At 48.5% G+C, this 143,309-nt stretch overlaps 4 protein-coding genes across 6 annotated transcripts in view; 3 read left to right on the forward strand and 1 right to left on the reverse strand.

The window, feature by feature from the left end:
- Positions 1–17,422: 17,422 nt before the first annotated feature.
- Positions 17,423–64,626, reverse strand: ZNF341 (zinc finger protein 341). Of its 2 annotated transcripts, XM_014609471.3 has the most exons (16): positions 64,499–64,626; positions 47,053–47,163; positions 37,135–37,322; positions 35,702–35,854; positions 34,701–34,940; positions 33,637–33,832; positions 32,817–32,901; positions 31,328–31,518; positions 30,187–30,380; positions 27,551–27,759; positions 25,397–25,493; positions 23,405–23,537; positions 22,148–22,259; positions 20,686–20,756; positions 20,062–20,124; positions 19,393–19,480 (listed from the first exon to the last, which is right to left on the reverse strand). In XM_014609471.3, the coding sequence occupies exons 1-15, from the start codon at positions 64,527–64,529 to the stop codon at positions 20,111–20,113; spliced, it is 2,025 nt and encodes a 674-aa protein (XP_014464957.1). In that variant the 5' UTR covers positions 64,530–64,626; the 3' UTR covers positions 19,393–19,480; positions 20,062–20,110. The 2 variants fall into 2 exon arrangements, with proteins under 2 accessions (XP_006267356.1, XP_014464957.1); XM_006267294.4 differs by lacking the exon at positions 20,062–20,124 and having other exon boundaries at positions 17,423–19,480; positions 64,499–64,616.
- Positions 40,747–54,961, forward strand: LOC132252437 (tigger transposable element-derived protein 1-like). Its single transcript, XM_059733249.1, has 2 exons — positions 40,747–40,969; positions 54,145–54,961. The coding sequence occupies exons 1-2, from the start codon at positions 40,832–40,834 to the stop codon at positions 54,328–54,330; spliced, it is 324 nt and encodes a 107-aa protein (XP_059589232.1). The 5' UTR covers positions 40,747–40,831; the 3' UTR covers positions 54,331–54,961.
- An 11,883-nt stretch (positions 64,627–76,509) lies between the features above and the next one.
- Positions 76,510–85,592, forward strand: PXMP4 (peroxisomal membrane protein 4). 2 transcript variants are annotated; one of them, XM_059733250.1, is made up of 4 exons: positions 76,510–76,724; positions 80,887–80,949; positions 81,745–81,892; positions 83,690–85,592. In XM_059733250.1, exons 1-4 carry the CDS (start codon positions 76,609–76,611, stop codon positions 83,951–83,953), a joined length of 591 nt encoding a protein of 196 aa, XP_059589233.1. In that variant the 5' UTR covers positions 76,510–76,608; the 3' UTR covers positions 83,954–85,592. The 2 variants fall into 2 exon arrangements, with proteins under 2 accessions (XP_059589233.1, XP_006267357.1); XM_006267295.4 differs by having other exon boundaries at positions 76,512–76,724; positions 81,694–81,892.
- A 56,111-nt stretch (positions 85,593–141,703) lies between these two features.
- E2F1 (E2F transcription factor 1) overlaps positions 141,704–143,309 on the forward strand; it is a 21,184-nt gene continuing 19,578 nt past the window's right edge. Inside the window, exon 1 of the mRNA XM_006271338.4 lies at positions 141,704–142,313. Coding sequence (XP_006271400.1) covers positions 142,071–142,313 — 243 coding nt within the window. The 5' untranslated portion in view covers positions 141,704–142,070. The remainder of the gene's footprint in view (positions 142,314–143,309) is intronic.

Raw genomic sequence — 143,309 nt, forward strand, 5'->3', positions numbered from 1 at the left:
AAGGAAATGATCCTTCGGGCACAAAGCAAGACGATCCCTGAGCGAGGCAAAAAAGGGAAAGGGGCCAGGAGGCTTCCATGGCTGACCAGAGAAATCCAGGGCAGCCTAAGGGCCAAAAGGGGAGAACATAAAAAGTGGAAACAAGGTGAGATCACTAAAGATGAATATACCTCCTCTGCTCGTGCTTGTAGGGAGGCAGTTAGGCGGGCCAAAGCTACCATGGAGCTGAGGATGGCAACCCAAGTAAAAGACAACAAGAAATTGTTTTTTAGATATATTGGGAGTAAAAGGAAGGCCCAGGGAGGAATAGGACCCCTGCTAAATGGGCAGAAACAATTGGTGACAGACAGGGGGGACAAGGCTGAACTCAATGAGTTCTTTGCCTCAGTGTTCCTAAGTGAGGGGCACGACAAGTCTCTCACTGGGGTTGTAGAGAGGCAGCAGCAAGGCGCCAGACTTCCATACGTAAATCCTGAGATGGTGCAGAGTCATTTGGATGAACTGGATGCCTTTAAATCGGCAGGCCTGGATGGGCTCCATCCAAGAGTGCTGAAGGCACTGGCCGACATCATTGCAGAGCCACTGGCGGGAATATTTGAACGCTCATGGCGCACGGGCCAAGTCCCGGAGGACGGGAAAAGGGCTAACGTGGTCCCCATTTTCAAAAAGGGGAGGAAGGAGGACCCGGGCAACTATAGGCCGGTCAGTCTCACCTCCATCCTTGGTAAAGTCTTTGAAAAAATTATCAAGGCTCACATTTGTGAGAGCCCAGCAGGGCAAATTATGCTGAGGGGAAACCAGCACGGGTTTGTGGCGGGCAGATCGTGCCTGACCAATCTAGTCTCTTTCTATGACCAGGTTACGAAACGCCTGGACACAGGAGGAGGGGTGGATGTCGTATACTTAGACTTCAGGAAGGCCTTCGATACGGTATCCCACCCCATACTGGCTAAGAGGCTGTGATGTGGATGACTACACAGTCCGGTGGGTGGCGAATTGGCTAGAGGGTCGCACCCAAAGAGTCGTGGTGGATGGGTCGGTCTCGACCTGGAAGGGTGTGGGCAGTGGGGTCCCGCAGGGCTCGGTCCTTGGACCGATACTCTTTAATGTCTTCATCAGTGACTTGGACGAGGGAGTCAAATGTACTCTGTCCAAGTTTGCAGATGACACAAAGCTATGGGGAGAAGTGGACACGCCGGAGGGCAGGGAACAGCTGCAGGCAGACCTGGATAGGTTGGACAAGTGGGCAGAAAACAACAGGATGCAGTTCAACAAGGAGAAATGCAAAGTGCTGCACCTAGGGAGGAAAAATGTCCAGCACACCTACAGCCTAGGGAATGACCTGCTGGGTGGCACAGAGGTGGAAAGGGAACTTGGAGTCCTAGTGGACTCCAAGATGAACATGAGCCGGCAGTGTGACGAAGCCATCAGAAAAGCCAATGGCACTTTATCGTGCATCAGCAGATGCATGACGAATAGGTCCAAGGAGGTGATATTTCCCCTCTATCGGGCGCTGGTCAGACCGCAGTTGGAGTACTGTGTGCAATTCTGGGCGCCACACTTCAAGAAGGATGCGGATAACCTGGAGAGGGTCCAGAGAAGGGCAACTCGTATGGTCAAGGGCCTGCAGACCAAGCCCTACGAGGAGAGACTAGAGAAACTGGACCTTTTCAGCCTCCGCAAGAGAAGGTTGACAGGCGACCTTGTGGCTGCCTATAAGTGCATCACGGGGGCACAGAAGGGAATTGGTGAGTTTTTATTCACCAGGGTGCCCCCGGGGGTTACAAGAAATAATGGCCACAAGCTAGCAGAGAGCAGATTTAGACTGGACATTAGGAAGAACTTCTTCACAGTTCGAGTGGCCAAGGTCTGGAACGGGCTCCCAAGGGAGGTGGTGGTCTTCCCTACCCTGGGGGTCTTCAAGAGGAGGTTAGATGAGTATCTAGCTGGGGTCATCTAGACCCAGCACTCTTTCCTGCTTATGCAGGGGGTCGGACTCGATGATCTATTGAGGTCCCTTCCGACTCTAACATCTATGAATCTATGTGGCAGAGCCATCGGTCCTATCACAAGTTATACTTAAAACATGATTACCCTGTTAATTATGCCTTAAATTGTAACCTGGCCACATGTTAACTCAATTAATAGCACCACAAAACAAGGAATAAGCCACAAACTTAGTCCACAAAAAATGTGGAATAACTTTATGGCTGGTTCCCAACATGCCATTAAACATGTGGCCGGTGCACCCATGTGGTTGGCCCTATCAGCTGAGGAAGCTTTCAGGCATGGGAGCTTGCTACTTGCTGGGAAATGATCCAAGGCTTGCCCTACGCCAGCAATAAGGCATGATGGGATCTGATGCTTGATCCCAGTCACATCTGTCATGCACATGTGGCATGGCAGGAGGCAGGATTGTGTGGGTTGCACATCACATCCTAACATTTCTTCACCTGTATATCTGGCAGGGGCCTGAATGTTTACTATTGCACAGATCAACTGAGTCTCCCTCTTCCTTTTCAGAGTTAAAGGAGTACGGTCATGCTATCCCTGCAGTGGCTCCTTGGGCTGGGTTAAAGACAGGTACCAGAACTGAGAACAGAACATGTTTCTCTGGGCTCTCTGTGATCTGCCCTGCGCTCCCAGCAGGCATCTAGACACTGTAAAGAAGCCATTTGATTCACATGCAAAAGGAAGAGTAAGATACATGCCAAATACAGGGGTATGCTAGGGAAATACACTAGGATTAGGAGCCTGGGTTGAAGACTTGGACTGGAATCAGAAGCCTGAGACTGGGATGAACTTAGTAAGGAAAACAGGACTGCAATGAGAAGCCTGAGATGGGGAAAGATAAGGTTAGGACAGAGATAGGTTAGAAAGGATGGAGCAAGGGGAGTCAAGGAAAACATACTCCCTGCCAGAGCCTAGCCTTACTGATCCTCTAGTGAGCAGTACTTAATTAAATCAATTGACAGAATATATCTTACCCATACCTAGTACTAGTTCAGATGATAGCAACTTATTACTGCTATCAGTCCATTAGTTTAAGTGGCAGAGGCAGAAGGTAAATCTAAAGCTTCCACCTCTGCTGATAAACTGTAAAAGCATCGCTATGATGACATGCTGAAATGTAGGTGTTTCATTTCAGTTCAGGTTCCTACACAAAAAGTATGCTTAAGAACATTTTCAGTGTTGCAAAATCATGCATTCATATGTGAGGAATGCCAGAACTAAGGTTGCCTAATTAGTAGTCACTAGCTGTATGTTCATCATCTTCTTGATGTCTAATTTAAGACTAATAATCTGAGTTGGAGAAGTTCTGAGCCCTAACAATTACAAATGGACTCACTGGGATCTGTACCTCTAGCATACACAATGTGCTACATAACACCAAATACTATCCAAAATTAGAGTTGTCTCAAATTGCATGCAAAATTAATAAATAGATACTTTGACACTAAGTTCTCTGTCTCAGATCCTTATCTGTAAAATGGGGATAAGACCACCTCTTCCTCCCATAGGGGTGTTATGAAAATACAATTAATGCTTGAAAAGCAGTCAGATATTGTAGTGATATGCAGCACTGAGGAGCCCATAAGGAAACTAATGATTCTATCTTCTGAATAAGTTTGGAATAGTGTGCTGAAAAGATCTGGAACCACACATTAAATAACAAGGATAAAATAGCTGTTCATTGAGTGAGCAACATCCATTCTGTGAAACAGTGGTAAATGATCATGTATTTAAAGCTGGATTTTTTAGTATCTTCCATGCCATGTGCTGTATGAAACCTGCATGAAAGGGTCTTCATTCTTCTGCCAGTTTCCTTTTTTCTCTAACTCTGACTATCCTGTTCCAAATCCTGTCATTTCTCTCTATTGTCCTCTTACATGTCTCTTTGGGCCTTTTTTCTTTCTCCCACTTGGTTTCCAAAACAGCATTGGTTTAGGTTTTTCTTCATCGCCTATTTTTATCACAACCTAACAAGCTCCATCTTTCTTTCATTCCATAATGACAGTTCTCTCCTGCCTCCCTTTAGGCAGAAAACAGATCAGTGTGGTACCTTATAGACCAGGGATAGGCAAAATATGGCCTGGCCCATAAGCCAAATCCATCCCTAGGGATTCTATCCAGCCCATGGTGGGTCCCTTGGCCCTGTCCAGCCCAGGCACAGGGCAGCCCAGGTCGTGGCAAATGTGGTTGGTCCCAGTGCCCCTGGGTGCATGGCAGAGCCAGGGTAGTGCACTGACTGGACTCGGCTTCCTGGCAGCCCCACCAGTGGTGACTTACTCTGCCTGGATGCCACTGCCAGTCTGCCTCTGCTAGACCTGGCCGCACTGCCTGGGCACCCTGTCCCATCTGCCCTGCACCTACCACTGGGGGCATGGGACAAAATAGGTGTGTGGGTGTCTCCATGGAGACCTGCCTGGGACACCCATGGGCAAGGCATGTCTGGCCAGGAGGATCCAGAAGCATGATGAGCAGGGACAGCACAGAGCAGGTGCCCAGGGCAGAACCATGATCCACTCTCTTTGCGATGGGTGCTGTTTCCACAGACAGCAGTCAACCCCTGCCCACAGAACTGGTGCTTATCACAGGGTTGAGGGGAGCAGATCACAACTGCCCCAGGCCCCAGCCCCACACTGTAACTGCCCCGTGATCCCATTTCTGCCCACCCATCCTGCTCCCGGATGCCACTACCCACTGCCTCATAGCTCCAAGTCACCCACCTGGGCCACCATGGCAAGGGTGCTTAGCTATATCACACCTTTTCTATGCATACCTAGATTATTATTAAAAGCTATTATGGGTCCCTCTAATTTTCAAAGTGATGGCAGAAAATCCTCTAAACGGAACTGCAAGCTATCAGATTTCTTTAAATGCATGAGTTTAAGTTTCAGACAGCAAAGCTGGAAACACATATGAGCTCTTTCTAAATTCACTGCAAATCAATCATCTTTTTTTCCATTTCCACTAAAAGGAACCAGTATCTACCTAGTTGTTGAGGGACTATTAACAGGGCTGTGACAGTTGAAAAGTGTACCTGTGTGATAAAGGTGCTTGCTGAAGGCTCTATGAAGAATATATCAAGTGTTTTTCTGTATTTGTTTAGATATTAAGCTATAAGTTGTTCCTAAAAGCCTAATTAAAGTTTAAGATGTAGTGAAGCCTTGTATAAAGTAAGGCCTAGTAAATTTAGCAAAGCCTTGAAGTAGTAAGGCCCTGCAGCGTAGTTAAAATTACTTTTTCAAAGGAATGCAAGGCTTGTACTGCTAATTAGTCAGTCTAAGGACAATTGAAGTAAAGAAATCTGAGTAGTCGTTCATTATCAGTATCATTCAGAAGCTATAAATTAGCTAGAATATCTAGAAACCATTTAGAAGGAAGATGCAGCTCTGTGAAAAAGATTAGTTAGCTGTTGCCTAGATCAGTGGGCCCGTGGACCTCGAGGAGCCCAAGAACTTCATTCCAGGGTCCTTCCCGGTACCCTTTGGACAGTGCTATTCAGGGACGCCTGACTTCGCTGAACTTTGTGGAAACAGAAGCTTGCTGTGTATCAGGCATCAGAGGAGACTGCCAATAAGTTGCCAACGCGAATTGCTTTTGTCTGTCATTGTTTGTTTTGTTACTGTGCCCGTCTGTTCTACCAGGCGTTCTCGTGTGGCCTTAGCCCGGACTATCGATCTTGCCTGTCCCGGGCTTGTGAGTGGACCCCAAAGGCTACCCCAGCTGACGTCCAGGGAGCCCCTTAACTCGCCTGCCACAACTTTGAATGGAACTTCAGTGGAGGGGTTCCCCTTCGAGGCAGCCTCCAGGGTTGTCACACCTCTCGGCGGGCGCTCACGGGGCTCCGACCTCCCCTACACCCCAGCCACTCGCCACCTTCGGCCGCAGGTCTTCCGGCCCTTCAGCATCCCTGGTTCCACTTGGTTTCTTCCCCAGCCTCCCATGGCCCTCCAGCCATGAGTCCCAGTGTCCCTGGGTTGTGGCTCAGGTGTGAAGGCTTCGAGGCCCTTGGTGCTAAATCCAACTATCCCGTAACCCTAGTGCCCTATTCCAATCACCCTGTGACGTAACATGCGATCCCCACCACCGTGACTGCTGGAGAGATGCGACCGGTGGACCAGAAGGCCACAAAGGAATAAAGAGTGCCCTTAGCCTATGGACCCTGTGTTTTCCCCGTGCCTATGTGTCCCAGCCCTGGTTGCTTGCCCCACTCAGGGCTCCTATCTCTCCCCTAGGCTTGACCCTACTCTGGTATGGCGTCCCAGTCGACTCTTCTGGGGGATGTTGTGGGCCCGTCCGCTGGTTAACCGTCCCTGCTTGGGGTCTTCTGCCATACCCCGCGGCTATCCCTGTTGGGGTTCCCATCGACCCCGCCCTCGTTATCTCCTCTCTGGGCTTCCCTGTAGTTGCTCTTGCCTTCTCAGCACTCATCTGCCACTCACCGCTGCTCCCATTGTCAACTTCCCTGCCGGCTTGCTGCTGGCTCCACTGTCGGCTTCTCTGCTGGTGCCTTTGCCGGCTCTGCTGCCGGCTTCTCTGCCGGCTTCGCTGCCAGCTTTGCTACCTGTGCCGCTGCCAGCTCTGCTGCCAGCTTCGCTGCCGGTGCCTTTGCCGGCTTCGCTGCCTGTGCCGCTGCGAGCTCTGCTGCCGGCTTCTCTGCTGGCTCCACCCCCAGCATCCCGGGCTGCCCGACACAGCAGCTGCGTGCTTCGGGGTGTGGGCTTCCCCGCCGAGCCTCCGCTCACCGGCCTCCCTCCTGTGCCTCCAGAGCTGCCTTTTGTTTCCGCAGGGTGGCATCTCCAGCTGACGTCACTTGGCCCCAGCTGAACATGAACGCGGCTCATGAGCCGCGTGGGCGGTTCCTCTGCGCGCACCTTCTCACTTCTTTCGGCTCCTGCAAATGGTAAGTTGGGGCTTTCTTCTATTTTGGGTTGGGGTTCTCCTGTAACCCTGGCGCCCCTGGGACAGTTACTATGCATAGTTGTGTTTTTGTTAAGTCAATAAATCTTTCTTACCTTTCTACCCCTGACCATACTCTCAATCCTGAACCCTCCGCAGGCGACTGGGACATAAATTGGCGTCATGAACAGGATTGAGAGGCTCTGGTCCAGAGAGAAAGGTCAGAATGGAGGGAGTTGCGTGGGCTCTGTTAGTGGCTTTGCTTAAGGAAGTGACAGGGATGGAGAATCCCGGGTGGGAAAAGGATAGGTTGAGACCTGCCTGGAGTGACCTGAGAACTGTACCCGATCATTGGGCTAGGTTTGCTACTGCTGCCCGGGGTAAGCCCGAGAAGGGGTGGCTGCTGGCAACGTGCCTGCGGTTAGGGGCCAAAGAGAATGCCCAGCTCTGGGAAGAGGTCACCCAGCTGAGTAAGGAGTTAAAAGATGTGAGAAATTCCAACAGTGTGGCGTGCAAGACTGTGCAAGCTAGGCAGAGCTGCTTGGAAACATTAAAATGGAAGACAGAAAAAATTATGATCCCGCGCATGGCCGCTCCTCTCCAGAAGAAAGTGCAGTTAGCACAGGCTGTGGAGTGATCCTCCCACAAGTGTCTGTATAGAGATAAACCAAAAGCTAAGCTCTGGGAAGATCAAAGGGAGGAGATTGATGGAGAGGAGGAGATTTATGATGAGCCTGGTGCTGAAACACCCCCATATGTTCCTGCCCAGAGGGAGGAACCTAGCCAGGCCTTCCCCACCCGGAGGGAGAAACTCAGCCAAGTTTTTCCCATGGTGATAACTCTTTCAAGGCCGCAAGGAGAGAATCCCCGAGCAGAGCTGCATTCCTTTACCTGTGCAGGGATTAAAAATATTGAAAAGCAGCAGAAGTCCAAGCCAGTAATAAACTGGCTAGTTCAAATGTATAGTGAAGGGGCATTTGCAATTTCAGTGAATGGAGCTGAAGCTGCAAAAACAGTTCTGTGCCCTGAGCTCCAGTTGAATCAGTTTGCAAAAAGTGATGAAAATGTTACTTTGTTTTCTGCTGCACTCCAAGCCACTGCAGCCAGTTATGGTAATATGGAAGAAGAGCTTAGCCCTGCCCCTCAGGCATGGGCCAATTTAGAAAAGGCTGTCCGCTGCTTGTATCTATTATCACTAACTGAAATCATTCATGCAGCAGTTTGAACTCACACGCCAGATGCAAACGTCATGACAGCACCGTTGTGGAAGAGGTTTTGCCGATGAGCACCAACAGAGTGCACCTCGGCCTTGTTGGCCTTGGAGCCAGAGGCAGTGAATCACCCGGTAAAAGATGCGATCTAGCAATTAGTGCAGCTTCTACCCATTTTGCAGAAGCCAAGGCTTACCAAGCCGACGAAAACTGCCAAGGCCATGGCAGTGGCTTCAGTGAAAGATAAACCCCCTGCCCCCCCCCCCCCCCCCGAATTGTTGAGAAAAGCCGGGAAAGGCCAACCCAAGACTCCACAAGCAAAAATGTGGAAAGACTTGTCAGCTGCCGGTTTTAATAAAGTGCAAATTGATGGAGTGCCCACCAATGTCTTGAAAGGGCTGTGGGCTAAACACTGTACCAAAAGGGCAAGACCAAAAGCAGAGCCTTTTGTGCCACCAACAGGGTCACCAGAAAGATTCTCTGCCCTGAGAACAAAACTGTCAACATTTTCCTAGGCAAATGTGGGGCCACCAGCCTTTACCCCACCTGATCATATGGCCTAGGGAGTCCGGCCAGCCCAACCCCCAAAGAAAGGAGCCATGATGGGGGTAGTAGCAGGCCGAGGACCGGTATCTAAAGTTAATATTAGCCCCTTAATTCGGATACCTGTACAGATTCAATTAAGTAAAAGTGAAAGTCAATTGATATGCTATTAAACACAGGTGCCCAGATTTGCATTTTAGGTTCCGCAGATTAGAAAGGGGAGAAAAGAACCCCTTATCAAGTAATTAGAGTCGGAGGCACCAGATGACCAGGATATCTAGTCCAAGCAACCTTTGCGTTACTTAATGGCTCTAAGTTAACAGCAGCTGCAGTAATACTTAAAGGGGGACCAAGCTTACTAGGACTTAATGTACTAAGAGGACAGCAGTTTGCCGTTGAACAAGAGAATTGGCAGTTTGAGTGTGCAATGCCTCACCAAGAAACAGAAAAAAACAGCTATAACAGCTGTAACTTGGTGTAGCATGATCCCACTAACCCTTCCTCCCATGAGAAAAGTACACAGACCCCAGTATCGAACTCTCCCCAAGGCCACACAACCTATCCAGTGTATTATCAGCCAGCAGTTAAAAGATGAGACTACTATTCGAACTCACTCTTTGTATAACAATCCAGCGTGGCCAATGTACAAGCCAAATAGAGGGTGGCAGTTGACTATTGACTTTTGAGCTTTGAATGCTAATACTGACCCCTTAATGGCTGCCATCCCATCACTACCAGCCTTGACAGAAAGCATCCAGAGTTATAAGCCTGCATAGATAAAATCTATTAATATCAAAGATATGTTGTGACGCTATACGTTTGTAGCAGTAAAAGTTATCACGAGGATAACGTTTGCCCACGCCTCAGGGAGAGCTACAGCCCAGGACACTTGTGCAACACTAGAAACTCAACTAGCTGTGTATCCATAACCTATAGAACTACAGAGCGATAATGACCTTCACTTCCGCAATCATCTTGTGTATGACTAGACCGCAAAACATAGCATGTTATGAACATATCACAGCCCACACCATCTGCAATCTAACGGATTGGTAAGGGAGCCAATGGCATCCTCAAATTCAATTTGCGGATAGCTGCTGGCCCAGCTCTTAAAGACTGAGACTTGCACCTGGATCGAGCTATCAATTGGGCCAATAACCAACCCCATCAGGGAGGTAACCCTATGCAACAGGCCTTTGGATTGTTCAGTCCCCAGTATTGTGTTCAGTCCCTCAATCCCTGTGAGCCAGCAGTAGAGTGACCTAGGGGTGGTGACCCGGGAAATCTCCAGGCAGAAGATCGGGTAGTCACAAAGCATCCTCAAGAAAATAAATGAGAGGGGACACTATTAGCAAAAGGTATGCATAATACATGATGAGTATTTAAGTCAGATTTATCTAACGGGAGCCAAGCTCCTTGTTGTCTTGTTCCTACAGATTGGATCTGTCCACAAGTGCAGCCATAACCATTTCTAATTGACCTTGCCACTGAAGACAAGTCCTGCTCTGTCACTGATCTAAATTGATTGGCACCATAAAGTGGTAGACTGTTATGAATGTACTCTTTTTATTAATGCCTTATTGTGTTTCCTGGGCATGTCTACTATCCTTCTTATTACCCAGATATTAATGAACTTGCTCCTGAAGACCTCAAGGAGTAGCCTGACCCTGAAGAGCATCCCCCGGAAACGTGTTCAAATGGCCTTCACATGGTCCAGCTGCAGTATCCATACTAGAAGAAACCTGCCACCCCAGAGCAAGTGAAGTCCTAATCTCTGAGTAGAAAAAACAAGATAGTAGACTGGCAAAGTGGTAACTGTCAGTGCACCTGACATTATCTTGGGTTCATTCCCTACCTGAAGGCTAGAATGGCTAACCGTGGAAGGGGAAGTAATTGTTGTAGCTCTGCCCGTTTGGGAGTTTATTGTTACATACTTCCTGAGGGGAACCCCGTTGAGCTCAACGCTCCTGAGTTTGTGTCCCCAATAGTGCATTCTGCATCTGTTCAGCCTCTCGAGCCACTGCATTTATGGGAGAATCTGCCCCCTCCCATCCCTATGGCTGACAACACTTTCCAGCGATAGTGTGAAGCCCACCAGGTGGGAGAGAGCATTACAGGTTGAAACAGTTATTACATGGTTTGTGAATCATACCTACACAGAGGCGTGGTAAAATGGTACCCACTTTAATACAACTAAAAGGAGACTATCCGCGATTCTCCACCACTTATCCTCATCCTTTTATACCAGTGAGGTTCCTAAAGCAAATTAGTGCTATGATTCTGCCAGGACAATGCCGTTTCATTAACCCAATACAGCATCATGCCCATGAGCCACAGTGAGAGCTCTTTCGCTCTCTGGGAGGTGAAGCATAGTTACAAGCTCCCAAAGAAAGAAGGATAAATGTGATCTATGAGAAAACAGGGTGTTCACTACTATCTCTGGCCATTCCCCCACAGGAGGTCCTGACACCACCCGTGTATAACTCCACACCCTGGTGGAGGTCACAAGTTAAAATGCCAACCCTTCTAAATGCTTCATTGTTCACTGCCCGAGTATTGTTCAGACCAGAACAATGGTATGTTCGAGCTACTTTTCCAAACTGTTCAGCAGGAGCCCGGGTAGCTGAAAGGTTGCTTAGATGAGACTAGCCAGCCATTTTCCGTTCCATAAGTGTGCTTAAGTTCCGCAAACAAAGAAATACTCGAAGTTATCTTTGAGACAGACTTAACTCGGCTATGAATGTGTGAAACTTGGATAAATCCCAGAAAAACACTGAAGGAGTAGCCAATCTCTGACAGACAGTAGGGCTGCTCACTAGGGGAGGCATGCTCAAAGGAAAAATGTTAGAGCACACTGATGAATTACTAACTGATGCAAGATTAGAGACAGCCCGTCTTGCCCAAGTCATGATGGACACTGCTTTTAAAGCATACAAAAATCAAGCTTGGAGTACTGCGTGTGCACAAGTCCAGTTATCATTGAATATGCATTTTCCCCAGATAATAAACAACATTAAAAATAGAAAATAGCCCCCTGGCTTAGAAAATCATAGAATGACTGCAACATTTAAGAAAAGATACCCCTACCAAAGTACCTGAATTACCACTTAGGAAAGCTGTGATAAAGAAAAATGTTCATTCCTAGTGCAGGAGGTAAAAAATAGAAACTAGACCACTGCTTATTTGCTAAACATGGGGCTAGGAGGATGCCTTTGAAACTAGAACCTGCATCACCCCATATGGGAAATAGTTACCCCCGATGGCCCTCAGTATGTAGCACAGTCCCCCTTAGTTCAAATTAGTAGCACCTTAATTAAATTAGGAACCCTATGAAGAGGCTAGCCTCTCAGCCCACCTAACATGACCTGCATATATGAGTTACCTAATGTGTCATACGTAACAATAGGGCAACGTGTTTGTTGAGAAAGCCCAGGTCGTTTGCTGCATAAAAATGGTACCACCTAGACTTTACGCAATTTGTGTTGCTTAAGAGCTAAAAGTAGAGCCATTGCTCTACTGCAATTAAATAACTGTACTATTGCCCTAAAATGGCCAAAAATTTCCTCTGAGACTATACCTCTCAACTTTACGATATCCACTTATGGGTATCGGATGTAGACATGCCACGGTTAGAAAACTAGAATGAAGTGAAAAATAAGCTGCAAAGCCTTGAGGCAAAGACTCGGCAAGGCACTCAGTTGGCTCTCCTTGCTCAAGAGGGTGGGCAAATCATCAGTCTGGCTGTCAACGTGCCCTAGCCATGTAAATAGTATGATGTAATTTGTACTGTTCATGTGTCACCAAGTGCCACCTCAACTACGTGGCTAACCATCTTAAGCATCATAGTGTTCTGCATTGCCCTGGGGGCAACAACTAAATGGTGTTTTAATCTTTGTTGTTGTAAATCTGTTCATGCTATGCAAGTTAAATTTATAAATCCCTCCCCATTTCCCGATGTAGCGCATGTGTCTTTAGCATCTCAATTGTAGCCATCATAGTGCTTCAGCAAGCAAAAAGTAGAGTGTGACAGCTGAAAAGCATGCCTGTGTGATAAAGGTGCTTGCTGAAGGCTCTATGAAGATTATATCAAGTGTTTTTCTGTATTTGTTTAGATATTAAGCTATATGTTGTTCCTAAAAGCCTAATTAAAGTTTAAGATGTAGTGAGGCCTTGTATAAACTAAGGCCCAGTAAATTTAGCAAAGCCTTGAAGTAGTAAGACCCTGTAGCGTAGTTAAAATTACCTTATCAAAGGACTGCAAGGCTTGTACTGCTAATTAGTCAGTCTAAGGACAATTGAAGTAAAGAAATCTGAGTAGTCGTTCATTATCAGTATCATTCAGAAGCTATAAATTAGCTAGAATATCTAGAAACCATTTAGAAGGAAGATACAGCTCTGTGAAAAAGATTAGTTAGCTGTTGCCTAGATCAGTGGGCCCGTGGACCTCGAGGAGCCCAAGAACTTCATTCCAGGGTCCTTCCCAGTACCCTTCAGACAGAGCTGTTCAGGGACACCTGACTTCGCTGAACTTTGTGGAAAGAGAAGCTTGCTGTATATCAGGCATCAGAGGAGACTGCCGATAAGTTGCCGATGCAAATTGCTTTTGTCTGTCATTGTTTATTTTGTTACTACGCGTAGTTGTGTTTTTGTTAAATCAATAAATCTTTCTTACCTTTCTACCCCCGACCATATTCTCAATCCCAAACCCTCCACAGGCAGCTGAGACACAGGGCCTCAGAGCAGCTTGTGAGACAGGGTGTGTGGGCTCTTGTTGGTCTTGTACAGCCAACATGCAGCTGGAGAGAGATTATGCAGGCTGCTGCTCTCTCCTTTCGAAGTTCCTGTGGGATTTCTCAGCATCCATCAGATATGTAAGACGCATGCAGCCTTAAGAGCTTCCTCAAGCAAAACTCCACCAGTCAGTACATTTTTGCACCTGTTCTGAGTCCTCTCTCAAACTAATCCTGCACTTAGACATTTACATTTTCACTCTTGAATGACAATCATTTGAGTCAAGCTGGAATGTGGAAGCAACTAATAATTTTTGCACATAAAGATAACATTTTTTCCAGCATGCTCATGTGTGCCTGTGAAAGGCAGGAAAGAATCCCTCAGCCTCTGATTTTTCAAAATTATGCTAGCTTTGTTTTGGGTCTCTGACTTGGAGACCTGGATTACTTTCAATACAGGAGGATCAGGCAAAACAACTTTTGGCATCCCGTTTGGCCATATGAAAGCCACCCTATGATCGCAGCTGACAAAGTAGAGGGTTGGATGGAAGGGCTACCACTTGGGTGCTATAACATATGCAGAAAGAATGTGGCATCCACATGTAGTTTGTCTCAAAATAGGATTGATTGTAAGGCTACAAGAAGCACTTGCAGCCACATAATTATGCCTTACAGTGTGGGCAGGTAGAGGGGAAAAGCAAGAGAGATAAATTTAGCAAACCATTTCCTGGAAAACTGGATTTTAAACAGATGTTTTCCCAAATAAACTCTTGACCTCTGAAATGGATGAAGTTTTATACAGAAAGCTTGGAAGTGGAAAGAGAAAAGTATTGTGAAATTCTGAAAAGGGTGCATGTGAGATTCATAGATTGCAGGGCTGGAAGGGACCTTGGAAGATCATCGGGTCCAGCACCCTGCACCAAGCAGGAAAGACAGCTGGGGTCAGGTGACCCCAGCAAGGTGACCATCCAGTCTCCTCTTGAAGATTTCCAGGGTAGGCGATTGCACCACCTCAGGAGGGAGGTTATTCCAGTCTGGACACCCTGGATGTGAAGAAGTTTTTCCTAATGTTGAGCCTGAAACGGTCTTCAAGGAGTTTGTGAACATTACTCCTAGTTTTCCCCAAGGGTGCCCTGGTGAGCAGTTGTTCACCAAGCCCTTGATGTATACCCCTGATGAAGTGGAAAGCTGCTACCAAGTCCCCTCTCAGCCTTCTCTTTTTCAGGCTGAAGAGTCCCAGGTCCCTCAGCCTTTCCTTGTATGGCTTGCCCTTCTCTGGACTCTCTCTATCTTCACCGCATCCTTGTTAAAGTGCAGCACCCAGAACTGGACACAGTACTCCAGCTGTGGTCTCACCAGTTCCATGTAGAGTGGAAGAATAACTTCCTTGGTTTTGCTAGAGATGCATTGATTGATGCATGCCCGGGTATTATTAGCCCTGCTGGTTACGGCATTGTACTGCCGGCTCACGTTCATACTGTGGTCTGTTATAACCCCCAGTTCCCTTTCACTAGTAGTGTTGGTCAGATTGGTGTTGCCAAGCCTGTAGGTGTGCAGGGAATTTTTTGTCCCCAGGTGGAGCACTTTACATTTCTCAATGTTGAACTTCATCTGGTTTCAGTAGCAATGCGTAGGGGGTGCACAGGGGTGCACATGCACCCGAGAGCACCAGTGCACCCCATCAGGCCGCACTCCCCACTCAAGCGATAGGTAGGGAAGACAGGCGGGAGCAACAGTGCACACCCTGCAAGCTCCAGCCGGGGACTGCAAGCACTAGATGTAGGCTGCAGCCACTTCCGGAAGCCCCGCAGCCACTTCCAGGAGTGCTGCGGCCGTTTTCAAGAGGAGTGCGGCCACTCACCAGTTGGTAATTTTGCCCTGGGGGGTCGAAGAGTTTGGCCATGGGGGGACCCCCCCCCGGTTGTTGACTGGGTGTTTGGGGGGCACGTGCCCCCCCTGACTAAGGCAACACCAGTCGCCCATGTCTGGTTCCGATCCACCTAACTTGCCAGCCTGTCTAGGTCCGCCTGTATCTGCAGCCTATCTTCAAGCATGACCACACTTCCCCATAACTTGATGTCATCTGCAAACTTGGCCAGTGAGCTCTTCATCCCCACATCCAAATCATTGATGAAGATGTTGAATACCACTGGGCCAAGCACCGACACCTGAAGGACACCACTGGCCACTTCTCACCAAAATGACACAAATCCATTCATTAGAACTCTTTGGGTCCAACCCTGCAGCCAGCTTCCTACCCACCTAACTGTCTCACAGTTAAGCCCATAATCCTCCAGTTTTCTCGTGAGAACATCATGGGATACCAGATCAAAAGCTTTTTGGAAGTCAAGGTATACAATGTCAACCTTGTCAAAAGGTATACAATGTCAACAATGTCAGCAGGTTCAGGTTAGAGATTAGGAGGCACTATTTCACTGTTAGGGTGGCTAGGATCTGGAACCAACTTCCTAGCGAAGTGGTCCTTGCTCCTACCTTGGGTAAATTCAAATAGAGGTTGGATGAACACCTGTCTGGGGTTGTGTGATCCCAGCGTGTGCTCCGGCCAGTGGTGGGGGGTCAGACTAGATGATCTATTTAGGTCCCTTCTGACCCCTAACTACTATGAAACTATGAAACCTCCTCTGTCTTATCCAGGTGGCGAGTTACCTAATCATAAACAGAGATGAGGTTAGTAAGACAAGACCTGCCTGCAATGAGGCCATGCTGGCTGTCATTCAGAATCCCAGAGAATGGGAGAATGTTTCAGGAAGATGAAACTGAGCAATAGCTACTGGGGATTTTGGTAGGTGGAAACAGCCTGAAGGGAGGATGTATTAGACTGAACTACAGTCTTGCAAAGGGAGTTAAAGAGTCCTCACCACCATGGTATTCAGGAGATTGGACACAGCCCCAGATCAGCATTGTCTGGAATAACCATGAAGGCCATCAGTGTTTGCTTCTCTAACTTCTGTGAACTGGTGCTCTTAATTTAGCAAAATACACTGTAAGGAGTCAGGAAAGATTTCCCTTGACTACTTTTGGGAATAGGCTGATGCCCACAAAACTGGATGTTTGTTGTCAGCTAGCTAGTGATGTTCTTGCTGTTCCATTTGCCATAAACTGCTTCATTCCTTCAAAAACTTTCACAAACGCTTCCTGTGTGTCAGACCAGGCAGGGACAAAGAAAGGGAACTGACCCCACTGCTAAACAGTTTTCTTAACACCAGACATTCCCACAATGAGAATCCTGCAACACCTCAGGCTCATTGTGACCAAAGTAAGTCAGGAATGATTGGAAATGCAACATTCACTGTCCTTCAGCACACTGCAGCACAAATTAAGCCAAGACTTGTTTGAAAATATTCTGCCAGTTCAGTAAAACTTGGCTCTGTATTCAAACACCACCACAGAGGAGATATCCAAGGAAGCTCCAGCCTCTGAATAATTTGACTCAGGATTTGCAAAGGCAGAGAGGAATGTGGTGAAGATGGATGAGATGGCGGGTGAGGGGTTTTTTGCTGTTGCAATTCAAATGTCCCTTCCTAAGGATTGGGCCCCGCCTGTGGCAAATAAGCGCATTGTCAGAATGAGCAGGGAGGCTGAAGTTTGAGTGGGAGATTGAACCTGCCTTCAGAAGCAGCTCCACTGGTTAGTAGGCTGCATGCTGCCTTACTCTGTTCCAGGGAAGTCAATAATGGTCCCTCTCCCCAGCATTAAATGATGCTTAATGTACATTAATTCATATTTTGACATCTACCTGCACTAAACGTCTCTAAGACGGGGAGGATAGAAGGGGAAGTCCTTTTCATGCTTACCAATGCAAATCATAGAAATTATAAGGAAGGGGGAGAAACCCTCTTGCCCTCTGAGGAAAAGGTTCTACTACTGCAAGGAAATGGAGCAGGCAACTGAGCATATGGTGTCTAACCTGGGTACACAGAGCACTGACTAGAGAGGTTTGTAACCTTCTGCTGTAGCCATTCTGCCCCCATTAATGCTGCATCAAATCAGTTCCAAGGAAACAATGGAAAATATAGCAAACAACAATGTTTTATTACCTGCCACAGGCAGGATCCTGATCACAAGGAAGGGAAATTTGTATCAGAGAACTGGAAAAAACCTCTTGCCTCCCACCTTGCCCAGGCCCAAGGGCCAAGGCAGGATTATCTCCTCCACCACATTCTTCTTCTTTTTCTAATCCCAGTTTAGATTACTCAGGTCTGGGAGTTTCTTGCTTAGGTATCTTCATTATGATGGGTGCTGGATACAAACAGGGTCACAGTCAACTAGATCAGGGGATCTTCCAACATTTCATCCTCACTTATAGGGCATAGCATGAACACCAAGATTTCTAGGATCATCCATGTCAACTTGTATTGTGGAAGGGATAAGGCATAAAGAACAATACCTTTGCCAAATTAGGATCACTCCTCTAGCAATAGATCAGGAGATCTGCTGCTTGGGCAGCCAAAGAACTCAGGCTGGATTGAAGGTAGAGACATCAGCCCCTAAGAGGACTCTCTTACCTAATGTATACATTGGTAGACAGTTTGTTAGTGACAGACTGAACTTCCAACCAGTGGCCAATGGCTTGGAGCTGATTTAGGATTTTGGTCAACCTATTATTACAGCTATTATGCATGGAAAGTATTAAGGTGTATAGTGCTGTGCTTAGGCTAGTGGATTCAATGCTAGGAAATGTGGATTCAGCTCCTGGCTCTATTGCAGACTTCCTGTGACAGTTCACATGCCATTTGGGTGCCTGCTTCCCCAGCTGCTCGGTGGGGATATTTAGCTGCTGTGAAGAGGAATTCATTTGTGTCAAAGGCACTTTGAGGTCCTTGGATAAAAACTTGCCATGGAAGAACTTCAAACAGAAGACAAGAACATACACATACATGCAGTTCAGACACAAAACCCAGGACACAATGCACAGCTGGCTCCTCACTCCCTGACATCAGGGGGAGCAATGCGCATCAGGCCCCATTTGTTTATACATAGTACAGACAATGTGGGATTTCTGCTGATATAGATAGATGAGAGAAATCTACTCTGAATGTTTCTGACCAATGGTCCCAAAGGTATGAACTTGATTCCAGTAGGAAGGATCATTTTTTGCACCTGAAAAGGACACCTTAGTACTGGGCAATACAGCTTTTAAAATAAAACCATGAAAAGGACAGCCTATGATTTGCAAATTCCTCTGCCCATGGAAGCATTTAGAGTTCATTGCAATGGCCTCTGTTGTTCTTCCCACCGCCTTTCAAGATTCCTGGTTATTCTTACCCTGCACCGACAAGTGCTGAACATAGCCAAGAAAATGTACCTATTCTCCTATGTGCCTGGTAGCTATTGATGCCACCCAAGGAATTATTTGCCTGCATAAGGGAAGAGTAGGTGGTGATGAAGGCCATTCACTCTGCTACCCACTCCCATCCCTAAGAGTTCTGGTTCCCATATCACTGACATGGAAACTTCAGCCCCATGCACCTGTCTTCTCCAGCAGGATTTCCTGAGTGAAGAAAGCAGGAACCTCACCTAATTCCACACTAAGCACACAGAGGGCACAGTGTTATCACTCAGTAGTCTGAATGTAAACAGGGACAGCCAGCATGGTGCACGGACCCTCCATGCCAGTCTGCAGCTCTGCCAGGGCAAGATTGGATGCGATGCTGCTGGGCTGCCCAGGGACAACCAGGTCTGAATCTGCAGCTGCTGACCCACCAACCACAATGGACAGGACTGCATCTGACTCCTGAAACTGATCTTTGTTGGGGCCACCCTCCTGGGGGCTCTCTGCCTGTCCATTGTCCTTCAGCTCTGCCAGGGCTAGCTGGTTGGGAAAAGGAAGGCCCATTTTCCGCCCACGAGCTGCCCGCTTCTTTTGGGGCTTCCTGAGCTGCAGCTCTTTGTCCTTGGGCGAGCTCAGACGGCACTTGTGGTCCTTCATGTACTTCTGGCGTGTGAAGCCCTTGCTGCAGGTGGGGCAGCGGTACTTGTAGTTGCCAGTGTGTGAGCGCTGATGTTCCACCATGTGAGCCCGTCGGCTGAAGGACTTGTTACAGTACTGGCACTTGTGAATCTTCATCCCTAAGCAAGGCATAATAGGGCAAGAGCTTAGTTAAAAGGCCTTCTTAAGCGGTGAAGTCTCACTAATCACACTACAGCAGGGCTCCCTAGCTGAGTCTGTTCTTTCATGCACCATTGGGTTTTGTCTATAGCTTAGCACAAGAGTGCTCAATCCCCAGCCCATGGGCCAAATCTGGCCACAGAGCCATGGCATCCAGCTCGCACAGCTCCCTGTGGGTCAGGAAATTTGGTGGCAGGGGAGCAGTGACAATTAATACTGCCATTCCTCCCCCAAATTCCCCAAGCCTCATGCCACTGAGTTGGAACCAGGAGAAGGAGAGCACTCTAGTTTTGCCATTTGTTGGACAAAAAGTGCAACGCACAGAAAAAGATGGTTTCTAGTTGTGGTGAGCTAGATATGGAATTCCAAAAGAAACTGAGCCAAATACCAAAAGATATGCTTTTGAAAGGGAGGCCTTATTGGGTTTGGAGTGGATAGAACATTCTGTATATTAACATGCCAGAGAGCACACAAAATATCCTGGCACTGCTTCAGAGTCCTTATACCCCAGCCTTGCCACACTGCTTATCATTTATATCACCTCAGAAATGTGCCTGAACTTCGGACACAGCAGCAAGCTGAAGGAGGGCTCACTCAGATCGGCCTGCAGCAAGGGAGACAGAAATTTCGAGCTGGGGATTTTTGGAGAGCAAGTGAGTGACATTCAGACATTTAGGTGTACTATGTGGGAAACTCCTGGTCTTAGGTTGTGGGAAAAGTTTTCAGGGAAACAGAAGAAACTCTGTCACTCAAATGATAGTGGGATAAAGCCTGAAAGACCACATTATAGGGAAGCACTGACCTTGCATTGTCTAGGAACCTAACAAGATGCGATTTCAGAGCAATTTGCTCTGAAAATCTGAATTTGTCTTCTTCCTCTATGGATTATTTTATGACACTGATTCCACACACTAAATACAGTGTAGAGAAGTGTCATCTAGCAACAGTGCTGAAAGGGGAAGGATTAATATTAAATCACTTCTAAAAAGAGGGACAGTAATCCACTCACTAGATCTAACCCTTTTCACCACTTTGATAAGCAAAATTAAACTGGGAAATTAATCATTATACTTCTCTGTAATACTCTAAGCACTTCAAATGGATTCCAGCAGTATATTCATTCACAGCTTCTGGCAACCAAGGGGAATGCTACAGTCCCACTTACCTGAATGGGAGAGTATATGAGCTTTCAGCTTGTCTGGCCTGTTGAACTCTTTATTACATCCCGTGTGACTTCTGTAACAACAAAAATGCCAGTAGTCAGCATGAATCGAATGGGGAGTGGTGATGACAGAAAAAAGCATATATGTTAGCTCTCAGATACAAGTTACTCTTCTCAGCAGCACAGAGGTGCTCTCTAAGAGTAATCACTGGGTATTATGACAGGGAATCCAAAATTGCAGGGCTCCTGCCCATACCTGTGCTGCAAGGTGTATATGTTTGGTTTCCATTGGAAAGTCACACATTCCCCTTTTCCTCCAGAGTACATCATTAGTATATTCCAAGTTCTACACTGCAGGCTTGTCCTCCTTGCTGGAGGCATGATATTATCAAAGGTAGTTGAAAGCTGACCAGGACAGAAGAAAAGTCATTCTAGACTATTCAGGCAAACCCACAACTGAGTTAGAGGCATTTTCTTGTCTGCAGAGTTTACCCACAGGTGCTGGAATATCAGAGAACCCTGGGTCTAGCACTCTGGCACATTGCCAAGGCCCTACTGCTTTGCCAAGGCCCTACTGCCATCTTGCTCCATATGGACTAAGAGACAGAATGTTTCTGAGTTCATAAACTCCTGTCATGATAGCTAACATCTTTTCAGTTACTTTTCATGGGAGAGGATTCTTCCAGCCCAAGCAGTAAGAGATGTCCGTTCCATATTTTTAGAGCCAGCCGCTTCTACCCCAGGGAGAAGTGTCCTACCGGGAATAATTATTACAAAGCTTCATGTTCTTTTTTCCATGCAACAATTACATTATTTAAAGATGTAAACAGGACAAGCATTAAATGAATATAGCACTGGTGACAGGAGTCAGAATGCATGTACATCATCACTCAAGCCCTCTTTTCATACAGGGGACATGGGACCATGAGACAGCTTTCCCACCCTGTCTGCCAACATAGCATGTCCCTGACTTGGAGATGCTGTGTTAGTTTAATACTTAGAGACATTCTGAAGCTCTACTAAGGAACTTTCACAAGTGCCTCACGTGTAACACAATACTGCTTTTTGGCAAGGAGCAGATGGGGTGTACAAACATTCAGGCAACCCAGTGATGATAATACTTAGAACTGTTCACTTTCAAAAATGCCAAACAGGTATGAACCAAAGAAATGCCATGAGGAGGTAAGAATTATCAGCCACAGTTAACACCGGAAGAAATTACGGTCAGAGACAGTGACTTTTCCAAACCCACTTTGTGGGGAGATGGAACTGGGACTAGAACTTAGGAATTCCTAGTGCCCAATTCCCACTCTGGGGCCCCATGATTTGAGGTGCTCTGAGAATCCCATGGCAACCTTCCCAAAGCATAGCCCCAGGGAGGCCTGCCTTCCCCAAACTTCATACACTTTCAGTAACAAATGAAACCAGCTCTGCCCCTGACTGCTGGAGACCATTTGATACATACGAGAAGGGACATTTATACTTCTTGAAAGGCTCATGGATAAGCATGTGTCGTTTCAGTTTATCTTTCCGATTGAAGGCTGCTTCACATACTGAGCACTTGAAGGGCTTTTCACCTGTATAGGAAACAAAGACAGTTAGGAAGATACAAGCTGCACTGGAACCAAGGGCTTACCACTGTTCTAATAATTTTTTAATTCCTCCACTTGGACAGAAGCCTCAGTATCTGCTTTACTCCTTCCTTGATTTCCCATGTTATGGAAGCAGCCATGGCCATGTTGTGGAAAGACTTTTCCTTTAGCCCAATCTGGCCCAGTATCTAATAGTAGGGTGTTGCCCTGATAATCGTGTACCACAATTAATTTCTTGATCCATTGTATATATAGGTATGCCTAGCCTCAAGTATGGGGGCTTGCAAGACACTGTCTATAGCCTACACTCAGGTGTGGCTACAATGAGATCCTGGAAGACTGTTGTGAGGAAGGTGATAGGGCCATAAAACTCAGGTTAGGGAAAGGAGGTAAGGGAGACTGCAGAAGAACCCCAAATTCTTTCTAAAAGGGCACATCTGAAGACAATGCAATTTCTCCAACCTGCCTGTATTGCTGGTTCTCCATGCTGTGTCAGGGAGCAAGAGGAAAGGGAGAAGCCTCACAACTTCCAACCCAATCAAAACAGAGATAACGGAAATTATCTACAGCTTCGCACATTTCAAACACATCTTCAAGTACTAGTGTTCCCTAAAGAGACACTCAAACTCAATCAGTGGAACACGTTTGGGGGTGCTCCTATTCTCAAGTAAGACATAAAGATCCAAATCACAACTACTAACAGGACTTGCCCTTCCTGCTTCTATGCTGTTACTTTGCTTCAACCCTCCAATGTCCCATTTGTCAGCAACACTCCCTCTTGCCAAAAGGCAGACAGATACAATTTCCACTGAGTGCTCCTTCACCTCCTTCACTTCTACAAGCCTTGGATGTGACAGGCTGGCACTGTACTGTAATTTAATTGCCCAGCCAGTGATAGCATGAGATCATCAGCCTGATAATGAGTTCTTTATTACTTTAAAAAGCAAACAGAACCAAAGGTCACATAATATCTTGGTTAGACTAAGACAGAGTTGCTACAGGAAACAGGTTGGGGTAGTGAATGTTGATCATCACTAAATATAACTCACACCTCAGACATCTCTGCCCCTTGAAGGAGCCCCAGTGGGACGAGGCCTGGCAAGGTAGAGGAGATGTGAGGAAGCACATACCCGAGTGAATGTGGGCATGTAGCTTGAGGTAGTGCTCCCGGCGGAAAAATTTCTTACAGATCTGGCACTTGAATTTGCCACCCCCTCCATGCGTGGGGAGGTGCCGTCGTAGGTACCGCTCACAAGGGAACACCTAGGAACAAAGAAAAGGAAAAAACTAAGCACCTGCTCCCCACCAAAGACTGCAACTGTCCCTGTCAGCAAGCATGCATGTACGAGGGTGGAGATTTTACTACCATGAAAACCAAACCAATCCTGTCTACTCAAAAGGGAAGTGTCATGGAGGCCTGCAGAGTTCTCTATGAAGAAAATGCATATGCAGTTTAAAGCCAGCTTCAGATCCTAAAGCAGCACAGGTTTGATCCTTGCAAAAATGCCATGTAACAAAATGGAATTTGAGAAGCAACCTCTCCCTAGAAAAACCTAGTCCACCCACTTCCAGAAGCTAGAAATGTGACCAGCTGCAGTCTCCATAATACCGCACACTTCCCAATCATCTTCCATCACAGGTTTCCAGAGTATTTATATATCAAAGGATTTGGCATTACCAACATCATCGACTGTTTATTTTACAAATGAGAGAACTAGAGAACACTATAGAAAACTAGAGAAATGAAATGATTTGCAGAAAGTAACACTGACCACAGAATCCAGGAGTCCTGATTCCAAGTGCTCAGCTCTAACCACTGCACTATACTCCTTCCAGAAAGAAGCAGCTTAATAACTCCTGTAGGGGATAGTAGTTGACCAGCCCACCTAAATAACCTTCTAGCACTGAAAGTCCAATGCTGCCATCACTGTCCCACAAAATCAATGGGGGAAAGCACACCGAGAGCCCTATGTGAAGACATGCAGAACAGCAGTTCTAAAGCTAATTCTGAAATGTCCAAAATCCTTACAAAAAGGACAGTTGCCTCTTGGGGGTTGGGGTGGAGGGAGACAACACATAAAAAAAAAGATGGATTACTAACCATGGCAGATGTGTTTCCCCTTCCCGAGCTACCTCAGTACAAAGTGGTCACTCCTCTGACATTGTTCCTGCCCCCACTGCAGGATTTTCACTTCCTTTGCTATAAGGAAGTGTCCAAATTGTAGTCTCGATTTGCAAAAAACAAAACAAAACAAAAAACAAACAAACAAAAAAAAAGGAATAGAATTAAAACCCGACAGTTCTGCCTCTTAGCCCCCTGGGGCACAGATCAGACTGTCCCCAGACATAGGCTACCCAGAGGAGCAGTCCAGTGCCAGACATACTGGTAGGACAGGTTTGCCCTTTCCGTGGACATGTGACATTCATCCAAAATACAGCAACAGGGAAAGGAGACACAAAAAGTTTACCTGGGCAAAGCAGATGGGAAAGCAATGCAGGGGCTCCTGAGGGAACCCCAGCCTTGTCAACCACAACCCATCAACTTTGTAGGTAGCATCCACATAATAGCTCAGCAAAGGAACAACCTAAAAGTCACAGCAAGGGAGAAGCCAAGGGGATGGGAAATAACATAAGTTGCCTGAAACTGGCCTTACTTATTTTGGCCTCAGTGATTTTGGGAGGGAAAAAGAACAAGGCTGATGCTTAATGCTGCGATACAATAAATAGCTTGATTTTGATGCTTAATGCTGCAATACAATAAAAGAGCTTGATTTTGTAAAACTCTGAGCACTTTCCAGTGCCTTTTGCAGCACTGGAATTCAGTACAATGTGGGGTTGAGGAGAAGGCAGAAAAGTTCTTATGGACTTTCTGCATTTGACCAATGATCAGCAATTGGGCCACAGCAGAAAAGCCTGCACTGTGAGAAGGAACATACGCTGCTAGACAGAAACCATGGAGCCAGAGGCCCAAGGCATGTTCTCCTCTCTCTCAAAACTTCCTAGAGGACTGGCCAGTCCATACTGAGGTAGGATGGGAGTGGAAAGGGCATTGGAGATTCTCTCACTTCCCTCAGAAACTCAAAAATCTGTATAGTCATCTCAGGCCAATGGCACCCACCCACCTTCTGGCAGTGAGGACAGGGAAAGTTGTGCGTTGCTGTCTGCAGATGGTGCTCCAGGGCTTCTGGGGTGGAGTATTTATTTACACACTTGACACATCTGAATCAGAAAGGAGAGAGCATGCAAGTAAGGACTGGTCAGGATGGGCATACCACACCGTAGACCAGGGGTTGGCAACCTTTAAAAAGGGAAGGCTGAAGCAATGTGGCTTAGCTCCAAGGTGGGACTCTGCTTGCAACTGGCCACTTCCTTTGCCATCCTCCTGCTTCTGCATGCCACCAAATGTCACCCTGGGCCAGCTTTTTCCAAATGTGGTGGGAACTCTCATGTCCCCCTACTGCAATTGCTGCCACTGCTCACTACCATCACCAAGTGACATGGGTGCCAGTGGCAATGGACAACATTGGATTAATTGATGAGAAAAGTAGCAGCTGCAGTTTTGCAGGGCATTCTCTCTGGGAGGCCTCCATTTTAGTGCCCCACTTCCACATGCTACCAATTCCACCTGTTACATAATGCTCCTGCATGTTGCTGGTCCACCCCAGCTGTTGATCACTACCACGGGCCAGATCAAACTTTTGTAGGCCAGATCAGGCCCACAGGCCATAGGTTGCCAACCCCTGCCCTAGACAGTTATTTGGCATTTACCTTCAATTTTTATTATAATTCAGGATGTTTTGTTAAAAACAGTAACAACATGCAGAATATCTGGAATCAAGAAGTACTTCCTTCCCCACCTGTGTTCCCACCTCCATTAATTCACAAGTTCTGATTTCCACTCACACTTAAGCTGGTCCCAAAGCAACAACCAAATCTGTTAAGATGTACCTCCAAAGTGCGGTATCTACTGAAAACTCCTTGTGTGGACACACTTATTTGGTACTCTGAGTGCCCATACAGGGAGCTAGTATGGAAGACCTATTCCATGATAGCTCTTTCAGACCATCTCCACATTCAGACAAGCCTTTAGTGAAGATTTATTTACTTAAAAACCTTCTTCCCCATTCTAATGAACCAAGAGGGAAAAATCATATATACCAGACAGAGCTGAGCCCTCCCAGACAATTTATCATCTCCAATACTGCAAGATGAACCCCAACTCCTCAGCAAGCATTACAAGAAATGACATGGGTATCTAAGAAACGGCATTTGCTTGTTATAACCCTGCATAATCTACAAACGGCTCCAAGTGCATTCCAGTAGATCAACTGTACTCCTCAGTCTACGAAAATATTTCTACAAGCATTTCTGCAGCACTATAAGTGCTCTTTCGCAGAACTTTACAAAACATAGAGTAAGCCACAGAAGTCGCACTTCCCCTCCAGCCACATATGGGTTTTTCCAAGTTGATTAAGCCACTTGTAGTTTGCAAGGAGAGAAAATGAGATTACTGGGGAATAACCACGGACATAGCTCCCATACCTGGTACCTAAATAACTTCCAATTGTGTGCCTATTTGAAGCACTTTATTCATGCAGTTATCCAGCACATTCTCCATAAGTGAATAGAGAGAACCCCAAGAGGTCACATTTTCACCTGCAACACCCAGACCTAAGGCTCGTATTTTGCTCCTGAAATGTTTGCCTGTAACAGCCAGGTGAAAAAACACTCAGCTACACAATGTGTGTACCCAAAATTATGTCAGCAGACAATCACAGGCCCAATTGCTTCCTTTACTATCCAGTCTATAAGGGGTTAATGTGTGGCATGTAGGCTCCTGCTTCTGCCATGGTGGCCAGTCTTTGAAGCAAAGCAGCATGGAGGTGGCCCAGCACTCTATCCAGCCAACAGTGAAGTTTGGGCATGCAGCAGTGCCAGCAGGGAAAGATCACACTGCTCATGCAGTAGCAACAAGGGGGGAAACTTGCCCGCTCAGCAGCAGCAGTGGAAGAAAGCTCATATTGATGGGGATGGGAATGGGATGGGGAAGGGGAAGGGGCGGGGGCTTGTACTGTTCACATGGCTGCATATGGCAAGGGTCCTGGGATCCCATACAGCATGTAGCCACAGCAGCATGCAGGCTCCGTGGTATGCAGCCTAGCCACTGTGAAGTTGGACAGGCTTGCTCTACTGCATTGTAAGTTCATGGTCTCACAGAAAACACATTCAGCCTGCAATGCCAAGCCTGGTAATTTCTGGTTTGATTGTTACTGTACTTGTATACGGCCATGTCCTTCTTGGGGCTGTGCTGGGGCAGCAGGCTGTGTGAGTACTGGTGGACACCCAGTTCATAGAGGGAGGGGAAGTCCTTGCTGCACAAATGGCAGCGATAACTTAGCTCCTCCTGGTGGCTCTTGATGTGCTCTAGAAAGGACTCCAGCTTCTGGAATGTCTGAGCGCAGCTTTTCACCACGCATTTGTACACCTGGAGGAAGAGGAAGGGGGACAGGGGAAGAAAGAAAAACTGTTAGAGCAATAACAACTAGAGAGAAAAATAGTGTGAATCCTCGGCCAATTGATGCAATGGTTTGAAGGGCAGAAGACAAGGAATCAGGATTCCTGGATAGCAGTGCTGGCTCTGGCACTGCCAACTTCAGCAAGTCTTCAAAAGCGTAAGTACTTTAGGAGTATGGGTTTCATTGAAACCTCTGGCACTTGTGCTCCTAAACCACCTGGGCTTTTTAATAAATCCCACCTGTAACCTTTGCACTTCAGTTTTCTCCATCTGCAGAATGACATTTACCAACTTTGGAATGAAGGTGGCTTTAAATCACCCATGAATTACAAATAAAGGAAATTTCAAGGGCACAAACAGCTGGAAGACACCTAACTTGCAAGAGTTTCCATTGGGATTTAGGAGATTTATGCCTCTTTGCATCTTGGAAAATCTCCCCCACCTACATACTTTTTTTTAAATAATCACCACTAATGTTGACCTCTGTCATTGGGGACCTATGGATTTCCCTCCATGTTGGATTAAGCTAAATTAGCCTGTGCATTTATGACAAAAGCAGCAATTTCAATTAAAGCAGGGTCTTATCCAGGCCCTGTTAACACAGAGTCAATGATGACAAGAGCACGCCAAAAGCAATATGTGTTAGCTCAGCCCTGCTCCTTAACCAGCAGTAGAGCACAAAAGTGTTAAAAATGCATGGTTCTTTTTTTCACTGTTTCTTATAGGTGGCAGGGGAAGATTTTACATAATACTGCAATTATTTCAGTGTCACAATCACAGTGTAACAGCATTACCAATGAATGATTCTAGGTCCAATGAAGTCAACAGCATCCCCTTGCAAGTGGTAAAGTGAAAGTTATTTTCACTCTTCATTCAGGATAACTTTCATGACTGATACACCAGCTGCAGAGAACCCTGAGAACAGGCCACCTCCTAGCATAGTCAGCCAAAATGGGGTGATGCCCCCTCCCCAGAAAACACTGCCACTTCCATACAATGCTAAGGAAGACTCATCTCATTAGCTGTCACATCTGGCAGCCAGACTCTGTAAGTGGGCAGACTTTCAATACAGTGCCTGAGACTAGAGTGGACCTACAAGCAAAGCAACATCTCCATGTACCTGCTCAGGACCACGGACCCAATATGATCATTTCTGTACAGACACAGAAAGTCCTAGTCTTTGCTCCAAAGACATCATAAGTGAACATGATGGACCACAGAAAAAAAGGGTTAGAGTGGAGTGGTTGGGGCTCTCCTAGATGTTGCCTTGGACAATACTTCAGAGCAGTAGTGTAAGGATGGGCAGGCAAGCAAGCCAGGAGCCCTGGGATGGGATGCCAGAAGGAAGCAGGGGCACCTCACCCTCCCACCTCCCACCCCTCCTGGCTTCAACTCTGGCAGGGGGAAGGCACAAAAGTGGATGCAGTGTGGGAAAATGTATCAATAACATTTCTGGGAAATGTAGTTTTTGCTTGGGGGAGATGTTACCTCATTTTTTTACTCTCTAAAACTGTTGTTTCCTTGGGTGCTAGACAGGTGTGTTTGTAGCAAAAAATTAGCTGACATCTACCCTTGGCAGCAAACTTCTAGCTGTTGCTCCTGGGCTACCACTGCTGCTTCTCCCTTCCCTGCTGCCAGAGCCTCCAGAGCCAAAGGGAAGCTCTCCAAGGAAAGTGCAAGGGAAGGAGGGGGAGGCAGGACTACCCAGGGTGCAGTACTGGTCAGTCACAAGTCTGCCTTAGAAAATGCACTGACACATTCCAGACCAAAGCAGGGAAAGCCAATGAGCAGAGGGCAGAGTGCAGCAGGCAGCTTTACAAATGCAAGCACCATGAATTATTATTTATAACAAAGATACAAAGAGCCATGAGTTCTTTATACAGCAAGGCATCTCCTTATGCTGGGGGGACAATCAGAACTTTTTAGTCTTATCTCGTGGCTAACTGAGCCCTAATTAAGCAAGACCCATTCAGAACCAAACTGACATCTCACAGTGTGAATACACACAATGATTACTAAGGGTAATCTGCCCTGGATTTTACTCCATATTAAATATATTCAACAGTAAGGAGCAGACATATGACCAAGTGTACCAAGCAGCAGGTGCTATTGAAATGCCAGGCCAGTAGGTGGCAGGGAGCCTGGTTTACTGAGTCTATGGCTACCAAGGGTAAAACTGATTAGGGGAGCAGGTACACCTTCTGCACACCCAGGTAACATACTGGGAAAATGCTGTTCCTCAATTTGTGAGGGGCAACTTTACTCTGGCATGGAGTGACTTAAACCAAAGTAAGACTCTGCCTTGTTTGTCCATTTCACTTTTGCTATGGACTAAAGTCAATTTACTCAGTAAATATGATGCGTGTTCATGCCCTCAGCCCTGCTACCAATACCCACCTGCTCATTCTTGTGCTGTGTCATATGTGATTTGAGCTGGAAGTAGGTGTTGAATTTACCGGGACAGAACTGGCACTGATAAGAGCTGTCAATCAAAACAACCTGTTTGGCCTCCAATTTGCCAGCCTCGCTCTCTTCTACAGAGGCCATGGCCTGAGGATGCTGCGGAGGGTTCCTGGATGCCTGGCTTAAACCTGAAGGGCAAAGGCAGAGGGAGAAAGTCAAAGTCAAAAGGCAAACTGAAGCATTCTTGAAGGTAGTTTTAGAACCACTTTGAAAATGGACTAAAGCCAGGCTCTGCATTGCTGTACAAGTGCCCAGTTTTGATTTCTGATCCCAACTGCCTGCTCCCCTCCAAACTCAATTCTTTCAGCTAAGTGAATTAAATTAAGGGACCTGATTATATTGGCAGTCTTCTTGTACCCATTATTACTTGCAGTTCTCTCAGAGATCTACTGGGTGTCTCATTAAAAACCTACTCCAAAGAACCAACAATCTAGGGCAGATTCACTTGTATCATTAAGGCATTCTTAGTGTAGAAGTTGCATGGTGTTAGCTAGCCAGCTGGTGCATACCTGATTCACTAACTGCCCCAGCATCAGCATAACAGAGCAACATTCAAGCTAATCTAATTTATAGATGCTGGCTGTTTCCCTATGGGACCATCTATCAGATGAGGATTGAGTGGCTATAGCCTTCTATGTCTATATGCCAACTAAGGATTTGCAGAACTGAGTTGTACCCCACTCCACCCCATAACAGAATTGGGGAGTAATTATTATATGCCTCAGTTATGCCACTGTATGCCAGCAAGAGCTCCTCAATGCTAACAGCATTTTCACTGGGCCAGTCAGGACAGATGCCACCACTTTACATGACCTAAGTATTGCAAAACAGCCAGAAGAGTCAGAATCACAATTAGGTCACAACCATAATCTGTACACTAATATATTAGATGCTGCTAAATACCCATATCCAAGTTGTGGCAGCACAAGCATTAACTCCAAGGAAAGCTAACCCCCTGCCTCTTAATCCAGAAGGACAGGGGGAAGAGGTTGGGAGGGAGCTGGAAATAAAGGGTGTTTGGTGCTGCTGGGAGAAATACTTTGCCATCTAACAGTCACACCCACATGCAGCGAACCTGTATTCTCTTCATCCTCCTGCTGGTTGGGATTCAGTGCCATGACCTGCACTGTGATAGAGTTGCGGGAGATGGTGCATCCAAGTCCTGGAGGCCACACCTTATGGGTTTGCATGTGCTTCTTCACATTAGATTTTTGGGCAAAGGCTCGACCACACACAATACACTGGAAAGGCTTCTCACCTGTATGACTGAAAGCAGATGGCAACATGTCAACAGTGAGCAAAGACTGGAACAGGCAGTCTCCAAATGAGCAACCTGGTGGGCAGCTGACCCAGGACCAACCTGAGAACCTCTCTGCTAGGGATGTGAAAGGTTAAACGATTAATTATTTAAAAGACAACCTCACTGATAACTGGTTATTGTTTAATGCAAGGTGGGGTGCAGCCTGGCACAGATGGTGGGAAGGGAGGCCACTGCAATGCCCCAGCAGGAACTAAAAGGGGCAGGGCAGGCAGGAGAAGAGAGGGCGGGGAAGGAGTAAAGGAGACTAGCAGTCCTAGCCTATGAGGTTAAAAAGGAAAACAGAGCAGCCTAATGATTCATCAATTAAGCAATTAGCTGCTCCTTCACAGGTAATCCCTACCTCCCATCTTGGGTTGTGCTGTCTGGCTGGGTTTGCCACTGTCTCCTCCCACTACTGTCAAAAGGCCCTCAGTTATAGCCCAGGAATATAGGGGGTAGGAGTGGGAAAGGGGGAGCTCTGTAGCTAGCACATTTTTCTACCTTGACCAAACTGACTTTGTTTCCTTGGCTTAAAATAAAACCCCTCCTTCTCCATGACCAGGAAGTACCCCCCCACCACTCCCTACTCCCAGCCTGAAGAAACCAATCTCAGTTTGCAGGGAAAGTGAACTTTCCACTACTCCCTCCTTGGCTCAGGATCAGAAACACCATGTGAGGGCCCTCAGGATGGTCTTGATGTTTAAAAGAATCCTGCCAATAACATACTGAGTTTTTTAATCTCTGCTCAGAAACTGAGATTAGAGATTTCACCCTTTTAGGTTAGGGACAGACATTCAAAAAGCCTGAGCCTGAATTGATTCAACTTTTGCAGGTTAGTCTAACCTGGCTAGGCTGAACCAGTTTCCAGCCATACAGACAATCCTTTTGGACTGAGGAAATTCAGGGACATGCCTGCAGTGGCTCAGGCTGGATGCCAGAGGGCACTAGAGCAGCTCTCCCTGCCCTTGCAGAGCTGAGCTGAGCTGAGCTGAGCTGAGGGGGGCGGCCAGGTTCCAGCAGGGCTCTGATTAGGGAGTGGTGTAAACCCCAAGCCTGCCTGCAGTCCCAAGCTTTTCCTCCCTGTTCAAGGGTGGGAGTGTTGCCAGCATCCAGCTAGCACTGAGGCAAAGGTGGGGTGTGCAGTGCATGCATCTGTTGATGATACAGAGCTTTTCACTCTCCCTCCCTGCTTCTGTATACTGTCTGCAGCAAACTGACAGGCAAGCAAGCCACTCCCACTGAGCCTGTGTTACAGGACCATTACCTCCTGATGTGCTGCTGCAAGTCAAAGTTCTTGGTGAAGGCCTTGTCACAGTAAGTGCATTTCAGTTTGGGGGATTTAGGTTTCCCTGAAAGAGAAAAAGTGCACTCTGGGCAGCTAGCACAAGTTGAGCAGTCCCCAGCTACTGTGTTCAATAGGGCCTTGACTTCCCTTTACAGTCAGGACAAAAATACAGGGCACACTCTTCAGTGGGATCTCACTGGCCAGCTCAGAGGCAGATGCTCACAGAGATAATGACATATTTAAAGTGTGAGCTAAATGTATAACCATAGAATAATAAGGGGGAGAGAACAACCAGTGCATAGATTAAACACACTCCCATGCAGAAACCACGGGCCTATTTCCATTTGCTATAATATGTAATAGCCAAATATCAGTAGCTTCTTCAAGGCCTTCTTCAGTGTAAGCAGCAGATTGGGATTAGCAAGTAGGAGCATCCTGCCTTTGGCCTTTCCCCACCCCAGCAAGGTCAGCCACATCCAGTAATATGCACATATTCCTTTCAGGTTATCAGAAAATCACTCAATCACATTTTCTTTGCACTGATGCACATTTCACCACTTACACAATTCCAAGCATCACAGCACTGGGCACTTTTCAAAGCACCCGGTGCTTAAACATGTAAAAATGCCCAAAGCATCCACATTTCAAACAGCTCTGGTCTGAGTACAGTACATTTTCTGTAGCATTTCAAGGTGTATATTTGCTAACAAAATGTGAGGAGTTTGCAATCTACAAGTGCAAGACAATGAAGATGTAGGTATCTAGTGTTTGGAAGGTGGTTCGACATACAGAGACTTACCTTCCTGCAGCCCGCTCTCATTTTTGGAACGCCTACTTTTGGAAGTTGAGGTGGAATCAAAACTCGCCACATTTCCCCCACCTGCATTGGTCAAAGGAGCAGCAGTGTTGGTGCTTTTGCATTTGAATCCCTGCTTCCCAGGGCTGTACACTGGCGGAGATGGATACACTGCACTTTCCACACACTGGCTTGGAACCTGAAATAGTGCAGTTACCAATAAAAAATATACTTACAAGTTCAGTGAGAAGTGCTAAGCCTCTTTGATGTAACACAGGATATAAAAGCTTGTAAGAGAGGCTGTCAGACTACTGGTTTTCTAATAAAGTGTTCTGCTAAAGTATTGGAACAAGATACCTAAAGAGGCCAAAATGGGAAGTTCTGGAATATCCATTCCTGGAAATTTTCAAGAACATGTTGAAGAGTCACTTGGCTGGTGCCTTGAGCAGGGGGCTGGACTAGATGACCTTGTGAGTCCCTTCCAGTTCTACTTTCTTATGATTGCGCAAGCAGATCAATGTTCTGGTCCAGTAATCTGCCTAACTAAAGAGTGACTAAACCGCTGCACAAGGCACAACTTTGGCCCATTATACCTACTGCTACTCTTTTGCACTATTCTAAGCAATACCTCTTTCATCCCAGTTTGGCCTCTTTTCCAACATTTGTAGTCATATGCAGGCTATTCCCCCTTAATATAGCAAAATGCACATGTTCATCTCTTCTAATCTCTCCTCAAAAATCATACCTTCCAACCCCTTAATTATTTTTCTTGTCCTTTGAATTCCCTTCATCTTGTCAACATCGTTCTGAACATTACTTTCCCACAGAGGAAATAATCATCAATTATAAGACAGCATAATATATCTTTCCCTGGCTCTAATGTCTATGATAAATTGTATTTCTAATTCAGGTGACTTATGAGTAGCATCCTCTCCTTAGCTCACAAAATTGGCTTATAGAAACTGTAACCATCCCACACTTGTTGGCTGGATAGAAGAATAAAGAAGCACCTAACGCATGTCCCTGATGGTAATGCCAGCAGTGCAAGGCCTGTGTCACAGTTTTACCTCTATGGGTGGATAGGGTTGCATTCCCAGAGTCTGTATCTCCACTGTGCCATTTCCTGCCATAGAGGCAGACGTGCTGTAGACCTCTACCACCCCACTGCCACCAGTGCTTGGCTGTCCTGGTGCTCCCAGGGTCTGAGGGGTAGGCGGAGGTGGCTGCGGTGGGGGAGGAGGCGGGGGTGGAGGAGGCGGGGGAGGCTGGGAAAGATATCCAGCTCCAGTGTGCATACTCAAACTGCTCTAAAAACAGAACAAGAAGAAATAGTCAGAGAAGGCACTGAAAATGTACCCTGGATCCAACAACATCAAGCTGGAGGTATAACATTCTCAAACATGTGCTACTCATAACTCAAGATCCCACATTTAGGCAAAGCAACTTCTTGGAACAACTCACTTTTCCAATCAAATGCAAGCAGCTTGCTAACCATAGAGTATTTATGGTATTAAGGGAGTAATGACCACATATTGATGCTGAGCAGAGATCAGGTCAATCTGTTTTTAAACCACTCAGTAAGCTGGTACTCTGCTGTGCTGGTGGATGTCTATGTTCTAGAGAAGACAAAGTTTCATTTCATATCTTAAGTTCCAAGCTCTTCTGCTTACAGAGACAATTTTTAGGATGTGAAGGCTGTAGTCAGTACAGTAATGCCAAAATCAGTTTGCAGACAAAGCAACAGTTCTGAGAGAGGAGTCCCATCAATCAAACTGAGCAATGACCATGAAACCCAATGATTATATTTTATCAATATTATTTCACTGTTGGGCATAGCACATAAGGACAAAAGCAGGGAAGAATATATTATGGCAAGCTGCATAATCTACTGCAAGAGGCATCACGATTGTTTCCCTGATCCAACCCTTGCTGTTGGGTTTGCAGAGGTATCCATGCTTCAGCATTAAGGCAGACATCTAAGCTTGCAGACAGTGCTCTCGGGGTCTGTTTTGTTATCAGGTGGTGCCTACCCATGAAATTAGCCCATCTGAAAAATGCATCTCCTTACCTGTACAGAGGGCTGCACTGTGGGCATTGGTTGGTCCAGGGATGTAAAAGCAGACATGGCTGACATCAGTACTTCATCACTGACTAAGATATTTCCTTGCACTAGTGTTTGGATCAGAGGAGATGGGGGAACTGTGATATATGTGGAAATTTGCTGAAAGAAGGAAAAATGCGTTAGGGCTCAAAATTATTAAGAGAGATTATAACCTCTGAAATGCTAATAAAAATGGAGACATGCTCTTTATTGAACCACTGGCCACTTGCTATGGGAAACTCTGCTCTACTGATGGCCATGAGAAAGATTTATTGATTTAATTTACTGATTGAATTTTTGCTTTTGGCTCTATCCTGCCATCATCTGACTGAGAGAACCAACAACAAAAAGGGAACTATATTGGAATTCCTGAGGAAACCAAGGACTAACCCATCTTGTCCTAGGAAAACTAAGTGCTCAGGGGAGTGGAGATGGAATATGGAAATCACTCTTGCTGACAATTCAAACCATGTTGGCTATTAAGGGTGACCTGCGCTGAAGATTGATTAAAATGGGGTGGGCAATTATTTCAACTGGAGGGCCATTTAGTAAGTTTTGGGGACTTGTCAAGGGCCACATCCATCTCCCTCTCTCTGTCTCTCTCTTTTCTTCTCTCTCTCTCCTCTTTCTTTCTCCCTCCCTCCCTCCCTCCAAAACCCAGCCAGAGCTGTAGTTTGCCAGGAGCCCTGACACTCAGCTGTGGACCCAGATGGGGACTTCTGCTGCAATGGGCAGGCAGGCAGTGGTGTCATCAGCTATGGGCACAGTCAGCAGGTTCCAGAATTTGCCAACAGTGTCTACAGCTGACGCTGCTGCCCACCCACAGCTGACACTTCTGGCAGGTTCCAGGTTGGGGTTCCAGGCAGCAGCTTCCATTGTGCAGGAGGACAGCAGTGTCAGCTGTGGACACCACCAGCAGGGTCTGCATCTAGGTTCCTGAACCTGCTGGCAGCATCCACAGCAAATGCCACTGCCCACTGTGGTGGAAGCCCTACACAGGTCCACAGCTGATGCTGCTGTGTCAAAAATAGGCCCAACCCTATATTTGGAAGAATCAGCAGCCAGTTTCACAGGAACTGGCAAGCCTGGTAGGGCCATGAAACTTGCACTCAAAGCTAGAATTAGTATTACCATAACAACAAGAATGTAACTTCAAACCCATTTTTAACTCTTTACTAAAAAGCATGGAGGCATTTGTTCTGAATGAAAGCTCATAGTAAAGGGATTATCTGGACTTTGCAAAAGGATGCCAGAAGGTGAAAAACAAGGTGGGGAGGGTCAAACTAGATGTCCCAATGGGAGACTTCAAACCTAGTGTAACCAGACACAGCATTCATTCTGAGTTTCCCTCGCCCTCAAGAGTCTGTGGCACAGAGGCTCCTGGTGCCCAGCATAACTACCTGTCGATTGGCGCTCTGAGCTGGCTGCACCGATGTGATAGATGGCGTGTACACACTGTTGGTGGCCAAAGAGACCGTAGCCAATGAAGGAGTATTTCCTTGGCACTGCTCCCTCTTGTGAGTCATGAATGCTGGCAGTGAGTTGAACTGCTTCTTACACTTTCCACACAAGAACACATCCTCATCATCTGTAATCAGAAGGACAAGCACTGTTATCTGGCTCCTTCCCCCCATCAAACCACATAGCTGCATTCAGGTACAAGTAGGGTTAGCAAAAATAGATGCTTTAAGCCTGTAGCGCCATCACAATTACAGGAGAGTGACTGAATTCTATTCTTCCCTGTGTAGTTCCAGCCCCTTCATTAGCTGAGTTCTCCTTGAAGGATTTATCTCCTCATGGAGGAGAAATATATAGCCAGCCCTAGTATTCCCATAGCACTGTCCATCTAAGCCCAATAGCTTCCAAAACATTCACAATACCCTAGTACTAACAACATTGCCTCCAAGTGAGAAAACAGGCACACAAAGTTTAAGGGTCAGATCCTATTCCACGTATTAGGTGCTTAACAAGACCTTAGGTACCTAGGCTTGATCTTATTCCACCCTGCACAAGTCCCTGAAAAACAGTTCATGCAAAAAGATCCTTTTTCTGCTCTGTACTTTCTGTGACTTAGTCATAAGGCTAAGATGTTATGTTACAAAATGAGCATGTTAACTTATTTTCAGAGACTTAAGCAAGGTGGAACAGGATTGCTCTGAGTAGAGGTGTACCGATCGAGATTTTGGGGGCTGATTCTGATGGCTGATTTTTAAGGAGGCATATTGGCTGATACAATCCGATTTCCAATACAGCTGTAGGCAGCTGGTAAGTCTGTTGTGGTGAAAGGGGAGGGAAGGGACATGGGTGGGGAGCAGATCAACGCCTCCTGCAGTGACGGAGGGAGTGGGGCTGGGGTAGGCGCTGCCCAGCTGGGAGGGGGGGGTTGAGACAGAGCTGTGACTTGTCCGGGGGGCGCAGCTCCCACTGCTGCTCCCACCGCTCATCCAGGAGGACACGAAGGGACATGTGTCGCTAGATCTGTTCAGGGCAGGCTGGGGCCACATTGTGCAGCACTGGGAGGGGAGCTATGTGGGGTGGCCTGCAACCACCCCAAATTTTGCCATAGGCCCCCCCCAACCCCATAGTTCCCTCCCAGTGCCACCGCCGCCCGCCCTGAGTGCAGCATAGTGCAGCCCCCAGCCCCAGCCTCCAGCTGCAACCCGCCCCACTCAGATCAAGAGGCACATACACCCCCCCCATGCCCTCCCAGACAAGCTGCCAGATGAGCCCCATGCAGCAGTGGAAGCCCTCCAGGCAGCAGGTGGCATGTGGAAGCAGTGCACCACTCGCCCAGCCAGGCAACTCCTGCCCCACGCACAAGGCTCCAGCTCTAGCTCCTAGTTGCTTTCCACCCACTCAGCCACCCACAGTGACGAGCAGCCACCAGTGGGCGGCCGAATGGGTGGAAGGCGGCCGGGAGCTAGAGCTGGAGCCCTGCACTCTGGGGCAAGAGCTGCCAAACACAGCATGGGTGCAGGTATGGGTAGAAGCGTGATGCAGGCTGCTCAGGATGGGAGCAGGGTAGGGCTTGATCCCACACAGAGTGGTGCCTGGCAGCTGTAGGCCAGGGCAGGAGGAAGTGGGGCTGACCATACCTGCACTGCACCTCCCGGTTGAGCTCTGCTGTCTGCACTCCCCGCCCCCCCCACCTCATCGTACTCCCAGCCAGCTCCCGGGACCTAGCACAGGCAGCTTCCCTGCACACATACCCCGCCCACACTCACCCACACACAACCCCCAACCACACAATATACGAGACTAAGACTTTATTTTGAGCTATTATGCAATCACCTCTATATAAGCTACTCAAAAAAACATAAATCAGGACAAAAATTATTTTTTTAAATAAGATTAAAATATGTTATAGTAGATGTTTGATTTTTAGTATACGATTTTTTTTTTATCTATAATTTGGTAAAATGATATCTCCTGAAAGATTTTGTGTGTGCAGCTCTCAGCAGCTCACCAAAACTCATTAAGCAGCCTGCCAGCAGAAATAATTACCCAGCCCTGTGATAAAGAAACAGCAGCAAAATCAGAACAGAACCCAGGTCTGCCTGCCAGCTCCCTTCTTGAATTGCTAGCCTTCAGTACTTCCCTTTGACACAAGCAGCAGAAAAAAATTCAGCTTATTCAGCAATTCCTACATGAAGGTTGCAGCACTGGCACTCAAACATTTATGTGATTCATAAATTGAGCGTGCTGGGCATAAAAATCACTGAGATAAAGAAGTGCAGCTGATTCTTTTGAGCAACATTGCCCTGTCTTCTTTGTGATAGTTCCAGCAGGGTCTGGAATGACACCATGTTGGGATACAGGGTGTAAGAAGCTTAGGGGGCTAGGTGAGTCCCCACCATGCCATGGGATGCTGAGATACAGATCTAGTCAATCTACAAGAAATAGACTGACTAGATAGGTATGTCTTGTACTCCTCCCAAACTGGGATATTCTATACAGAAGGCAGCAAGGAGAGGGGCTGACTAGGCACACGTGGGGCTCCACTTGCACATATGCCCCCTTACCTGAATGAAGGCAGCAGCGATGGCAGCAGAGGCAGCGACGGGGACAGCAGCAGCTGATCCCACTAAGGTAAGTGGGGAGAGAAGCTGGCGTAGCTGGGGCAGATCTGGAGGGGAAGCCCCCTGGATCCCTTTTAGTTGAGCTGGCAGGGAGCCGTGCTCCCGAGCCGCACGCTAACAGAGCGTGCAAACAAATGCACTCTGTAAGGGCGTGGCAGTGTTTGTGCCAGCGTTAGTATAGGCAGGCAAGCAGGAGGGGACAGGAAGAAGATTTCGGCAAGGGTAAGGCGAAGGCACCGCACCAAAAAAACAAAAAACAAACAAAAAAAGAAATAAAAATGGTGTGGACGTGGAGTTCTGGTAGGGGCCCTGCCCGGGGGGCGCCACCCACCCGGGGCTTCTCTGAGGCCTCCCGAAGAGCCCATGGGGTGAGGGGGGCCCCCACACCTGTCCCACAAGCGCCCGCCTTAGGGCCTTGGAGGGGCAGGTGAGGGAGCTCCAGGAGGAGGTTAGCAGGCTGAGGGGGATCAGGGAAGCAGAGGATGAAATTGATGGATATTTCCTTTCCCTGCAGGGCCATGCACCAATGGAAGAAGAGCCCCAGGAGGTGCCCTCCACAGCAGAATGGCAGAAGGTTCCCTCCAGAGCCAGGGCTGCTTGCTGGGGCTCTGGTGACATTGGAGGAAGAGGATAGTGAGGAGGAAACCTCTAGTGAGGTCACTCTATGCAAGGAACGGGCTGAAGGAGACAAGTTGACCCGGAAGAAGAGACACCAGGTACTCATCATAGGTGACTCCATCCTGAGAGGAACAGAGGGTCCCATCTGTTGCCAGGATCCCATGACATGCGAGGTCTACTGTCTGCCTGGAGCGCAAGTTCAGAACGTGACGGAGATGATCCCAGCCCTCATCTGACCCACCGATTACTACCCCATGGTCCTAATCCATGTGGGTACTAATGAGGAGCAGTCCAGATTGCCTGATGAAGGACTACCAAGCTCTGGGGAGCGAGCTGAAGGAGATAGGGGCGCAGGAGGTCTTCTCATCAGTCCTTCCAGTGAGCGGATGTGGAAGACGCCATGAGACCTGCATCTGGGACGGCAACTTGCGGCTTTGGGAATGACGTCTCACAGCGGGCTTCAGCTTTCTGGACCACGACCCATACTTCAGAACAAGAGACATGCTCGGGTGGGATGGGCTTCACCTCTTCTCCAAAGGTAAGCATGTGTTCTCTTTCAGTGGGCTTTAAACTAGGCTTGTCAGGGGAGGGGGAGGAAGAGGACCAAGGGAGCCACAGAACACCAAACCAAGTGACACCCACAAGAACAGCCCAGCCAAGACAGGCAACGAGCACAAGAAATACCCAGGTAAGAGACAGGGGCCCGGATAGTCCTGGGATTGTGTGGGAAATGCATACACCCTCAGGAGGCCTTAAATGCCTCTATACTAATGCTCGTAGTGTGGGGAACAAGCAGGAGGAACTTGCCCTCCTGCTAGCTAACACAAACCCAGACATAGTGGGGCTCACTGAAACTTAGTGGGATCCAACGCATGACTGGGTGGTAAACATCAAGGGCTATAGGCTGTGTAGGCAGAATAGAACGGGGAGGAAAAGTGGGGGTGTGGCGCTCTACGTCAAAGAGCAATACACATCCTCAGCAAACAGCCCTGGGTCTGAGGTAGGGCAGACTGAGGTGCTCTGGGTCAGAATACAAGGAGGTCAGGGGGAAACAGACCTAATGGTGGGGGTCTACTACAGGCCATCCAACCAGGAGGAAGAGAATTCTCAGGTCAGCTTGCGGAGGCAGTTAAGTCAAGGGATGTGACTATCTGGACATCTGCTAGGAAGAGCAGTCAGCCAGGTCTGACCGCTCACGTAGGTTTCTAACCGAGTTACAGGACCTTCATCTAACCCAGGAGGTGCACAGTCCCACCAGGGGAAATGCCTTGTTGGACCTGGTCCTGACCACAGGTGATGACCTGGTGAGGGGACTGCAGGTGTTGACCACCTGGGCGATAGCAATCATCGCCTACTGGAATTCACCATCCAGCACAGGGTGACAAAGGCCTGCAGCAAAGCAGCAGCCCTGGACTTCAGGAGGGCAGATTTCAATGAAGTAAGAAGACTAGTCAGGGAGGCACTGAGGTCCCAGAGGGGAGGGGAGTTGGGAGTCCAAGAAGAGTGGTCGTTCCTTAAGGAGACGATCCTCCAAGCCCAAAAGGTGACAATCCCCACACGGATCAAAGGGGGCAAGAGTGCTCCAAAGCCCCTATGGCTCACCAAAAGCATCCAGGAATGGCTCAAAGCCAAAAAGGAGGCGTACACCCAATGGAAGGGATCGTAGGAGTGGTGTTAGGCAGGTTAAGGCAAAGATAGAACTGGGACTAGCGACCCAGATAAAAGATAACAAGAAGTCCTTTTTTAAATACATAGGGGGTAAAAAGAAGGTACCAAGTAATGTGCGGCTGTTGCAGGATATGCTTGGTAATCTGGTGGTAGCACCAGATGACAAAACTAATCTCTTTAACAGATTCTTTGCTTCCATTTTTCTGAGCAGGGACAGGGACATCCCCCCCCACTGGGATTCCGAACAGACCCAGGGGAGGCGCAGCCAGGCCCAGGGTCAGTGAGGACCTAGTCAGGGAACTTCTGGAGGGATTAGACATGTTCAGATCAGCAGGTCCTGATGATCTCCACCCCAGAGTACTGAGGGAATTGGCAGAGGTCATTGCGGGACCCCTGGCACAGCTTTACGAGCACTCATGGTGCTCTGGAAAGGTGCCAGAGGACTGGAAAAGGGCCAGTGTGGTCCCCATTTTCAAAAAAGGGGAGGAAAGGGGACCCAGGGAACTATAGGCCCATTAGTCTTACCTCAGTCCTGGAGAAGCTCTTTGAGAAAATTATCCAGGAGCACATCTGCAAGGGACCAGCAGGGGAGATTATATTTAGGGGCAATCAACATGGATTCATTAGAGGCAGTTCCTGTCGGACCAACCTGGCTGCCTTCTATGACCAGGTCACAAAAGCCTTGGATGAAGGTGTTGGGGTGGACATAGTCTTTCTGGACTTTAGGAAGGCCTTCAACACTGTCTCTCACCCCATCCTCATGAAAAAATTAGGCATCTGTAGTGTCAATGCCTACACAGTCAGATGGGTTGCAAATTGACTGGAGGGTTGTACCCAGAGAGTGGTGGAAGACGGGTCATTTTCAACCTGGAGGGATGTGAGCAGTGGGGTTCCCCAGGGCTCGGTCCTCGGGCCCGCACTGTTCAATATCTTCATCGGCGATTTGGAAGAGGGGGTGAAAAGCACCTTGTTCAAGTTCGCAGATGACACTAAGTTGTGGGGAGAAGCGAGCAAGCTAAAAGAGAGGGAGAGGCTACAACTAGATCTGGACAGGTTAAAGAGGTGGACAGATGAGAATAGGATGGGTTTCAATACAGACAAGTACAAGGTATTGCACCTGGGGAGGAAGAACCTGCAGCATACCTACAGGCTAGGGAACTCCCTTCTTGTTAGCACAGAGGCAGAAAAGGATCTTGGAGTCACTATTGTTTCCAAGATGAACATGGGCCACCAATTTGGAGACGTGGTCAGGAAGGCTAACTACACCTTGTCGTGCATCCATAGATGCATCACGAGCAGGTCCAGGGAGGTGATCCTCCCCCTCTATGCAACACTGGTCAAGCTGCAGTTGGAGTACTGCATCCAGTTCTGGGCGCTGCACTTCAGGAAGGATGTGGATAGCATTGAAAGGGTCCAGAGGAGGGCCACTCACATGATCAAGGGGCAGCAGGGTAGGCCCTATGAGGAGAGGCTACGGGACCTGAACTTGTTCAGCCTCCACAAAAGAAGGCTGAGAGGGGATCTGGTGGCCGCCTATAAACTTGCCAAGGGGGACCAGCAGGGAATGGGAGAGTCCCTGTTCCCCTGAGCACTACCGGAAGTTACAAGGAATAACGGCCATAAATTGACTGAGAGTAGATTTAGGCTAGGCATCAGGCGGCACTACTTCACAGTCACAGCAGTTAGGATCTGGAACCAACTTTCAAGGGAAGTGGTGCTCGCCTCTACCCTGGGGGTCTTCAAAAGGAGGCTAGACAATCACCTAGCCAGGGTCTTTTGACCCCAGCATCCTTTCCTGCCCATGGCAGGGGGTCGGACTTGATGATCTGCTTAGGTCCCTTCTGACCCTACCAACTATGAAACTATACAGGACACAACAAATCAAGCCAATTGATAAAAGTATCACAAGGGAAGACCAAAGCAGTAACCTACCTAATGAGCTCTTGGAACAGTTTCAGAACAAACACGCACTCAGGGCGTGGAGCAGGGAAAGGATAATTTTAGTTTTTTGAGTAAGGGGGAAGGGAGAGGTGGAGGAATAATACTGTACCTGTGAAGTGAGTCCTGTTAAAACACTGGCTGATCCTCACCTTTGAGTTTCAAGGGTGCCAGCACTGGAGACAGATATTGTCCAAACAGGCCTGAATGTCTCAAGGCAGCTTAGCATAGAAGCTTACAGCTGGCAACTCCCAAGTTTGTTTCCATAAATTAGATACATAATGACCATGGATCCGGATTTTACATTTGCCACAGAAAATGTGGTTTTCCTCCTTTAAAGGAGAAAAACATGGAAAACTACAGGTTTCCTCTTGCAGGCTGGCAGAGGTCTTGCAGGCTGGCCTGCTTCCTCTTGCAAGCTGGCCTGCTTGGGGCTGGGGGGGAGCAGTACACAGGGGATGTCACGTGCATGTGTGTGCATGCACGTGGCCACAAAAACAACCAGGCAACAGTGAAGATCAGCAACCCTACCTGTCTGCAGGTAAGTCTGGGCTGGGGGGGGGGTGGGGGGAGGCAGGCAGATTGAGGTCTCCATGGTGAGGGAGGGAGTGGGGCAGGACTGCAGGCTGGGGCTAGGAACTCTGCCCAGCAGGGCAGTGCCCAGGGCTTGGGTGGGAGCCGCGGGGCCCAACTGGGGAGTGAGATGGAGCCACAGGAAGCTCATCCAGGGGGCAGCAAGGGAGCTGGCTCCCGACTGCTGCACACACTTGTGGGGAGGGAGAAATGGGGGGTCAGGTGCCACCTCCACACACCCCCCCCATTTGTGCATTGAATGGGGGAGGATACAGGCTGCCCACAGCAGGCTCAGGGCTCCCCACCCTGCTGTCCTTCCCCCTGGGCCTCTGTGTCCCAGCAAGTGGGAGCCAGCACAGGATGGCAGAGATGCTCAGTCTTGCCACCACCACCACCAGGAGCCCCGTGCCAGCCATGCCTCCGTGGCAAGGTGCCCCTTGCCCACCTGGCAGCAGTGGGGGGCACAACTCTACATCATCACCCCCAATGCTGCCAGGCGGGCAGGAGCCACCTTGCCATGGCAGCATGGCTGGCATGGGGCTCCCAGTGGCGGTGACAGTGGCAGCACCGAGCCTATTCACCCTCCTGTGCCAGGTCACACCCCCTGGACCACAGAGGCCCCAGGGGGAAGGGCAGCAGAATGGGGAGCCCTGAGTCCCAGTGGTCAGCCCATATCCCCCTCCCTCCCTCCCCCCCCATGGGCTCTGCTCCATTTGGAACTCAGGTGCCCCTGAGGGGATTGCTGGCCCTGGTCTGGTGGCTCTGGCAGCAGGGAGGGAGGGGCAGGAGGCTGTGGGTTGAGAGTGAGGACCAACTGGGGGGTGAAGTGCTGTGGGTTGGGAGTGAGGGGCACTGGCAGGGCCAGGGAGCTGCAGGTCGGGAGTGAGGGGCACCAGCAGTGCTGTGGGGAGGTGGGAGCTGTGGCTTGGGAGCGAGGGGCAACGGTATGGGCAGGCTCCAGGCACTGGCATATCAGGGCTGCTCAGCACCACAAAGCAGCAGGGGGACAGCTGCAGCTGGACCCACGTCCCAGTGAGCAAAGGGGGCAGGAGGAGTTCTAATTGTCCTTGATTAAAAAAAACAAAATCAAATGCCAAAATATATAGGTATTTAAAATTTAATTTATTATGATTGAGGCACTGGTAAGCTTCAAAACTGCTTTAACATTTTATATATATCAATACAATATTGTGTTCAACTGATACCTATATATAGTGGTGTTTCATTTTAATTGTGGAAAAATGAAGATTTGGGGGGTTTTAATCAGAGAATTTGGGATTTTTAAACAGAGAAAACCAGGATTTCTGAATAACTGGGCTGAACATATGCCCCTAAATGACTGAGCAACAGTCTGTGAAAGACAGGACAGAATTGCCTTTGTGGAAGAAACAAGCTTCATTTTATTGTTTGGTCACAAAGTTGTCAGAGACCTTTATTATACAAGCAGCTGCAGGGGAGAACACCGAACAGACAGAGCTTCCTCTTATCAGTCCCGCATGTCCCCCGCACAGGCAACTGAAGCAAGCCTTTTATATGTTTCAATTCAGATCACATGACACAAGATATAACAAGTCAAAGAAAAACTGGTTTGAACCAGAAAGTTGCAAGAGGGCATAGACTGTGGTTTGACCTATTGACCTCATAGGTCTACTCAGCTCAACAAGGGAAAAGGGCGAGAGAAAGGGCAGATTGCAAAATAGGCGGGGAAAAAGCAATCATTAGCAAATAGTGCGCTAACTCAAAGAAGTCAGCAGAAATTAAGGCCTGGGGTTTTCTTCTTCCACACCTTCCATGGATTAACTGGGCTGCAGGGGCTAGGCCTGCTGCTAGCCACCCCAAGCCACCTTGCTGCATGAGAAAAAAAAAAATCACACCAAACTTCTAGATGCAGTGGCGACAGGTAGGGGATGCATGTACACCCCCTGAGAGTGCACGTGCACCCCCTGACAGGCTGCGCTCCCCACTTAGGCGATGGGCAAGGGGGGCAGGTAGGAGTGCCGGTGCCTCCCCTGCGAGTGCTGGTCAGGGAGTGGGAGTGCCGGATGAAGCGCCATGGCCACTTCCGGGAGTACCGTAGCTGCTTCCCAGTTGGCACGATTGGCCACTGGGCACCACCCTCCTCCCAGTTGCTGGGGGGGAGGGGCACATGCCACCCTGACTAAGGTGGCACCAGTCACCCATGTCTAGACTGCACCATACAGTCCACCTCTATCCCCGCCCCCACCACCAACCCTCACCACCTCCTCACATTCCGTCAAATGTGCTAATAGGACACAATCTCTTTAGAATTAACATGTAGTAGCAACCCTCCACCTCTGTCCCATGGACAACTGCTCTGCCAAACCATTTCTGACAGTCATTAGGCAGAAAATGCTGTGGGAAAAACAGCCTGTTTGAGAGCTGCCTTTCTCTCAGTGTGCATCATGCAGAGAAGGGACTCACCCATGGACTGGATGGTGTTGGATGCATTGACATTTTGAGCAGATGGATCTGTAACTGCTCCTTGACCATCCAGCAAGGACTGAACAGCCAGCACTGTCTGATTATCCATTCCTGAAAAAGATGGAAACAAGAATTATAGGACAAGCATATCCATACCCAGGCTCAATCCCTTCCCCCTATCACCCCTCTCCCAAAACTGAAACCAGTTCACAGAGTCTAAATCTTGTCTCTATGGTTCATATGACTTGAACAAGCTACACAGAAAAGTAGTACCTTCTCTCCCTTTCACGAGCTCCTTGCTTACTAGTTTTCTTCATTCACTAATTAGTCCTCTCCCTGTACCTATATCTCTACCCTACTGTGTTAATTTTCTTGAAAGAGAAACCTGCTATTCCCCTGCAGAAAGCCATCTGGGGTGGACGGGAAGGAGGTAAGGGAACATCTGACAGCTGATGGAGGGAGCTGACTTTTGGGGAGTTTGTTATGGGGTAAAAGGGGATTTTTTTAGCAGTGGGAACAGAGATAAGACAGGCTGCCCCTGTTGCTTGGGATGCAGATTAAAAGCATATGGAATTTCACAGACGTTAGATTTGGGGGGGGGGAGGGCTTTGAGGTCCAAGTGTAGCATATGGGTAACCCAAACTGGTTTAGTCCCTCTGAAAAGCAGCATGGTACTGTAGACAGCATCAGGATTTCTCATGTTAGAGACCTGCATCAGACCTGCCCCAGCCCTACACAATCTTATTACTAAACTATAGGGCTGTGTGAAATTTCAGCAGCTGTTTTGTTTTGGAGGTGTTTCGGCCTGTTTTGGTGCCCAAAAGACCAAATCCGAAATGAAATGGAAGACTCTGAAACTTCTCCGAAACTAAATGAAACCATCCGAAACATTTCGGAAATGTTTTGGATGTTTCGGAGCCGAGCTTCCAGAGAAACGGAAATTAAGAAGAGGGAGGGGGAAGAGGGAGAGGGAAGAGGGAGGGAAGGACTGCTCTGATATTGACATCTGTAGCTGACCAGTGTCTGCAATCTGTCCCTGAGGTCCCTCCCAATCCCAGTGCTCTGGGAAAGGGACGGCAGCCTGCTGTCATCCCGCACAGAGATCCAGAGGCCCATGCCCCCTGTGAAGAGTCTGGCACAGCCCCGCAGCCCTCCCAGGGGGCGCAGGCAGGATGTGCATGCAAGATGACAGCATGCCCGAATCTACTCAGGGCAGCCCGCACTGAGCAAAGTCAGGGGAGCCACAGGAGACCCCACAGCTGCCCTCCCTGGCCCAGCCTCCTGGCACTTAAAAAAAGCCCTACACTCACCAGCTGTAGCAGGGGCTGTGGGGGCTCTGGGGCCTCCTGGCAGAGCCCCCTCACCCCCTCCCCCGCACAGCCCCCACTCCCTGATCACCCTCTCCTCTCCCCACCCGGCTCCAGCCATTAGGGAATCAGAAAAAAAAAAAAAAAAAGCACCCTGCACTCACCAGCTGTAGTAGCAGCTGTGGGGGCTCTGGGGCCACATGGCAGAGCCCCCCCGCACAGCCCAAGCACCCAATCTCCCGCCCCCCGCTGGGGCAACACATAGGGGGTGCACGTGGGTGCACATGCAACCTCTGCGCGTGGCGGTGCACCCACTGCAAAAAGGCACTGCCAACACTGTCGACGGTGCCTGTGGGCAGCCACCGCTTGCCACCCCAGTCTCTGGGGGCAGCATACGATCTCCCCGACTGCTGTCAACGCTCCTGGCGTGCCTGTGAGCGAATGCCGACCTGTGGTCAGCGCTCACCACCCTCCGCCCATCCCTCTACTGCTGAAAGTGCCAGCGGCATCTGCAGGAGCTCCCCGCTCACTGCCGCCGAGCTCCTGCCACCGTTGGCTCAGCCGTGCCCCCCAGCCACCAGGGGCACATGCTGTTCATGCCCCTGCCCAGCCCTGGCCCTGATGGCTCCCCACCCCCCACAGCATCCTGGCACTTAAAAAAAAAAAAAAAAAGCCCCGCACTCACTGGTTCTGGCAGCTGTGGTTAGGGCCTCTGAGGGCTCGTGACAGAGCCCCCCAGAGCAGTGCGGAGCAGTGAGGATCGCCCCCCCCCCCGCCTGGCACCCACATGGCAGCTGCCCCATGGTGCGGGTACAGCACAGCCCAGCAGGGTGCCACATGCTGTCTAGGAGCTGGGGCCGCTGAGGCTGAGCAGTGCCAAGCTCCAGCTCACATGTGGAGCTGCCCCAGCTCCCAGGAGGCGCACAGCATCCTGCCAAGCAACACTGCACCTGCGCCATGGACAGCTGCCATGCAGATGCTAGGCAGGGGGCTGCTGCCCTCCACTGCACCGTACTGCACTGGGGGGCTCTGCCATGAGCCCTCAGAGGACCTGATCACTGCTGCCAGAGCCAGTGAGTGCGGGGCTGTTCTTTTCTTTGGTGTCCTCCAAAATAGCCAAATCTGAAATTTGAAACAAGACATAGCCACTTCACACAGTCCTACTAAACTATTTTAAAAAGGGACAGAAGGTTTCAGGCACAGGTTTCTTCCCTCTCTTCCCTGTTGGGCTTCACATCTTTGTTCATGAACTGCATACGGATTTCAAAACTACTTAGGAGAGGTGAGATTTGAACTTTGAACTTCTCTTTCTCAATGAACTTTCCTCTATGTGACAGTAGCATTTTACAGGTTTCCCTTGATTTATGCAATGCATGTGTTCCCAGAGAACAGCGCATAAAACAAATTCACATAAAGCGAAACCACTTTATAATGTAACAAAAAGGGATAGTTTCCCATGGCAATCAGGGAAGGAGGGAGAGAGTGAGGCACTCATCCCAGCCCCAGGAGCAGATGACTTCCAGGCAGCGTGGAGCATGGCCCTCAACCGAGCCCCGGGAGCAGCTGACAAGCAGTTACAAGCACCTGGGCTGCATCGTGCCCCAAACTCCTGGGGGCTCTGCCAGTCCCCACTCACCCCAGCCCATGTTGGAGCAGCCCTGGGAGTAGCCGACTCCAGCTGCCTGTAACAGCTGGGCTGCACCATGCCCCAAACCCCCTGGGGCTCCACCTGTCCCCACTCACCCCAGCTACAGCTGTTATGGCTTCTAAGCATCCCTCTAGCTTATCTCCTACCCCTCCCCCTGGTCCATCAGTGAAGCACCAAAGAACTTCACTAACACTGGAGACAAAGCTGGAGATTTTGAAAGGTGCAAATGCTAGTGAAGGGCCCTCTGCACTTGGTCGTGCATTCAACCTGGGTAAGTCAACCAAACTTGCCATCAAAAAGAATGCTGACAACATAAGGAGTTCTGTGATCCATTTTACACCACTTGCGGCCAAGACAGGAACAAAAGTAAGGAACCCGCTGTTGGAGAAGATGCTGGGGGTGTGGGTAGAAGATCAGATCCAGAAGATGAATCTTTCCTCTGCTGCAATAAGGGGTAAGGCCCTATAAATTTATGGCTGCCTACTTCAAGACAATGGTGGCCCTGAAGAGCCCTTTATGGCTAGTAAGGGCTGGTTTGACAAGTTCATTCGGCGTATGAACTTGCACAGTGTTAAGATGACTGGCCAGTCTGCAAATGCTGATCATGAAGTTTCCTGAGAGGTTTCAAGCAATCATAGCTGCTGAGGTGTACAGTCCTAAGCAAGTTTTCAATGCAGCTGAAACAGGCCTGTTTTGGAAGCAGATGCCATCTAGGACATACATCTCCAAGGAAGAGAAGGTTGCAAGTGGGTTCAAGGCAGCGAAGGACAGGCTGACTGTCCTACTGTGTGGCAATGCTGCTGGAGATTTTAAGTGTAAGCTACTGATAATATACCACTCCCTAAACCCATGTGCATTAAAAGGACTGAGTAGGAACATGTTGCCTGTACACTGGGCTGCAAACAAGGCATGGGTGACAGGCCAACTTTTTGAGGACTGGTTCACTCAACATTTTATCGTGGAGGCAGAGCGCTATTGCAGGGAAGCTAACCTTGCATTTATGTGGCAGAACACCATCCCCGTCTCTCTCCAAAACTCTACCTGAAAATATGGTTACCATGGTCACTCTTCTGCCCCACCCCTTATGTGACCCTGAGCTGGATACATTCCAGAGGGAAGGGAAAACCTGCTCCCTCTGCCTACATGACTGGTCACACATACCTGGGTGAGAGGCTTACGCTCCCTATTGTTCTAAGCAATGCCAACCTGACTGGAAGGAGGCTAGAGACCCTGCCAATCTCCCCAGCAACCAGTGATGCATTTCAAATTGGTTGGCTGGCAGCCAACAGGTGCTGGCTTCCACTGGACTAGATAAATGAGGTCATACCCTCTATATAAGTTAAGGACTGCCCAGGAGGAGGTGCAGTAGCCATGATGAAAACTTAGAGAGAAGCTGGACCATCTGAAACTTGCTCTCTCTTGAAACTCATAGTTAGTAGGGTCGGAAGGGACCTGAGCAGATCATCAAGTCCGACCCCCTGCCACAGCAGGATAAAGTACTGGGGTCAAATGACCCCAGCAAGGTGTGCGTCTAACCTCCTCTTAAAGACCCCCAGGGCAGGAGCCAGCACCACTTCGCTTGGAAGTTAGTTCCAGCTCTTAGCCGCCCTGACTGTGAAGTAGCGCCTCCTGATGTCTAGTCTGAATCTACCCTCTGCCAGCTTGTGACTGTTATTTCTAGTCACTCCTGGTAGTGCTCGGGGGAACAGGGACTCCCCCAATACCTGCTGGTCCCCTCTGACTAGTTGGTAACAGGCCACTAGATCCCCCCTCAGCCTTCTCTTGTGGAGCCTGAACAGGTTCAGGTCCCTTAGCCTCTCCTTGTATGGGCTGCCTTGCTGCCCCTGATCATGCGTGTGGCCCTCCTCTGAACCCTCTCAATGCTGTCCACATCTCTCCTGAAGTGCGGCACCCAGAACTGGATGCAGTACTCCAACTGAGGCCTGACTAGTGCTGCATAGACGGGGAGGATCACCTCCTTGGACCTGCTTGAGATGCATCTGTGGATGCATGACAAGGTGTGGTTGGCCTTCCTGACCGTGCCCCCACGCTGTCAGCCCATGTTCATTTTGACATCAATAATGACTCCAAGATCCTTTTCTGCCTCTGCACTGACAAGAAGGGAGTTCCCCAGCCTCTAGGTATGCTGCTGGTTCTTCCTCCCCAAATGCAGCACCTTGCACTTGTCAGTGTTGAAACCCATCCTGTTCTCATCTGCCCACCCCCGTAACCTGTCTAGGTCCAATTGCAGCCTATTCCTCCCTTCTAGCATGCCCACATCCCTCCACATCTTAGTGTCATCAGCAAATTTGAATAGGGTGCTTTTTACCCCCTTGTCCAAGTCACCGATGAGGATGCTGAACAGCGCGGGTCCGAGGACCGAGCCCTGGGGGACCCCACTGCCCACATCCCTCCAGGTCGAAATGACCCATCCACCACCACTCTCTGGGTGCGGCCCTCCAGCCAGTTAGAAACCCATTTGACTGTGTAGGTGTCGACGCCACAGTCCCCTAGATTTTTAATAAGAATGGGGTGAGAGACAGTGTCGAAGGCCTTCCTGAAGTCCAGAAAGACTATGTCCACTGCTACCCCTGCGTCTAAGGCTTTTGTGACCTGGTCATAGAAGGCCATCAGGTTGGTCTGACAGGACCTGCCTCTAATGAACCCATGTTGGTTGCCCCTAAGCATAAACTCCCCTGCTGGTCCCTCGTGGACATGCACCAGGATAATTCTCGCAAAAAGCTTACTCATGATCAATGAACTGCCTACCTCCACAGGAAATCTCCACCTGCCTCTGGATGATACTTGTGAGTAAGCTACCTGAGATCTAACTAGATATATAGCTTGCAGTAACTCAATTGCGTGATCGAAGGCTATCCAGCCATGCCAGTTTGTTAAATGGGATTTCTCTGACATTGCTGTACCCTGTACCCTATTCCAAACCTACTCCTTGTCACCAATAAAGTTCTCCTTTGTACCTAGCATGGGAGACTTATTGGGAGAGGGGCTAGATTATGCCTTGGGGTCCCCTTGGTTCGGCTGACTAAGGGAAACCACTATTTGTGTATCAGACTAAGAGAGACAAGGTTCCTTGGGTGAATTTGATATCTTTTATTAGACCAACCTAAATAGTTGGAGAATAGTTATTAAGCAAGCTTTTGAGTTCAAAAACCCTTTGTCAGGCTAAGGAAGTTTCAGCAGTTGGTGTGTGCTCTTCCTGGATGGAATGAAAAGTAAAGAAGCCAGGGGCTGGGCTGGGCTGGGGAGTCAGTTGCCAGGCAGATTATAATGCATCAAAAATCCAATGTCTATGTTTAGTCCCTGCTCTCTAGTATCCAGCAGGTTGATGAAATGGAGCTCATAGGCTCGTCTCTGGGAAGTGTTGTGTAAGTTTCCCTTGAGGATCAGGACTGAGAGATTGGAGAGAGAGTGGCCCTCCTGTGAGAAATGTGCCCCCACCGGTAATTGGGTATTTCTGTCTTTGATGGATTTCCGGTGTGCGTTCATTCTGGTGCGCAGTTGTTGTTTGGTCTCTCCTACATATTTTCCATCAGGGCATTTGGTGCATTGGATGAGGTATATGTGTTGACAGGTTTTGCATTTCTTGTCATGGCATGGTCTGGATCCATTTGGTGTGTTCTGGGCTTGAGGAAATTTGCTTCTGGTGATGAAGTTGGCGAGGTTCGGTGCTTGTTTGAAGGCTAGGATGGGTGGGTCTGGGAAGATCTTTTTAAGAATGGGGTGCTTCCCTTAGTCTGAGAGACCCTAAGTTACTGAAGTGCGTTGAGTACCCTCAAGGACTAGTAGGCCTGTGTTGCCCCAGGGGCACAAAGCCAGGATCAGTCCAAACCCTGGGTGCTGGCAGCGTTACCCCCAGGCTACCAGGTGTGCTCCAGGAAGGGGGTCGGCCAGACATGAAGCACCCTTGGGGAGGCACTCAGAGTCTGGAAGGTGGTTGGGCGCAGTGAGGTGGGTGGCTCAGCACAGAAGCACCCCCTACTGGCCCACCAGATAAGGTGTTGCTCGTCCTTGGCAATGCCCCTGGACACCCTAAACACCTGGAAAACTATCAGCCCCAATGTAAGAATTGTGTTCCTCCCCCCTAACACGACCTTACTAATCCAGCCTCTTGATCAGGGCATGATATCAACATTCAAGACCTACTATCTAAGAAGAAGCATCTTCCAGCTGCTGGAGGATACTGATAGACCCAACAAGCCAAAAATCTGTGAGTGGTGGAAGGCATACAATGTGAGCGATGCCATCAACAACATTAAGGCTTCATGGGATGAAGTGAAGTCCACCACCATAAATGGTGCTTGAAAGCCTCTCTGGAAGGAATGCACCATGGAATCCAGGGGCTCCCTGAAACTGTGCACAACTGTTCAAGAGGTTATGGATCTTGGATGGAAGGTGGGAGGAGATGGCTTTTCAGATCTTGAGGAGGCAGATGTCATGGAGCTCATTGATTCCCACAACGAGGAATTAAGTGTTGATGAACTGAGAGAGATTGTAGCTGCTGTTGAGGAAAAGGAAGAACAGGAGCAAGAGGTGGTCCTTGAGTTCAAGGACATGACTATGAAGAAGCTGGCAGAGTTTTTTGCACAGGCTGAGAGACTTGCTCAGTTTGCCCTGGATATGAACCCTAGCCTGAACAGGAACCTGCAGTTCAAGCACGGTTTGAACTCTCCCCTTTGTCCCTACAAGTAGGTATATGCCCAGATCCAACAATTTGCAAGGCAGTGCACCCTGTTCCAGTTCTTGAAGGCTCACTCAGCTACTCCCAGCAGCATCCCACTGGTGTTGGAGCATGATGAGAACCCCATGCCTGTTAATTCTCCTATGGATATTACCCTGCCTGTACCTCTTACCAGTGATTCACTGTAACTGAAGTGTACAGATTCACTGTAACTGAAGACCCTTCACCACTCTCCTTTCAAACCAATTAAACATTCACCACCACCCTGTGCTTGTCTGCTGTTTATGTGAGTCTGTAGGGGGAGGGGGAGGGGGGACAGGGTGCTCCCCAGAGCTGCTCCTGGGGTGGGGGCTGGAGTGAGTGCCATGTCCTCATCGCCTAGGGCTCCACTTGTTTGCACTCACCCCAGCCTGTGCTGCAGCAGCCCAGGGAGCAACTGACACCAGCTGCCTGCTCCAGGACACGGTGCAGCCCAGCACCTGTAGGCAGCTAGTGTCAGCTGCTCCCGATGCCACTCCAGCATGGGAAGAGGTGAGTGGGGACTGGCAGAGCCCCACGGGGCATGGTGCAGTCCAGCTGCTACAAGCAGTTGGTGTCAGCTGCTCCTGGGGCTGGGGTGAGTGCTGTGCCCTTTGCCCCCCAGGGCTCCACTTGTTTGCACTCACCCCAGCCCATGCTGGAACAGCCCCAGAAGCAGCTGACACCAGCTGCCTGCACCAGGGCACAGTACAGCCCAACAGCTGCAGGCACCTAGTGGCACTCCAACACAGGAAGGGATGAGTGGAGTCATGGCCCTTCCCCCCCCCCCCAATAGACTTACCCACTTGAGGGGGGGGGGGGTCATCTATGCTGATCGCGTAAGAGCGAATTTACTTCACATACAACGAATTATAGGTCTAAATATACTCATCACATAAGAGCAAATTTGAATATAGAACCCGGACAGATCGAGGGAAACCTGTATATGAAAGTCATCTATCAACTGGTTTCACTTCAGCCTCTTCCAGAAGCAAGGGACTGCATTTACACTGAGGAAGATGTGTGGCCTAAATCAGTAGTCTTACTTCAGTGCTAATATTTCCATTCATAGGTAATGCTTATAACATGCACCCTATTGATGATGCAACTGATATTCTCAAATCTGCATAAGAGAACAGTCTTAGGGTCATTTGGTTTTTGAGAGACAGACTCACTCACTGACTCATGTAAAAAACCTGTCAAGACCAGAGATTCTTACATTCCTTACGCTCTCTCTCAATTCATTTTTAATCATATCAACATGAAAAACTCAAATTGTGCTCACAGTTTATAGTCTATGCTCTGGTGTTTTATTGCCATTTCAATGAAATGTTTACAAAATAAAGTTTTAAAGCTCCTGATAATGCAGGATTCTAGAGGTGTTTTAACTATGTTGCAGCCATTGCTCCACCACAACAAAAAACAGCATACAATTTTCAAGGGTAAAATATTTTTTGAGAGATATAGCAAATACAGATCCTAATGTAACATCAATTAGCATGACATATCAGGAGGAAGAAAAATGCTGCAACCAATTGCAAAAACCTAAGGAACTGAAGTAGAGAAGCTACTTTCCTCTTACAGGTTCCCCTTCCTTGCCAGTTTTAAGAAGGAAATAAAAAACACTACATCTAAAGAAAATGCAGAGGTACTGTTTAGGTCCACAGGGTACAACTTCTGGATTTCCATAAGGGAGACTAAGGCACTCTTATCAGTCATCACCCATCAATATGCAGCATACCAACAACTGTTTAAGAACTCACTTCTGCATCACTTCCATGGTGGAAGTTAGTATTAACAAATAAACAGAATCAGCAAAGTGTGGCCAGTCTTGTGCTGTGCAGCTTGGCCAGCAGTACCATAACCATGAGTGGGCAAGTGGGGCAAGAGCCCCAAGTGTGTAAGAGGGAGTGGTCTATCAGAATAAGGGGGGGAAGGAGGGCACCTCATCCTCCTGTCCCATCCTCTGCACCTTCCCTGCAGCACCTCCAGCGGGGGGGAGAGGGGGGGGCAGCACGCGGGGCTGCTGATGGAGGGAAGATATTGCCTCCTTTTTTGCCACCAAAAATCGGTGTTTTTTAGCTGGTCACTACATGCCAAGGACATTCTTTACTCCACTCCCCCAGCAGCAATTTTTAATCTTATTTTAAAAGAAAATTCCGGGAATTTTTCAAGGTTTATCTTCCAAACATAAAAACCAAGTTGAAATTGGGATAAAAGGAAAAGAAAAAAAATTAGTTTAAATCAGGGAAAATGATAATAATAAATTTATACATATATACTTTTTAGTATGCTAACAATTCATACATGTTTAAACGGTTTCTACCTTTGTATTACAGCAAGAAATAGTTGTATTTAGAAGTACCCCCATCCTACTGTCATAACTCCCTATGGTATCCATGAACAAGGATTAAAAAAAATAAATAAAGTCTAATTTTTGTCCCATAATATTTTTCTTAAGTTTTTTGTGTAAAAACTCGGGTTTTCATAAACTGATTTTGAATTATTAGAAAAAGAATGAAGAACAGTAAGGTTAGGCTAAACTTTTTATATACAAACATATTTGTGTCTCATCAAAACTAACAGTTTTTCAGGAAATCCTGGTTTGCATAGGCTCCCGTGGTTTTCTTAAGTGTATCCTCACTCATGATGAGCCTCTTCCTCTCTTGGATGTAGTCCAGTTTTGAAAATAAGCATTCTGCATCCACTGATCCGGGGGGGTACACTCAAAGCTTTTCATGCAACTTTAGTAAAGTTGGGAAGTGCGTCTTGGTGGGTATTCCAAAAAGCAAGGACATAACAGTTCCACATTGTCAGGGATAGGCATGTTCATGCAATGTATTCACTTTTAAGATGCAAAGTTTCATCTTTGGTGGCAAGCAAATGGTTGAAACATTCTGACATAGTGGTCATAGTCTGCTGCAAAATCCACCTTGAGGAAGGGGTTCAACACCTGGATGACATTCCAAAAAGAATCTTTGGCACCAAACACTTCGGGGTTCAAACTATGTATTACAGTCACCTGCCATTTTTCGCAGAGAACAGTGTTTAACTCCTTGAAAGCTTTTTTGGTTCTTTCATGTTCCAAAGTCAGAAGGATTTCAAGAAACAGCTGTGTTTTCTCGCCATTTGTTTCTGTTGCAGCTTTTGGGTTAAATTTGAATTATATTTTGGTTGTCAGTACTGTATGCAATGAACTGCTAGAAAATATCGTGTTGGCAGCAGCAGAGATGAACTCCAGTGCTTTTTGCATTTCAGACAGCGAATCCAAGTTCTCAACAATGAATGTGACCTTGGTGCGCAGAATCTGGCCGTCACAGAGATTATTTGCCTGTTTCTTCAGAGTTTCTGCTTTAGCACCGATAAACTCATGGTGATCTAAAATACTCATTACCACAGTCCATGCCTGATTTACGTGACACGCAGCCAGGTAGAAACTCATCCACCAATGTGGCACTACAGGAGTCAGTGATCAGCAGTTAAGTTTACAGCTGTCTTGAACTTTATAAAACAAAGCCTTCAGCTTGTTTGCATGCTTGAAAACAGCCCCAAATCCAATGACAAAAGATTTCACATCTCTCATTTCTTCAATAGCTGTGGATGATGATAGTGCAACACGAATTAAAAGAGCTGGACAAGTAACTCATAATAGCTCCAGTTTCTGATTCAGTTTTATCTCCCGTGAAAACTTAGCCATATAGGAGGCAGAATCCATGTTAGTGGTGGCCACATTTTCCCAAGTCAGTTGGTACATCTCTAACATTGTACTGCTGCATGGACATGTGGGGTGTCAGTAAATGGGATGAATGTCACATCTGCACAAAACAATGCAGGTTTTTTGATTTTGAAATCAAAAAACGAAAACAAAAGGCTGAGAATCGGGTGGTTCAATACATCAGGGGATTCATCAAAAATCAAACTAGACACCACATTTCCATTAATTCTTTTATTCACTTTAGATGCTAGAGCTTCATCATTTTCTCTCAGGTTCTTATGAGTGAGGTTGCCTGCATTAGGAAGAGTTCTTGCTGCTGGACAGTATTGTCACACAAAGTCACCAATCAGTCCCTCCACGAGAAACAGCGGTTGCCCAGCAAAACAAGCAGCAGGAACAAATTCATTAACACAGTCGTGTTGGGATCTCCCCTTCATTAGTGCCCTGTTAAAAGCTACAGATATGGCCTGTTTATCCCTAATCTCACATTCTTCTTTAATTTTAATGTGTCACTTGCTTTCTACATGTTCTTTTATCCTGTTGGCACAAGAACTGACTTCAATGCCACAGTACTTGCAGCGCAATGCATCCTCTTTACCTTCCTGTTTACTCTTTTTGAAAACTTCTAAGCACTGATTTTCACAGATATATTCACAGAGAGATTTGCACTTTCTACCCATCTTTTACTGTGTTTTTTTTCTGTGTATGTTTTTATTCAGATCCACATTAAATGGAAGCACTAAGTGCCTACTTATGTCACATGAGCCAATCATGGTGCAATATTAACATAGTTTAATCTGACTGGCTCCATCATGTGTCTGGAGCGAGTTTTACATATAAGAACTGCTTCAGCTTCACTGCTGAAATACAAAACCATCTACTGGGATGGCATTTCATAAAAATCAATACCTGGTAAAATATTATTGAGTGAACTAAAAAACAGGTGTAAAAACCGAATAACTTCAATAAAAAAAATCAAGTAATTTTTTGGTGAAATTCGGTAAAAACTGAAAATGTGGAACACTAATCATATGCTACCACTGCTCAGGGCACAAAACTGGCCATTTGTACCTCGGGTGCTCAGTCTGTCTCTAACTCTGGTCCTACCCTGCCCCTGCCTTTTATCAATCAACTTTATCTGTCATACCATATTAGAACCTAGAAATCAATATAAAAAACTGCCAAGGGTAGCCTCGCAGACTTCAGCCAGACTGCTTTAGAGAGGAGTTCTCCTGGTGCCATGCAGTCCCTTTAGCAGCATGTGTAGGATCATGACTAAACTGTACATTCTACACATCTGAAGCTATGTCTTTTTGTCAGCAAAGCCCCTAGGGCCATTTTGGGCATTCAAATGAACTACAATACAACTAACATTAAATCAGAGGGAGTGTCACCTATTTTGCAGCCCCTGCCCTTGCACCTGATTGACAAGTCTGGCCTGCTTTGCTCATGACACTTCCATCAGGCATCTACATAGTAACACCAAAGAAAAAACAGGCTGAACTTCAAATTCTGTGCGGAAAGAGACATTTCTTTTCTTCACTTCCCCCTCTAAAGAGTCAGATTGTAAAGAATGGCACTGCACCCCCTGAGTCCCACTACTCAAGTAGGGGTATGTGGCATGCATGGTAGAATGATGTGCCTCTAAGAATAAAACCACAACACTTTCCTCTCCTTGGTTCCCCACTGAGTAGCAGGACTTTAAGGTATCCATTTAACCTGTACCTCTTCCCATCCATGGCAAGGAGAATCTGTGAGAATATGACTACAGCTGCCAGGGATTTAAGCATGTGAGCTACAGTTATACAGTTTAGGGTCCTTTACAATTCATTAAGACATGTTTCTACGTTGTAAGGGAGTACTTTCCAAAAATCAGATTAAGACATTAAAAAACTATGGATTATAAAGCAAAAATGTGTACAAAACTTCTGAAGATAGTAAAAGACTACATATTCTGATTATGTTATTAACAGAAATCAGCTTTTTAAGACACTCTTTAAGTACTTTTCTTCCACTGATGAATTTGCAAAGACAATATGGCAAGCTGTTTTAGCACATCAGAACCAATGTGTGAATCTGAACAGCCTGTTTCTTTTGCCAAACAGGAATGTGCAAATGGTACAAACAACAAACAGGGTACACTGGTAGGGCAGTTACATTATCTTGCTATAGCTCTCCTGAGGCATGAATTCAAGCTCTGCCCTTGATTAATTTTATAGGTTGTATCTGGCCATTTGGACTGGAGAATCAAAACTAGCTAGATACATGAATTACAGGCCAATCACTTTGATCTCAATCCTGGGTAAAATCCTGGAAAAAACTATCAAAGAGTCCATCACTAACAGGCTACAGAAGGCAGTATCCCAAAAGATAGCCAACATGGCTTCGTCACTGGCAGGTCATACCAGACCAACCTCATCTCCTACAGTCAGGTAACTCCCCACCTGGATAGGGGAAATCAGGTTGCTGTCATATACTTGGATTTCAGAAAGGCCTTTGACCTGGTCTCCCATGATGTCCTCACAGTTAAATTGGAAAAATGCGGCCTTGACTACTTTATGGTCCAGTGGTTAGGTAACTGGTTCTGTGGTACGACCCACAGTACTGATAGATAGGATTGAGCCATCATGGCAGGAGGTGACTAGTGGCGTTCCTCAGGGCTCGGTACTCGGACCACTACTTTTCAACATGTTCATCTACTATTTGGATTGGGGTATTAAAAGCAAACTGCCAAAGTTCATTGATGACAACAGGCTGGCACTACAGGCTGATCTGGACAGGCTTGTGAGGTGGGCAGACCTCAACCTGATGTCATTCAATGCAGAGAAACGCAAAGTGCTCCATCTGGGAAGAAATAATCCACAACACACTTACAGGCTTGGCAAGTGCTAGCCTAACCAGCACCACAACTGAACGAGACCTGGGTGTTGTGACAGACAACAAAATGAACATGGGCCACCAATGCGATGCCACAGTTGGCAGAGCTAATCAAACACTGGCATGCATCTACCGAGGCATCTCGAGCAAGGCTAAGGATTTCATCCTTCCGCTCTATTCGGCCTTGGTGAGACAGCAACTACAGTACTGCCTCCAGTTCTGGGCACCGCACTTCAGGAAGGATGGGGAGAAGCTCAAGAGAGTCCAAAGGAGCCTGATTAGAGGCCTAGAGACCAGGACATATGAGGAGAGGCTGAAAGACTTGGAACTGTTCAGCCTGGAGAAGACTCAAAGGGGACTTGGTGGCAGCCTATAAGTATATCAGGGGAGTACATCAAGGCCTGGGGAAGCAACTTTTCACCAAGGCTCTCCAGGGGAGGACTAGAAATAATGAGCACAAGCTGATTGAAGATTGCTTCAGACTAGACATAAGAAACAACTTCTTTACAAGTCAAGTGCCAAGGGTTTGAAACAGGCTCCCCCCCAGAGGTAGTACAGTCATCCAGCCTGGTGATCTTCAAAAACCATCTTGATGCCCATCTTGCTGGGATCATCTGACCCCAGAGGTCTTTCCTGCTGAAGCGCAGGTGGGCTGAACCCAATGATCCGTAAGGTCCCTTCCAGCCCCTAACAACTATGAAACTATGGTAGCCATGTTTTGATAGTAGCAAACAAGGGAGTGACAAGTGCATCTTAACCACATTAGCCCAATGGGACTGACTAAGCACTGCTGGAATTTTGACCTTAACAAGTAACAAAAAGAGAATTTGGTATTAAACATTATGCTGTAAACTTTTAAGATTATAATGAAGATATCTTAAATTACTGAAGCTCAAGAGTTTAAAAAATGTAATTCCTTTTTTATCATCATGCCAGGAGTCCCAAATTGGTTTTGTGAATGGGCCAGTTACATTTTTAATCACTGTATGTAGCCAGACATTCAGCTAGCATCACAAACTACCCCCGATCCCACTGGTACCAGAGAGAAGCTTGAATTAAAATCCAGAGAATACAGACAACACGGCAAATATAACGTTAGCCTTGCAATCTGCATTATTTAGTGAGAATGAGGCAAGACAATTTTAATATCACCACTATTTTGCACACAAAGTTACTAGATTTACCGAAGTGCTGTAACTTCTCCAATTAGGTGTAAAATTATGTAACTAAATTATTTGAAGTTTGACTCAAGAAGTTCTTCAATAAGCTTAAGAATTACTGTAATACCTTGTAGGTACCCACATACCTAAAGCCATTTCAGGTGGTCTGCATACTTAAAAAAAATACATTGTACTGGTTTGGCATAAATTATGCTTGGGTCAGATTTGAAAAAAAGAGCTAAATAAATCAAATTGTCTTTAACAAAAGCGGCCTTCCAGCAGACTCTGACTGTGATAGGGCCAGAGAATTGTTCTTAGAAAGGTGGAGAACTGGAGCCAGCAGGACACTACAGGTTTCTGATTTGTGTTTACCTACTGAGTTCTCTTTCAAGTCTACCTCATATTTGGAATTCTACACACTATCACTATTTAGTTTTTACAAAATGCCTACACTGGGTTAGATGCATTGCTGACAGATGTGAAGATGCATCTTTGCCCCAAAGAATTTATTAAGAGATGTTTGTGTTTTCAACCCTGCAGTTGAAGGCTAAGTCACCAACAACCTGAAATCTAGTCAATTAAAAAAAAAATAGTAAGTCACTTCACCTACTGTTGCTGCCAATTTTTGTGGGTTTTAAAAAAATACATTTTTGAATTCCCTAAAATGTTTTCTCATCTTCTGAATTATGTGAGAAAACCCACACAATAAGGAACTGATTACAAAGAGGAAACAGTGAAACTGACTACACAAAGTGCTGTCAAAGGCATAAAGTGAAACTGACAAAATAGAGATAAATATTTCTTCTTGCTAATCTTTCAATTACTACAACCTCAAGTGTTATTTGTAACATAGCAAAGTTTAAAAAAAAAAAACTCTCAAGCATCAGGTCTTTTGAGTTTACAGTCTGGAGTCACTTCAAGGAATGAAAAATATTCCCACTGCAATTTAAAAAAATAACAACATTCATGAGAGTGAGTTTTCTAATCAGAAATATTGTAGTTGGATAAAGTGCGAAAGGTCCCCGTCCTACAAGGGATCAACACAAAACAAGTTTGTGGCCTCAGAGACCTACTGGTGTTAGCGGGGCCTACTTGCACAGGTCCAGTTGCAGAACTGTGGCTAAATAATACTAATAACAGAACACAGCTCTACATGTGTAAGGCACCCAGGGTTTTCTTGTACATTCAGCACTCTCTCTTCCCAAGCAAGATTCTTGACATGGGTCCTCTGTTTAGCTTATGCCGACCCCGAGTCCCCCTAATAGGCCAACTAGGTCTCCCCCTCCAAACCCAGGAGACTGAGGGGGGAAAATCCAAGGCCAGTCAAGGCCAAGTAGATGCAGGTCAGTTTGAGTGCAGCATCACTCCTTCAGAGAAGGGAATTCAGGGCTGGGCAGAGCAAGGCAGGGCTCAGCCGGGGATCAGCACTAGCCCAAGCTGCCCCCCAAAGCCCCGGGCCTGGCAGCACACAGCGGTTGCTGCCCTGCCCTGAGCCCAGCGGGATCTGAGCTCAAAGCCTGGACCAGCCGGGGCTGCGGCCCTGCGCCCAGCACTGTGGGTTGCTCAGCCCGGCCCGCACTCCCTACTGGGGGCCTGAGCTGCGGCTGTGGGGAGAGGGCAGACGAAGTTTCTCCCTGCCCCGCGCCTGGGGCTCCGCCTGGGGCCTCTCCGGGGCTGCCCTGACAGGAGGGGTGGGGGTGCCCTCGAGGCCAGTCCCTCACGCCGGCCGGGGCAGCTGAGCCCGGGTCTCCCAGGGCGCGGGCCGGGCCGGGCCCGGCCGGGCCGGGCCGGGGGCGCTGCCTCCCGGCGGGCCGCAAGGGGCGGGCGCCGCAGGCTGCTACAGATGCAGCGGCTGTTCCAGAAACCCTCCCCCGGGCCGGGCAGCCTGGAGCGGCCGCAACCCCAGCCCCGCGCAGCGGAGGGAGGGGAGACGCCCGGCGCGGAAGAGCCGCGGCTGCCCGGGGAGGGGGAGGCGCGGCCGCTCCGCTCCCGGCCGGGCCGGCCCCGCCCGCGCCCCGTTACCTTCCAGGGCCTCGAATATCGCCTGCGCCATCTTGGAGCCGCGGCGGCCGGGACCCCGCAGCCTGAACGGGCATTGTGGGAAGGGCCGCGGCGGCCGCCAGGGGGAGCCCCGCGCAGAACCGCAGCAGGCCTCGGCCCGGGCCCCAACGCGCCCGCCAGGCCTTGGCGAGGCCCCGCCTGGAGCCGCGCGCGGCCCACGGGCTTCGCTCGCTCCCTGGGGCCGGGCTGGTTAATGAGCCGGCGCTCGGCCTGGCCCGGAGGCGCCACCTGCCTCGCGCGCGGTGGCCCCCGAGCCGAGCTGCCGGGCAGGCCCTGGCAGGGGCTCTGGGCTGGGCTGTGTCCGCTCCCTGCAGTGCGGGTCCGCGGCACGGCACTGCGCAACCCCGGGAGCTCGAGCCCGGTGGAGCCTGACAGCCCTGCGCCGACGCCCCTGCTGACACAACCCGCTGCACCAGGGGTGGCCAAGGAGCCACCTCCATCCCTCCCGGTGCTGGCCCTTCCAGGGGCTGTTCCCCAAGCTGCCACCTACACGTGCCAGGTCAGGGCCTACTCAAAGCAGTCAGGGATGCCAGCTGCAAGTTGCAGCCAATCCAGTTCAGGGGCTGCCTGTAGTGTGGGTCACAGAGTGGGCAATGCAGTCCCAGAGTGGCGAGAGCAGGTCCTGAACCCATGACACCTTACATGCAGTATCCAGCACTTGCCCTGGCCAGTCCAGGACTATGCTACCTATGGTCCTGGCTCCAGGCAGTCACAGACTGCACCACATGCCGCATCCACCCCAGACCAGTGGGGGTGGTGCCAGGTGTGGCCCAGTTCCAGACCAGCAGAACCAAGCGCTGTGGGAGGCCAAGGGGGAGATCTAATGCTCCTGAATGGGTCCCATGCCACTCATCTGGCAAGTAGACTGGGGCTAGATGAGTTTGCAACCGTGCACTATGCTGTTAGCTTTTTTGGCAACCAGAGTACACTTGGCTGGTATTCCACTTATAGTCCACTGCAACCTCCAGGTCCTGTGCGGTACTCCAGCCCAGCCAGTCATTCCCCAGTCTGTATTTCTTCATGCAATACTTCTGTCTCAAGTGCAGAACTTTGCATTTGTCCCTTGTGAATTTAATCTGGTTGATTGCACATTGTTTCTGTAATTTATCCAGGTCATTCTGGATCCTAGACCTACCCTTGAGAGTGCCTGCAACTACCCAACTTGCTATTATACACAAATTTGCTAATGAAGTACCTAGTCCCATGGGGCTAATATTTTGGCAGTTGTGCCACAAATTAGCCCCTCCCCCAGCACCACTGATTCCCTTTCCCTTGCCTGATCTGCAGCTTTGCTTTTTTCCTTCCCTATACTCCCTGCCCAAATTTGCTGCTTTGATTTCTGCTTCCTGCCCTATCTGCTGCTGTGCTGCCTGTCGCCTCCCTGATCTGTTGAGTGCCAGGCACAGAGGCTGCCCATGCTGCAAGTGGCAGACATGCCACAGTTTGGCCACCCCTGGTCCAAATAAAGAAAATGACAAAAAATACCAGACCCAAGACAGGCCGCAGGGGAGCCCCACCTGAGACCTCCTCCCAACTAGACACTGAACCACTAATGACTATTCACTGAGAATGATGATCCAACCAGTTATCTATCCACATTACAGTGCTTTCATGTACTCCTTATTTCCTTATTTTGTTAACAGAAGTGTCATGGGAGAGAGTTTCAAACACCTTACTAAGTCAATTCACATAGCCAATCACCTTTTCATAGAAGGAAATCAGGTTGGTTGGGTATCACTTGCTCTTGGTGAATCCAGGCTGGTTGTTCCTGATCATGTTGTTTTCCTCTAGTCTAGTTGCTTCACAATAGATTCCTTCAGGACCTGTTCCATGATCTTTCCAGGTATCAAGGTCAGACTGACTAGTCTACAATTCCCAAGATGCTTCTTCCCTTTTTAAAAAAATTAGCACTATCTTTGCCCTTTTTCAGTCATCTGGGACCTCACCTGACCCCCACATACTCTCAAAGAGGATAGCTTAATGGCGCTGAAATTACCTCAGCCAACCCCTTCAATAATCTAAAGTGCACCCCATCCTCCCCTCCTCTCTTGAAAGATTCTAGCTTCTCTAAGCAATCCCTAACCTGTTCTTCCACTACTCTAAACTGTTTATCTCCTTCCCTATCTTTGCTGCTGCCTGTGCTTATCATCTGGTAGCTGCCCCTGTTTGTGAAAACTGAAGTGTAAAAGACATCAATACTTCAGCCTTCTATGCATTATCTGTAACTAGATTGCCTTCTGCATTCTATAAGGGACCTAGGATTTCTTTGGTCTTCCTTTTACTTTTGACATACTTGTAGATATTGACATACTTGTGTTGAGGAAGACTGGCAAGCTCTAAAAGAGACTATCCATGAGGTTTGCACAGAATCAATTGGCTATATCACCTGACATCGTCAGGACTGGTTTGACAAAAACAACATTGAGATCAAAGCCCTTCTCAGTCAGAAGAGAAAAGCTTCCTGTAACTGGCAAAACCATCCCACATCCAGTCAGAATCAGGGAACTTTTTGACAGCTTAAACCTGAAGCCCAGAGGAAGCTTTGAGGAATCAAAAATGAGTGGTGGGAAGAAAGGCAAAAGAAATCCAACAATTGACAATCATGACATGCGGAACATCAGTGCAATCAAAGCTGTGTATGGACCAAGCTCTTGCAGACTCACCCCACTTGGAACTAAAGATAGCAGTCCACTCCTCACAGACAATGAGTCCATCAGCAATTGCTGGAAGGAGCACTACCAAAAGCTCCTCAACCAAGAATCAACTGTGACTAATGAAACCATTAAATCCGTCCTGCAACATCCAATAAGGTAAGCACTTGCCAGTCCACCAACATCTGAAGAAGTCTACCAGCCAATAAGACATGTATGACCTACAGGAACCATCTAAAAAACCTGGAATGCCATCACCAGTGCTACCTCCAGAAGATCCTTTGCATAAAGTGGGAGGGTCATTGCACAAATGCCAGTATTCCCACCAATGCTAACACCATCAGTATGGAAGTGTTGCTTATTCAACATCAGTTGCAGTGAACAGGGCATTGTGTGCTCATGCCTGATGTGCATTTACCGAAACAACGACTATACTCCCAACTCAGCCAAAGACAAAGGATACGAGGGGGCCAGAGGAAATGCTTCAAGGACATCCGCAAGGCAAACATTAAGAATTGTGGCAGTTGCATCTCAAATCATGCCTTGGCCTTCCTAATTTTCTCCCTACTTGCCTGTGCAATACTTTTATACTCTTCCCTAGTAATATGACCACATTTCCATTTTCTGTAGGATTTGTTTTTTGCATTCAACTCATTGAAGAGATAGCTATCTAGCCAGACTGGTCTTTTGTTGCAGACTCCTTTACCCCTCAGACTTGGCTCTTGGTGCAGATTCTGACCACCAATTCCCTGAGCTTGTTAAAATCTACTTTTTTAATCAAGTATCTTTATTCTGCTACTCCCCTCTCTCCCTTCCTCCCTTCCTTCCTGATCATTTTGTGGTCACTATCACACGTTACCTTCTATTTACACTTACTTGACTGGTTCCTCTCTGCTTGTGAGCAGCAAGTTGAGAAGAGCTTTCTCCATAGGTGGTCTCCCTATCATCTGCACCAAAAAGTTAACCCAAACACACTACAAGAATTTGCTAGACTGCCTGTGCACTGCTGAGTTTGCCTCCCCACAGGTGTCACGGTAATTAAAGTCCCTCAAAAGAACCAGGTCCTGCAATTTGGAAACTTCCATCAGTTGTTTAAAGAAGGCCTTGCCCACTTACTCCTGGTTTGGTGGCCTATAGCAAATGTCTACCTTGACAATCCCCCTGTTGCTCTCCCCTCTGACCTTTATACAGAAGCTTTCAACAGGCCTACCTTCCACTTTACGCTGCATGCTGTTTGGTTGGGGGATAAATTCAAAATCCTGATAATGTTATGTATTCAGAAGTTACAAATGTACAATTTCAGCCTTAAGTTCATTATAGCATAGAGTTTTTTGTCTAAATTTTTACCTTCCACTCTAAAGTATTTCTGTTATTATGTAAGTTTGTTAACTCTACCCCATGTTGCAGAATGTAATGTGGACATACTTTTGGTAAAAAACCTAGATTCCTAACAATTGTGATATCATAAACTAGTTGTACTGAAGTCACTGGTGAAAAATCCACTCATTTCAACAGAACCAGTATTTGGTGGATAGGGAAGGGATGTCCAGCAGTGTGACAAGGCGTGCAGCAGGATCTTCCATCGACCCTTACAACATCCGTTATAAATACCATCCATAAAACTAAATGCCCAGGTTCAGAATATTTGCTGGTACTTGTATTTTCCTGGGTGAAGGGAGGTTGTTGGTTGGTTCAAGTAATAGAAGCATGCACTTGATCAGCTTTTTCCTCACTTGGTTCTTTTAGGGATAGGGTAAAAATGATTGTCCAAAGGCAAAACATGAACACTTTATAAATCCAAAAATGTATCCTCTGGCCCTCAGACTGCAATTTGCTGGTTCAGCACTTAGGCCTCATGTACAGCATGGGTTTTATTACATTCAAACACTACTAAACACATGGTATTGCCCCACATATATTGCCATACATTGTGGCCTTGTCTGTATTAATAAGACAAAATTAAGGCATAATTTGTGGTCTGAACACATCGCTAAGTGTATTTTAGATCACTTTTATATACTAACATAGGTTACTCCAGCATCTGGAAAGGACAGGTAGCCATTTCTCTAGGGGAAGATTGCCTGTAGGCACTATTACAAAGCATCATCACTGAGTTGGCAGGAGAATTGGCAATAGCCTGTTTGCATTGAGCAAATGGCTACTCCAGAATAGAAGAGGACATATGACCCCTACACTGGTGTAACTTGAACTAATTTTGTTTTACTCCTGATTTTTTCAGGGGTAACTTTACACCAGCTTCTAGTAAGTCACACCAGTACAGTTATATAAGGTACATCCACTTTGCTTAAGCTAGTGTAACGGCAGTTTTTGCTACCATAAACATGCCATCCAGATCTGTACTCTGATCTCCCACTGTGATGTATTGTTGAACTACCCAGATCAACTACAGCTCAAGCACTGAATAGAATATTTTAATATGAAGTTAGAATTTGCAATGACAGTGTTCAAAAGTAAGTATGCCAAAGTTAGATGCATGCAGTTATCACTGTCAGTGGTTTACAAAATTCCTATCATGCAACTTTTTTGTATTTTGCCTGTTTAAGTACCCCAACCCCTTGTTCCGTGGCTCTGAGAGCTGGACCCAGGTAACCTGGCCCAGCAATGACAGTGCACTGCTTTCCAGCCTGCTCTGCCAATATCTCCAATCTCTTTGCAGAACCCCTGATGACCAATCAAGGAATGCTGCACAGGTTGAAAACCACTGCACTAGTTGTATTACAGAAATGCACATAGAATAACAGGAAGCTATCAGCTAAGGTGAAGATGCAAATCTACGAGACTTGTGTACCATCATCCCTGCTTTATGATTCAGAAATATGGACTACATATTCTAGGCACATCAAGAGATTGAACAATTTCCACATGAGATGTCTGCATAACATCCTGAAACTGAAATGGAAATACAGAATACCAAACACAGAGAGCACTTACACATATGCAAGGAGCCTACTCTGACACACTGGAAATCTAGCATGTCAGAGCAGATTCAAATAATCAAGTCTGATGGCACTTGTAAATTGACGCACTTTGGCAGCCTCGCGCATCACAATATGATCAGCGCAGCATGCCTCTATGATAAGAAAATGGCTGTGCACTTTGAACTAAAACATGTTCAATGTGCTTTAATTCAAAGCACACCACCGCCATTTTCTCAGTGTGGAAGCGCACTGCATCATTGATACATGTGCTCCCAACGCAGTGCCAGGCACTTTTAATTAGTGCAGCTCACTAATTAAAAGCGCCCAGCGCTGCATTGGCAGCACATGCAACAAATGCCCAAAAGTACTGGAGTGCGTAGGACTGACACGCTTAGAAACCACTATCAAGAGGAGGTTGCAATGGATCTGCCATGTCAGGATAATGGGAGAAGACTATGCCCCAAGAATATTTTGTATAGTGAGATTCAAGATGGCTCTAAAAAGCTGGGTTATCCTCTATGATGATACTATGATGTGTGAAAAAATTATATGTAGTCATTCAACATCAAAGAAGGAAGCTAGGAGGAATGTGTAGAATCCCGTCCAGTCTCAAGGGAATATCTGGCACTAGGTGCAGCTCAACATGAAGCATGAAGCAGCTTTGATCTAGAGGATGGAAGCAAAGCAAGAAAGAAGAAAGCAGCTTGCTGTAAATTTGGACTCCAACTCAGACAACATATGAATCTGTAAAACTTGTAACAAGCTTTGTCGCTGTGGCAGTCAGGCAGGAGCTGCCCTGACCTCCAACAAACCAGGAGTTCTGGGGGAACCCCAGCCCAGCAGCTTTCTGGCATGCAAGGCATCCCAACACCTGGGGAACCCCATGGCTCCATTCCCAGCACGCTTTTATTGACATAAGCTGGCTCTGGCTGGCTGGGTGGAGGCCAACTCCAGCATAAAGACACACCCACCACTGGAGCACAGGGCCTGGAAGTGGAAGCCAAAAGGAGAGAGCTGGCTTCCAGAGGGGATTGCCCTGGCAAGGGGCAAGCAGTGGAAACCTATGGAGGTTTCCTACAGACGAAGGCTCAGGAGAGCCTTCAAACTCACCTGCAGAGTGGCAGCCTGATGGACTAGAGTGGCAGTGGGACCTGACAAGCTGCTGGAAAGCCCAGGTCATCCTGAAAAGGGAATAAAGAAGACATCTAACTATGAATGGAGAAAGGAAGCAGAGAAAAATCTCTCTCCCCTCCCCCCCTCCCATCTCCAGAGAGGCCAGAGAACCATACAATTCCAAGTAACTGAGCATGCAGGAGAAAGCCCTGTACAGAGACAGCCAGGTAGTCTATGGGCACTGATGAATTGTGGCTTCTGGTTTAGATGTATTTTGCGCCAAGTATTTAAGGATGCTTTGGGCATGCAGGTGGCCCTACTTACCTGATGGTGATGGATAATATTGGGTTGATGTTAGGACAGGATGTAGGGGAGGCGGAGCCCCAAGGTACATCATGTGACTGAGCAAAATCCCAGTGCATAGGAATTAAAAACCTTCCTCCTCTTTGGTATTGAAACATCAAGCATGGTGGGTGAAAAAGAGTATTTGCATGTGAGGAAGAGAAGAGGACAATTCCAATGCTGCCCGAGAGTGGGCAGGAGCCAGCGAAGGAGAGTATAGCTTGCTGGGAGCCACGCTTCCGAGTTACTGCTCGGTGAAGTTAGAACAGCCCCAGAGAAAGGTGGAGATGAGGAGAGACACCTGGATGAAGGTGAGAAGAGTGATGTGGTGGAGAGAGAAGCCCAAGGGAGCATGTGGGATGCTTGGAGTGATGGAGTGCTGACAGGCAGCTGGCTAGGAGACTAAGAGGAGTCTTATTGGTCAGAGAGAGGCTCCAGCTGAAGACACATTGATGTAAAACAAGGGACAACTAGGACAACTATATGGAGAACATGGGAGCCCTGCAGAAACAAGTAAACATTTTTGTGTACGTTTTATGTTAAGAAAAACAAAATAACCAGAAGTGAGTTGGAGAATAGTGAACACTGCAGACTCTAAAAATTGAAGCCCTGACACAGATAGTCAGGAGAGACGTCGGAAAGACTTTCATTATTTGATAGATGTATCCCTAAGAAATGAGCGTACTGAGCAACATCATTTGAATAGGGTTTCTTCTCGTTTTGGTTGTTTATCCTGTATTTTTTTAAAGACTGGGCCTTGTAGTTACCAGAGCCTAAAGAAGCTATGTGTTAGGAATTGGAGAAAAAAATTCCAAACTACTTAAAAAAATAATAATTTTTGTTATGTAATTTAAATAATACAAGACAGTTAAGACAGTTAAAAGAAAAAATTGAACACTGAGTTTTTATAATAAGAATTGCAGAATTTCCATAGACTTGGAGGAAAGTTTCAAGAGTTCAGTGCTACAAGATAAATTAACATATTCAGGTTATACAGTGGTGTCTAAATCCATCCTTCCCAATTAAAAAAAAATATATATATATTTCGATCAAAGGTATGGCGGGCGAGAATCGGGATCACCACTAAAATAAACTGGTAATTGAAATCTTGTTATTGTTGGTGACCTAATCCTGAAAGAGGTGGAAAAGCTATACCTTTATAAAACTACAATTAGGCATACTGCCTCACATTGCACCATAGCATTTTGCCACTAGAGTCAAACTGTCTAGTCCGAAGGGTGTACGTACAGAAGACCCAATCTCTCATGGATGTTTATAGTCACTCTCGAATTGGGCTTGTCAGCAACACAGATTCATCAGGCATCTGACTAGACCTCTTACTGTGTACACCATGACTGAGAGGATCAATGGTTGCCTACTACAGATCTAATGATGTCTATTTTCAGTTATACTGTTCAGTCACTAGATGTCTCTGTGCTGCATTGAGAGATCTACAGAAGAGATACTTGATAAAACAGTGGTGCCCAAACTTTTTGCCCTGGATGGGCTGTTCCGGATCTGCTGGCAGGCTAGATCCAGCCAGTAAGCCTGATCCAGCTTGTGGGGTGGGTGCAGCAGGGTCCCAATCTAGCTGTGTACCAACAGTCTGGGTCCAATCTGGCTGTGTGGCAACAGCCTGGCTCAGACCCAATCTGGCCATGCAGGACTTTGGCAATGGTGCAAGTGTGGCAATTATAATTACCACTACTCCCTCACCACAAAATTTCCCAGCTGATGGGGAGTCCTACAGGCCAGATGCCATGGTTCAACAGGCTGCATTTGGCTTGTGGGATGGGGCTTGAGGACCCCTGACATAAAACATAGAATCTTTAATTAGTTATTCTTTTGTGTAAAGATTTTTGTAATGAATTAATTATTGAAAGTTAAGTAATGGAAAAACTGAACTAGCTCTTTTAGTTGGGGCTACAGATATCCAGGAAAGGGGAGGGACCAAAAGAAGAGGGTATCAGAGTGAGAAGGAGGCAGGTTCCCCTGATACTCTAGAAGTGATGCCTTCAGGGGGTACTTCCAAAGACCATACAAGGTCACAGGGGCCCTGAGCGAACACCCACCAGAGGAGGACTTCATGACAACCAGTTACAGCAAAGCCCACCTGATAGAATAGTCTGATACTGGTCAGCGAATTGGCTGCTCCGGAAGAAAAGGCTATTTTCACCTCTCACTATGTTGACCAGTCCTAAACAGGACTCCATTACTGGATTTAATTAAAGGAGTAAAGAGACATGCAGTAAAAATTATAAGGGATATAGGAAAAAAAGGTTTCAGATGAAAAGTGACTGAAAGACACTGGAACTACTCAGAGGAGATGAATAATTGGCATGGGCTCCTTAATCTATTTTACTTCTAAATGTGCACAATGATGAAGGTAAATCAAGCGTTCCTGTTTAATCCTCCTCTGTGCAAGAACAAGGGGATGCTTAGATAATTAAAAACTGTACATTCTGCATTTTTGTTGTAGAGAACAGGGTGTGGATCCATGGTTTGAAGCTACAGCAAAGTAGGTTTAAGTAGGTTAAGATTGGATAGCCAGAATGACTTCTTCTCCTGGTCAGGGATGATCTGAAAGGAGCTGTATCTATACTTTGTTATGGATATTTCCCATGCTTCTGGGCTTTGCTGGTTGCCACAAAACCTGGGAAGGAATCCTCCCCTCCTGTTGCTATACCAGTCAGGGTTTGTTTTTTTTCCACCCCCACCTTCCCTAGAAGCATTGGGTATTGGGTATTGGCTTCAACTAAGGCTGGGAATTTTGACTAGGGTGTGCCTATGCTCCTGCAGAGAGTTAAACCTAGAGATTTCTGTCTAGGGGGTCTTGCCCCTCAGTTCAGGGTCAGACTGCTTTCCATATTTGGAGTCAGGAAGGGATTTTACCTTTTGGTCAGTGTAAAAGGGAGCCCGTGACCCTGTTATTGTAATTAAAAGAAGAAAAGAAACCTACTGGAGCAGTGGAGGGACACCGGAGACGATGACATCATCCACTGGTGCCAGAGGACGTTTTGCTGTACCAATCCCCAGAAGGCAAATGAAGAGATCTGGATGCCCGAGACTAGAGAGCGACAGAGCTGAATTCATGCGGAGGCACAAAAGGAGCTAGGGAGTGGTATCTCCCTTGTGCATATTCTGAGAAGCGGCTAAGTAAAGCCACAACTAGAGATCAGACTGTCTACACTCAGGAACAGGTAGATGGACTTTAATTAGAAACTTTTTTTTTAATGAACTGTTGGCCAATTCTGGATGAGTAACAAATAGACTGGGACAATTTATTTGTAGCACAAAAAAAAGGAGGGTGGAAGCCCAAGACCCAAATTGCCAAGGTGACTTGTTAATGATTAGTCCAGCCTTTGTGTCCTCCAGTAAGGAGGTCCACAGTAAGGGCATGGTCCCCTGGAGTTTTTTTTTTTGCCTAATAGTCTATCTATGGGTTTCATTGTTTTGGAGAATAAGCAAGCACCCTGATAAAGAAGGGATTAGAGAATAAGAGGTATAAGAAGACTGACTGACTGTAATTAAGAAATATCGAGTTTGTCCGCATGTCGTGGTTTGAATTAACTCCCATCAAGTCATGGCAGGAGAGAAAACACCCATGCGGGAAGTCAAAGTTTTTTTTTAAACTTTATCAGCTTTGGGAACACCCGCTAACAGTCAGGTTGGTACAGACTGTGGAGGGAGAGGGGAGTTGCCTTCTTCTGTAGTTGGAAGTATAGCCCTCTTTCTTGGATCTTTCAACAATCCTTGCAGCAGGAGGACATTGGCCACTGTTGTCTCCCTGCTTTAACTGCAGCAGGTTAAGGTGTTATGTCTTATGACTGTGTCAGGATTCACTATGCAGTTTTAGACCACTGGTGCCCCAACTTTTTGTCCCACAGGCCAGATGGGTGGTGCCAGCTCCTTACATGGGCCCAATCTAATGCATGGGGCAGGTGCAGCTGGGGCCTGATACAGCCATGTGGGAACAGCCCAAGCCCAATCTGGTTGCACAGTTGGGCCTGGCAGAGCCTGGATCCAGCCTTGTAAGGCAGGCCCAGACTTAGCTGTCCACTCCAGCTGCCTGGCAACAGCCTAGGCCCAAAATAGCTGCATGACAACAGATGGGGCTGCATCTAGCCACACAGGGTGTGGATATTTGGTATCTGGAGAGGCATGGAAGTGCTATCACCATCCCCCCCCTCCAAATTTCCCAGCCCTGGGAAGGCTCATGGGCTGGGTGCAGTTCACAGCCAGGGGTTGAGCACCCCTGGGTTAGACAATGCCTTTGGATAGGTCAGTTTAGACAAAGATGATCCTGTCTCTAACAAGGGGATGGGCCAGATGATCAGGCCTTCCTTCTGCTCTATGATTCTGATTTAAACTTAACACATATTTAAAACTAGATTTTTGGTAAGAGATGCAAACTCTTCCTGAGCGTTAAGTCCAAGGAGCCCCCTTAGGGGTTGGAGTTTCCCCTGGGCATGCTATACTACTCCTTCCCAGGCAGGCTACTAGCATCCTTCCCCGACCGCTAGTACTGGGCAATATCAAGGGGACACGAGACAAGCCCGGACAGAGCCGAGGTCTGATTGAATGGGACAGCTCATGTTCTTCCCCCGGGGCGGTGGGAAGAGACTCTACTGGTGGATGCACCTAAGAGCGGGACTAGGACCTCGCCGCCTCCCCACAGCTTCAGACCCTGTGCCGCACACAACCGGCACCGACTACGGGACAGGCTCTGCCTTGCGCTCCAGCCAATAGGAACCAAGTGGGGGGGGGGGGGAAGGAAGAGAGAGAGGCCTACGACTGGTTGCAGCGTAGTGACGTCCACCCCGCACTACATTATAGGATGATTTTCTATTTGAAGGGGCAGGCTCGAGGTTTCTATTAATCAGGAGGTTTGATGGACAGGTGAGATGGCCAATAGGGTGAGACATGCTGCTGACTCCCCGGCGAACACGGAACTCCTGTCGCCGGCGCGCGCTTCTGAGGGCGCTGTGTGAGGGCGCTCGTGCCTGGCACCGGGCCCGGGCCAGCCATGGAGGGAGCTCGGGCGCTGCTGCGGACCCTTCTCTACATCGTCAACTCCCTGCTGCAGCGGCGCCGCTACCACGCCGCGCTCGCGGCCCTCAAGGGTTTCCGGAACGGAGCCGTGTGAGTGCCCGGCCGGCCGGTGCCGCGGGCCCTTGGGGCCGGGGTCACTTCCAGGGAGGACCCGCTCGGCCGGACGCCTGGGGCCATTGCCCGGGCACAGGGTGTCTGAGGCGGGGGGGTCCGAGCGGGGCTGGGGCGCTCTCCGCGGAGCAGGGCGCTCGGGCCCCGGCCCCTGGTGCCTGCTGCGGGCCGAGAATTTTAAAAAAATCATTCTGGTTTTTATATTTCAGCTGATGGCAAATCTCAGTCAGTTCCTTGCAAGGGCATTCCAGCAGCATTCGCTACAGCCTGGGCTCTTTAGTTGTACAGGTGGTTTAAAATTATCAGGAAGAAACAGTCATTTCTAGTGAGTGGAAACCAAACCTGCTCCTGTTGACTTCAGTAGAAGCAGAATGGGGCCCTGGCTTTGGCCCCTGGCAGACCCTCATTGGAAGGAGTGATGGGATCTGATCTTTGATCCCAGTAATCACAGTTCCATGTCACAAATGGTTGGCAGGAGGTGCACTTGTGGAATTGGGCATCAGATCCCAGTCTTGCCATATTGCCACTGCAGAGGGAGCCTGGGGTCATGATCCAGGGATCTCCCTACACTGGCAAGTTGAGTGCTTGATAATCAGCTGATTGTCAGCAGAATTGGGACTGCACGATTTTCCAGGCCTGGGGCTGTTCCAGTCTACAATCAATCTGTCGATTGGTAGGGACTGCACCTGGATTCGAGCGCCGGATCAGTCCCTGCCAGCCAACGATCAGTTGATTGGGACTGCCTCAGGGCTCGAGTCCCCAGACTGTCCCGGTCAGTTAATCATCAGTTGGCAGGGACTGCCCCAGGATTGAATCCCATGAAATCCCTGCCAGCCCACAGCAGATTGGTATAGCCCTGGGGCTACAGCTCTGGGGCAGTCCCAAGCCTAACCGGGATCACTTGATCAGGATTGCTTGAGGGCTTGAGCACCAGGGCAGTCCCTGCCACACATTAAATTTAAGGTACAATAGAAGCAGCTGTAACATTATTACCAGGGATCCGGGTTTTCCATTTCCCACGGAAAAACAGAGAAAACCACTGATTTCCCATCTTTATCAGAGAAACCCATGCAGCCCTGCTGTTCCCAGCCATGCTGGGTCATGGCTACAGAGGTCCTGCAGGAGGCAAGCAGGGCGGGAGCTCAAGCCTACAACCTGTCCCAGCACAGATCTGGAGGGTGCAAGTCTCCCTTGCCCCCAAGAGTGCGTGCGGCCCCCCCAGGAGTCGGCCTTGCCCCTGCCCGCATCAAGCAGCAGTGGGGGAACTGGCTCTGTGCTCCTTCCGTTGCAGCTGCCTTCTGTTGGGGGCAGAGAGCTGCAGACCTGGGTCCCTGGCTATAGTCCTGGCAGCTGAGGGCCCCCCTCTGGCAGGGAAGGGGGGCAGGTGCTGTGGGTGGGGGGACAAAAGGCATAAGGGGGGGCAGGCTGTAGTGGGGGGTGGGGAAGAGGGGCACCAGCAGGGCTGTGGGGGGCCATTAATTTTAATAACATTTGGAGGTTTTTCTTAGAGAATTTATTATTTAAAAAAAAAGTAGGGAAAACCAGGATCCCTAGTTATTACACATATTTTATATAAAAAAAAATTTAGTGGGTTTTCTGTTTTATTCTGCCATTAATCTCCTGACTGTGTAGTCAGTTTGCTCTTTAAGGGGATTAACTGTTAATCATGTCTTAATTTGTGAGGTCTGCCACGGCCTTTATAGAAGAAAATTCATAATACTTCCCAACTTCTGCTTGTTTGAAGTATTTGAGTCGGTGGGAGGGGTCTTGACTGCATGGCCATAAACTATCATGGCAACCTTCTAGTCTTGAAGCCAAACTTGTTTGAATGGACAGCAAGCTACTTGGGCCCAAGTCAAAAAAGAGACTCTGATGCTTCAGTGTCGAGTGTTGCAGTTCCTAACTTTTACACATGTGGCCCCCAGAGCAGAAATCAGCACTTGAAACAATGTTCCTAGACTCCCTGAATAGTCCATGAGGAGACTTAAGTGTCTCAGCTCAGACTGGTATCTGCAAAAAACCCCCTCAAAACAAAACAAAAAACCCCAGTAACCACTGAGCAGGAAGATGCCTAGACCTGTGGCGGGGGTGGGCAAAACACAACCCACAGGCCAAATCTGGCCCACCAAAGGAGTTTGTCTCGCTTCTGGTGGGTCCATCAGTTCTACCTGGCCTGAGTGCAGGGGGCAGCCCAAGCCATGGTGTGTGCGCCTGGTCCTGCTGCCCCTGGGCATGTGTGGGGGCTGGGGCAGCATGGCAGCCAAACTCCATTTCCTGGCAGTGGTGGCTTCTTCTGGTGGCCACAGCTGCCGCTGGCCCCACAGCCAAGCACCACAGCCCATCCACCCCCCACCTGCCACTGAGGTAGGACCCATGCAGACGGAGCAAGCATCCAGGCAGCTGGAATGAGGCCAGGAAGACCAGAGGATCTTGGGGAGGTAGGAGCATGGGACCGGGACCAGGGCCAGGGCTAGGGCAGAGCTGTGGTCCACTACCCACACCCCCCTGCAAAGGGCACAGGTTCCACGGGCAGGGTCATGAAGGGAGAAGATTGTGGCTCTGCCACAGCCCCACATTGTCACTGCCCCAATATCCCGGACCTGGCCCCAGCCACAGCTCCCTGCCTGCTTGCAGGCCCACCACATCCACCTGTCCACATGCCCTACATGTGCTGTTCCCGGTCAGTTTCTATGGAGACCCCAGGATTGCAGGGCAGTGACAGCACAGGGTTGGGGCTGGGGCAGAGCCCCGGTTCTATGGGCAGGGACGCGAAGGGAACAGAATGCAGCACTGCCCTAAATCTGCACTGTCGCTGCCCAGCAATCTCAGGGCCATGGCCAGGTGGGGCTCTGCCTCTGGGGCCAGGTCTTGGGGTGGCCCCATGCTGTGACCACCCTGTGATCTTGGCTTCCACTGTACATCCTGCTCCCAAACACTGCTACCTGCAGTAGAAAACCATTCTCCAATCTCTCAGTTCTAATCCTCAAAGAGAATTTACAAAACACTCTTCACAGATGAGTCTATGAACTTCACATCATCAACTTCCTGGATACAAAAATTCATGGACTAAATATAGACATTGGATTTATGACACATTGCCTAACATCTGACTCCCCAGGTACCTCTTCACTATGTACCAGCTGCATTCATTCCCCTATCCCCCAGCCCCCCAACCTCTCTCTCACCCACTGACTCCTCAGTTTACATCTTCACTGACTGCCTTTCTTGCATGCATACCTGCCTCTGGTTTCTTTACTATTCAATCCATCCAGGAAGAGCACATACCAACTGCAGATGCTTCCTCAACCTGATGAACGGTATTTAAACCCGAAAGCTTGCTAAGAAGAATTTTTCCAGCTATTTGAGTTTTACCCAAAAAACCTTGTCTGACTATGTCCTTAGACCAACACAGCTACAACCTACACCCCTGTAGCTGGAAATTAGGAAGACAAAGGGCAGAAAAGGAGGGGAGGAAGGGGGGAAAAGAATAGTGTAAAAAGTCAGGTGTGGCAGGTACCTGGTGAATCAGATATCAGGCAGGTTATAATGTGTCATAAATCCAATGTTTATATTGAGTCCATGATTTTTTTGTATCCAGTAGATTTATGAAGTGAAGTTTGTGGGTTCCTCTGTGAAAGGTGTTTTGTAAGTTCCCTTTGAGGATTAGAACTGAGAGATCAGAGAGGGAGTAATTGTCTTGGATATATTATATCCAATATAATATATTTGAGACAATAAGTGGGTAATATATTTGGATATATTATGCATTTATTGTAAAGAAAATAGTGTCTTCATCACATGCTCAGAGCTAGGAATTCTTTCTCATCTTAGTTGGAGGCTTTTTGTCTTTCAGTCCCATTTTGAATATACTGGGTCTCATTTATCTTCTGATTTCTTTGTGTGTGGATGCACTACAGTTTTATATACCTACTGATTGATAATTCTATCAGCATGTTGACCTAAAAATAAATAAAAAATGTTAGGGTAATTCTAACTATAATCAAATCTTTACATAATCATAATTTAAAAAAAAATCTATAAAGAGTTCTATTAACAACAGTAATTTTTAAAAAACCTTTCTGGAAACGTGGTATGTTTGTATGTATTCATGTTTTACATATCCTATATAATTCTTCTTCAGCTATGGAGCAAAAATCCGTGCACCCCATGCTCTGGTGATGACTTTTCTCTTCAAGAGTGGAAGGTATAGACATTAGTTTTTCCCTTTTTGCATTCTTGTTGAAGGACATTCTCCATAAGGTTGAGAGATTTGTTTTACATATATCCATCCTTAAAAGACCTGGGAAAACACCAGCCACATCCAAATCAGTTGTTTATTTTGCTAACCATAATGGGGAGCTCACTTTTTTAGAATGCACATTGCAATTCAACTTGTTGCTTGAGAAGCTTAGGATATTGCTGTTCCAGTGCTTATCTGGACCTCATCTACAAGAGGTATATTCTGCCAGATGGCCAGCCACCAGGACAGAGCTCAGCATAGACAAGGAATGGTGCAGCTTGCCTCTCTGCAGTTTACCTTGTTTTCAAAGTGGACTGGCACTAGTCTACACTAGAGGTTTGCAATGATATAGTTACACTAATGGCTGTCATTTACCTACAATCAGGGCATACCCACAGTGTAAATACAATATTAACTGTATTCTGAGCAGTGACCTAGAAGTGAAATGGGCTCACTCTCTTGCCTTGTTTTGTCTGGGCCTTTTTCGAAAACCGGTTACAAATTTGAACTACAGTAGTGCTAGGAACTAAGCAAGAAAAGAGCCCTTTGTAACTGAACAGGAGAGACTCTGCCCCAAAAATCGTACACTTTTAATAGACACAATGGACACAGGGTCGGGATGAGAGAGGATTCATGCATACAAGCAGCATGAACAATGCCATGGCCATCTTTTTCCTTTACTAACAGTTGTTTATTTTGTTTGTACAGTCTGAGAGAGAAATTGAAAACAATCGCTCAGGCCACTTACACTCATTCCAGAAACCTGGCCTACTTCGTGTTCACTTACAAGGGTCTGATGGCACTACAATCCCGACTACAAGGAAAGAACTTCCAGTTTCACTCCTTCTTGGCAGCCTGCATTGGGGGCTGGTTAGTGTTTGGTGAAAACAATGCTATCAATAGCCAGGTAAACAAATGCATTTGCTCCCTCTTTATACATTCCTGAATGCCAAAACATGCATGTAGACAAGGTTCTTTGGGTGAATCTGATATCTTATTAGACCAACTAAATAGTTGGAGAACAATTTTTAAGCAAGCTTTCGGGTTCAAAAACCCCTGGTCAGGCTAAGGAAGTTTCAGCAGTTGATGTGTGCTCTTTCTGGGTGGAATGAAAAGTAAAAAAGCCAGAGGCTGTGCTGGTATGCACACAAGACAGGCAGTCAGTGACAGTGTAGATTGAGGAGTCAGTGGGTGAGAGACTGGCTGGGTGTGAGGGAGAGAAGAGAGATGAATAGTGGAGAAGTACCTGGGAAGTCAGCTATCAGGCAGGTTATAATGTGTCATAAATCCAATGTCTATATTTAGTCCATGATTTTAGTATCCAGGAGGTTGATGAAGTGGGGTTCATAGGCTCGTCTCTGGGAAGTGTTTTGTAAGTTTTCTTTGAGGATCAGGACTGAGAGATTGGAGAGAGAGTGGTTTTCTTGTGAGAAATGTGCCCCCACAGGTACGTGGGTATTCCTGTCTTTGATAGATTTCCAGTGTGCATTCATTCTGGTGCACAGTTGCTGTTTGGTCTCTCCTACGTATTTTCCATCTGGGCATTTGGTGCATTGGATGAGATATATTATTTTCTGGAGGTGCAGCTGTAAGATCCAGGGATCCAGGAATGCTGATGGCTCTGTTGTGGGGTGTAGTGATTGTGGGGGTGGTGGAGATGTGTTGGCAGGTTTTGCATTTCTTGTCATGGCACGGTCTGGATCCATTTGGTGTGTTCTGGGTCTGAGGAAGTTTGCTTCTGGTGATGAGGTTGGCGAGGAAGCAAAGTTCCATCCAGGAAGAGCACACATCAACTGCTGAAACTTCCTTAGCTTGATGAAGGGTTTTTGAACCCAAAAGCTTGCTTAAAAATTGTCCTTCAGCTATTTAGTTGGTCTAATAAAAGATATCAGATTCACCCAAAGAACCTTGTCTACCTATGTCCTTAGACCAACACGGCTATAACCTACACCCCTAAAACATGCATGTAGCATTGACTAGAATTTACATTTTAAAAAAATGTTGTTTTTAAAGATATTGTTAGTGGTTCTTCATACTGCAAAGCCCCGCTGTCCCACCCTGCCCCTCACCCCCAGCATTCTGCTGGGTATATGAACACACTACACTTTTAAATCAGTTTAGCTTCAGAGTCTGATAGAGAAGAATCTTTGTTTAGTGGATAGGATGCACATCATTAGGAGCCAGAAGACCTGGCTTGTGTTCCCAGCTGTCTCACTGATTTGCTGTGTCCTAGTGTGTGTTAACATCTGTATAATTAATGTGAACTTGATCTAAGTATGCTCCTACAGGACATTGTACCGATTTATCTGTGTCCTTTTTAATTAAGTTGCAAAGCCAACTGACCAAACACTAAATAAGCTAATTCTAGTTTGTGAAACATGTTACTAACAGCAGCATCTATTTCTAGTACTACTATTTGGGACAGAATAGAGTTGCAAACTGATCTTCCAGTATATGCTGTATCATGTGCAGTCTCTTACTCAACTGAATTAGAGTACTGAATTAGTAAGCACATGAGGAAGGTACAAACAACTAGTATTGTGACACCAAAGGCAATTTGACATAGTAAGCCAGAGTCAAGAACAAACATGGTAAGATGTTTGGCCCTGTATATTCCATGGTTGTAACTTTCCAGTCTCTTAATATGGTCAGGGTTGTTAGCCATGTTACTTACCTAACTTTCCTTGCATTTTCCTTTGTGCAGATTATCATGTACTTGCTGTCTCGCACCCTGTTTGCCTTTTCCCGCCTGGCAGTGGAGAAGGGTTATATCCCTGAACCAAAGCGGGACCCATTCCCCCTCACTGCTGCTCTCATCTGGGGGACCATTCTTTGGCTCTTTGAATATCACCGACACACACTACAGCCTTCACTTCAGTCCTCCATGACTTACCTTTATGATGACAGTAATGTATGGCATGACATTTCTGACTTTCTCATCTATAACAAAAGCAGTACTGAGAAGTGATTGGCTGATCTTCAGGGACTTTTGAATAATGACATATTCCAGAAAAAGGGGGTTAACATTTTTTTCCTGCCACATTTGACCTGAAGCACTTTTTTTATTAACTTCTGTCAAGCAAATTTCCCTCTTGTGTCTTGGCCAAAATGATGCGAGTGACATGATGGTCTCTTGTTGGCTCTGGATTGGGTCATGAGGGACTCCACAGAGTCCTGAACCTGTGCTGTGATAAGGGAAGAATATTTTGTGATTGTTTGATTTAAACAAGTCTTTTCAAAAGAGACTTTATTTTTTCTTATGTTACAATAGTTAAATACTTTTAAGAAACTAAATATACTGAATTAAAACAACTTAAAAGGTGAATATATTGTATATAACTAACAAAAAGGTGGCTTATGGAATTACCTGAATAACTTGAATATACATCTTTAAAGATTTCTGTGTTACCAGTAGAGGGGACTTTGGTAACGTGTAGGCATATCTGTTTTCGTTGTTGATGAGTTGATTAATTTTTCCTCTGCACTGAAAGCAGTGATGAAATTCTACATTTCTCAGAAGTATTGGAAATCTAGACTACCCACTTGCAAACAGCAGACTTGCATTTACTTGTGAGCTGCTTCCTCTGCCCCTTCCAGCCTGTTTTCACCAAGTTTTCTCTGAACTGCTCCCTCAGGTAAATTTTGGGATATTCATGTTTAAGGCTATTAGGGAGTCTCCTATTATAGGTATGATACCTTAGGCTTAAGAGAACCAGTCTTTGTCCTTCCTTTAGGTTATTTAATCTGTTCCGCTGCAAAATGCTAATTATAACCTTTATTTAATTCCATATTTTCTTGTGTACAACACTCACCTTTTTTTTTTTTTCCCCAAAAATCAGCTGCTGGAAATTGGGGTGCATGTTTTAAGATGCTGTGATATCAGCTTCTGCCACAGGAGCCTCTACCAGGGGAAAGAGAAAATAGCGCTGCATAAGGGGCAAGCACAGTGAGGGTGCAAGGCTCCCTAGGTGCTGACTGTGGATACTTTCTCTGTTCCCCCACCCCCTCCAAGCAGATACTTATGCTGCAGAAGCCACTACTGACTCAGCAGGAGCTTCTGTTGTATTTCTAAAATGGAGCTGAGCCCTGGGGGCTGGGCAGTTCCCGCTGAATCAGTTTGGTAGGCTTCCAGGTGATTTAGCTCTTGGCTAGGATTGGGTCTTCAGCAAACCTAGAAGGTGCTGCTAGCTGCCCACCTAGCTCAGCTCAAGAAGAAAAGAAGGAGGTGAATAGTTTGGCTCAACTAGAAGGTTAACAGGGCAGCCACAACATTTTTCTTCCTCTCTAGTACAGCTGCCTCTATTCTGCCACCTCCCTGCCCTGCCCCCTAATAATGTACTTACCAGTATGTACAAAGGAAGGCTCCCTCCCCTTTATTTTACCTTTTAACAAAGTGCATGTCTTGTTCAGGGCCATGTTGTTATATGTAAGAAAATATAATAACTAGCAACTCTTGTTAAGAAAATTTTAAAACACACTTAAATGGACAGTAATTTAACATAAAACTTGTAAATATATATACACTCCTATAAAAAGTTTTCAAAGTGCACAGCATGTATTCAGACACTACAGTGATCAATGCCATTTAAATAAAGATGATTATCTAACTTAATGGGTTCTTTTCTTTTGTGGAAAGATGTCACATATACTTATGCATCATTCTTAGGCCTAGCACTTCTCCGCACTCTGGAGCTAGCATTGTGATGCATCTTCCAGGTAGTTCTTTGCTCTCATCTTTATTTTGATACCAGTCATTTTATTTTTGATACCAGTCTCCTCTGGTTCATGTGGTGACTTAGCTGCCCTTGAGCATTTGATCCCATTTTGATTGATTCAGGTTGCTTAGGAACCAACCTTTTTAGTTCTTTGACATGTCATTTGCCCTTCACTGTGGTATGTTGTCTGTTTCTCTGTCTCTCTCTCTCTCTTGTCCCTCCCTCCTCTTTCCCACCTCTTTAAAGACAGTTGGAGCACTCCTTTGCTTTGTTTGTTTAACCTTGAGCTTACAGTTTAGAGACTAAAAAGATTTTGAGCCCATCTCTTGCAAACCTGATGTGCTCATTCTTTTTGTACCCTGAAAAAGTAATAATATCACTTTAAGCTGATGCTGTCCCCCATCATAGCCAAATGTTTTTTGTTATCCTGTTTTTTGTTATCATCATAAAGGATAAGTTATTGATTGTCCCAGCTATTGCACAGTTATTGAATACTTGAACTGGGGCAGGGGGCACTATTTAATGATTTTCTTATCTATGATTTGCAGAAATGTAAGAGTTCGTTTTCTTATTTCGCCATAGATTATCTGTTACCAGTCAGATAAATAGGCTCAAAGTGTCGAACTTTTTAAACTTTTTTCAAATAAACTTTCAGTGCATCAGTGGTTGACATCTTTGAACAATATATATTTTGGGAGCAGAATGTCAGACTTTGAACATTAATTACAAAAGTGTCTTCAACAGGTAGGTAAGTAAATAAAGTAAATAGAAATATTAAATATTTGGCTCTTATCTCCTTGGGCATTTTGGTAAGATTTAAAGAAAACGTTTCAAGTTCATGGTTTAACTGACCAAAATCTTCAGAAAAAAATTCTCAGGTTTAAAAGTCATAGTTGCTTTTTTACCCATTTTTCTGTAACAGGACACAAAGGCTGCTTACAGACATGGAAAAAAAACCCAATGCTTTACTTTCAGCTTGGTGTTCCCCCACACTGAGCACAGTCCATGTCCAGAAGAGGCATCATATTAATTTGATGCAGCTCCCCATCATCTGTATAGATCAAGCGCTTCAGCAGGGCTTTTTGGCACTTTTATCTAATAGCTGATTGAATCAGCTATTAGATAAAAGCTGGGTCAAAAAAAAGCTGGGTCAAACTGACATGATGCCTTTTTCGGTAAAGTGCTGTTTGTTTTGTTTGGTTGTTTTTTTCCATGTAAGTCAGCCTCCACAGAGAACCAGCTAGACAAGTTTTGTTTTTGGTAAGAAATTGATAATGTTTTGAATGCAAAGAACCACAGTAATTTCTCAGTAAAAAAGTCACATTTCTGTTCCCCAGAAAAGTGTAAATTTAAATTTCTGGCGGTGGAATCATTGGAATATTGGAATCATAACTGTGGTCACGTATGAAGCACTTAAGTGGCTCGTTGCTAAGCTTTTCAGAGAACCACTTGTTCATCTGGTCTTTAGTTTACAGTAGAAATATGTCCATCTTACTGCTGACCACAAAAACAAGTCCCTATCAGTCCAAGTTCTAGCATCATCTCAGCAACAGCTGCAATCATCCCTTCTCAGTTCAAAACAACCATTCTCCCCAGGAATCTCTCTAACTTTGCTTTTGTAAATTATGCCTAAGACTCAAACCGTCTGTAGTTCTGATTCACAGAGCCAGCTGCTGTCTTCAGAAAACAAACTGAAATCTCACTGCAGTAGCAAGTTCTGTGTCAGTAGCCATTAGCTGTGCTTTTTAACAACAGTTTGTTTTCATTCTCCGTGTGGGTAGAGCATTAGGCTACAAGTCACTCTTTCCCAGGGAAGTAATTGGCGCAAATCGTCAGTGGCACTAGCACACATTGCTGTTTCTAAACCAGAAAAATGGGTAGGAATCCCTTATGTTACTGGTGTAACATAACAATGGCAGTGTGTAATAGAGAAGTGAACTAGAAGTAATTTGTCTTGTCTGTTTCAGACGTGGATACATAAGTTATGTTCTCTACCCTCCCCCAACTTATTATGCAGGGAATTCAGTCTTCTGTTCATGTTCCTTTTTTATTAGCATCAAAATCAAACAGAAATAAGAGACAGTTTAGAAGCCACCTGCAAATCAGCTGAAGACTTGGGGAAAAATGCCATCTCTCTTTTTTTGCCTCTTAACTGTGATCTCCTAAAACAGACATGACAACCAACTGTGTACATCAGTTCAAAGTTGGCTTGTTGCTTCTCCCCAGGGTCTCAATTCTGTGAACTGCTAAGTGCCTCTTGAGATAAGCTTAGCACCCCAGTTGCCATAGATGTTGTAGGAATACTGAGTGCCGAGTAGGATCAGACCTTGGCTTACCAGGACTCCCTTGTAGTCAAAGCAGTACTGTGAAAGCCTGATGGATCTCTATCAGGACCATCACAAAGAAGCAGAAGCCAGAGAAGAACATCTTAAATACAAAACAGCACCAATCCTCTTGAAGGATGGCCCACACGCTCTTCCCAAAAATGGGTGAAAAAATAGAGAATGAGTTCTATTGTTCACAAACCAAACTGTCTGTGAAAAATTGTATTGGTAGTATGCTTCATCAAATTCCCTATGACTGGCCTTGTGACGGCCCCCTGTCACAGTAGTGTGTTGGCCAGGAAACAGCCCAACTGGCCAGGGGAGGTGTGTGACGGCACCTTTGGTGCCTGGTAGTTTAAGGGGTTGGAGCAGCCTATGGAGCAGCCAGTAGGTGTGGTGAGGCCCAATTAGGCGGTCACATGACTGCAAGAGGGCCCTTGGATTGGAGGAGGTCTAGGCAGCCTCAGTATAAGCCCAGGCCTTAACAGCTGAGCTGCCAGTTACACCTAGGGACCCGGAGAGACAGCACAACTTGGCCTGCAGTCTGCAGCTCCCAGAACACCTGGAGGTCACGGTACGAACTATGAGGATGGAGGATGTTCCTGATCCTTGGGCATGACCTGAAATGACACCCTCCGGGGGTTAGATGGTGTGGTGGGCCTGCTTGTGGAGGGACAGTCTCTACGAAATGCCACACCTTTGCCCCCCCGTGAAAGGTGAAAAGCCTCAGGCCCCGATGCCTTGTGAGTAACTCAGGGAGGGGAAAGGCTAGGGAAGCACACCCTAAAGAAAACCACAGGGCCCAGATCCAGGGACTAGGGCATGTGTATGTGTACACACAAAGTAACTGTGTGTACACACAGTAACTGTGTCTAGACAGTAACTGTGTGTCTAGACACACAAAGTAAATGTATGCACACACAGTAACCGCGTGCGCGCACACGCACACTAACCGCGCACAAAGTAACCATGCGCGTGTGTGTACATGTATGTATGGATACATGTATGCATATTTGTGTACGTGTACCTTGATTTGTGCGGACGTGAACGTGTATGGACATGTGAGGACGTGTGTGTTTAGGTGCATGTACGTACATGTACATACTTGTGTGTGTATGTAGGTGTAAATAGGTGCACGTATAGGTATGTGTACGTAAGTGTACGTACAGGTGTGTGTACGCGTACGTACGTGTATGTATATGTTTTTGTGTGGGTATATATGTACGTGTGGGTATATATATGTGTGGGTGTGTGTGTGTGTGTATGTGGGTTTATATGTATGTGTGGGTGTGTGTGTGGGGGGGGGTATATATGTATGTGTACATATACACATGTATTTACACACATATATACACATCTATACACACACATATACATACATACATACATATGTGTATGTATATACATATATGTATGTGTGTGTGTGTGTACTACAGACTGCTTCACTGGTGGGACAAGCTGGACCTGGAATTCTCAGGTCAGCTCACGGAGGCTGTGTAGTCAAGTGATGTGGTTGTCATGGGTGACCTAGAAACCCAGACATCTACTGGGAGGAGCAGTCAGCCAGGTTTGACCACTCACATAGGTTCCTAGCCGGGATACAGGACCTCCACCTAACCGAGGAGGTGCATAATCCCGCCAAGGGAAATGCTTTGCTGGGCTTGGTCCTTGCTACACGCTATGACCTGGTGAGGGGTCTGTGGGTACTCTACCACCTTACAACAGTGATCATCGCCTGCTGGAATTTACTGTCCAGCACAGGGTGGTGAAAGCAAGCAGCAAGGCAAAGTTCCTTGACTTCAGGAGGGCCGACTTCTGTAAACTAAGAAGGTTAATAGGAGAGGCATTGGGGTCTCGGAGCTTCAATGAGATGGGAGTCCAAGATGGGTGGCTGTTCCTCAAGGAAACGATCCTCTGAGCTCAAAGGGAGACAGTCCCAATGCGCATCAAGGGGTGCAGAAGCGCTAAGAGGCCCCTATGGCTTGGCAAAGGCATCCAGGGATGCCTGAGGGCCAAAAAGGAGGCGTAGAAACAGTGGAAGCAAGGGGCTATCACCAAGGAAGATTACACCTCTGTTGCTCAGGACTGCAGGGAGGCTGTTAGGAAGGCCAAGGCAGAGATGGAGCTAGGACTAGTGACCAGAATTAAGGATTATAAAAAGTCCTTTTTCAAATGCATAGGAAGTAAGAAGAAGGCACCGGGTAATGTGGGGCTCCTACAGGATAGGCTTGGCAATCTGGTGATTGTAGCAAATGAAAAAGCAGACCTCTTTAATTAATTCTTTGCCTCCATATTCCTGAACAGGGACTGGGACATCTCCCCCATTAGAATTGCAGACAGACCCAGGGGAGGCACCACCATGCCTAGGGTCAGGGACGACGTAGTTGGGGACCTTTTGGAGGGGCTGAACGTGTTTAAATCAGTAGGTCCAGATGCTCTTCACCCAAGGGTGCTGAGGGAATTGGCAGGGGTCATAGCGGGGCCCCTGGCATGGCTCAATGAGTGCTCATGGGGCACTGGCCAGGTACCAGAGGATTGGAAAAGGGCCAATGTGGTCCCCATTTACAAGAAGGGGAGGAAGGAGAACCCCAACAATTATAGGCCAGTCAGTTTTACTTCGGTCCTTGGGAAGACCTTTGAGAAAATTATCAAGGAGCACAGCTGCAAGGGCCTAGCAGGGGAGGTAATGCTCAGGGGCAACCAACATGGGTTAATTGAAGGCAGGTCCTGCCTGACTAACCTGGTTTCATTTTATGATCTGGTCACAAAATACCTGGACAAGGGTGTCGGGGTGGATGTCATCTTCCTGGACTTTAAGAAGGCCTTTGACACGGTTTCCCTCCACAGTCTCTTAAAAAAAACCTTGGTGACTGTGGCATTGATGCCTACGCAGTCGGATAGGTGTCAAATTGGCTAGATTTTTGCACCCAGAGAGTGATGGTGGATGGGTTGTTTTCAACCTGGAGGGATGTGGGCAGTGGAGTTCCCCAGGGCTCGGTCCTGGGGCCTGTATCGTTCAACATCTTTATCAGCAATCTGGATGCGGGCATCAAAAGCACGCTGTCCATATTCGCTGATGGCACCAAGTTGTGGGGTGAGGTGGGCGTGCTGGAGGGGAGGGACAGAATCCAGCTAGATCTAGACAGGTTACAGGGGTGGGTGGATGAGAATAGGATGGAATTCAATGCAGACAAGTGCAAGGTAATGCATCTAGGGAGAAGGAACCAGCAACACACCTGTCCCAGGGACACTGGGGTTAGAAGGGAACCCCGGGGCAAAACCAGGGGGGAAGTAACCGCTCACTTACCCCGCGCAGAAGCCGGAGGGAGCAGGGACACGCGCGCGGGAAAACCGCTGGCGCGATTTGTAAGCCGCGCTCATATCCAGCTGGGGCTGGGCAACATCAGCAGGAGACGCCACCCGGCAGGAATAAAAGGCAGCCCTGGAAGCGGAGCGGGGCCGGAAGTGGGGAAAGCCCGCAGGGAATCCCGAGAGCGGGACCCGTGCCTGCGGGGTCCGTGTACCCGGGGCAACGGGGAAAGTTGAGGCGACAGCAGCAGCAGCGGCGTCAGCAGCGGCGGTGAGGACGGCAGCAGCAGCGGCGAGAACGGCAGTGGCAGCGACGTCGGTGAGAGCAGCCTCAGTAAAGGAGCCAGTAGAGGAAGCCGCAGCTACAGCAGCGAGAGCTGCGCTCTTAAAGGAGCCGACGGAGAGGGTGGAGACGATGTCGGCAGTACGACTAGAGAAGGAACTGGCTATGGTGCCGGTAAGAGAGCGGGTGGCGTAGCCAGTGAGGAAACCGGCTGCGGACCTGGCGAGAGACCCGACAGACGGGCCGGCAGAGGAACGGCAGCGGACCCGGCGAGGGAGAGAACGCCGGATATGAGACTCCCAGAGAGCAGGAGCCACGGGCCCGGAGTGTAGACACCCAGGGAAGTCAGCGGCCTTAAGCCACCCGACAGACTTGGAGCCAGGGCAGCCTGTCGGTTGGGGCTTAGACACCCGGCTCAGGTCCCGGGCTAGGCGTGGTAGAAGGGCTTGACTTTGTTTTGTTGTTTGCTTTCCTTTAGGTTCTCTCGTTTTGTGTTACGGTGGCCTTGGGTCAGTATAGGCTAGGGGCAGCAGGGAATCGGGGTGTGAGACCCTCAAGGCGGATTTCAGCCTGGGAAGCGTGGATCCCCAGAGTGGGGACCACTGGGAGACACAGGACCGAAAACGCAGCGGGGTCGCCAAGGAAGGCCATAGGAAGACCCGCAGCAGCAGGTGGCGATTGGCCGGGGTGTAGGGGAGGTTGGAGCCCCGTGAGTGCCCGCCGAAGGCGTAACGACCCCGGGAGGCAGCGCTAACGGAGACCCTCACCACTGAGGTTCCATCTGAAGTCGTGGCAGGCAAGGTTAGGGGGCCTCCTAACACCACCCGAGGTACCCCCCAGGGCCCTCTCATAGGCTCGGGGCCAGCTAGAACGGCCACCTGAGCAAAGGCAGCTCGAGAGCGCCTGGTCAAGCAGAGGCGGGCAAAACACCTATAGGCTGGGGAACACCCTTCTTGTCAACATGGTGGCAGAAAGGGATTTTGGAGTCATTGTTGACTCCAGGATGAACATGAGCCATCAATGTGAGGAAGCAGTCAGGCTAACTGCACCTTCTCATGCATCTACAGATGCATCACAAGAAGGTCCAGGGAGGTGATCCTTCCCCTCTATGCGGCATTGGTCAGGCCACAGTTGGAGTACTGTGTCCAGTTCTGGGTGCCGCACTTCAAGAGAAATATGGCTAACATTGAGAAGGTCCAGAGGAGGGCCACTTACATGGTCACAGGGCAGGCACTACAAAGAGAGGCTCAAGGGCCTGAATCTATTTAGCCTCCACAAGAGAAGACTGAGAGGGGATCTGGTGGCCATTTACAAACTCACCAGGGGGGGACCAGGAGGAATTGGGGGAGGCTCTGTTCCCCCGGGCACCACCTGGGGTTACTAGGAATAATGGCCACAAATTGTTAGAGAGAAGGTTCAGGCTGGACATCAGGAGGCTTTACTTTACAGTTAGGGCTACCAGGCTCTGGAATGGGCTCCCAAGTGAGGTGGTGCTCTCCCCTACCTTGGGGGTCTTCAAGAGAAGGCTGGACAGATACTTGGCTGAAGTGATAGGATCCTGGCACCCGTTCCTGCCCAGGGCAGGGGGTTGGACCTGAGAATCTGTTTAGATTCCTTCTGACCCTAAGTACTATGGTATATATATATATGTGTGTGTGTGTGTGTGTGTGTGTGTGTAGATACATCTGTAACACTGTGTTTAGATACAGATATAGATATATAAGTAGCACTTTGTGTGTGCGTGTGCACGCATGTGTGTGTATGTATATATATACGCACAAAAAGATATATACATATATATATATATACACACTGTAAAATATACATGTATGTGTATATGTATGTGTGTATATATATATAACACTGCATGTGTGTATATAACACTGTGTGCATATATATATATATATATATATATATATATATATATAAACTATATGTAACACTTTGTGTATGTATATATATATAGAGAGAGAGAGAGAGAGACACATTTGTAACAGTGTGTGTGTGTGTGTATATATAGATATATATAAAGTAACATTTTGTGTGTGTGTATATATATGTAACACTGTATGTGCGTGCATATATACACACACAGTGTTACACAATGTAACACTTTGAGTGTGTATATTATATGTATGTATGTGTACATATATGTAACTCTGTGTGTGTGTGTGTGTGTATATATATATATATATATATACACACACACACACACACACACACTGTGTGTGTGTGTGTGTGTGTGTGTGTGTGTATTTGTCGCTGGTAGGTGTTGTAAGGCTTCGGTCCTTTTTGGGTCGGTGCCTTGTTCCCTAGTGACATCAGGGTGAAACCGCACCCTAGGGCCACCTAGGTGGTTACTGTCATAACCCAATGATTTTTAGTGCCTTGGCACAGTGGAATTTTCCCGCCACATTGGAACTTCTTTGCACAGTGGAATTTTCTGCTGCAGAGAGAAAGCCCTGGTGCAAAAAAGTTCCCGCCATTTGTATGCAAATTTGCACCCCATTATTGGCTGATTCTAAATTATTCCTACTTAATGACTAGTAATTGGCTCGCTAGCCGTATAAAAATCCGCGCGACTTCCGCCCAAGTCAGAGAACTTTAAGCACGCTGCAGAGTGACTTTAAAGAATTCCTGACTCGTGGCAGAGCGAATCAGTAGCCTGATCAACTACCGATTTTTCTTCCCCGTCGCCGAGCACTTATCCCCGACGTACCCTTTCCCTGCATGCCCGGTTCGTCTGTGGACTCACTGGCTCGGTTTCTTGCCAGTTGAAGCAACTCGTTGCAACTACGCAAGCAGCCTTTACAGCCTGCGTCGCGGCCACCAGTGGCGTAAGTAAAAACTATTTTTGCAACCAATACGCTGTCTCGCCTCTCCATCCACCAGCCCGCCTGACGTTCACTTAATTAACCAGCGTTTCCCTCGGTCGGCTCTACCCGGCTGAGACATGGCGTCACAAACAGGATCTAAGGGCACAGTGGTGGAGATGAATCTAACTGAGTGCTGCCCCTGGCGCACCGGGATCTGCCGCGTGGAAAGCGCAAACGAGCTCTGGGCGCATATCGCCTACCACCAGGCAGAAGGAGGGGATAGAAGAAACATTGATGGCTACTTCTCAGTAAAAAGGGAAGGAGCAGTCATAAAGGAGTGGAGAACAAAGTTGTCTCTCGGGGAGTTCGGGTGTGTAATGGGCAGCGAGCAGGTTTACTATCAACCTCCAGAGGAAACACCGACCCTACCCCTAGCGGGGGTGAAGGTGAGGAAGGCGGAAAAGCTGACCCCCGCTCAGGAGTTTGCCCAGTGCACCCGATACCTGAGGGAAGGAGGGGAACCCACCCCAACAGACTGGTTTAATTGTCCGGCTTTAGTGCCTGGGTCGCGTGGTCATGAACTCCTCGTTCAACTCTGAGAAGACTTGGAGACCGAGGGCCGCCACGTGGCAAGATGGGGGATAACAAAGTGGAAAAAGGGAAAAATAATAAATGTGTTATTCCGTTCAGTAGCGGGTCTACTACGGGAGAATGCAAACTTAGAGGCTCAGTTATATACAGCGGGCAAGGAGTCACTGGAGCGGACGGTAGAGGACTCCAAACCGACGCTTAAAAATAGTGCCGGTCGCATGGCTTCGCCGCCAGAAAATGGCGCCGAGTGAAACACAAGCTGTCCGGAGAACCCGGAAAAGAGGGGCGGGGCTTCAGAAAAACAGGCGGAGATCCGCCCAGCAAGCCCGGCCCCGGAAGTGATGTCATCCCCAACAGCCTCGCCTCCTTGCCGCGGGGAGGGGGCAATGGGAGGGAAGATGTATCCAGTGCTCCCGCCTGATGAATTTAACCCTTTCTCGGCTGCGGCTCACCCAGTAGCATTAATGAAGCATGTCGCAGATGAGGAAGGTACCACACGTACCATCATTACATCTCGCACGCGCACCCGACCAGAGATACAAGAACTTTGTAGGGATTCCAAAATGAAACCTGAGGAAACTCTGGCCATAGGGCTGGGACGACTGATCGTGGAATTTGCATCCGACATACTAGACCTAGAAGAGGCAAGTGCCTTGACCCGACAAGTGGCGTGGAGTGGAGGACACGCCACTGATCTGAACGTGGTCTCGGAACATACACATTGGCCCATTCCTCTCCCAGCGCTCGTGATGGGACAGGTAGCCCATAAATCCCACACCTGGCATGAGCGTCACCCACAAAAGACCAGCGCGGAACAACTTCTCTTGGCATAATTGGAGTGTCATACCTTACGTGGAACCCAAGAATACATCCACTGGGACTAACAGCTGCCCAGCGTAGGGAAAAATGGGCTCATTGCCACTTACCAAACCCCGGAGCAATCCCAATGCCTCTGGAGGCTATAGACGCCTGTGTAGAGGTGTACAGAGGGACGGATGCTGTCACACTCCGACTCTTTCTTAATTCAGTGGCAGGTCAGCCAGTAGGAAACCTCTTGGGTCGTCTCCCATGATTACAGGCGCTCATGAAACAAAGCGAGGGAACTCCTATTGATGCAAAAGACCGACCTTTGGCGCATCCGGTTGGAGCACCAAGACCAAGGCGTCAGGAATTTGACTTACGGCGAGAGCCATGGTGGTCACCCCAAAGATCAACGGATGAAAGAGTTATGTTTGGATTCCTCCTCAGCCACTCTGGACTTACAAAGCAGCAGTTGCGTATCCTTGGGAATGAGGGCCAACGTCGTCTAGCCAACACACTGGGATTCAAATTCGGGGACAAGCCAAAAAACGAATAAACGGCTGTCGGCTCTGCCGGCAGCCTTCTCCAACTCAAACCTGACCCCACTGATCTCCGTCCCTACGCCGAACTTACTGTCTACGATCCCATCGATCCAAGTAATCAACAACAAGTGTTCTTCCTCCTTGACACCGGAGCTCAAGTTAATGTAATCACTTCAACGATACCCCACCAGAAAACCACAAAAACAATTAGGGTACAGGGACTTAACACTGTTGCAGTTACAACAAAAGTCAAATTTACTGTCCAAGGCCATCAACGCGCTCTAGGGGCAGTGTTAGGGGGTATCAATATTCTGGGAATTCCGGGAATCAAAGCGCTTAAGCTCAAGAAACAAGTGTTACAAGCGCTACCCATCACTATCCCGAAGACGAATTGGCATTGACCGACGCTCTACAACACCTCCACCTGGCGATACCGACCAATTCCAACCAAGGGCCCCCTCAAAAAATCCCTCATTGATCTCCTGCAACGACTGGAGCAACAAGGTTGCATCAAACCAGTAACTGCCAGTACCTACCTGTCACCGGGGTGGGGAGTTGGAAAGCCTGGGAAACCCAACGAAGGCCGGCTAGTCGTTGATTAGAGGGAGGCCAACAAAAGGTGTCAAGTGCTTCAGCAACCCAGCCCTTCTACCCTACCACAATGTATGTTCGAAATGGCTCAATTCCAGCGAAGCAAATAGGTCGGAGTCACACTGGACCTAAAGAACATGTTCTTTTCAATTCCGATATTTGACCCTGAAGGAGTATTGAATATGTGCATCGAGGGCACCATGTACAGATGGACGGTCTGCCCGCAGGGATACTACAATGCCCTGTCACTAGCCACCGGTGCCATGAATGATACCTTGAAGAACTTTCGCGCCTCACATACCCTTCCACCAGAAGAGGAATTGAGAATCTGGAGTTATATTGACGACATCGCTATTATGGGTCATGACAGTTCCATCGTTACTAGCATAGTCAACCAACTGGTCGCCCACCTTCAGAGTGAGGGATGGATGATTAACGAGGAAAAAAGTCATGCCTACATCCTGTAGATGACAGCACATTCCTTGGCACCCGATTCATTGGCTCCATCCGCCATGGAATCTCACATGATGGTCCTGACATCGACCCACTAAAGAAATCCCTGCCCGTGACTAAAAGACATGTTCAGCAGCTCTTAGGTCACTTAAATTGGTATCGGCATTATGTTAACCCTAGTCATCTAGCACTCCTTACTAAATTACAGCGACAGATCCGTAACAAGTCCCGAAAATCCACACCTTGGACGGAAGGGGACCAGCAGAATCTGCTTCGCCTGTTAGCCGCTGTCAAGAGTACGCAGCTCCACGCAATCAATCTTGGTAAACCATTGATCATAACCCTTGGATTCACCACAAATTATGTGTGGGCTGTTGCGCACAACCCTCATGATGAACTAGTATACACTGCCCATAAGACTCTTCAAGCAGCACAACATCGGTATGGAGCTATAGGAAAAATCCTCCTAGCTGGACAGCTAGTGGAGCCATTAGCAAGGGGGCATGGGACACTTCGCGCTCCCGTTGCCACGTTGCTGCCCTTGCTAGATGCAGAGAAAGTCGACCCGCATTTTCAGGGGGAACCTAAGACATGGAACACGTTGGTGCTTACCCACCACTACAACTGGTGCTGCTGGAAATTTGAGAACACAAAACCTAGTCCTAGCCCGGAGGATGAGGAAAAGCTCCCAATGCTATATGGAACCTCCGCCCCGGCCTGGATGGCTTCAGATGGAACCTCCCGACATGGTGGAGGCTATGGGTATTATTGTAAGGCTTGCCACGATGTGAAAATATCCTGGGTCCACCCGAATGACACCTCTGTCCAAAAATGTGAATTGTTGGGATTCCTTGAAGTATTACAACACTGTCTAGCACACCACGATGATACACTCCCAGTTCCAATTATTGCAATTGACTCACAGTACATTTATAAGATTCTCACCGGTACAGCCCTTCCCAGCAAAAATTTAGGTGAGCGGGAAGACATCTGGAAAACTCTAACTAAATTTACACGACTCCTATTGATTAAGCATACCAAGTCACACCATCTGGATACTGACCCAGTGCATGAGGTAATCGATAAACTCTTAGAAGACCCACTCCGGACCGACGTAGTTTTGCCTATCACCTCTACCTTCGGTCCTGAAGTAAACCCATTCCTCGCGTGGCTTCATGAAAATTGGGGTCACCCGGGACTGCGGGCCAGCCATCGACGCTGGCGTCAAGCCACTCCCGAGACAACCTCATATGGAGTTCGACGCGATTGGGAAAAGGTAGCACAAGCCTGTGAGGTATGTGCCAAGGAGAAATGCCATCGAACCAAACATCAACTTGGAGCTTTCGACTCTTCGCAGTTCCAAGCGGGAAAGGTCTGGCAAGTAGATCTGCTTGGGCCCCTCCCGGGGTCTAAACCACCAAATAAGGGGTTAGTCATTGTTGATCTGGGGACGCATCAGTTACAGGTCATCCCCTTACGAAAGAGCAACGCCACTGCTGTTGTCTCTGCCTTAACCGCTGCATTTGCCGCCTGGCAACCTCCTCATGAAATTCAGTCTGATGGAGGACCCCCTTTCAACTCTAACGCTCTGGACAAATTCGCTCGTGTTCATAACGTCACATGGCATCTTCATCTGCCATATCACCCGCAGTCTAATGGCTTCGTGGAGAGACACATCGGCTTATACAAGGAACAACTTTGTCTCAAGGGAGGAGGGACGTACAAAAACTGGACTAAGCATAATCATGACGTCCTCATTTCATTGAACATCTCAAAGCCACTATGGGACAAGGCTAATACCAAAAAACTTCTACCTTGGGAACCTAAATTCCAACCAAATGAGTTAGTATGGGTTTCAGTACCGCACCCTCGTCAATCTCATCCACAGGTCTACAAGGGAATAGTTCAACAGTCGGAACAGTATCCTAACATCTATTCCGTCTTACTAGAAGAAAAGCCCGATCGTCCCTCTATTATCGCTCACCACAACTGGATGACTCGCCATTCTGACGTTCACCCAGTTTCCTTATAGTGAACCTGATTACGGTTTTCTCTTGTTTTTCTTGTTGTTTCCTTACAGGTCTGACCATAACGAAGCGGCAATCTACAGCTGCTCGATCGCTAGATTTACCAAGCACCAAATCGCAGCACCTTCAAGTCGACGCAGCAATGGCCGCCACGGGGGCACCGAGACGGCAAATGTTCACTGGGTTAGAACTTGTTCTTACACTGCTTTTTTCCCGTTTCTGCTGTGGAGCTTTCGTTAAACCAGTTGTTGATCCACACATAACAGCAGTTTGGGGAAAGAATGTCACATTATAGTGCATAATTAATATAAATGACACCATAATACAAATTTCATGGGAAAAATTGCATGGTAAAAGTGCACAAACTATTGTTTTACATCATCCTGAATATGGGTTTTCTGTTCAAAGAAAATACCATGAAAGAGTGTCATTTAAAAACCCTTCGTTCAGTGATATAACAATCAACAATGTGAGCTTCTCTGATGCAGGAAAGTATGTATGCAAAGCAGTTACATTCCCATTAGGAAATGCAGAGTCGATAATAACTATAACTGTAATTGTTGAACCCACTGTGAGCTTTACAAAGGGACCAACTCCCTTAATAGATGGTAAAAATTGGACAGTAGCAGCCATGTGTATAGCAGCCACAGGAAAACCTGCTGCAGATATTGATTGGGACGGAGACCTTGGTAAAATAGAATTTAGTTCAACTTCCTTTCCAAATGAAACAGTGACAGTTGTAAGTCAATATAAAATCATTCCTACTAGATTTGCAAACGGAAGATGCATAACTTGTGTTGTAAGTCACCCATCTTTGGACAAGGAGATAAGGTATTCTTACATACTAGGCATTCAATACGCCCCTGAAGTGTCAATAACTGGCTATGACAAAAATTGGTTTATTAGATGAAAAAATATTCAGTTTAAGTGCAATGCTAATTCTAATCCACCACCTATAAAATTTACCTGGGCCAGATTAGATGGACAATGGCCTAAAGGCTTACTGTCTATAAACAATACTCTGCATTTCAATAGCCCACTAACCCACAATTATGCTGGGATTTACATTTGTAGGGTGACAAATTCCCTTGGTCAAAGCAGCGATCAAAAGACTATTTACATATTAGATTTTTCTACCACCACTACCACATGATCGCCCACGGTTTCATGGTATCCTTCAACTAATAGCATTACAGGTTTAGCGTCAACATTAACCTTAACAGCAATGCAGGAAGGCAATTGGGGTACCATCATCGGTAGTGCAGTGGGTGGAACTCTTTCTAATATTTGTAAGTATTTTAGTTGGCATTGTCTGCTATGGAAAAAGACGGACGTTCCGTGGCAACTACTTCGTTATGAACCACATTTCACTAACTAATAAAAAAGGGGAGTCCCAAATAGATGTTCTCCAGTCAGATGATGACCAACAATTTTTGTTATATGTTTAAGTTATTGTATTTTATAGTTTGTTGAAGACCGGTCTATAGAATTGTTTGTTTATAGGTATTCGTTAATTATTTAAGCTTTGTAAAGCCGATGAGTCCTTAGACAAAAATTACTTATAACACATACATGTGTTTATAATTCCAGCTGTGCCATTGGCAAGGGGGCATGTCATAACCCAATGATTTTTAGTGCCTCGGCACAGTGGAATTTTCCCGCCACATTGGAACTTCTTTGCACGGTGGAATTTTCTGCTGCAGAGAGAAAGCCCTGGTGCAAAAAAGTTCCCGCCATTTGTATGCAAATTTGCACCCCATCATTGTCTGATTCTAAATTATTCCTACTTACCGAGCACACTGCAGAGTGACTTTAAAGAATTCCTGACTCGTGGCAGAGCAAATCAGTAGCCTGATCAACTACCGATTTTTCCTCCCTGTCGCCGAGCGCTTATCCCCGATGTACCCTTTCCCTGCATGCCCGGTTCGTCTGTGGACTCACTGGCTCGGTTTCTTGCCAGTTGAAGCAACTCGTTGCAACTACGCAAGCAGCCTTTACAGCTTGCGTCGCGGCCACCAGCGGCGTAAGTAAAAACTATTTTTGCAACCAATACGCTGTCTCGCCTCTCCATCTACCAGCCCGCCTGACGTTCGCTTAATTAACCAGTGTTTCCCTTGGTCGGCTCTACCCGGCCGAGACAGTTACAAGTACTGTCCCTACTCGCCTGCCATGTCTTTGATGTTGTTTGTTGGGGAAGCAGTCCCTGTTGGTGGTCCCAAAAGGGGTTTGACAGGGTCTTTCTTCATGGGGCTCCAAACCTGCCCTTTATCCCACCCTTACCACATTCAAGGCCTGGGAAGATGCTGCTCCCTGCAGTCTTCCTTGGAATGATCTCATCCACGCTACCTGCCTCTACCTGGGTCGGGTCCTTTCGGCCATCAATCTTTCCTGGGTCGATCCCTGACCTCCTGATCACCTTTCAGGGAAACTAAACCTGCCCCGGCCTGAGGTAACGGTAACTTAGAATAACTCTCAACAAAACAAAAGGTATTCAGTGTCTGCTGACGGGTGCCTAAGATGCTGGCTCCCAGAATCCCTCTGACTAGGAGCTAATCACTCCTGTTCCCACCACCTGATAGTACTTGCCACTTCTCTGTCAGGCTCCCATGCAGCGGGTGCCGGTTCCTCCCTCTTCACTGGGCTACCCACGGGGCTCAGGTGTCGCTCATTGCCCCTCCCCGCCACAGTACCTGAGTTCTCTGCTGTTTTGGAGGCTCTGCTCAGACCGGTAATGGAGAACCGCTTCTCTCTGCTGTAGTTCTCCAGTGACCCTTGGCTCCCACAGCCTGGATTCCTTGCTGCATCAGCCGGGCTTCCTGGCTCTGCCTCCTGCGTCTCCCGGCCAGTTTGCCGTGCCTCTCCCTCTGCCTAGCTGACTCCTCTTCCAGCTGCTCTTTGAGCAGCCCATGCTCCTCCAAGGCCCTGCCCCCAGGAATCGCCAGTTCGCAGGATCAGGCAGCTCCAGAACTGCCAAGCATACACTGACCTTGCCCTGCAGCTGCCGCTTGTCTCTGCTCCTGTGGTAAGTATCCGGGCTTGTCGGGAGGGATCCGGGGCCATGTTGGCAGTGGTTTTTGCCTCCCCTCTCACAATATTAGTAACAATTTTTGCGCGCACACATGTGTGTGTGTGTGTGTATATACACACACATCCATGTGTGTATATATACACACACACACAAAGTGTGTGTACTATATATGTACACACACACACATATATAGTAACAGGTCACCCTCCCCAGTGTCATCTTTTGCGTTATCCACGACCTATGTGGGGCACCCTTGAAGTCCCCTCAAGGTTTCTTATGTCCCCCTTTCTACTCCCCTGCCACGTCTTGATGGAAATATTATACCGATGTTCTTATAAGTGGGAGACTGCCTACTGTATTTTGTATGTTGGGATTCTCCGCCACCATGGGCCTTCACCCCTGTCTCTAGCTAGGCCTCCCTATCTAAACCCACCAGATAGGGTTTGACTCCAAGGCTCTAGCAGAGTTCCCTCTAAGGTGTGCAAGTGCGCGGCCGCGCATGAGTAAAAGTTTGGCCGTGCACAAACTTTTTCAGACCGTGCACCCGCTGGGAATGGAGCTGGGCTGCAGTGTGGGACACTTAGTAAAGGTAAGCTCTTCCCCTAGGCGGAGGCAGGTGCTGGCGTGGGCTCTGCCGGCTCTGGGGAACTGCTCCGCTCACCCGCATCACCTAGGGGAGCGAGGACGCATGTGGAATCAGGGCCAGGAAGTGTAAGCACTTCCCGGAGCCAGCGGAGCCTGTGGAGCAGTTCCCCAGAGCTGGTGGAGCCTCACTTGGGGCAGGCAGCAGCTCCTCCCTGAAGTGAGGCAAAGCAGGGATGGAGGCTGGGGTGGGGGCTGGCACGGGCTCTGCTGGCTCCAGGGAACTGCTCTGCAGGCTCCAAGAAGTGCTCCACTCCCCAGCCCTGATGCTACGTGCCTCCTCACTCCCTGAGGCAATACAGAGGAGTGGAGTAGTTTCCTGGAGCCCACGCCAGCCTCCAGCCCCCAGCGGAGACTCACTCAGGGCAGGCAGGCTCCAGCTCCCCAGGCTCCAGCCCCTTAGGCCCCACTGCCTGCCCCGGGTGAAGAGTGAGGAGCTTACCTTTTGTAAGTGTCCCATGCCACACCAAAAGGGGGAGGCAGGACCGCAGCGGGGCACTCATGAACCAAAGCAGCGCACTCACAGACCACTACTCCTTAGAGGGAACATTGGGCTCTAGCTCTTTGGTCTTGAGGCTCGTGGCCCTCTTTTTTTTTGCTCCCATCTGGAGCCTAGCCTCCCTGGCCTAGAAGCCCACCCACCAGCCCCACAGCCAGGGGGCCATAAGTTCAAAGCCAGGCAATGGCCTCGAACCTCCACTATCCCAGTCCAAAAAAAAAACACACTACCACACCCCAGGTGCACCAGGCCACCTTGGCCTTTTTAGGACTGTGCCCTCTCTGGCGCTGGGGTCCCCACGCTGTAGTGGGGCCCCAGTGAGGCCTCCTCCTTCCCCAATAGCCTCACCCAAACCACCAGTGATTAATCAATCAAAAATTATACACAGTCTGTCCATGGGCTATAACTGCCACCAAAAATAGAATTAAGGTAGCATGCCAGCTTACATTTTCTCAGGGGTTTGTAATTCTGCTCCCCACCATCTGCTACAGTCCTTCTGGGGTTGCTGCCTCTTCTCCAGGAGTCCTCAGTAGTTCCTCTCCTGCACCCACTGGACTGCTCTCCAAGCCTCTCCGTGGAGCTCTTATACACACTGCTTCCCCTTTGGCTGCTGGCCCCTACTGCCGCCCAGCCCAGGGTTTTTATAGTTCTGGCCTGGCTGCTTCCAGTCACCTGACTAGCTGGCCATGCTCAGCTTTTAACCCCCACCTTACCAGCATGCTGTGCCCAGAAAGTTCTGGTCTTAAAGGGGCTGACCTGCCTTCTGGTAACAGGGTTAGGGTTCCCTATTACATATACATATTTTAAAAACACTGTTACATATATAAAGACACAGAGTGTGTGTGTGTGTGTGTGTGTGTATAAATAAATATATATATATATATATGTAACACTGTGTCTGTGTGTGTATACTTAACACTCTTTTATATATACATGTATATGTAACACTTTGTGTGTGTTTGTGTATAAGTAACACTTTGTGTGTGTGCATATATATGTAACATTTCATGTGTGTGTCAGTCTGTGTGTGTATACACAATGTAACACTTTAAGTGTGTGTGTGTGTGTGTGTGTGTGAGAGTGTGTGTGTGTGTACATATATAATGTCCCTGGTAGGTGTTGTAAGGCTTTGGGGACCTGTTCGTCAGTGCCTTGCCTCCCAGCGACGTCAGGGTGAAACCCTATTCCGGTGCCACCTAAGTGGTCTGGGCACTGCCCTTTTTCTTGTCTGCCACGTCTTCAGTGTAATTGTTGGGGAGACAATTCCCTGTCGGGGGCCCAGAGGGGTCTTGACCCTGGGGGTGTCTTTGTAGGGCTCCAAACCTCCCTTTTACCCCACCCTTACCACATTCTTGGCCTGGGTAGATGCTGCTCCCTGCAGGTCTTCCCCACACTGCCCATCTTGAAAGGGCTGGGTCTTCCTGGCCATTAACCTTCGGGGGTCCACCCCTTGTCTTCAGGCTGGTTTCCCCTCTTCTGGAAAATAAATGCGTCCCAGCTGGGGTCAGCTGTAACTTAACTGAAAACACCAGCGTCTGCTGGTGGAGTTCCCGAGATTGTCTTCCTCTCTGTCTCTCTCTTGGAGCCCCTTTTCTCTCCCTTGAGGGCTCTTAGTCATCCCCTCCCCTTTCACATGCAGGGGTCCTGGGGGTGACCTTATGTCCCGTTCCTACCAATTCTTCTGGTGTCCCTGCCCTAGAGCCCGGCTGACCTGAGGTTCTGTTTTCCTAGTCCTTCTCACCAGCGTCGCCCTTCTCCTCCTTCAGGAGGCTCACAGTCCTCTTTGCTTTGCCTTCTCCGAGGCTGTCTCAGGATGGTTGTGGGCTTGAGCGTCTGTCCTCAACCACAGTACCTGTGCTCCCAGTCAGAGTCATGCCTCTCTGCAGCGGCGTCCCTCCTGGTTGCTGCCCTTCTATGGGGCTCCTTTGCCCTTGCCAACCCCCAAGCCTACCTCCAGCCTCACCGACTGGGGTCTCCTGGTCAATGGCTGGCTCCTTCCCCAGGGAGCTGGGGCTAGAACTGGAGCCTCCCAGTTCCGGAGCCAGTATCTCCCAGCTGGTGTTTGGTTTCTTTCTCCCTGGCTCACTTCCAGCTGGTTCCCCAGCTGCCTTTTGAGCAGCCTGCTCTGCACGGGAGCCACACCCCCAGCTCTCGCCAATACACAGGCTCAGGCAGCTGCGAAACTGCACAGCCTGCACCTGTGTCAGCATCTGTGTTTGGGTCTCTTCCCTGCTGACACCCATCTCTGCTCCTGTAGTAAGTGTTGGGAGCACTTATCAGGGTCCGGGACATGCTAGGGGGGTGGGGGGGGAGCTCCTGCCTCCCTTCTCACAATATATGTAACACTTTGTGTGTGTGTGTGTGTGTGTGTGTGTGTGTGTGTGTGTGTGTGTGTGTGTGTGTGTGTATATATATATATATATATATATATATATATATATAGTAACACTTTGTATGGATATTATATATATATAGTAACACTTTATGTGTATGTATATATATGTAATACTTTGTGTGTGTATATATGTATATATATAAGGAACACGTGTGTGTGCGTGTGTATAGACATAAGTAACACTTTGTGTGTGTGTGTGTATGTACAAGTAACACTTTGTGTGCATCTGTGAGTGTTTATGTATATAACACTTTGTGTGTGTAATATAAAAGCCTACGTTTGTCTGTCTGTCTGTCCGTAATGCTTTATTCATGCTGCGATTGGCTGACGGAAACAGTCAATCAGAGTGCTTCAAGTGTGGGGGGGTGCCATCATGATTTCCAAGCCATGCCAAGGACTGAACAGAGGCTAGCCTTGGCTCCCCCACCCCGCTCCCCGCAAGAGGCAGAACAGTGGCAGCATGGGGTGTTAGGTGGCATCACTCCATCCCAGCCCCCTCCCCATCATTCTTGACAGGCAGTTGGGGGGGGTGTGGCAGTGCACTTGCAGTGCCTGTCACTTTAAGGGCTGAGTCAGGCACCCAGCAGGTTCTTGATTGCAGCAGCCATTTTAGAACACTGGCTACCTATATAAACAGAGCAGATTGCTGCTGGCAGAGCAGGCAGAAACATCGCCTGGCTGAACTGCTGAATGGAACATCTGCAGGTAGAAGCCAGAGGCTCTTGGTCCTGGGCATGATCTAAAACTGCACCCTGCTGGGAGTGGGTGGTTTGGTGGGCCTCCCAGTGGTGCAGGAGCCACCAGAAAATACCAGGCCAGTTACCACCCTGGTGGAAGGTGAGCCGGGGTGCCTGAATAACCCCTAACCCCCACATCACTGTTGGTAGAAGTCGGGGCCTGGCAAGGCTATGGCTACCTGAGCCTCTACCAGGGAGGGAAGCCCCATAACCCCAGTGAGGGGGCAGATGTGGATCCCCTGTGAGGGGGTGGAAGTGGAGCCCCAGTGAAGGAGGGAAAACAGGGCTGGGAGCCGCGTGTGTGTGTTTGTGTTTTTCTGTAGAGTTGCCCCAGGAGGGGCCAGGGCAAGCTTGGCCCAGGTTGGGTAATTGGCTGGCCACTACCCTGCTGAGAGTCCCAAAAGATGGTACATCTGCCACCCAAACTGCGCACTAGATAAAGAATATGGCCTAACAGGGCCACTCCGAGAGGGAGCAAAGCGGTATAAGTTGCTGATGCGTGAAAGAGACCCTGTGAGAGGGGATGGAGTGTGAGAGGCCCTAGTGAGAGGAGGGTGGTATGACTGCATGTATGAATGAGGCCTGACAATGAGGGCTAAGCTTGGTCCGGCTGCAGGCCAGGAGCATTGTGTCACCTGGATGTCATCTGCGAGGCTTGAGCTGCAGTGTAGGGGAGGATAGGAGCCATAGAAAGCACTCCCTGGCATCAGGGCAAGACTGGGCAGCCTCCCACCTAATTAAAACCAATTATGAAACAAGGTATGGCAGAAGAGTGAGGCTGGCGATTAGTCCAGGAACAGGTGGGCAGGCCAGTGGCGGACTGGTCCCAAGAAGGCCCCTATTACAGTGTGTGTGTGTGTGTGTGTGTCTGTATGTGTGTATATATATATATATATATATATATATTAAATAACACGTATATTAAGTAGTACTTTGGCACCTACTTGTATATAGTAAAAAACTTTTTTTTTGCAAAAAAAAATTACACACACACACACACACACACACACACACACACACACCCCTCTACAAATCTTTCTCATGACCAATACAGTTCACTTGGCAGTCCAAACCATGCCTTTATAGTTGCATCATTTTCATTCCTGTTACAATAACTGTGTCATGTGTCCATATGCCCATCACCATCACCTTTCTCCATCATAATCATGGAAAGGACTGCCTCAGCACCTTCTTTCACTCCTCCCTCCCCCCTGCCCCTCCTGCATCCCTCCCAATGACCCACCTGTTTCCTCAGTGTTTTCATTTGTCATTATCACCATGACTGTCATTGTCTTTCATTGTCAGTCTCTGCAGTGGCGGCCCCATCTCTGAACAGTCCTAGTGACCCTAATGAACAACTGTAAGGTGCAGGCAGTGGTAAGGGCAAGAGGCACTTTGTCACCTGTGGATTTATTACCTAGTGACAGCTGCCAGACTGTGTGGGAGCAAATCTTCCACAAAGACCTGTAGAAGGATCACAGGGATTTGAACTGACAGGTAGCCCACTGGGCAGTCATGTGGGCATGGAAAAACAGTGAGGGGCAGAGAAGCCCATCAAACTGCTCCAGGCAAACCTGCCGGTGGAAAGCAAAAATAACTGACCAACTTCTCTGGTGCTGCCCCTCTGCCAGGAAGGTGTGGAGGAGAGTAATTGTACTCCTCCTGATGGTGACAGAGGTCAAGACCCTGATGAAAGAGGCAGTGCTGTTTGGTCACCTGAACAAGCAGCAGAAACCCTCGATAGCTTGTTTTGACCAGTTCATTCCCATGTTTTAGGAGTGCTGTGTAGAAAACTAGAACCTGCTCATAAACAAACACACAAACCTCTGAGTTGAAGACTACACATCAGGATGGGACTGAGTAAGACACAGGGATACTACAGAAAGATGGTTGAAGATGACTGGGAAGTGATGGTGGAGATCATATGGAAGAGAAAGTACTGGCACAGACTGTTCAGAGGCAGGACCGCCACTTATATAGAATATAAGCTATGCATGATGTGGAAGAATCCTATTCCAGCCTCCAGCTTTCAGGGATTTTTTGTTCTGTTTCCCTTTTGTCTCTCATGTGTCTATCACCTGATTGCCTTGGGTTACTGTGTATGTGACTGACCGCAAGTATGAGGGAGGGAGATTGACCTCCCTAAGGTTTGAGCTCTGACCTCAAGACTTGGGGGCAGGGGCTTGAGTCTAGGTCAAGGTGTGCTGCTTTTCAAATTGATTGGTCAGCATAAAACAATACCTGGCTGTGATTGGAGTTAACAGGTGAGGTCACAAGGGGCCATTTAAAAGAGAGGCTTTTCAGGAAGAAAGGGGGCCATGTTGGGACTTTTACATAGCAGATTGAACCTCTGCAATTCTCACCCACTTCTGGGATGCTGAAGGGAGTAAATTACCAGAAACTTAACTAGAAAGGTAGCTTCTAGTAATTTAGAAGCGTTTTAAATAGCTATCAGACTGGTTCTGTTTGCTCTGGGTATTCTTTTGATATTTCTCTGATTTGTACCCCTCCCCAAGCCTACCCTCTCTACCCAGTAAAGCTATCCACTATAACAAGCTTTGTCGTACCTGCTTGGGAGGGAATGGGTATGCCTTTGCATTCCCTTGGCTCAACTGACAAAGGGAGGGTACTTTCTGGGCCTCGGGTTAAAGGAAGCACTCCAAGATCTCACAGAGCATAAAGTGCCCTCAAGGTCTGCAGGACCTGTCCACCCTGGGGGAGCACAAGGCCCAGGCAACGATCAGACCCTGGGGGCTGGCACCAGTCCCCCAGGCTTGTGAGTGTGCTCCAGGAAGGGGTCAACCAGTCATAGGTGCCCCAGGGGAGACACTCAGAGCTTGATAGGTGGTTGGATGCAGTAAGGTGGGTAGCTCAGCGCAGAAGCGCCCCTTCCTGGCCTGCCACACATGATATTAATCCAAAGCTGAAAGACTCATGATTTGCCATATAGTTCACTGGGCTGGGCCCCAGCAGTGTCAACAACATTTCAAAGCCATGGTGACCCCACAGCTCAGCACTGCTCCTTATGTGTGTGTACTCCAGATACCTCCCACAAAGGATCCATGTGCTACATAGCCCCCGACTCATGATTGGAAATGAGTGTTCTTGTTATGAGCCCTGGATCCTCCAACAATTTATATGAAGATGAAGCATAGGATAACCTGGTTTGTCATCACTTCATGGACGGGCAGGGCCATGCTAATCATATGCGACAGGGTGAGAGAGGGGCCGACAGCAGGATTCTGGATGAACTGCTTAGGGCTCTATTTGGTGATGTTTGCCAGACATTTAAGGCTGGTTAAGAAACAGGAATAATTGGAAATGGGAAAGAAAGGTGCAGTTCAGCTGTGGGACTGAAGAGGAAGTTGAAATGTATTCAGTATAGAGGCCCACCATGACTTGCAAAAGAGTTAGTTCTGAGGGGGACTGTTCAATGGGCATTACTATATAGTTTATTCAGGATTACACTAATCTATTGTGGTAGGTTCAGGGAAATACCATGATCACCATGGTGGTTTTCCCAGAGGCAGGGGATAGTATGGGGTAGTATCCACAAAGGTAATGTATAGTTACCCTCCCATGTTCATTGCTCATGGGAAGATCTTGGTCTTGCACCCATTTTATGGAAATGGGAGACTCTTCCCTAGTTTGCTCTTGCAGCCACATGGCTGAGGACAAACAAAACTCGGGGGCATCCAAACCCCAAGCCTCTGGGCTTAGGCCTGCATGTAGGATGCCTGCCAAATGATTTGGAAACATCTGAAGCCCCAGGTGGGGATGGAGGATATTTGCCGGTAGTAGGGCCACATATGGTTCTTGAATGACTCTAGATTTGGAATTGTTTTGGCTGATTTGGCTTGAAACACAAAAAAATACCCTGTCTGAGGTAATGCAATTAAAATGACACTGTAGTGGAGGGTGGCACCCTTGTCTGCTTCCAGACATGACTCCCTATAAGAGCCTCATAGTTAGCTTTCCACTGGCTAGCTTCCAGTGGGAAGAATCTTAACTACATGCTGACTTTATGGAAATGGGAGACTTCTCCCTAGCTTGCTCCTGCATCCATGTGACTGAGGGCAAGTCAAACTCAGGAGCATCCAAAACCCAAGCTTCTGGGCCTGAGCCTGAACATAGGATGCCTACCAAAGGATTTGGAAGCATCTGAAGCCCCAGGCAGGGTGAAGGACATTTGCCAGTAGTAGGGCAGCTTTTGGTTCTTGAATTTGGAATGGATTTGGCTGGGTTTGACCTGGAACATGAAAAATTTTCCTTAAAAAAAAAAAGAAGAAAAAAAAAGTTCCCATCCCAATATGGAGCACCTGAACATCATATGTAGAGTCAAGTTGTCAGTGGAAAGAATGCTACAACACACCCACATACACAGAGCAGCAGCAGGGGCCAAGCTCAACATGAGCAAAAGCACCTGCCTAGTTCTGGGTGAGCTTGGGGACCTGTCACCCCTGGGAGTTTCTGTCTCCCGTGAGGGGGTAAAAATCCTCAGGGTGAAGTTTGGCTCAGAACTGATGAGGCAAAGGGCATGAGAAAAGACAGAGGCCAAGACCAGACAGAAACTGGGGCTATGGTAGCACTCACACTGCCTGTCAGTGGGGGTAGAGGGGGTGGGGAGAGGGACATGGCACTGATGAAGGCAGTGCAACTGCTGATACTTCTACACACCACCCTAATTTCTCCACCCCCCCCCCCCCCGAACAAGTTGTGTGTAGAATCCAAAGAGCCACATGTGTTTTCTTTTGGAACTCCACATGGGAGAAGGTGGCAAGGGCCAGGCTGTACAAAGTGAAACGGTACGGAGGCAGAGGAATGCCAGATGTCTTTCTCTTCCTCTGGGCCAAGTACATGAGCCAGGTTTGCAAACTGGCAATGGGGTAGAATCCAAGACAGCCAGCTTTGTCAAATATTTTGCAGGGCACCTGCTGCAACAGTGGCAGATGTACATGATGACCAATGGGAGCCTATGGTCCATGCTGTCCAATTGGTTTTATAAGGTCCTGAAAAGCTTTCAGGAGAAATACAAGCTGCATGACGCTACCCTGGTGAACCACCACAAGATACGGGAGGTGGTAAAGGCAAGAGACATCAAAATTGCCCATGGACTTTCTACCTGGTGACAGCTGCCAGGCCGTGTGGAAGAAAATCTTTGAGAAGGACCTACAGAAGGGGCACAGAGACCTAAATTGGTAGGCAGCCCACTAAGCACTCCCTGTACAGGCATGGAAAAACAGCGCAGGGCAGAAAGGTCCATCAAACTGCCTGAGACCTACCACTGGCACAGTTCCCTCTAAGCTGCATAGCACGAAGAGCCGCGCAGATGCACTCATGCTGCACTGCCAGGCATGCCTATGTGGCCATGCACACTGCATAGCTTAGAGGGAACGCTGCCCATTGGCAGCCAGAAATGATTGACCACCTCTTCTGGGATTTCTCCTACACCAAAGAGGTGTGGGAGAAAGTCAGGGCACTCCTGGTGGTGACAGGTTTCAGAACCCTGACCAGAGAAGTGGTTCTCTACAGGCACTTGACCAAACAACAAGGGGCCCTGACAGTCTGCTTTGACCAGTTCATCTCCTGCTTCAGGTATGCCCTGTGGAAAGCCAGGAACCTGCTCATAAACAGGCACTCAGACCCCTCAGTCAAGGACTGCATTAAAATGGGTACTGGTACTACAGGAAGACAGAAGAGGATGACAGGGAAGAAATGGCAGACCTCATATAGTGGAGAGGGGCACAGACTTTTTCAGAGGCAAACCCTCTGAAAGAACAAGGAGTGATACCACTGGAATGGTGAGAGGTACGTGGGTGTGTGGTACAAACTGTACTGGGACTATAATAGTGTAACTGTCAAAATATGTTTTGATCTGCCAAGTGAACCACAGTGGTTACTTGGCAGGTTGTTAGAGGTACAGTTATAGATACATAGATTTGCAAAAAAACCCCAAAAATCCCACTATGGGCCATGTATCTTACAGTTACACTCAGTGTTGACTGCATTTAATCAACTTCATAGTTGGTTTCTATTATTGAGTATATGCCGCTTTTAGCAGACAAGGTTCCTTGGGTGAATCTGATATCTTTTATTAGACCAACCCAAATAGTTGGAGAATAGTTATTAAGCAAGCTTTCGGGTTCAAAAACCTTTCGTCAGGCTAAGGAAGTTTCAGCAGTTGGTGTGTGCTCTTCCTGGATGGAATGAAAAGTAAAGAAGCCAGAGGCTGGGCTGGGGAGTCAGTTGTCAGGCAGATTATAATGCGTCATAAATCCAATGTCTACATTTAGTCCATGATTTTTAGTATCCAGGAGATTGATGAAGTGGAGTTCATAGGCTCGTCTCTGGGAAGTGTTGTGTAAGTTTCCCTTGAGGATCAGGACTGAGAGATTGGAGAGAGAGTGGTTTTCTTGTGAGAAATGTGTCCCCACAGGTAAGTGGGTATTTCTGTCTTTGATAGATTTCCGGTGTGCGTTCATTCTGGTGCGCAGTTGTTGTTTGGTCTCTCCTACATATTTTCCATCAGGGCATTTGGTGCATTGGATGAGGTATATTACATTTCTGGAGGTGCAGCTGTAATATCCAGGGATGCTGATGGCTCTGTTGTGGGGTGTAGTAATTGTGGAGGTGGTGGAGATGTGTGGGCAGGTTTTGCATTTCTTGTCACGTCTTGCGGAGTCCCCCAGGGTTCGGTCCTTGGGCCCGCACTGTTCAATTTCTTTATCAGCGATTTGGACGACGGGGTGAAAAGCAACCTGTTCAAATTTGCTGATGATACCAAAATTTGGGGTGAGGTGGGCACGTTAGCAGGGAGGGAAAGACTGCAGAAAGACCTGGATAGGTTGGAGGGGTGAGCTAACAAAAACAGGATGCGTTTCAATACTGACAAGTGCAGGGTGCTGCACTTGGGCAGTAGTAACCAGCAGCACACTTATAAGATGGGAAACTCCCTTCTTGAGAGCACGGAGGCAGAAAGGGATCTTGGAGTCAGCATTGACTCCAAGATGAACATGGGCCGACAATGCAAGGCCATGGTCGGCAGGGCTAACTGGACCTTATCGTGCATCCACAGGTGCATCTCAAGTAGGTCCAAGGAGGTGATCCTCCCCCTCTACACGACACTGGTCAGGCCACAGCTGGAGTACTGTGTCCAGTTCTGGGCACCCCACTTCAAGAGGGATGTGGACAACATTGAGAGGGTGCAGAGGAGGGCCACCCGCATGATCCGGGGACAGCAGGGCAGACCCTACAATGAGAGGCTATGGGACCTGAACATGTTCAGCCTTCACAAGGGAAGGCTGAGGGGGGACCTGTTGACCGCCTATAAACTCACTAGGGGGGACCAGAAGGGGTTGGGGGAGACCTTGTTTCCCCTAGCGCCCCCCAGGATAACAAGGAATAATGGCCACAAGTTGTTGGACAGTAGGTTTAGATTAGACATCCATAAGAACTACTTCACAGTTACGGCGGCTAGGATCTGGAACCAACTTCCAAGGGAAGTGGTGCTGGCTCCTACCCTGGGGGTCTTTAAGAAGCGGCTTGATGCCTACCTGGCTGGGGTCATTTGAGCCCAGTTTTCTTCCTGCCCAGGCAGGGGGTTGGACTTGAAAATCTACAAGGTCCCTTCCGACCCTACTTCTATGATTCTATGATACACGTGCAATGCTGCAGAGTAAAAAACCCTGCACAATAGTACTTATATTTATAAGTACTATTCTGCTGCAGAGTGAATTGTATGAAAGGACAGGTCGGGGAAGAAAGGGGGGGGTTGCACTTTATGTCAGTGAGCAATATACATCAACCCTCATCAAGACAGAATCCAAGGTTGAGGAAGTAGAAGGATTGTGGGTTAGGTTACATGGGGGGCAAGGAGAAAGGGATATGGTGGTAGGGGTCTGCTACAGACCCCCACATCAAGGGGAAGAAATAGATGCGGGGCTCCTGAGGCAACTCTCGGAGACCATAAAAGCTAAAGAGGCAGTAGTCATGGGGGACCTAAACTACCCGGACATCTGCTGGGAGTCACAGACAGCAAAGTCCCACAGCTGACAGAGGAGGTACATGGTCCCACTAGGGGGAATGCCATACTGGATCTGGTATTGGCAACAGGGGATGACATGGTAGGGGACCTCCTGATCGGTAGCTATTTGGGGGACAGTGATCACCTAATAATAGAATTCAACATAAGACGTCGAGTGGGTAAGGTAACTAGTAGGGTGAAAGTGCTAGACTTTAGGAAAGCTGATCTCAATGAACTCAGGGGATTAGTCAAGGACGCACTGCAGAGTGGGAGTTTTGAAGGGATTGGAGCCCAAGAAGGGTGGCTGTGCCTTAAGGAAAAGATCCTTCGGGCACAAAGCAAGACGATCCCCGAGCGAGGCAAAAGAGGGAAAGGGGCCAGGAGGCTTCCATGGCTGACCAGAGAAATCCAGGGCAGCCTAAGGGCCAAAAGGGGAGCACATAAAAAGTGGAAACAAGGTGAGATCACTAAAGACGAATATACCTCCTCTGGTCGTGCTTGTAGGGAGGCAGTTAGGCGGGCCAACGCTACCATGGAGCTGAGGATGGCAACCCAAGTAAAAGACAATAAGAAATTGTTTTTTAGATATATAGGGAGTAAAAGGAAGGCCCAGGGAGGAATAGGACCCCTGCTAAGTGGGCAGAAACAATTGGTGACAGACAGGGGGGACAAGGCTGAACTCCTCAATGAGTTCTTTGCCTCAGTGTTCCTAAGTGAGGGGCACGACAAGTCTCTCACTGGGGTTGTAGAGAGGCAGCAGCAAGGCACCAGACTTCCATGCGTAGATCCTGATATGGTTCAGAGTCACTTGGAAGAACTGGATGCCTTTAAGTCGGCAGGCCCGGATGAGCTCCATCTGAGGGTGCTGAAGGCACTGGCCGACATCATTGCAGAGCCACTGGCGGGAATATTCGAATGCTTATGGCACACGGGCCAAGTCCCGGAGGACTGGAAAAGGGCTAACGTGGTCCCCATTTTCAAAAAGGGGAGGAAGGAGGACCCGGGCAACTATAGGCCAGTCAGTCTCACCTCCATCCTTGGTAAAGTCTTTGAAAAAATTATCAAGGCTCACATTTGTGAGATCCCAGCAGGGCAAATTATGCTGAGGGGAAACCAGCACAGGTTTGTGGCGGGCAGATCGTGCCTGACGAATCTAGTCTCTTTTTATGACCAGGTTACGAAACGCCTGGACACAGGAGGAGGGGTGGATGTCGTATACTTAGACTTCAGGAAGGCCTTCGATACGGTATCCCACCCCATACTGGTGAACAAGTTAAGAGGCTGTGACGTGGATGACTACACAGTCCGGTGGGTGGTGAATTGGCTAGAGGGTCGCACCCAGAGAGTTGTGGTGGATGGGTCGGTCTCAACCTGGAAGGTTGTGGGCAGTGGGGTCCCACAGGGCTTGGTCCTTGGACCAATACTCTTTAATGTCTTCATCAGTGACTTGGACGAGGGAGTGAAGTGTACTCTGTCCAAGTTTGGAGATGACACAAAGCTATGGAGAGATGTGGACACGCCGGAGGGCAGGGAACAGCTGCAGGCAGACCTGGATAGGTTGGACAAGTGGGCAGAAAACAACAGGATGCAGTTCAACAAGGAGAAATGCAAAGTGCTGCACCTAGGGAGGAAAAATGTCCAGCACACCTACAGCCTAGGAAATGACCTGCTGGGTGGCACAGAGGTGGAAAGGGATCTTGGAGTCCTAGTGGACTCCAAGATGAACATGAGTCGGCAGTGTGACGAAGCCATCAAAAAAGCCAATGGCACTTTATCGTGCATCAGCAGATGCATGACGAATAGGTCCAAGGAGGTGATACTTCCCCTCTATCAGGCGCTGGTCAGACCGCAGTTGGAGTACTGCATGCAATTCTGGGCGCCACACTTCAAGAAGGATGCGGCTAACCTGGAGAGGGTCCAGAGAAGGGCAACTCGTATGGTTAAGGGCTTGCAGACCAAGCCCTACGAGCAGAGACTAGAGAAACTGGACCTTTTCAGCCTCCGCAAGAGAAGGTTGAGAGGCGACCTTGTGGCTGCCTATAAGTTCATCACGGGGGCACAGAAGGGAATTGGTGAGGATTTATTCACCAAGGCGCCCCCGGGGGTTACAAGAAACAATGGCCACAAGCTAGCAGAGAGCAGATTTAGATTGGACATTAGGAAGAACTTCTTCACAGTTCGAGTGGCCAAGGTCTGGAACGGGCTCCCAAGGGAGGTGGTGCTCTCCCCTACCCTGGGGGTCTTTAAGAGGAGGTTAGATGAGTATCTAGCTGGGGTCATCTAGACCCAGCACTCTTTCCTGCTTATGCAGGGGGTCGGACTCGATTATCTATTGAGGTCCCTTCCGACCCTAACATCTATGAATCTATGAATCTATGAATTAGTTTATTCCAGCCTAATAGGGATGCACATGTAGATGCAAAGCATTTATTGCAGGGCTAATTTAATCTACTCCGCAGTAAATGTCTCATGTTGATGTGTTCTCTCTCTCTCTCAGTTGCCTTGGAAAAAATGGGGAAAACAACACTGCCCTACTACTGGCATGCCATGAGGATAAGTACATGCAAGGTAATGAGGCACTCAGACACTATGATACAGGGAGTCAGAAAAGTATCTTTGGGAGGTAGATGGATAAGACTAGGTTCGTGCTTCTCTGTGTGTAGTTTTGCCTTCTGTAACAGGTGGCCGCTCTGTTCCAGGCTAAAATGGGGCCCGCCCACCTGTTCTGGGGCAACCGCCCGCCTTCTCCCCTGCCATGCCTTGCTGTTAATTAATTGATTGATGTTAATTAGCAGGAGGCTGCCATTATACTGCCCCGCTGCCAGGGGACGCTATCTGCGGCTCCGTTTCCTCCCCTACACCGCAGTCCACACCTCGCTGATGGAATAGCTGTTATGTCTCGGCCTTATCAGAATCAGGCCCCCTCTTTGGGCCTTCTCAAGTGTTGCCCCCTCCTCTGGGACTCGCCATGCCCGCTCTGGGCTTCTCAACAGTGCCCTCTCTCTGGGGCTCGCCACACCCGCTCTGGGGCTCCTCAACAGTGCCCCTCTCTGGGGCTCGCCACACCCGCTCTGGGGCCCCTCAACAGTACCCCCTCTCTCTGGGGCCAGGGTCTATGTACCCCGTACGCTGCACCCCTACTGGCGCTGGGGTCCCCATGCTACTGTGGGTCCCCTATGAGTCCTCCTCCAACCCCCAATAGCTTCACCCAAACCACCGGTCTAAGAAACAACAACATAAACACAAGCCCTTCGGCTATAACAAAAACAGAAGCCAACCGGCCCAAACACCGTTTGGTCCTACCAGTGACCCTTTAAGTCTCAGATGCAGCCCCTGCATCAGGTTTCCCCTCTCTCCCAGGGCAGAGCTCCTTCCTCTTTGGTAGCTTGCAGGGAACTGCCTCTGGCCTCCTGTCTGTGCTTTATATAGGAGCCATGCCCTGCCCCTTTCCGTCAGATGACCTCCTGGTTGCCCTGGCAACCCACAGCTGGACTCCTTATTTCCTGCTAGGGCTCTTTCCTTGGCAGTTTCCCCTCTCTAGGAGCTGGGCACCTCGGTGCTCTGTGACACCTTCCCAGTTCAGTGTCCAGAAATACAGGATTAGCTATATCACTGCACCACAGTAGGCCAGTGACCTATTCCTGATTCTTTAGTGGAAGGCAAAAAACCTGAAAATCCAACAAACAGTGCAGAAAGCCATTGTATAGAGGTGGGAATATTCCTTTTTGGGCCCTTGAGTGCCCTGCTGGAGCCATAGACAGTGGGTACATGTGTAAATGCTGTGGGGTGGGTTTACTCTAGCGTAAATTACTCTAGAGTTAAACCTGTGTTATTCTGGATCTTAGGAAGAAGTAGAAAGACTCTTTGTCCTCATTAAGCCTTTACTGTAACAACTAACCCCTGACCCTAAATGGCTGATGACCACTTCCTGCGGATGGCATCACTCTGCATCCCCCTTTCTCAAGGGAAAACTTGAAACCCAGTTACAAAAGGAACCTAAACAAAGCAGAAACATTGGTAAATCTATTTTTTTAGACCTGACTAATTCACAATATTCTCTTTGGTGGAGCTGAGGTGCATCCAGACCTACTGTGGTAAACAGGTGGAATTTGGCAGATTCCTATGGAGAAGATTCCTACGGAGAAGACCACCAGGTGTCTCCACCCAGTATGAATGAGGAGTATCTTCCCTAACCTGGACAGTGCCTTGAACCTCTGGATCTGGTGTTGGCTACAAATGTCCAACTCGGGATCCTTAAAAATTCTGGTTTATTAGGCAGATTGAAGCACTGTAACGAAGTTAAATCATAAACCTTGGGGCTGGTCCCCACGCACACACACACACACATGCACACACACACAGTAGCAAGCTACAAGAGTCAGGTATGCCTATCCCACAGGCACTGCAGTCTGCCGTCGATGGCCAGTTGAGGCTTCTTCCAGCGTGGTGTTATCCTCCAGAAGGGGGTTGCCAGCTGGTCCTTCTGGCTGGACAGGTCGGGTGCTGGTCAAGTTGGAGATCAAGAGGGCACCACCGAGGGTCACTTTTCACTGCTTTTTATCTGTCCTTGGCAGACTTTGGTGACTCCCCAGTTTTCAGGTTTGCCCAATCCAGGGGTTGTTGACCCTCGTAGGACTTCCCCCTCGGTGGCTACTGGATGGCATCTGTCAGCTCCAGGGGTTGTCCGCATGTACGTGCAGGTTTGGGAGTCCGTTGATGAATTTTGAATAGGGCTCTGGGAGCGGTTGATCTGGAGATAATCATCCCAAAAGTTGGTCCCCGGCATTGATTAACTCAGACCAGGGCTTCTAGCCCTTGAACAGTGATGTTTAGAGATTTCCCAGTTGTTACGTTGTCTTCTATTGATTTCTTCCGTTGGTTGATCTGAGGTTTTCCTAGATGTTAATTGCTGCCTGCTACTGTGTTACGCATTCAATCACTGATTCACTCGCTCTTTCAGGGGCCTGCCTGATACAGGGAGCGGCAGTTTGACTCCTGCCCTTGTTAACATTGTTACTAAACACATTTAGTTGAAAGGTGAGGAGTATAAAATATAAGCTACAAAAGTAGCAGAAGACGGCAGAAGCAATTGGTGACATACAGGGGGGACAAGGCTGAACTCCTCAACAAGTTCTTTGCATCAGTGTTCCTAAGAGAGGGGCAAGACAAGTCTCTCACTGGGATTGTAGAGAGGCAGCAGCAAGGCACCAGACTACCATGCGTAGACCCTGAGATGGTGCAGAGTCACTTGGAAGAACTGGATGCCTTTAAGTCAGCAGGCCCGGATGAGCTCCATCCGAGGGTACTGAAGGCACTGGCCGACGTCATTGCACAGCCACTGGCAGGAATATTTGAACTATCGTGGCGCATGGGCCAAGTCCTGGAGGACTGGAAAAGGGCCAATGTGGTCCCCATTTTCAAGAAGGGGAGGAAGGAGGACCCAGGCAACTATAGGCCAGTCAGTCTCACCTCCATCCTTGGCAAAGTCTTTGAAAAAATTATTAAGGCTCACATTTGCGAGAGCCCGGCAGGACAAATTATGCTGAGGGGAAACCAGCACGGGTTCGTAGCAGGCAGATCATGCCTGACTAATCTAGTCTCTTTTTATGACCAGGTTATGAAACGCCTGGACACAGGAGGAGGGGTGGATGTCGTATACTTAGACTTCAGGAAGGCCTTCGATACAGTATCCCACCCCATACTGGTGAACAAGTTAAGAGGCTGTGACTTGGATGACTACACGGTCCAGTGGGTGGCGAATTGGCTGGAGGGTCGCACCCAGAGAGTTGTGGTGGATGGGTCGGTATTGACCTGGAAGGGTGTGGGCAGTGGGGTCCTGCAGGGCTCGGTCCTTGGACCAATACTCTTTAATGTCTTCATCAGCGACTTGGATGAGGGAGTGAAGTGTACTCTGTCCAAGTTTGTGGATAACACAAAGCTGTGGGGAGAAATGGACATGCCGGAGGGCAGGGAACAGCTGCAAGCAGACCTGGATAGGTTGGACAAGTGGGCAGAAAACAACAGAATGCAGTTCAACAAGGAGAAATGCAAAGTGCTGCACCTAGGGAGGAAAAATGTCCAGCATACCTACTGCCTAGGAAATGACCTGCTTGGTGGAATGGAAGTGGAAAGGGATCTTGGAGTCCTAGTGGACTCCAAGATGAACATGAGTTGGCAGTGTGACAAAGCCATCAGAAAAGCTAATGGCACTTTATCGTGCATCAGCAGATGCATGACAAATAGATCCAAGGAGGTGATACTTCCCCTCTATCAGGCGCTGGTCAGACCGCAGTTGGAGTACTGCATGCAATTCTGGGCGCCACACTTCAAGAAGGATGCGGCTAACCTGGAGAGGGTGCAGAGAAGGGCCACTCGTATGGTTAAGGGCTTGCAGACCAAGCCCTACAAGGAGAGACTAGAGAACCTCAATCTTTTCAGCCTCCGCAAGAGAAGGTTGAGAGGTGACCTTGTGGCTGCCTGTAAGTTCATCACGGGGGCACAGAAGGGAATTGGTGAGGTTTTATTCACCAAGGCACCCCCGGGGATTACAAAAAATAATGGCCACAAGTTAGCAGAGAGCAGATTTAGACTGGACATTAGGAAGAACTTCTTCATAGTTCGAGTGGCCAAGGTCTGGAACGGTCTCCCAAGGGAGGTGGTGCTCTCCCCTACCCTGGGGGTCTTCAAGAGGAGGTTGGATATGCATCTAGCTGGGGTCATCTAGACCCAGCACTCTTTCCTGCCTATGCAGGGGGTCGGACTCGATGATCTATTGAGGTCCCTTCCGACCCTAACATCTATGAATCTTTGAATCTAAGTAATGCCATGGCACACAAATAGATAAAAATACCAAAATACAAGGGTAGATACAAAATACACACACACAATTTTTAAAACACAATTCCTTATCTTAAAGTGAAAGAAAGAGGAAGGAAGAAAAGGTAGAAGAGGAAAAAAATATTCAAAGAGGGGAGAGCAAATGCAGGCAAGAGGAAAAGGGGGCTTTCTGCTACACTGGGATCCAAACTTCCTGCTGGGGGGAAAGAGCAGGTACATGTCTTGAAGCATACCTGGTGTCATAGTTCTTTCTCTATGGTCCTTTATCTGTTTGTCTTTCTCACAAAATTCCTGTGGATTGACAGGTTTGGGAACCAAGTCATTGGTCATACTTGGGAGGTTTGTGTGGAGTCAAAGACTCATAAGCGACTTAGTTGGACTCCACCCATGCTCCAATGGTGTTGAACAGTAGATCAAGAGTGCCTTATAGAGATCTTTCAGGGGTGTACTTGGTAGCTGTGTTGGTCTGAGACAAAAAGACATTCAAAAAACTAGAACTCTTGGTTCCAAAATGGTACCTTTTATTAGACCAACTGCAAAATGGCAAGAAAATTGTCCTTTTCTGCAAGCTTTCAGGATCAAAGTCCCTTTGTTAGGCTCTGGGAAAAGTGTAGATGGTACAAGATGGTAAAAAGTCCCCATAGGTAGGAAATAAACTTCATTTTTGCACAGAGGGAGCTGAAGATGGAAGTCTGTCACTCTGGGTCCATGAGAATGTCTTTGTGAGCTGTGCTGAGTAGCTCTTTGATGTGTTGATCAGGTAGAATTCCTTCCCTGAAGGTGTCAGATGGGAGGCAGGGAGGTAAAAAACAGCTCACAAAGACACTCTCATGGACCCAGAGGGACAGACTTCCATCTTCAGCTCCCTCTGTGCAAAAATGAAGTTTATTTCCTACCTATGGGGACTTTTTACCATCTTGTACCATCTACACTTTTCCCAGAGCCTGACAAAGGGACTTTGATCCTGAAAGCTTGCAGAAAAGGACAATTTTCTTGCCATTTTGCAGTTGGTCTAATAAAAGGTATCATTTTGGAACCAAGAGTTCTAGTTTTTTGTATGTCTTCTTGTATGTCTACCTTCATTCTTTTGGAGCAAATTCTTCACAGTCCACACTACACATTCTGCTTCTCCATTACTTTGGGGGAAATATGGACTGCTGGTGATATGCTGAAAGTCATACTGGGCTGCAAACTGCTTAAACATGGCTCCAGAAAATTGTGGACCATTATCAGTTCTTAAAACTGAAGGTATGCCATGGTGTACAAATATACTCTTCAATGTCACTATAACTCTCTCTGTTGTCGTGCTTTGTAATTGTACCATCTGCAAGTAACAGGAATAATAATCTATAGCAATGAGGTAAACAGAACCCTTCCTGGTGAATAAGTCAGCTCCCAACATCTGCCACGGATGATCTGGTAAATCAGTTGTGAGGCATGGCTCCACATGGCCTGGTCAGTGTTGAATGCAAACCTTAAAATTGGCCACCCAGTTCTGTAGGTCATCACAGAAGGAGGGCTACCAAGCTGTCTGGCAAGTCCTGGCTTGACAATTTGTAATGCCCTGGCGAACATCATGAACCTTCTCTAGGATTTCCTGGCATAGTACTGAAGGTAGCAGTACTCTGTTGTGGAGCATGACTGTCTTATCCATGACTAAGTCTCTGACAACACTAGCTTCACTGAGGGATGGGGCCACAGGAAGACATGAGGACACCTCCCAACCAAGACAGGTGACATACACAAGGAGTACCCAGGTAAGCAGCAGGGGTCCAGATAGTCCTGAGAATTGGGGGGTGGCATATGCACCAATTCAAGGCCTTAAATGCCTCTATACCAATGCTCATAGTATGGGGAATAAGCAGGAGGAACTCACCCTCCAGATAGCTAGTTCAAACCCGGACATAGTAGGGCTCACAGAAACCTGGTGGGATTCATCCCGTAACTGGGCAGTCAACATTAAGGGCTATAGGCTATACAGATGGGATAGAACAGGGAGGAAAGGTAGGGGTGTGGTGCTTTATGTCAAAGAGCAATACACATCCTCAACCAGCAGGATGGGGTCAGAGGAAGGGCAGGCTGAAGTGCTCTGGGTCAGGATACAGGGGGGTCGTGGGGAAAGGGACTTAGCAGTGGGGGTCTACTACAGACCTCCCAACCAAGGGGAAAAGCTGGACCGTAAATTCTTGGGTCAGCTTGCGGAGGCACTTAAGGCAAGGGATGTAGTTGTCATGGGTGATCTAAATTACCCGGACATCTGGGAGGAGCAGTCAGCCAGGTCTGACCGCTCATGGAGGTTCCTGGCTCAGATATAGGACCTCCACAACCCAAGAGGTACACAGTCCTACCAGGGGGAATGCCCTGCCGGACCTGGTCCTGGCCACAGGCGACGACCTGGTAAGGGGACTCCAGCTCCTCGACCACCTGGGCGATAGCAATCATCACTTGCTGGAATTCACAGTCCAGTGCAGGGTGTCAAGGGCCTGCAGCAAGGCAGTAGCTTTAGACTTTAAGAGAGCCAACTTCAATGAGGTGAGGCAATTAGTTGGGGAGGCACTAGGGTCCTGGAGAGTAGGGGAATTGGGTGCCCAAAGGTGAGTGGTCATTCCTTAAGGAGATGATACTCAGAGCCCAAGGGGTGACAATCCCAACAAGAAGCAAAGGAGGCAAGAGTGCCCAAAAGCCCCCCTTGCTCACCAAGGGCATTTGTGAATGCCTGATTGCCAAAAAGGAGGTGTACACCCAGTAGAAGGGAGGGACTATCACCAAAGAGGCGTATACCTCCACCACTCGGGTCTATAGGGTGGCTGTTAGGAAAGCTAAGGCAGATACGGAACTAGCGCTAGCATCAAGGATCAAGGATAACAAAAAGTCCTTTTTTAAATACATAGGGAGAATGAAGAAGGCACCAGGTAATGTTGGGCCCCTGCAGGATATGCTTGGCAATCTGGTGGTCACTCCAGAGGAGAAAGCAGACCTCTTTAACAATTTCTTCATATCTATTTTCTTGTGCAGGGACCGGGACTCCCCTACCGAGATTCATGACGGACTCAAGAGAAAATCCGCCAAGCCTAGGGTCAGGGAGGATCAGGTTAGAGAACTTCTGGAGGGGCTGGACGTGTTCAAATCAGCAGGTCCAGATGCTCTCCACCCCAGGGTGTTGAGGGAATTGGCAGGGGTTATAGTGGGGCCCCTGGCACGGCTTTACGAGCACTTGTGGTGCTCTGGCCAGGTGCTGGATGACTGGAAGAGGGTCAGTGTGGTCCCTATCTTTAAAAAAGGGAAGAGGGAGGACCCGGGCAACTCTAAGCCCGTTAGTCTTACTTCAATCTTGGGGAAGCTCTTTGAGAAGATTATCAAGGAGCATATCTGTGATGGGCCAGCAGCGGGGATGATGCTCAAGGGCAACCGGTAGGTGAATTTCAGTATTCTGAGGTGAAATCTCTGGATTCTTGGTGGCAGTTCATTGAGAGGTTCGTCTCCTAACAGAGACACAAGTGACTTGTGTTCAGTTTGTAAAGTAAAAGTCAGGCCCACAAGGAAATTTCTGAACCACTCACATGTCCATGTAGCTGCTAGTGATTCTTTTTCTATTTTTGCATATTGAGGCTCAGGTAGAGCGAGTCCTCTTGACACAAAACCAATAGGGGCCCAGTGGCCTGCTTCCCAATGTTGTTGTATCAATCCTCCAGTTCCATATGATGAAGAGTCTGCTGCAATACGAGTTTCTCACATTGGATCATATTGGGCCAGTATCAGGGATGAGCTGAGTACAACAGATATGATCTTGTTGAAGGCCAACTGCTATAGCGGTCCCCAGAGTCATATGTTCTTGTTACTTAAGAGGTTTCTTAAAGGCTTTACTATTGTTGCCAAATTTGGCACAAAATGGCCCAAGTATGTGGCCATGCCTAAAAATCTGCATCATTTGGGGACGTTTTTGGGTTCTGGGAACCCCTTGATGGCTGCAACTTTCAATGGATCTGGTTGGATTCTGTGTGGTGTAATCCAGTGTCCCACAAACATGAGCTGTGAAGTAGCAATGGTGCACTTTTCATTAAGTCTAACTCCAGCATCTTGGAGTTTTCTCAGTGTTGCATTCACTCTTGTGCCTTGGTGGTCCCAAAAATCAAAATATCATTGGCATGGCAAAGAACACTTTCTAGGCCATCCAATATCTATGACTTCTAAAACTGAAATAATTCAGGAGCTGATAAGATTCCAAAAGGTAGCCTTTTAAACCAGTCATGTCCAAATGCAGTAATAAAAGTTATTAGCTTGGACAATTCAGCAGCTAGAGGAATCTGCCAGAACCCTGCTCGAGCATTCAATTTTGTGAAAACTTTGGCTCCTGCAAGTTGAGCCAAGGTGTGTTCCATGGAAGGAAGAATGTGTCTTTCTCTGCACACATACTTGTTCAGCTGTGTGAGGTCAACACGTATCCTAATCTTACCATTGGGTTTTGGCACAACCACCATCCCAGAACACCAAGGACTAGGTTCTTCAATGTTTGTAATTACCTTCATTTCCTCCATGCATGTTAGCTCTTCTTTAACTTTGTCCATTAGTGGTAAACGTACCCATCTTGGAATAGTGAAGGCATATGGAATGGCATCAGCTTTTACATTTGATATTCACCTGACGTTTTTCCCAGACCAGAAAAGACTCCCCACCCTGCCCTGCCCCACCCAGTGCTCCTTGAGACACTGGCTTTCCTGGTCTGGAGCAGCGTGCACAGTGTGATGGCAGCATGCAATGGATCTGTCACCAGAGCCTCTGCCCATAGCTGCTCCACCCCCAGGCCCCGGGAGTGATGTCCAGTGCCCTGGGCTCCTGCTTGCCATCATGATTCTCCTGTTGACCTGCTATGGGAATCGATGCCTGGCCAAGGTCAGTTTCAGCCCTGGTGATTCCGCACACGTGGGGCTCACCCTTCTCTCCCAGGCCTCTTGCCCCCACTCTGCCACTGCCTTGACCCCAGCAGGAATGCCAATGATGCGCTCCTGAATGCAACCACCAGGGCTGTCCATGCATGCACTCCTAGGCCTCCATGTCATCCAGACCACTGGCGATGATGAGAAGTAGCTGGAGTCCTTTCACATGAACCAGGCCACCTTGATCAAGACCTCCTTGAGCAGCTCCACCTGCACCTGGACCAGCCGTCCCTCCCTGCAGACACCTGGCTGGCTATCGCCCTGCTCAAGCTGGCCACACCTGCTAGCCTCCAGTACGTCAGCCACCTCTTCAGCATGGGCAAGGCAACCACCGTGGAGGGAGTCCTGGAGCTCTGCAGTGCCCTCCAGGATGTACTGGGGCACACCATGCTTTGGGTGCATGACCCCCTGGAGGTAGTAGTGGAGTTCTATGCCCTGGGTTTCCCCCAGTGAATCAGGGCCCTGGATACTCAAATCCCCATCATCATAGAAGATGCATAGAGGGGACATGGCGGGGTACATGCCCCCCCTCCCCCCCGAAATTGGCCCTCGCTGGCCAGGAAGTGAGGAGTGCCAGCCAGTGCCCCCACCCTGAGAAGTGCCGGTGGCACTTGTGGATTTGCCGGCGGCACTTCTGGTTTGCCACCAGCAGTTCTAGGGTCGATGATCAGCCACTGGGGGACCTCGCCCCCCCCCCCCCCCCCATTGGCAATCGGCCACTGGTGCCGTCCCAGAGCCAGGAGGCACCACTCTCCCATGCCCGTCACCTGCCTCCCTCACAGAAACCACCCCTACTACAGCCAGCAGGGCTTCCACTCCATTGTACTCCAGGCCATCATTGACCACCACAGTGCTTTCACCAATGTGAGTGCCAACTGGGCAGGCAGTGCCCAGGACACCCACATCTGCTGCTCTGCCCTGCCAGCCCTGGTGGAGAGTGGGGGCCTCACACCAGCTGTGCCAGGCCTCCAACTGGGCACAGAGGTGGTCCTGTCCCTCCTCATTGGGGACCTCACCTACCTACTCCTCTGGCTCATGCTCCTCCTCTGACCCCACCTACCTACTCCTCCCTATGCTGCATGACATCTGCAAGGGAAAGCTGTTTTGTGAGGCCAGGGAGGAGGAGGCACAGTGGGCAGAGGGCACCTGCCACCAGGAGTGCCAGCTGCAGTGGTAGCAGCAGTGACAGGCCTCCCCCAGCTGAGACCCTAGGCAAGCTGCTCACCTGCCAGTGGGGGTGCGAGAGACACTGCTTGTCCACCTCCTCCTGCACTCCCTACTGTAAGCTGCCTGGACAGGTGTCCACGGCCCCCGGCCCGAACACACACCCCCAGCACCATGCTCATTGTGGACAGTTCTTTGAAAAGCAATTTATTCCCCATCCACAAACACAGACCCACTTCCTCCCCCATAACAGAGCCCATCCCCCCCTCCTCCCCTGCACCAGACCCCATCCCCCCACCCCACTCCCCACAGAGTCCCTCCACCACCCATCCCACCCACCACCAATAAATCATCCTCTTCCCTGTGCAGACTATTTACAGTGCATTAGGGTTACCATATTTCCAGTTCCAAAAAAGAGGACACCTGTCAGGGGAACATCTCACTTCCAACCCCCCATCCCTGCTGCAACCCCTCATTCCCAACCCACAGACCTCTGGCCCTAACAGTGCCCCTCACTCCTGACCCACAGTCCCTCACTCCCCCCCCCCCCCGGCTATGCTGGTGGCTCTCAGTTCGAACCCGCACCTCCCTATCCCTGCCACTGACCCTCACTCCTGACCTGCAGACACCTAGCCCTGCTGGTACCCCTCTCTCCTCACTCGCAGACCCCCATCCCTTCTGGTGCCCTTCACTCCCAAGCCACAGCTCCCCCAGCCCCTCTGGTTCCCCTCACTCATAATCCACACACCCCTGATCCCTCCAACCCTGCCAGAGGGAGCCCTCAGCTGCCTTCATCCCAAGCGAGCCAGAGCTCAGCAACTGCAACTCATGCGGGTGGCAGCAGAGCAAGTCTGGCCCCAGTACAGGCTGGAGGGGAGGTCTGTGGCACCCCCCACCCTGGGCTCAGGCTCCCACGCTGCACCAGGTGGCTGGGCCACAGCCTCTCTCCCCTCCCGGACATCATCTCCTGGCTGCCCCTCCCCCGCAAACATGTGTACTGGCCCCTGTGCCTCCAGCCCAGCCATGGAGTTCCCCACTACCCCAAAAGGCCCCCCCTGCCCCCTTCCCCTGCTGGAGGGGCAGGCACTTCCTCCCCGCCCCTCCTGCCCTGCTGCAGATCCAGCTCCTGGACAGCTTCTTCCAGTGTCTCCAGACACCAGCCCCCTTCACACACCCATCCCCTCCACACAATTCTGCCCCCTGCCCCCAACCCCCTGGCCATCCAACTCTGCTCCCCATAGACTTAACTGCATCCAGCTGCCAAGGCTGCTCCCACCACCCTGCATGGCTGTATGCTGGCCATGTGCATTAGCGCATGTACATGCATGTGATGCCCTCTGACTCCAATTGCCCTTCCCCTGCTACCACTAATGGAGCAGAGGAAAATCCTGGACATTGGTTCAGATTTCCAAAAACCATCCAGATGGAGATTGGAGGATCCAGAAAGAGGATATGTTTGGGAAAACCCAGATGTATGGTAACCCTACAGTGCTTGCTCTGTGTGTCCTCCCGGGGTGGGAGGCTGTGGAGTGGGGGCATTTGGAGGCTGGAGCCCAGGGTCAGGTACCCAGCATCCCAGCCTCTGTTTGTACCCCATGAATGCAAATGCCACAGTGAGACCGGCGGGCAGGGGGCTCACCTGGGGGTGTTGGCGAGTGCTCCTCTGCCGGCACAGACAGCTTCCCCTCCTGCAGCCAGTGGGCAGGGCCAGCAGGGCCCACACAGTCCTGACCCTGCTGAAGGCAGCTTCTGTTGTGGGGCCACATGGAGCCAGGACAAGCACTGGGATTGGGCCCAGGCGAGGGGGCTGGGTGGCAGTGGCCTCGGGGTGGAGACTGGGGCAGGGGTACCTGGCCCGTGGAGACACTGCTACATTTCAGCCCAGGCCTGAAGGGGGCCTGCTGCTGGCTGCAAGGGGGCAGGCAGGGCTAGAGCTGGGGGCAGGGCAGCAGGTGACACAAGGGTGACTGCCAGGGCCAAGATGGTGTCCAGCACCTGGCTGTCCTCTTTTGTGGCTTCCACTGCCCTGGCCACCAGGACAGCCTGCAGCTCCAGGGCCTCCACGTGTCTTTTCTCCAGGGCCAGGAGCCTGACCTGGAACTCCTGGTCTACCCAGTCCCTCGCCTCCTCACACTGGTCCCTTGCCTCCTTGCGGGCAATGTCCTCCACATGCCAGACTCTCCTCAGCTATGGTGACCATAGATTCATAGATTCATAGATGTTAGGGTCGGAACGGACCTCAATAGATCATCGAGTCCGACCCCCTGCATAAGCAGGAAAGAGTGCTGGGTCTAGATGACCCCAGCTAGATACTCGTCTAACCTCCTCTTGAAGACCCCCAGGGTAGGGGAGAGCACCACCTCCCTTGGGAGCCCGTTCCAGACCTTGGCCACTTGAACTGTGAAGAAGTTCTTCCTAATGTCCAGTCTAAATCTGCTCTCTGCTAGCTTGTGGCCATTGTTTCTTGTAACCCCCGGGGGCGCCTTGGTGAATAAATCCTCACCAATTCCCTTCTGTGCCCCCGTGATGAACTTATAGGCAGCCACAAGGTTGCCTCTCAACCTTCTCTTGCGGAGGCTGAAAAGGTCCAGTTTCTCTAGTCTCTCCTCGTAGGGCTTGGTCTGCAGGCCCTTGACCATACGAGTTGCCCTTCTCTGGACCCTCTCCAGGTTATCCGCATCTTTCCTGAAGTGTGGCGCCCAGAATTGCACGCAGTACTCCAACTGCGGTCTGACCAGCGCCCTATAGAGGGGAAGTATCACCTCCCTGGACCTATTCGTCATGCATCTGCTGATGCACGATAAAGTGCCATTGGCTTTTCTGATGGCTTCGTCACACTGCCGGCTCATGTTCATCTTGGAGTCCACTAGGACTCCAAGATCCCTTTCCACCTCTGTGCCACCCAGCAGGTCATTCCCTAGGCTGTAGGTGTGCTGGACATTTTTCCTCCCTAGGTGCAGCACTTTGCATTTCTCCTTGTTGAACTGCATCCTGTTGTTTTCTGCCCACTTGTCCAACCTATCCAGGTCTGCCTGTAGCTGTTCCCTGCCCTCCGGCGTGTCCACTTCTCCCCATAGCTTTGTGTCATCTGCAAACTTGGACAGAGTACATTTGACTCCCTCGTCCAAGTCGCTGATGAAGACATTAAAGAGTATCGGTCCAAGGACCGAACCCTGCGGGACCCCACTGCCCACACCTTTCCAGGTTGAGACCGACCCATCTACCATGACTCTTTGGGTGCGACCCTCTAGCCAATTCGCCACCCACCGGACTGTGCAGTCATCCACATCAAAGCCTCTTAGCTTGTTCACCAGTATGGGGTGGGATACCGTATCGAAGGCCTTCCTGAAGTCTAAGTATACGACATCCACCCCTCCTCCTGTGTCCAGGCGTTTCGTAATCTGGTCATAGAAAGAGACTAGGTTGGTCAGGCACGATCTGCCCGCCACAAACCCATGCTGGTTTCCCCTCAGCATAATTTGCCCTGCCGGGCTCTCACAAATGTGAGCCTTGATAATTTTTTCAAAGACTTTACCAAGGATGGAGGTGAGACTGACTGGCCTATAGTTGCCCGGGTCCTCCTTCCTCCCCTTTTTGAAAATGGGGACCACGTTAGCCCTTTTCCAGTCTTCTGGGACTTGGCCCGTGCGCCACGAGCGTTCGAATATTCCCGCCAGTGGCTCTGCAATGATGTCGGCCAGTGCCTTCAGCACCCTCGGATGGAGCCCATCCGGGCCTGCCGATTTAAAGGCATCCAGTTCTTCCAAATGACTCTGCACCACCTCAGGATCTACGTATGGAAGTCCGGCGCCTTGCTGCTGCCTCTCTACAACCCCAGTGAGAGACTTGTCGTGCCCCTCACTTAGGAACACTGAGGCAAAGAACTCATTGAGGAGTTCAGCCTTGTCCCCTCTATCTGTCACCAATTGTTTCTGCCCATTTAGCAGCGGTCCTATTCCTCCCTGGGCCTTCCTTTTACTCCCAATATATCTAAAAAACAATTTCTTGTTGTCTTTTACTTGGGTTGCCATCCTCAGCTCCATGGTAGCTTTGGCCCAGCTGGGTCCAGTCCTGCATCTGCACTGCCAGAGCTGCCACATCAGCAAAGCCCCTGCCGAGGTTGGCTTGGTGGTAACCCTAATGGTGTATCCCAGCTGCCACGGGCCAAGTCCCGGAGGACTGGAAAAGGGCCAACGTGGTCCCCATTTTCAAAAAGGGGAGGAAGGAGGACCCGGGCAACTATAGGCCCGTCAGTCTCACCTCCATCCTTGGCAAAGTCTTTGAAAAAATTATCAAGGCTCACATTTGTGAGAGCCCGGCAGGACAAATTATGCTGAGGGGAAACGAGCACGGGTTCGTGGCAGGCAGATCGTGCCTGACCAATCTAGTCTCTTTTTATGACCAGGTTATGAAACGCCTGGACACAGGAGGAGGGGTGGATGTCGTATACTTAGACTTCAGGAAGGCCTTTGATACGGTATCCCACCCCATACTGGTGAACAAGTTAAGAGGCTGTGACTTGGATGATTACACAGTCCGGTGGGTGGCGAATTGGCTGGAGGGTCACACCCAGAGAGTCGTGGTAGATGGGTCGGTTTTGACCTGGAAGGGTGTGGGCAGTGGGGTCCCACAGGGCTCGGTCCTTGGACCGATACTCTTTAATGTCTTCATCAGTGACTTGGACGAGGGAGTGAAATGTACTCGGTCCAAATTTGCAGATGACACAAAGCTATGGGGAGATGTGGACACGCCGGAGGGCAGGGAACAGCTGCAGGCAGACCTGGACAGGTTGGACAAGTGGGCAGAAAACAACAGGATGCAGTTCAACAAGGAGAAATGCAAAGTGCTGCACCTAGGGAGGAAAAATGTCCAGCACACCTACAGCCTAGGGAATGACCTGCTTAGTGGAACGGAAGCGGAAAGGGATCTTGGAGTCCTAGTGGACTCCAAGATGAACATGAGTCGGCAGTGTGACGAAGCCATCAGAAAAGCCAATGGCACTTTATCGTGCATCAGCAGATGCATGACGAATAGGTCCAAGGAGGTGATACTTCCCCTCTATCAGGCACTGGTCAGACCGCAGTTGGAGTACTGCGTGCAATTCTGGGCACTGCACTTCAAGAGGGATGCGGATAACCTGGAGAGGGTCCAGAGAAGGGCCACTCGTATGGTGAAGGGCCTGCAGACCAAGCCCTACGAGGAGAGACTAGAGAAACTGGACCTTTTCAGCCTCCGCAAGAGTAGGTTGAGAGGCGACCTTGTGGCTGCCTATAAGTTCATCACGGGGGCACAGAAGGGAATTGGTGAGGATTTATTCACCAAGGCAGCCCCGGGGGTTACAAGAAACAATGGCCACAAGCTAGCAGAGAGCAGATTTAGACTGGACATTAGGAAGAACTTCTTCACAGTTCGAGTGGCCAGGGTCTGGAACGGGCTCCCAAGGGAGGTGGTGCTCTCCCCTACCCTGGGGGTCTTCAAAAGGAGGTTAGATGAGTATCTAGCTGGGGTCATCTAGACCCAGCACTCTTTCCTGCTTATGCAGGGGGTCGGACTCGATGATCTATTGAGGTCCCTTCCGACCCTAACATCTATGAATCTATGAATCTGTGAATATGGTGTCTCCCCCATGTGCAGCTGCAGGTCCTACAGAGTCAGGAAAAAGAGGCTGTTTGCAAGAGTTTGCAATGTTTCTGAGATAAGATATTCTGTACCAGGGGCCTGTGTGTTGCCTGGCCTCAGATCAGGGGTCATGCATTCATGGGTGCCCAGAGACCATGGTAAGTTGGCTGGGCAGGCCCTGGCCCAGGCAGCCAACCAGCCAAGCCCCACATCCCAACCCACCATGCCCTGCTGATGATGATCACCATGCTATCCCAGGTACACCTGAGAACCTGACACAGGGCACTGAACTTTGATGGTGCGGAGGGCAAGCCCACCCTGCCCCACAACCTCCGCTACCACGAGGAGGGCTACCTGTGACTACACTACACATCCCTTCCCGCCACAGGTAAGAAGGACATCGCCACCGGCATTGACACATTCCTTGGCATAGGAGAGGCCTTGCCCACCTAGCTGTGTAGGCACAGGCTACTCAATAAAGTTTTGCACAGTCTCACACCTCACTGCATGCTGTGGTGGGGGGCCTCTGGGGTCCAGGGGGAGCACGGATGGGCTAGGCAGGAAGGGTCCTAACCCCAGTGCGGGGCTTATCAGGTGGGCCTGGCAGGCATGCCCAGTGGCCCGAGTCAATGCCCGCTAGCAATGAGGATGTGCAACTCCCGGTGGTGTCCTGGGATGCAGGGGTGTGGCATCTGGCTGCCTGGGAAGGGGCCCCCTCCAGAGAGGAACTGGAGCTGCTGGCAGGTGGTGGTACCATGGCCGGCCTGGCCTCCCGGGCAGGGCTGAGCACCTGAAGCTGGTGGGGCAGGTGCTGGCCCAGGCTTCCAGAACTGCTGGAGGAGGCCAGGGGCATGAGCACAGTAGGACAGGCTCCTAGTGGGCCGAGGGGTCCTCCCCTGGTGATGCATCATCGTGGATGCCAGGCTGCAGCAGAGGCTCAGGCAGGCCAGACCACCTGTGCTTGAGTAGACAGCAAGGCTTTGGCCAGGGTCCCAGGGCATGAGAATGTCATCCAGTTGCCACATAAAGGGCATGAACTTGTGGTCAGTGACAGTAACCTACTGTGCCCACAAGGCCTTGACCTTTATGCAGTACTGGCGCACCAACTGAGACCCAGGTGGCCCTGGGTATTACTGGGCCATTGCCTGCAGCACCCAGTGCAGCAATACCAGGGGCTGGCCTGGGGCCTCTGCAGGGACATGCAGTGGCTAGAGGCTGGCTGCAGATGTCCCAGGGCCCTGGTGCCCCCACAGGCTTTTAAGGACCCAGACAAAGAGCCATCCCAGCCATCGGACTAGAGAAGCTCCCAACCCTGGGGTCCTGGGGCTGGACTGCAGGTGGCCTCCTGGTTGTGGGGCTGACCGGGGGCAAATTTGCTCCCGGTCATTGTCTACACATTTGTTACTGCACAGTAACCAGTTGTAAGTAAATTTGCTACTTGTATTTACAGGGAGCAAATTTATTCCCAATGAAAGCAAATTACTGCTCAGTGAGTGTCTGCATGTATAGATGGTGACACTTACTGTGCAGTAATATGCTCTAATGTGCTCAATGAGATTCAATCCTGTTATTTTACTCTGCAAAGCTACAAATCTTTTAACCACTGTTGATACTGTCACAACCAAATTAAGTAGTGCCCATGTCACAAACATATAATAACCATTTAAAAGTTTTTTCTGCACTAGGTTAACTAAGGGTTAACAATAATGATAGTAACCGCTTTTTTTCTGCACATGTCAAAAAGAAATTTATTACTGCGCCACTAACAGAGATAAAAACTTTTGCCTTCTTTGCTTTATATAAATCATTATAATTGGTCAAAAAAACCAGAAAATAACCCTATGATAACACCCTAGCGAAGACCGCTAAATAATTGGCGATTCTAATTAGATTTATGACGTGGCGAAAAACAATTGGCTATCATACAAACAAAACCCGCTTACATTTTTCGCAAAGTCGAAGACAACTCTGCCCACACCTTGGAATAAATCTGACAAATTGATCAGTTGTCAGCGTCTTCCCGCCGCAACCTCCCTGGCGTACCCTTGCCCCGCATGCCCGATAAGCCGACCGCCGGCCCGTATATATATATCTGCAAAATAACTGAACGAGGATCTCTAAGCTGCACATTCAAATTGCAGGAAAATATGTTACAGAGCCTCCTTGTGGGAAGAGAAAGTACAATAGCCATTACACCTTGGCCTAGTTTCTCCCACACGGGGAAAACATTAACCAATGTGTATATACTTATGACCTAATTCTTGCTTGTTGTTTGCACTATTGAGAATATTTAGGTCCTGATCCTGTACTGAGATCAGCAAAGAATTTGTCTTTTAGCATCTACAAAGGAGCTTGCAAGATTTTAATTACATACCACTGCACTCCTTTAAAGCAGATCAGTGTTACTAGCTGCATCTACACAAGATGCTGACTGCACAGTAGCTCATTACTACTGCACAGTAGTGTTGCATGGCACAAAGCATCATGTAATACTACTGCACAGTAGTGATGAGTGACTGCACAATCAGCATCACCTAAAAGCTGCTCAGCGATGCTACTGTGCAGTAACTCCTGGCACTGCACAGTCATTTAGTACTTGTGTATACAAGTACTAAATGACTGCGCAGTAACAACTATGCAGTCAGCTTCTTGTGTAGACATGGCCACTGTCCCCACTTTTACTGGTGGTAAAACTGATTTGGGGAAATTAAGTGACTTAGTGAATAGGCACAACTAGAATTAGAATATGGAGATCTGAAGCTCCAGCTTAGTGTGCAGTCTGCTCAACCACTCTGGTTCTCTTAGGCTACAAACAAATGCTGCATTTATCCTGAGACAAAGCGCAATTATTCAAATGTCTCTGTCTGTTGTCCTAGGAAAAATTCTAAAAAGTTTCATGGGAGAAGAAACTGCTAACAGTTTATTCTTGGGACATTGCAAAGTCTCTCTGAATGGCTATCCCAGGACTGCATAACTGAATTAAGAGCAGAAAATGGCAGTGCATTCAGCCACTCATTAACCCCTGATTAAGAGGGAATATCCCAGGATATTTCTGTTCCAGGACAAACACGGGCATGATATGTCCAGGGACAAGTGCAACATCGATTTCCAGTCTTAATGTGATATTATTTCCATGAGTAATTCAGGCTTCTAAAGCATGAAACCCTTTAAGCCAGTGTAGATGAATTGTGCATTGGGAGCTGTTCTAGATCTAGTAAGCAAGGAGTTAACTGCTTCCATGTTAAAATCCTACACCTCAGCTCAGGAGCCGGTTGGAATTAAAGAGGCAAGGTACTTGCCTTAGGATGTAGATTGCTGCTCTCCTGTTAGTTAATGAATAGGTAATTAGCAAGGTGTGCTAGTTGCAACAGAACTCCTTGTAAAGAAAGAACGTGGCTGATCTAGCTGGTATATATTACACCTGACTTAAGAAACTACACCTGAGCTCAGAGTTCCCTCCAGCCTGGTCAGCCAAGGGAAGTTTTAAACACAGCTCCCTTCTTTGAAAAGACAGGGCAAGTCTCTAGAATGGAGTGGTAAGACTGGCTTTGTTTCAACTTAACTGGTTTTTCCTGTATTTGTGTAAAAGCCTTTACTGGTTGCTGTCAGGCAGCAGCTGCAGGTGTTTGCTGCTTGCAGGATACTTAGTGAATCAAACAGTTCTCCGAGCTGTTTCTGTAGTGTCTATGTTCTACCTGACTTTTTTTTTTTTTGCCTGTGATCTTCAATGTTTAAGAGTCTTCACTGTGGGTGTAACTATATTAACTAGGTCACTACTATCCTAGAGTGCTTCCAGGGTTCTAATTTAGTGAAACTGCACTACTGAAGACCTCCAGAAACAGGCAAGTTCCTCTCCCAGGATTCCACTTAAACATATGGCTAAGATTTCTAGTACAATCTTGATTGACTTTGACTGACTATTATGTGGCCCATTTTTACTGTATCCTTTGCCACCTTTCTGGGGTATCATTGAGTCAGTGCCCCAGGCTGGTGCTGAAGGATCATTATGCTTTTCATGGTAAGGTGGACAGACTGACTACTAAAGGTCATTCATTTCTCCCAGCACTTCTTACAAGGTAAACAGACTTATATTCTAGCCATAATCTGTCACTGCTTATTACAGTCTGCTTCCTTAGGAGTGTCCCTTCAGGCTCAGTTAGAGGCATATTTGTTCATTTTTCTCTTATATTCTTTCAAATGGTGAACGTGAGTCAATAAATAGCTTCCATGTTTCACACCAGAAGCAACCATGTTTCAGTAATGGATGAAGTGAGTATTTAATAAAAAATCTGGGATTCTTTTTCTGTAAACCTTTGTCTATATAAGTTACAATTCTAGAAAAGGCGCAATTCATAAATGTGCTTTCTCATCGTACCTTTTTTTTTAATTTAGACTTCTCACTTGGTAAAACAACTTATCAGCTTCCTACACATGGAGATGCATATGGAGGGAACTCTACAATCTATGCCATGTTTTGTGGGTGTATTACCATAGCCCCCTGCACATTTAGAGATACTAGAGGACTCTGCTGTTATCTGCCTTTTCAGCTCTGAATTGCCCATGGCTGTATAGAATATGGATGAACAAGTGTTGCACAGCAAAGTCAACATAACTCTGATTTTCTTACCAGTTAGGCCTTTGGAGAAAAGACTCAGGAGTGTGCTGTCAAGATTGTCTCCACCTTGGCTAGCAACAGGTACTGAATATAAGACCACCAAAGCCAAAATCATCAATCTCTACAGCTTAAGCTAAATAGCTGAGTTGTTAAAGACTGGTATCCTCTGTGAAAGGACATAAAGGGGAAGCATGTATATACACTGACTAATGTGATACAATTACAGCAAGAGACTGGTAGTAAATACAGTAAAGTTTCTTCTCTTTCCATTCAATGGCTTGGGCTTTTTGTACAAATTTGAGCCTTCGCAGTCTCCCAGATCTTATAGCTTAAAGACATGCCAAAGACAAAGACAGCTCATGAGACCTCCAGATTTTCTCTGCAGGTACCCCAATACAATCATGCAATTATTAAATGTATTATGACAATATTTCCTGTTTAATTTCTATAAGATGTGCCAGTACACTAGTTATATTTTGTTCAATGAAGACATACTTCACCAGAAAAATGAATTAAAAACCCCCACCTTTCAGAAGATCTTAATTCTGAAAGAAACACAATCATTTTGGGACAAGGCATTACTGTCCAGAAACAATCAGGTGGGTGCTGTTTACCATTGAACATCAGAAATAGATTAAAGTAAAAACAAACAAGTTTTCCAGAAAGGTCCATTCCCTTCCCCATGGGAAAATAATCAATATACAATGAAGAGTGTTAAGGCCTCTTGTTTCTCCTTGTTTCTGTCTGTTTCACAGTATATCTTGTGGGGTTTTGTCCCAACCATTCTCAGATGACTCCAATGTCAAGACTCCCACCACTTCCATGAGGACATTATGCCAGTGATTTGTGTATCCCATGTTTAGAGGTCTTCTAAGTAGCCAAACACTTCCCAAGTATTTTAAATAGAAATGCCTGCCCCTCTCTTTCTTTTCTTCCTTGGCATGTTAGAAAAGGAGTCTGATGAATTTGTAGGACTGCATATGCATGCCTGTAGAAGCTAGTGAGGGAACACACCACTAAAGAAATGAGTCTGACATTTAATTCTGAGAGTGATGAGGCCTGTAGTTATTCCTATAACTCCTGGGGCCAGAACCTGTAAGAATTGGGTCCTTCATTCATAGATTTCATAGATTTTTAGGGCCCGAAGGGACCTCAGTAGATCATCGAGTCTGACCCTCTGCCCTGAGCAGGAAAGAGCACTGGGATCAGATGACCCCAGCCAGGTGCTTGTCCAGTCTCCTCTTAAAGGCCTTCAGAGTAGGGGAGAGCACCACCTACCTTGGAAGCCCATTCAGATTCTGGTAACCCTTACCATAAAGAAGTCCGTCTTGATGTCCAGCCTAAATCTGCTCCCTGTCACTTTGTGGCCATTGTTTCTAGATACCCCAAGGGGCACTCTGGTAAGTGAGCTTTTACTTCTTGTCACGTGGAATATAGCTGTAGAAGGACAGCATGGTCTCACTAAAGGAGAGCTACCTAGAGCACTTTGAATATTACAGTAGAGACCTTCAGCTAGACTTTGTCCACTAGGCAGTGACTGTAGAAAGCAGTGCATGGGAAAGATGTTCATAGAAGGTGGCCAAAGGGACAGACTTCAACTATCTCTGAATTTGAGGCTTTATGTCTAGACATGGCTTGCAATAGCCACACTTGAAGGTGAGGAACATATGGACCTATAGCCAGGTCTGTCTTATAGGATAGTCATTATTATCTGACCAGTCATAGGGGGAACACAGGAAGGTAGGACTGGAAAGGGCATCTTTAGCTGAGTTCAGTATCCAATGGATCAAATGTTGGGGTTATTTGCTAGCAAGCTATTTGATAACCAATAGTACCATGAAATCTGAAGGGAATGCACAGCTGAGGACACACATGACAACCCAAGGGAAGGTGAATTCCAACAGGGGGGATGCCACAGAGCTGACAAACTCTTTGTAGCACTCCCTTCTCCCTCCCAGGATGGTTGCATTCAAAATGGTTTCAGCTTTAGTTAGGCAGTAAGGAAGCTGAGAGACATTGCTGTTTATAGTTGACGTGAAGAGATGGAATTGGATATCATCTGGGTAATGGCGGCACTTCAAGCTACAGTATCTCATCAGCTCCATGTAGACATTGGATGTTGTAAGGTGGGGACTAGGCTCCAGAATGGAAGGCTTTGGAAACAGAGCATTAGTTCCCTGTGTCAGACTCTGGGTTTGGTCTCTGAGGAGAAATCTAAGGCATTTCATAGCTTTATCATCTATTCCTACAGCTACTTGGAACAGTGCAAAAGTGTTTTGTAACACTACCTACAAGCTCTAGAAAGAGGCTCAGAATAATGAGGCTGGAGGTATGGACCTGTCCACAGATAGAAAGATGTCATCTATGAAAGCGGCTAGGAGTGCCTTAGTCTGAAGTCAGAATGAGAGGAATCCAGGATGTCAACTGGCCTTAGAAAGTGGGGGGAGGGAAGTGTGAAGAACTGTTTCTTGTTGCTGCTGGCTTCTTGTGTTGTCCCTTAACCCACCCATCCTCATATGGATCTTGACTTTGAATACATGAATTGAAAGGGCTGGGATTTGGACACCTTCTCTTAACTGCATTTTCCAGACTACAGGTATGCCAGGAAGCCCCCTGGTGGCATCAGCAGTCTAACTTTGGATCAATCATTCACAAATTGTCACAGCTCTGCCATTCAGAGCCAAGGTGGACTCTGTCATATGGACAAAGTACAGGCAATTTTGTATAACTGTAAATTTTGCTGAGTCTGATTAGTCCTACTGGGGGCAAAGTCCAAACAGCTGGCCTCATCCCGTAATGCCAAAGGAAGAAATGCTTTATGAAGCAAGTCATGTTTGCAGCAACTAAAGAAACCAACCCTCTACTGCATGCACCCACTCAAGAACAAGAGACCACATCACAGATACCTAGGGGGATCATTTGACTTGCTACCAGCCTTGCCTGCTCCTTTTATGCCACATTCACCCGTGTATGTCTTTGTACTGATGCATATAGGTGTGGGCACATGCACACGCATGCATGCACACAGCTGACAAACACCCACACAGAGATGCATTTACATGAACGCATGTGCACAAACCTGCATGCATGGGCACACACAGACACTTTTTTTTTTTAATTCTCTATTCCTTTCTCCCGGTGTTTAAGTCAGGTGCGTTTCCTGAAGCCTGCAGCTCCCAGCCTGCCCTTCCAACTGGAGACTCGTGGTCCAGGTAGAGCACTTGATGGCACACCCCGTGGGCCGCAAGTCACGGGGTGAGCTGGGGGATGGCTGAGACAGGATCATCAGCTACGGCGACGCGCGCCAGCCTCTGGCCAAGTGCCCTCGTGCAAGGCGCGAAGACGCCGCCGTCCTGAGCAGGGCAGCGAGGGGAGGGGTCTCAGTCCCAGAGGGAGACCTCGGAGCGTGAGACCAGCGCTGGGGCGGTGCCAGGAAGAGGCGGGGCAGCCCGGGCTCACGTCAGCCCCGGGACAGGGAAAGCGCCCGTGCCGCGCTTTTCCCCTTTAAGGCCCCGGTTCGAACCCCTCTCACCCCAGCGGCCCCAGCTCAGCGTCCCCCAGCTCCCCGCTGATTGGCCCACGGCCCCCTTCCCTCCCCACTCCGACCGACGCAGCCTCTGTGATTGGGCCACTGTCAGAACGGTCTCCCAGTCACTCCGAAACCTCCCGGCTGCCCCGCCGCGGCCAATGGGGAGATGCTGTTTGCGTATCAATCCCGGGGTCGCGACCAATGGGGACGCGGCTGCCCGCGGCGTTGCGTATCGACGCGACGGGTGCAGCCAATCGGAGCGCGCGCACTCGGCTCGTGCTGCTTTCGCGGCAAAAAGGATTTGGCGCGCAAACGCGTGCGGGGCCGGGACCAGCTGGGAACAATAACAGTGGCCGGGCCGGGGCAGATGGTCTGGGTCGCCGCCGCGCTCGGGGCCTTGCCTGGTTGCGCCTCCTCGGGCTGAGTATGGGCCGCGGCGCCCTGCCGCTTCTCCCGGCCGTGGCCTTTGCCCGCCGCTGGCGGGGCTGTGCCGCCGTGCCCGCCAGGCCGCTGTGATCCCCGGGTGGACGCAGCGCCGGGAGCGGGCGAGGGGAGCAGCGCTGGGTCTTCCCCGTGAGCGCCCGGGGATGTGAGCCCGCGCCGGGCGGAGGATGTCTTTGGATGGCCTGGAGGTGGCCCGGGATGGCGGCAGCGCCTGCGTGGCCGAGCTGGAGGCGCTGCTGGGGGCAGCCGGGGGGCTCCGCGTGGTGGAGCAGCAGATCGTGATCATCTCCACCCCCGGCGAGCTGCCCGCGCCCGACGGAGACAGCGAGGCGGAGCTGCTGCTCTTCGCCACCCCGCAGGCTCCGCGGCCGGGACCCGCCGCGCAGAGGCCCGCCCTGGGGCGCCCGCCGGTAATGCCGCTTTCACTCCCTAGCCCCGCCGCGCGCTTGCCTCGGGCGCTCTCCGAGGCTGTGCCACGCGGCGCCTCTTGCACCTGAACGGGGAGCCTGCGGGCGAGGCTGCCGTGGGGCGGCTGGTCGGAACCCGCGCAGTCCAGCGGAAAGGCGGCGGCGAGCGGACCGGGCGTAGGATGCAGGGGAGCTCGGCCGGGGGCTGCCATAAGCCGCTTTCCCCGCGCGCTGGCCTCATTGCCCCTCGCTCAGGAGAGCGCCCTGGCGGCTTTGACTGACCTCCGGGGCTCCGCTCCTCGGGTGTTTTCCTACTGGGAGAGGTTGACTGTGTTGCACCGGCTGGGCCCCCATGGGCACCGCGCAGGGCAGTACGCTGTTAATACGTAGCTAGGTGATGTAGGCAGAGGCCCCGAGCAAGGCTGCCACACTTTGTTTTCTGGCTGTGTAACAGAGCTACCAAGTGGGCAGCACTGCATAAAGGAAGCCTGAAATGAAAGCAGCAGCTCATGCTGTCTTCAGATGCATTTCCAGTTTTGTTGATAACTGCTGTGAAGTAGTGAAGTGGAACAGGTTGCAGTGGAGGATGTGGAAGTTCTGGCCCTGATACATCTGCCTGTGAGGTAGATAACACATAAGGGAGTGATGTGCCTTGTACAGGAGGGAGGAATGCTGACTTTTGAAAACCTGGGAAAATAAGTAGCTGGGGAATGGAAAGCCTGAGAGAGTGGGGTCCTCACCATAGCAGAACTCCATTTAAGGCCAGGTCCCAGTAGTGCATTTTATTTGTGCCCCCAAGCCTCTCCATTGGTTCCCAGAGCTCAGTGAGTTCCTTGAGCTGCTATGACAAAAGTCTGCAACAGTATAAATGTAAAGGCTTCACTTCCTGCTGCAGGATATTAAGGCCACAGTCCTGCAGAAGTCTGTTGTCCCAGGGTGGGGTCTGTTTGCATGTGCTTATTTGCTCTCCCTGAGATGTAATGTTTTTTAAATCCTCAG

Source organism: Alligator mississippiensis, chromosome 9 (assembly GCF_030867095.1).
Source record: "Alligator mississippiensis isolate rAllMis1 chromosome 9, rAllMis1, whole genome shotgun sequence".
Taxonomy (NCBI): domain Eukaryota; kingdom Metazoa; phylum Chordata; order Crocodylia; family Alligatoridae; genus Alligator; species Alligator mississippiensis.

Excerpts from the sequence above, each read along its gene's own strand:
- ZNF341 (XM_006267294.4), bottom strand. The coding sequence starts at position 64,529 with ATGGCGCAGGCGATATTCGAGGCCCTGGAAG. Across the intron at positions 34,941-35,701 it reads CAGTGCAGCCCTCTGTACAG|AGCAGTTTGAGTATGCACAC; the intron begins GTAAGGAGATGC and ends TTCTGTTTTTAG. Across the intron at positions 32,902-33,636 it reads TGAGAGCGGGCTGCAGGAAG|GGAAACCTAAATCCCCCAAA; the intron begins GTAAGTCTCTGT and ends TTTCTCTTTCAG.
- LOC132252437 (XM_059733249.1), top strand. The coding sequence starts at position 40,832 with ATGAGACCTGCATCTGGGACGGCAACTTGCGGCTTTGGGAATGACGTC. Across the intron at positions 40,970-54,144 it reads GCTTCACCTCTTCTCCAAAG|GGCATGATATCAACATTCAA; the intron begins GTAAGCATGTGT and ends CCTCTTGATCAG.
- PXMP4 (XM_006267295.4), top strand. The coding sequence starts at position 76,609 with ATGGAGGGAGCTCGGGCGCTGCTGCGGACCCTTCTCTACATCGTCAAC. Across the intron at positions 80,950-81,693 it reads TTTCTCTTCAAGAGTGGAAG|TCTGAGAGAGAAATTGAAAA; the intron begins GTATAGACATTA and ends TTGTTTGTACAG. Across the intron at positions 81,893-83,689 it reads ACAATGCTATCAATAGCCAG|ATTATCATGTACTTGCTGTC; the intron begins GTAAACAAATGC and ends TCCTTTGTGCAG.